General features: G+C 46.8%; 2 protein-coding genes, 1 long non-coding RNA gene and 1 pseudogene across 11 annotated transcripts in view; 3 read left to right on the top strand and 1 right to left on the bottom strand.

Annotated features, from left to right (window-relative positions):
* Positions 1-6004: 6004 nt before the first annotated feature.
* Endou (endonuclease, poly(U)-specific) lies at positions 6005-27705 on the top strand. Its single transcript, NM_001191069.2, has 10 exons — positions 6005-6089; positions 10848-10970; positions 17726-17788; positions 18287-18424; positions 18795-18966; positions 19499-19698; positions 24189-24302; positions 24899-25005; positions 25689-25831; positions 26595-27705. The coding sequence occupies exons 1-10, from the start codon at positions 6035-6037 to the stop codon at positions 26713-26715; spliced, it is 1236 nt and encodes a 411-aa protein (NP_001177998.1). The 5' UTR covers positions 6005-6034; the 3' UTR covers positions 26716-27705.
* A 4560-nt stretch (positions 27706-32265) lies between these two features.
* Rpap3 (RNA polymerase II associated protein 3) lies at positions 32266-61754 on the top strand. Of its 8 annotated transcripts, none has more exons than XM_063263372.1 (17): positions 32266-32694; positions 34040-34198; positions 35877-36017; positions 38299-38421; positions 40660-40787; positions 42934-43055; positions 43869-43939; positions 45878-46003; positions 48426-48553; positions 50609-50730; positions 53066-53136; positions 53246-53308; positions 55407-55627; positions 57084-57270; positions 58149-58246; positions 58616-58716; positions 61470-61753. In XM_063263372.1, the coding sequence occupies exons 2-17, from the start codon at positions 34046-34048 to the stop codon at positions 61556-61558; spliced, it is 1944 nt and encodes a 647-aa protein (XP_063119442.1). In that variant the 5' UTR covers positions 32266-32694; positions 34040-34045; the 3' UTR covers positions 61559-61753. The 8 variants fall into 8 exon arrangements, with proteins under 8 accessions (XP_063119442.1, XP_017450273.1, XP_063119441.1 ...); XM_017594784.3 differs by having other exon boundaries at positions 53246-53344; XM_063263371.1 differs by having other exon boundaries at positions 32671-33102.
* A 14551-nt stretch (positions 61755-76305) lies between these two features.
* LOC134479783 (DNA methyltransferase 1-associated protein 1-like) lies at positions 76306-92564 on the top strand (annotated as a pseudogene).
* A 30523-nt stretch (positions 92565-123087) lies between these two features.
* The window catches only part of LOC120093894 (uncharacterized), an 8914-nt gene continuing 8768 nt past the window's right edge, over positions 123088-123233 (bottom strand). For both annotated transcript variants that reach the window (XR_005487615.2, XR_010053527.1), the window contains one exon: positions 123088-123233. This exon is cut by the window's right edge and continues 162 nt beyond it. This is a non-coding gene — a long non-coding RNA (uncharacterized LOC120093894).

Below are 123233 nucleotides of genomic sequence, written 5' to 3'. Positions count from 1 at the left end.
TTACAGCCCAGGCAGGTAGCCGTGTCCCTTGTACTGGGAATGAACTGGGCTATGCTGGGAAGCCACACTGACTTAGCTACTCAGAGCATTTTCTCTCCCAGGCCAGAGGGGAACATCCCAGAACATCAATAGGGTAGAGGGGTAGATGGAACACGGGGAGGCACTTTGGACCCCACACCCCACCTTTGGAAGGAGGAAGAAAGCTTGGGCTCCATGTGCTGGGAGCTGTGGATTCTGGTGGCTGTGCAGATGGGGACTGGCCAGTGTGGCTCTCAGATTGGATGCTAGAAATGTGCTCAGGGCAGTGACCACACAATTAACACTCCAGCAAAGCAGAAGACAGTATACTTGTACAAAAGGGAGCACGGTCCCTGATGCACGCAAGCGAAACTGGCGGGAGTTTTTATCCCCACGTGGGGTCCTGTACCTTACTCTAAGAGGCCAGAGCTCTTACATCTGATCTGCTAACTTAAAAGTGACACAGTTGATAAAGTGTCATTGTCCCCTGCAAGGTAAGTTTTGAAAGAGCTTGAAACCTTCGTTACTCCTTAGGTAATGTCTGCCCTTATGGGTGCATGGTGGGTGACTGGGTTTTCAAGAGAAAGCCTTATGACCTAGTAACACTCGAATGGACATTTCTAGTGTTCACTTAAAGGGGACAAACAATTGGCCCTAGGCAATAGTTGTAGAAGGGTGCTTGAGGCAAGGCCAAGGGTGTTGACTGGGGAGACAGAGCGTTTCGGCAGCTCTGGGGAATCCCAGAATTGGGCATCAGAGGGCAAAGCAGAGCCAGGTCTCACTCAGTTCTGCCCGGAAGTCCTGAAATGTGCCCGTCCGGTATCCAGCAAGGAGAGCCCCTGGGTGGGAAGGCTCCCTGAGTGCCTCTTTTCTCTGGTCTTCACACCAAGCAGCTGCACGTGGGTGACCGCAGCCGATGGTGTGCCACAGCAGTGTGAGGAACATTGGCCTCCCGGGGAGCAAGCGAAGGCTGCAGGCTGCACCTCAGGAGTCAGGCTCTAGCCAGTGAGTTAGGCAGTGTGACTCATTGGAGGACCTTTGGACCAAAACCAAAATTTTACATTTAAATTTACATTTATTTTTAAGACGAGACTATTTATTTTAAGACATGTCTATTTTAAATCAATCTCTCTCTCTCTCTCTCTCTCTCTCTCTCTCTCTCTCTCTCTCACACACACACACACACACACACACACTTATTCTATTTAATTTGGGCCTCTTCCCCCTTGAGAGTAGGTCTCATATATTCTAGGCTGGCCTTGAACTCGATATGTAGCTAAGGATCACTTCAACCTTGCCTTTAAAGACTGATTCACTTGTGCATCAGTGTGCTTACCATTTGTATGTATGCACACTTGTGTGAGTTCCTGTGTGCAGAGGAGCTCATGGAGGTCAGAAGAGAGCATCCGATGCCCTGGAATTGGAGTGAGCAGTTGTGAATTGCCGCTATGTGCCAGGAGCTGAGTCTTTGCAAGGGCAGTGAGCACGCTTTCTTTTTTTAAAATTTTCCTTAGTGTACATTAGCTATACATAACAGTTGGATTCATGGGGCTGGGGATTTAGCTCAGTGGTAGCACAAGGCCCTTGGTCCTCAGCTCCGAAAAAAAACAAACAAACAAACAAACAAAACCAGTTGGATTCATAGTGGCCTTCCACTCATGTGTGCCACCTCTCGGATTCTGGCTAACTCACCTTGTATCTGCTGTGCCACCATGTGTGGTGGCACAGGACATTCCATTCTTACCAATCTGCAGGTCCATGGGTAAATGAAGGAATGTTTGAGAAAGGGAGAAACTCTTCATAACCTGACTCCCTAGCATAAAAATCAAGGTAATTTTGACAGAGTAGGCTTGCGTACGTAGAACGGGAAGTGCTCCCGGCAGTCCTGTGTCTCGTCACTGTCCTTACGAAGCTAGAACAGTTGGACTGTGCCAACACACCCAGGGCAGGAAGCTGGTAAGGTGCCTCCTGCCAGCACCTGGCTCCTGCCCTGCCTAGGGCTGGTCTCCCTCTCTTTGCCTCACCTTTGCTCACAGCCGTGCTGTCTCCTTGAGGCTCCTTATCTCTGTCTGCCAGTCCCATCCCCGTCTTTGTGTGCGTGCTGAGCCTAGACTCTTTCCAAAGTGGGTGGGGGACCTGTGACAGTAATTTTACTTCATCAGCACTGTTGAGGTGTATAAAACAAACATTGGCAAGGTTGCCTGCCATTCCGCAAGTGTTTCAAGTATGCATGTCATTACTCTAGGATCCACAAAAATAGCAGGAAACTATGTGACCAATTCAGAAGATGCTAGAATCCTGGGTTCTGTCTATCTCTGCCCTCACCCCACCGTGCTGACTGCCCCTTGAATTTGTAGCACCAAAACTAATTATACCAGGGGTGGGTTAGTTTGACGTTGCTGTAGTAAAGCACCAGACACTGGTTACATTTATAAAGGAAAGAAGGTTACTTTTTGTTGTTGTTTTGAGACCAGGTTTCACTATGAAGTGTTTCACAAATATTTATCTTGATACTTATATCTTCTTGCCTCAACCTCCAGAGAGTTGGGATTTTAAGCATATGACATCTGGCTTGGAAAGAGGTTGGAAGCTAGAAGTCTGAGATGATGTGGACTTCCATTGTTCCAACCCAGTGGCATATGGCGTCATAAGGAAGTGTTTGTAGGAAGTAGGCATCTGAGCTCTAGATAAGGTGGAGGGTCCAGGCTTGCCTGTGTCACAGCCCCTCCTCCCAGGGAGAATAACTTTGGGGATCCTCCCTTAGTCCTTTCTGCAGATAGTGCCCCAGCAGCTTCCCATTGGGAGCTTTTTAACAAAAGAATTATTTATTTTATGTATATGAGTACACTGTCACTGTCTTCAGACACACCAGAAGGCTGCATCGGATCCCATTACAGATGGTTGTGAGCCACTGTGGTTTTGATGGTTTGTGATGGTTGTGAGATGGTTGCTGGGAATTGATCTCAGGACATCTTGGGATGGCTGTACCAAGCAGCTGAGGGGACTTGGGACCCCCGTCTGAAGGAATTTCAGAGATGAGCCACAGAAATGTCCGGATGGGTACAAGGTTAAGTGGCAGTGCAGGGGTTAACTGGTACCTGACCTGGTGACTGAGGTGTTGGGATATTCGCAGTAGAGTCTACGTCAGGAGGGTTGTTGGAGGCTGGAGGATGAGTGATAGACAGACGTGAGCAGGAGGGTGTTCTACTCAGAGGTCACTGTGAGTGTGGCTGCCTGAACCACATACACAGCCGGGGACTCTGAGAGTGGCCCAGGCAGTAACTAATTGTGATACTGAAAGTCCGGCTGCCTGCAAACTTCAAAGGGAAAAGCAAGGGAAGCCCACTGTGCTGTGTTAACGTTCAAACTGCTGTAAGAAAGGAACCCACATGTGGCCAGCTGCAAGCCTTAGTGAGAGCAGATGAGGATGGTTGTGCTAGGCCTTCTTCCTAGGGCTAGGCCACAGCCTGGAGAGCCAGCATCCTTGTGTACTGGGGTCCCTCTGGAAGCTCAATCTGCCCTCCTACCCTTGAAATGTAATCCAGACCTCCCAGAGCTGGGACAGTTGGAAGTTCTTCCAGACTCTGCTGTGTTGGCATTATTTGGTCTTGGTTTCACAGGACCAGCACAGTAGAACAGGCTGGTCTGGGGGTGGCGGGGCACTCTCTGATCCTGCAAGGTTCCGGCTCCCAGTGAGCCCAGTGAGCAGAGGACTATTGTGGGTTCATGTGTACTTTTTTTTTAAAGGTTTATTTATTTTATGTATGTGACTACACCATCACTCTCTTCAGACACCAGACGAGAGAGTCAGATCCCATTACAGATGGTTGTGAGCCACCATGTGAACTCAGGACCTCTGGAAGAGCAGTCAATGCTCTTAACCGCTGAGCCATCTCTCCAGCCCCTCATGTGTACTTTTTAACCAGTGGAAGGGGCAATAGTTTCAGGAAGACCAGAGCCCAGCAACTGGGGAGCCAGCTTGCTGTGAAAACACAAGGACCTGAATTATGATCCCGAAATAAATATACAGGCCAGACACAGTAGTGCCTGAATTTGCGGATCCCAGAACTCCTTAGGGAATATGGGAGGTGGTGCGGACAGGAAAATGCCTGGAAACTCACAGGCCAGTGAGCCTGGCAAACACAATCAGAGTCTATAGAGATCTTGTCTTAAACAAGAACCAACGCCCGAGGTTGTCCTCTGACCTCCACACGTGTACTGTCGCATGCATGTGCCTGCACTCATACATGAAAACATAGGCCCACAAATACACAGAGAGACAGAGAGACAGAGGAGAGACAAAGACAGGCAGAGACAGAGAGACAGAGAAACAGAGTCAGAGACAGAGAGACAGAGAAAGGCAGAGACAGAGAGACAGAGAGAGACAGAAACAGAGTCAGAGACAGAGAGAGAGACAGAGAGAGGCAGAGAGAGACAGAGATTATATATATATATATATATATATATATGTAGGTTATAGGTAGGCAACTAGATCAATAGAATAGATAACTCACAGAGAGAATTGTTAAGGCCTTAGTGTAAAATGGTGGCTTGATAGCTATCACCAGACAGGATACCCACTCCGCACACCTCTGATGGCTGCTTGACCCCGGCCCTAGCAGCCTTGGCCTCTTCCCCTTAGCATTCTTACCCCTCACCCTCCACCGTGCCCCTTCCTGGATCCTTTCCTACGCTGTCCTAGTCTTCTGGAGTTTCCAATGATGGCTCCCTGGAAAAACTTGTCAAGATAGAAGCCTATGTGAGCATCTAACTGCAGGAGAAGCGAGGATGAGGAGCAGTGGGGTTCCTAGATGGCCAGCAGTTAGAGAAACCTGTTGGGGTGCGTTCCACCTTTTCTGGGTGCTTGTACACAATTATGTGAACATCCCTCTTAAGGTTTCTATTGCTGTGGTAAAACAACCCAAAACAACTTGAGGAGGAAAACGTTTAATTAGTCTTACAATCCTCAGGTCAAGGTTCATCACTGAGGGGAGGAACCTAGGGTAGGAACCTAAAGGCAGGAGCTGATGCAGAGACCACGGAGGGATGCTGCTTACTGCCTTGCTCACCCTGGCTTGTTCAACCTGCTTTCTTATACAAAGCAGGACCACATGCAAGGGTGGCACCGCCCACAGTGGGCTGGACCTCCCACATCAATCATCCACCACAGAAGTGCCTCACAGATTTGCCGATGGGGGCATTTTCCTAGATAAGATTCCTTCTTCCCAGATGACCCTAGCTTGTGTTGAGTTGCTGAAAAAATTAGCCAGAAGAGAATCCAAGTTCCTCCACAAGCCATCTCTGCACGAGGGAGCTGATGAATATCTGCTTAGTGTCCTGATGTCTTTTCCCCCCAGATTCCTTTCTATTTCTCTCTATACCAATACATCATAGGTGTAAAGTCCTAGGGGTTGGGAGTGAGATCTTTGAGGGGAGACAAGCAGACCAGAGAGGATGTACCCCAGCCTCCTCAGGAATGATGGCGTTCGAGGGAAAGTCCCACAGGCACTTGGGATCACGGAAGGGATTTCTACACTGAGCGAGAAATGCAGCAGCTTTATGACCACAGCAGTTCGAATGTGAATCTAGAATTACAGTCTCCAGCAGGCCTGGTCTGTGACTGGAGGTAGGTAGGTGGGTATTTAGAGTAGATCACCCAGAGATGAACACATCGGTGTCTCTAACTTGAATAAAGAACCTGCCTAACTAGGTCCAACTTGCTTCGTCTGCTAGTGTGGCCTATTTTCTAGCTACAGTACCTGTTTTAAACATCTGGCATCACCTGCCTGCTTAGTCACCTTCTCTCTGGCTTCAAACAGCTGTGGGGCTCCACCTCCTATCCACCTGCCATCCATCCCTCCCCTTTTCCTTCCTGGAAGGATCTAGCCACACCAGATCCACAGGTCCTGGTGTCTTTAAAAGGATCTGCCTGGGGGAAATCGGCTCATCTAGGCACTGCAACGTTCACTCTGACGGTAGTGGCAAGCCCAACGGCCGTTCTGCTGCCGCTGCCATCATGAAAGCCTGTGTCCCTTTAATAGTGGCTATGCTCTGTGGCCTAACCTGGGCTGGTAAGTCGTTCTCTGGGAGTGGGCATGGGAGTAGGCTGGGTTGCCTAAAGAGTGGAGAGTTGGAGCTAACAGACGATAATTGCCGTCCTAACCCTGTGCACCATTTTGACCTGTCCTTGCTCGAGGTCACGGGATCAGCCTCTGAATTTGGCTAGTGATGTAGAGGGATGGCAGGGCTGAAGTCTTGGAGGATCAACTCCAACACCACTAAAAAAAACCAGACTCCATACTTGGCCGAGCTTTTGATCTCTTGGGGCCACTACATGGTTTAAAAGGGGAGGAGGTTGCTGAGTTGGGGTTACCTGGTTGCCTTGGTCACTCCCTCCTCAGCTGCCTGGTGATAGGTGGATGTTAGGGGATGGGTGGGCTCATGAGGAAGCCAAAGCCCTTGACTCAGAGGCGAGCCCTGTCCTATTTGAGACGAACAACAGTTAGAGTGACGGGGGTTCGCCCCAAGTTAAGGGGGCTGAATGGTAGAGGAGGGATGTGCCTTGCCTTAGCAGGTAGTGCTGGAAGGAGGTGGGAACTAGAAAAGGAAAGGGACACTTTCCTGTTCAGTAACTGAGCAAAAAGCTGCTGCCACTGCAGTGTTAATGAGTGGGTGGCAGGGAGGAGAGCCAAGGGAGGGGGCTGAGCTGAGGGGTGTGGGCAGAACCCTCCTCTGAGGAGTCAGAGTTCCTGCAGTTCCAGACTTCCAGGGTGTTCCTGCCTTGGACTGTTGAAAGGATCTGATAAAGCAGGAGGACCAGTCGAGGGCTCAGCCCGCTGGTACATGTCGGGGTTGTAGCATAAATACTTCTAGGAGGAGCTGACTTTTGCTCTCTTCCCCATCAGGGGATGCACCGAGAAACCCCAGTGGGATTCCTAAATAGGAAAGGCGTGGAGGAGAAAAGCCATTCCCACGGCTCTCAACACTACATGCCCTCTTTGAGGACTCAGCTCTCTGCCTGGGCCCTAGAGACGGAATGGAAGAGGAGGAAGGGGGAAGGGAAGGCCTGGGACCTTCCTTACCTCAGGTCTGCCCACCGTGGGGATAAGGAAGAGCGTGTCGGAGGATGGTGGGGGCTTGGGATAATACTGCACAGGAGACCTCTGGTCCTCGGAGGAGGTCCCTGAGGGAATGGCCGTAGTGGTTTCAGAGGTGCAGGCAGCCCTGGGCTACTAGGGCTGAAAGTGGTAGTTAAGCCTCTGTTGTTAATGGATGGGAAGTGAAGGCAGAGCGGATGGGGAGATACCAGCAGGCAGGAGTGAGCATCCATCCACACCGGGGGTCACGACCAGGCACCGGCCACGGTCTGGAAAACAGGTCCCTTCCAAGGCCTTGGCTGGTTCAAGCGAGCAGAGGTAGGAAGCTGGTCTTGGAGGTGAAGGTTTTTGGTTCACTGGGTTTCCATGGTAATAACATCTGTGTTTCCCTGAGAGACGAACATGTGGGGACGCCTCGGTTGTCGAAGGGCCTGAGGGCTGGCGTACAGGGATCTTCTGTCTATACAGGCTTGGTGCCCACCTTTATTGACGGCCAGTGGGGAAAGGGTGTGAAGGGGGCGGCGTGCTATGGCCAGAGATGATGCAGAGAACTGTAGCTCCTCACAGGGGAGGGAATCGGGGTTCTGAATGGGGAGTGGAAGGAGGACCCGGGGCTGGGAGGACAGACAAAATGAAGGACGGCCTAGGAGAGGTAGAGATGAGGCAGAGGGGTGAGGGACACAGGCTGCTGGAATAGTGATGTCAGCCCTAGCTCGGTGAGTGAGGCTTCGTGACAAAGGGAGGCACTGGGTAGGAACCGGAGTCACAAGGAGGAGTCATCTAATGTCCCCAGTGCAGCACACACTGCCACCCCCATGACACAGGGTTACCTCGAAGCAAAACAAATTCACAGAGGAATGTGAGACCGGCTGGCATCGGGCTCTCACTGGGGACAAAGCTCTGAGGAGGCAGAGATGACAAACCCACACAGCATGGGCCACTGGGAGAGCTCTCCTGGACTCTGCAGCCAGCCATTCAGTTGTCCTCAACTCCTGCCAGCCCTAAAACGCACTCGGTGAATTCCATCCTGGGACTCTGCCTCGGTGGCCCACTAAGAGCAGGGCCCTCACTCGCTTGCATTCTCTTCCTCGGGACTCTGGGTGTTCTGCCAGGATGGTAGGGCAAGCAGCTGACCCAGCCTTCCTGCACCGAGCGCTTTTTTCTTAAGACCTTGGCATTTAGGTGCCAAGCAGGATGACTTAAGATTCATGAAGGGTTCCCTGTGTGCTTGGATGCAAAAGTGGCCTTGGGCTTGGCCTCCTTTAGGGACAATCCTCTGGATCAGTGCCCTGTCTTCTTGGGTGTGTTGGAGGCCCTGCGCTCAATATGCAATGGCCTCAGGACCTGGTTTAACCTGGACCTGACACCTCTCTCAGATGTGAAGAATAGACCCATAATGACGATGATGTCAGCTGCTAAAACATCCCATTGCACACGTGCTAACAACCAGCTCATAGCATGGCCCAGCTGAACCGGGGGAGGGAGTCAGGGGAAGTAGTTTGTGTGCAGGTTCCCTGACCAGGGCCGATTGCCGATTGCCACAGCCAGTCTGGACATCTGCCACCTCCGATATGGACGTGGAATGTTGCTGCTGTTTATTTACATAACAAATACCGAAACGGTTCTGTCCTGTGTCGCACACCACAGAGCGCCTTGCCAATGCTAACTCTAAATTCTTGAACATAGTCTACGAGATAGAATCTGATTTTTTCCCCCATTTTTACAGATTAATAAAAACAGAGACACAGAAAGTTAAATCCGGCTCAGGGTCACACAGCCGGAAGGCATGATAACCAGGATTCCAACCCAGAGTCCAGCCTCGCCCCGCTGTGCACCCCTCCTCAGGCGTGCTGTGATTCCAACTCACCCGAGTCTCACCCAAGGCAAAACCTATTCTTTCTCCCTTCCTGGTCTGGGTACATGCTCAGCGGGAAATGTCATCTTAGTCTAGTGCTTGCCCAAATATCAATACAAAAGTGATACTTTATCAATCAGTTTAGTGCAAGCTCCTTCTTGCTGTGACTCTAAGTTCAAGGGCAACTCCAGCACTAGTCTAAGTTGGGTTTGTATTTCCTGATTGGCCCAATCCAGGCGTTCATGGTGGTTCTCCTCTCCTCTCCTCTCCTCTCCTCTCCTCTCCTCTCCTCTCCTCTCCTCTCCTCTCCTCTCTTCTCCTCTCCCCTCCCCTTCTCCCTCCTTCCTTCCTTCCTTCCTTCCTTCCTTCCTTCCTTCCTTCCTTCCTTCCTTTTTCTTTCTTTTTCTTCTGAGACAGAATCTGATGCCACCCAGGCTGACTTTGACCTTGTGTTAGTTACCAAGGCTGGCCTTGAACACTTGATCCTCCTGCTTCTCTCTCACAAGCCCTGGCATTATAAACATGCCCCTGGCTTCTGATTCTGATCCTGTCATTCTGCATGGTCCTCAGCCTAATCCCTAAGCCCAGTGTTCTTGACTCGGAGACCCCAGGAGCCACCACAAAAACACCCTAAGAGTGGAGAGACCCCTCCTCTACCTCCTGCCCCCCATTTGCTGTAGTAGTGGGCATAGTGGGGGATGATTTCTCTTTTACGGTGGTAGAGCTTGTATTGTTCTTTGAAAAAGTTCTGGTCGTTGCCAGGTGTAGTGGTGCACACCTTTAATCCTAGTGCTGGGGGCAGGTGTGTGTGTGTGTGTGTGTGTGTGTGTGTGTGTGTGTAGCAGAGGCAAGTGGATAGCTGAGTTCAAGGCCAGCCTGGTCTACGGAGCGAGTTCCAGGACAGCCTGGGCTATGCAGAGAAACCCTGTCTTGAAAATCAAAACAAGGGGCTGGGGATTTAGCTCAGTGGTAGAGCGCTTACCTAGGAAGCGCAAGGCCCTGGGTTCGGTCCCCAGCTCCGGGAAAAAAAAAAAAAAAAAAGAAAATCAAAACAAAACAGAGAAAACAAAACAAAAAAAACAAAACAGAGAAAACAAAACAAAAGTTCTGGACATGAGCCTCTTGTGACCAAAAGCTTGCCTCTGTAAGCGGTTTGTCTGGAGCAAGGGATGTGGTCCGCGGTTGCATAACAGAATCCTGTCCCAAAGCCCAGTTCTCACCCACATCGGCCTCATTCCCCACCCAAGCACAGAATGCATTTCAGAGGCTGGAAAGAGCAGAGATGGGACAGGGGAGTAGAGTGGAAGGAAGGGTGAAAAGGGAGAAGACCAGAGGACCAGAGAGTGGGGAGGGATGGCCTGAAGGGTGGCCTAGGGGAGTGGCAGGAGGCTCAGAGACAGCAGTAGTGGCACTCCTTCATCTACAGGTCAGGCCAAAGGACCTTGTCCAGGCCGCTGACTTTCTCTTCAGCCTGGTGGGAGTTGAAAATCTGAGAAGTTTTCACCCCCAAATGAAGGTTTCTTTTGGCAATCTGGAGGCCCTGGCTACATCCGCTGTGTCTGGGAAGTGGCCGTAGACTCTGGTCAGGTCCCGGCTGTGGATCCTCTTACTGCTCACACACTGCCTCTTTGCTAGTTTCTGTCATGAGTCCGTCAACAGGCACCTGAGTCAGAGCCTTGGCTTGGTGCTCTGAGCCTGAGAACATGTGGGGCCGGCCAAGAGTGGGGAAGGCCTATGCTGAGTTGACAGGTTGTAAGCATACTTGTCCTGCAGGCAGCAATGACCTCCTCTATCTGTCCGTGAGCAATCCTGAAGGGGCAATTTAGGGAAAACATCGGATTCCTGAAGCGCTGAACTGGTGGTCTTGACTGTCATAGGAAACCTGGAGTCGTGCGCATCTCGCTGTAATGAGAGATTTAACCGGGATGCTGTCTGCCAGTGTGATCGCCGGTGCCCCCAGCATGATGACTGCTGTGACGACTATGAACATCTGTGCACTGGTGAGACATCTGTGGGATGAATGGTCAGAGACAAAGCAGGCCAGACTGTGTGCATGTCTGGACTGGTGTTTGTAAGTCCAGAGCAAGGCTGGGAACCGAGGAGAGGGTTTCAGGACACAGGAGGAGAGCACGGAGAGCAGAGATTACAAGATTACACGGGTCAGGGATTTGGTGACCGCTCATCTCAGGCTTTCTAGGAGTTTCCTAACGTAAAGTAGGGCAGATGCTATGACTTGGACAATCTGTGGGAACCGTCAGGATTAACAATCTCTTGAAAGCTTAAGTTCTACCCCCCTCCCCAATCAGAGAACAAAATGACGATTTGGTAGATATGAGATTGTTCACTATTGGTCACACAGGTAAGTGTGTGGAAAGCACACACATAAGTGGAAGTCAACACTCACGATCTTTGTGAACTGGGGAAAATGGCATGGCCTCTGTGACATCATATCATAGACCGTCGCTTCTCCAGAGAACCCACTGAACAGCTTTAAACTTCCTTTCCAATGCTGGGTGTAATAGCACACCACTTAAAATCCCTGCACTCTGGGAGGCAGAGGCAGGTGGATCTCCATGAGTTGGAAGCCAACATGGTAGACACAGTCAGATCCAGGGCAGCCAGGGGCTACATAGTGAGAATCTGTCTCAAAATAACAACAACAACAATAACAACAAACAAACAAAAGCAAGGCATGCCCTTCCCTAAAGAGCCATTTATTTCTCTATCAGCACAAACTCGAATGTACTTCCCCCTCCTCTGTACTGGAGATTGAACCACGGGGGGCGGGGGTGTGTGTGTGTCTCAGATCTATGAGATAGGTACTCGTCTGAGATAGATCTATGAGATAGGTACTCATCTACTGAACTGTACTCTCAGCTCATTTTCTACTTTTTATTTTGAGACAGGATATGAGTAAGTTTCCAAGGTCAGCCTTGAACTCATTATGTAGCACAGGCTGGCCTTGAATTGTGACCTTCCTGCTGCAGCCTGCCAAGATGCTAGGATTACAGGCTCTTAACACCCAGGCCCAGTGAGTGAGTACTGGTTGACAAGTCATTTTTTAAATACTTTTCATTTCTGTGAGTGTGTGAGTGTGAGTGTGTGAGTAAGTGTGAGTGTGAGTGTGTAAGTGTGAGTGTGAATGTGTGAGTAAGTGTGAGTGTGTGAGTGTGAGTGTGAGTGTGTGAGTGTGAATGTGTGAGTGTGTGAGAGTGTGAGTGTGTGAGAGTGTGAGTGTGTGAGAGTGTGAGTGTGTGAGTGTGAGTGTGAGTGTGAGTGTGTAAGTGTGAGTGTGAGTGTGTGAGCGTGTGAGTGTGTAAGTGCGAGTGTGAGTGTGTGAGTGTGTGTGAGTGTGAGAGTGTGAGTGTGAATGTGTGAGTGTGAGTGTGAATGTGTGAGTGTGAGTAAGTGTGAGTGTGTGAGTGTGAGTGTGAATGTGTGAGTGTGAGTAAGTGTGAGTGTGTGAGTGTGAGTGTGAGTGTGTGAGTGTGAGTGTGTGAGAGCGTGAGTATGTGAGTGTGCGAGTGTGTGAATGTGTGTGTGAGTGTGAGTTTGAATGTGTGAGTGTGAATGTGAGTGTGTGTGAGTGTGTGAGTGTGTAAGTGTGAGTGTGTGAGTGTGAGTGTGTGAGTGTGAGTGTGAGTGTGTGTAGGTGTAGCTAAGAAGGCCACAAGGTGATGGCTCTCTGGAACTGGAGTTACAGGCAGTTGGAAGCTACCTGACATGTGTGCTAGCATCTAACTTCCTCCGGATATGCAACTGCTCTTTTTTTTTTTTAATTTTTTATTACGTATTTCTTTACTTACATTTCAAAGGGACTTCCCGGTTTTCTGTCCATAAGCCCCCATTCCCTCCCCACCCCCTCCCCCATACGGGTATTGCCCCTATACATCCCCCTTATTGCCCTCCCCCATATTCCCCTTCACTGGGGGTCCAACCCTGGCAGGACCAAGGGCTTCCCCTTCCCCTGGTGCCCCAACAAGGCTATTCTCTGCTACATATGCAGCTGGAGCCCTGGGTCAGTCCATGTCTTTCGGTAGTGGTTTAGTCCCTGGAAGCTCTGGTTAGTTGGCGTTGTTGTTTTTATGGGGTTGCAAGCTCCTTCAACTCTTTCAATTCTTCCTCTAATTCCTCAGTTCAGTGGTTTGCTGCTAGCATTGACCTCTGTATTGGACATGCTCTGGATGTGTCTCTCAGGAGAGATCTATATCCAATCCCTTTCAGCATGCACTTTTTAACTTCATCAATCTTATCTAGTTTTGGTGGCTGTATATATATGGGCCACATGTGTGTCAGGCTCTGAATGGCCATTCCTTGAGACACTGCTCTAAACTTTGCTTCCATATCCCCTCCTATGGATATTTTTCCCCCTTTTAAGAAGGAGTGGGAGCATCTGCATTTGGGTCATCCTTCTTCTTGAGCTTCCTGTGGTCTGTAGATTGCATCTTGGGTAATTTGAGCTTTTTGGCTAATATCCACTTATCAATGAGTGCATACCAAGTGTGTTTTCCTGTGATTGGGTAACCTCACTCAGGATGATATTTTCTAGTTCATTCCATTTGCCTATGAATTTCATGAAGCCATTGTTGTTGATAGCTGAGTAGTACTCCATTGTGTAGATGTACCACATTTTTTAAATCTATTCCTTTGTTGAATGCAACTGCTCTTAACTGTTAAGCCATCTCTCCAGACCTTGAAAAAAAATCATTGGAATAGACTCCTTGTTTGGATGCTTCCAGGGTTGCAGACTCCCTCCGGGTAGAAGGATCATCTGCTGTTGTAACATGAAGTTCTTCTGGGTTTGTTGTCAAACCGTGCACACAGGACTCTAGTTAGGAAAGCACAGTCATGGGTGATTGGCCTGTGTGGTTATACAGGTTGTACGAGGTCACCTGACCTGGCTGAGCTGGCAAGCTAGAGGAAGATGCGGCTTGCATCCTTCTCACAGGATGTGAGCTCTGGAGGAGACCCATGTTTGCTAAGAAGGGATGCCCTGCCCCCCCTTACTCCCAGCCCCAAGGGTTCTCTGTGTATCTGTCTGTCTTAGAACTCACTCTGTAGAACAGGCTGGCCTCATACTTGGTTTGCTTCTATCCCCCGAGTGCTAGGTCTCAAGGCGAGCATCGCCACTGCCTGACGGAATGCCTTTTTTAAATTTGCTCAAAGGTGTCTTCCATTGACCCAGCCATGGGTTCCCAATTTTGCTTCCACTCACGTGAAACACTCTTCGGTTTACACAAAACGCACCTACATATCTACTAGCAGAGGTCCTAACGATCAGGCAGAGTCAGAGCCCAGCTTTTTCCGCGGTGCCCGGGCTCTGGCTCACTGGGCTAATAATCACTCAGTAGGTGGGGGAAGGGCTGTTTACCCTAGCTTTTTAAGAAAGAGGCAAAGCCAACCTGAGGGCCATTTCAGTCCCCAGTTTCTGATTTGCAGCTCTGAGCTTTTTTCTTTCTTTCTTTTTTTTTCCATAGAAAGTATCTTGTGCTGGTTGAAAGTCTAGCTCAGCTCACAAAAGCCTATTCAGCACAGAATGTAGCTTAGATGCTTGTAGATTTCCAACACTCACTACACAGCCTGGCACTCACTAAGCAGTGGGTTGAGCCTCATCTGACTAAATAAGCTGACTTGTGGTCCTGGCGGTGGTGGTGTGGTGTTAGTGAGAAATCTCACCAACAGACTAGGAGTTCCCAGAATGCTGCCCTTTCTTGGTGGGTCTGGCCAGCTGTGCTCCGCCATGTGATGAGAGGGGAGTTCAGACCCTTGGAAATAGTCTTTCCTCTTCTCCATTCTTACGCGATCCGCCCCCTCTACCGGAGCCAAGGCTTCAGTCGCTCAGCCTTTCTGGTAAGGGAATGGGCAGCGAGACGAAGATGCTGTTCAGTCACGTGAAGCCAGGAACAGGAAGATGGCATCTCGTGTCCCTTAAGGCCTGAGAACTTTCTCCTGAGTCTGGCGGGCAGTTAGGGGAGTGTTGCCCATCGGCTGGCTGGGCTCCTTTTCTTCTACCTGGGTAGAAATCATGGGTATGCAAGGAACTGTTCTTGGCAGCTTCTGCGTGCCTCAGTATGTGACAGCAGGGAGTGAGGCAGCAGATGGAAGGGACAGCAGGAGACACTTTCTGGGACTCAGCTCTTGGGCAGGCCTCTGCTACTTTTATTCTAGGAGTGTTACAGCTCTTGTGTGGGTCTAGGGGCTCTGTAATGTTACAGCTTTCATGGGGGCCTGGAACCCCAGGATCCCATAGCTCCTGAATGGCTGTTAACTGAAGCTGGCACTGCAGTTTGCTCTGGCCTCTATCAAGGAGTCTATCCCTGAAGAAGCAACTCCTGTCTCTCCTTTCGTTTGACCACCACTTGCAATGGTGGAAGGAATCCCTTGAGTATGACAGAACTTAACTAGGAGAGCCGGGATAGCAAATCTGGCTCCCATATGGTTAGGAGGAGGGTCTCATTCCTCACCTCCACAATGACACACTTCCTCCAACAAGCCCACACCTACTCCAGCAAGGCCACACCTCCTAATAGTCCCGCTCCTTGGGCCAAGCATATCCAAACCACCACAGAGGGGTTCCAAGGGTCAAGCTTACCACCCTGTTGCCTTACTGGTGACCTTTGATGAAACTTAGGGCGAGAACTAGATTGGAACTGAGGTCATTTTTTTATTGAGACTGGAAATTCTGAGCACGCGACGGGCCTAACCAGTAAGAAAAGTTCACTTACCCAACGTGTGGCTCTTTGGCTAAATGGGGGCAGTAATCACATGTTAATGGTCCAATGAATGGAGTGGCCACATGTCTTGTAATCCACAATGGGCCTTGACCTTACTTTCTTCCAGGAGCTAATGCCTGCCTTAAAAGAAGCACACATTTCCCATGGTTCCCTTCTGCACACATCCCCTTCCCCTCTCCAGACTGCCTGACCTCTGTCCTCTTGCTACCATGACGGCTGCCTTTAATCCTTCTGGCCCAGTTGCTGCCTTTTAATTTGGGTTCAGGTCAGCCCACTCTCGGGGTGGGGGGTGGAGAGAATGCTCATGAGAGGCATTTTGCTGGGTTTCATGTCAGCACCGGATGGGTAGCATAGCTGGGTGTCCCCTGCCCAGCTCATGAAGCCTGATGTTGTAGTCGGAGGAGAAGGGGTGTTGGCACCAGTCACGGCATGCAGGTAAAGCTTGGCGCTTACCCTGGAGATGGTTGCAGTCATTCCTCCTCCGTCAGACCAAGCCTCTTAAACTGTTTCTGCCTGAGAGACTTTTACGTGACTCTGGGCACATAGCTATATAAAACAGGTATACATATCAAACTTTACTGCAGTAGCCAAGTATGGTGGTACACGCCTGTAACCCCTAGCATTCGGAAAATGGAAGCAGTAGGCCTAGGGGTTCAAAGCTATCTTTAGCTACATAGTTTAAAGTCAGCCTGGTCTACCTGAGGGCCTGTCTCACGAAACATATTGCAGACCCAGGCCTAAGCCAGAAGAATGAGTCTGGATCTGTCCAGGGGAGACACTGGTCTAATCCAAGCAGTCACAGAGAGGGGAGGGGTGACCAGGAAAGCAAAAGGGACCGTGTCATTTACGATGCACTATGATCCTGAACTAGAACAGACTCGTTGGGCTTGCGTGCTGTGACGCATACAACAGTGCATGCTGTACGTTTAGAACCAAACATGCAGCGAGGTCACGTGACACGTGATTGAATCCTGTCAGTAACACCTCAGATTCATGTTTTATTTGGGGTTTAATTTTTTCCCACCATTGCCTGTCCAGAAACATTTTACTGATGGCAAGTTCTTCATGACTCCGTATCCAGTTATGTGACCCTATGTGTGGCTGTGTGTGACCCACAGTTAAGCCGGGTCAGGCCAGCACGGGAAGTGCTCTACCTCTGGTAGGCTTTGGGTGTAAACAGTTATACAGTCAGTCCTCAGAAGCTTGTGGATTGCACGGCATGGTGCAAGCTGTTTGAAATGGTTGTGCCATGGGACTGTGGCGTCAGGGCCCGGAGTAAGCAGAGGACATTATCTGGTAGTTTTCCTCCGTGCACTGAAGCTGGCACACGGCTGGTACAGCTAGCTGTCTGGAGAACAGTCCTTTAACCCGAGGCATCTAAGGCAGCCAGAAAGTCCAGTAGCTTCCAGTTAGGGAGTCAAACTGCCCCATCCCACGCTGATTTACGGGCAAACAATGTCATAAGGAGTGCGTACAGTAAGAACTAGAAGAACGTATCCCTACTATTAGCAGTGATTTTGAACAGATTTTAACAGCGCTTCAACAATACTTAGCACCTGCCCAGCCCCCCAGGGAGAGGTGGGTCCCCACTCACCCTCTTAATAGAAACAGGATGTTCTCAACTGAGAGTCTCGTCATTTGGAGAATGCTGAACTGCTCTAGTCATATGGGGCAACTCAAATTGGTTTTCAGTCCAGAAGGGGCTCCCCTGTCTCTCCTTTTTTTCTCACATACTTTTCTTTTTATATCTTTTGAGCGAAGTGGGTACCAAATGCCAGAATGGTGGGGAGTTTGTCACCTGGGGAAATTATTATTTTTTTATTTTTTATTCTGAGTTTCTAATCTGACCTTGAAAAGCCCTTCCATCTTTAGTCCTCAGCCTTCAGTGTCAGGGTGGGGGTGGGGTAGGGTGTCCAGATAACCTTTCAACACACAAGCTTGCCTAGAGGGTGGGAAGCCCAGAACCGGGGAGAAAGCTGGAGGGAAACAGCATGGTTGGTGACTTTATTTCCCTGCCATAGATGAAGAAGGCCCCCCAGAGCCAAAGGCACTCCTGGATCCGGAGGATGAGATCCCAGCCAGCTGTAAGCCTAAAGCCCGGATGGAGACGGGGTGGTGGTGGGGTGGGGTGGTGGTGGGAGGTGAGGGGGCAGGGGGGGCGGGAGAGGGGGTGACAAGGGGAAAGGGTGCCACACCAGGGGCAAGGACCCAGGTCTAAGCCTGAAGAATGAGTCTGGATCTGTCCAGGGGAGACACTGGTGGGATCCAAGCAGCCAAGGGGAGGGGTGGCCAGGAAAACATCCAAGGCCTGGGGAGGGAAATGAGAGAGATTTTATTTTTAGAGCGGGAAGATTATAAAAACAACAGGCCAGAGTAGAGTCCAGCATCAGAAAGCGAAGGATTTCCTGACGGCAGAGTGTGCAAGAAGTCAAGCTTGTTTGGTGGTGGTGGTGGTGGTTTTTTCCAGGAGGACCTTTAGCCAGAAGCATAGCTAGGGGTGTTGGTAGAAGGGCTGGTCTTTAGGCTCCTAGATGCCCTCTACAGGTTGCCAGGGACACAGCCCCCCCCCTCTGTCCTCTTAGACCTGTACTCCTCACCAAGCTCCTGCCAGGGCCGCTGCCGGGAAACCTACGACAAACACCATCCTTGCCACTGCAATGACCGCTGCCTAGAGTTTGGGAACTGCTGTGAGGATTTTGGCAACCTGTGTGGTGACCATGGTCAGTCTGCTCGTCTGAGAACCCTTAGGAAGGGATTCTCCTAAGGTCTGTGGCCCAGACCTGCTGCTTGGGACCTCTGGACTGGGCTGGCCATTCTGATAAGTCCTCCAGGAGGTTCTGATGGCTGCCTCGGTGTGGGAACCTGGGTGCAGAAGGGCGATATGGACGTTCTGTGCCCACCGTGGCCGTGGCATGTGCTGTTCTTAGGAATCTTGTACTGCCCTGCCCTCTAACTGCCAGAGTACTGGGCAGTGTTCCCCGTCACTAGAGCAAGCTTCCAGAAGGAGGCAAGAGGGGGGCACTGTTGATCTTCAGACAGTTGATGTTCTGCCTCCCTCTACCTCTCATGCCATCTCCCCATTCCCCTCAGAGGGTTTCTCCCACAGCAGCGATGCCATCACCAAGGAGGAGCTTAAGAGTATCTCCGAGACCATCTACAGGGTAGACATCAATAAAGCCCAGAAGAAAGACATTGTCCTCAATAGTCAAAACCAGATCTCCCCGGCAGAGACAGGAAACCAAGTGGATCGATGCCCAGAGCCGTGAGTGCCCCTCACTCCTTCCAACCCCTCATCCCGTTTCTCCCCTGCCCTCGCTTCCCTTGATGCCGCAGATCTTTGCTCCTCAAGTCAGGCAAACTCGGAGGGAGAAGACGTCCCTCTGACACACGGATAACTAGTGTCTAGAAACAGAGAAGTCACCTGAGCTTTGGGGGTGTGTAGCCAGGTTTCTGTGGTAAGATGGGAGAAAACAGACCTCAGAGTCGGCCATCAAAAGTAACTCAGGCAGGCGCTGGCACTGCACTCCTTTAATCCCAGCACTTGGGAAACCGAGGCAAGTGATGAGTTCCAGGCCAGCCTGGTCTACGGAGCAAATTCCAGGACAACCAGGGCTACACAGAGAAACCCTCATTCAAAACCGAACTAAACCAAAATACACAGCACCCACCCCTCAAAGCACCTCCGGCTGCCCCCAGCTCCTAAAGCCATTTCTGTGTCCCCCCTGTCTGGAAGATTTGGGGGAGAGTTTCAAGGGCGTATTCAGGTCTCTTAATGGCGCTATTCACCTGCCCAGGCTCTTCAAGTATGTCAACGAGAAGCTCTTCTCCAAGCCTACCTATGCGGCCTTTATCAACCTACTCAACAATTACCAGCGGGCCACAGGCCACGGGGAGCACTTCAGTGCCCAACAGCTAGAAGAGCAGGTTGTTTTCCTCAGGGAGGTCATGAAGACAGCTGTCATGAAAGAGCTTTACAGCTTTCTCCGTCACCAAAGTGAGTGGACCTCCTCTTCTGCTGACCTCTCCTCTGCTGAGGTCTCGGCAGGAGTGGGGTGTGGTGGGACAGGGTGTGAGAGCGAAGCAATAGGGTAGGAGGTACTGCATGGAGGATAGTGACATCCGGAAGGGGCCACAGACAAGGCTAGAAGGAAAGCCACCGAGGTCAGGGCCCTGGCAGGAGCAGAATGACCTCCTGGCCTGCTTATATCGTCCCATCTTTTGACTGGATGTCAGTAATCTTGTGAGTTCTCTACCTTCTGAAGGGACTGAAGGTGCCCCATCCCCATCTCTACTTCCACTCGGGCACTTTTCAGTCACATCACAGATCCCAGAGTCTCGTTAGAAGCCTTGATTTTGGGTTCCCGCTGCCTCCTTCTGGACAGCAACAGCAGCAACAGGGAACCAGCCAAGGCTCAGAGAGCCTTTCTCTTAGGAAGTGGTCTGGCTGGACCACCTCCGATGCAGATTCATGCAAATCAGACCAAAAATGGTTTTGGCTTTGGAACTTCTTGGCTCTGGGTTCTGTTTGTTAGTGTGCTCCAGATTCCTTTCCTGAACTCTGGCAAGCAGGATCAGTCTGGGTCTCCGCTGCTGGCCCCTGGGGACTTGCAAACCTGTCGGGCAAACCTGTCTGCAACCTGAGACTACAATAGTTACCAACTGTTGTTAGAGGGTTCTCTAAGATGCACGCAATCCTGGGCTGCCCCCTGGTGTCTGCTCTTGGTAAATACATGAGAGACCGGCATGCTGGTGTTTACGGTGCTACCCCAAAATACAGTTCCTTGTGTTGTGCTGACCCCCAACCATAAAATTATTTTCGTTGCTACTTCATAACAGTAATTTTCTACTGTTATGAATCATAATGTAAACATTTTGGGGAAGGGAGAAGATGATGGTTTGCCAAAGAGGTCGGGTTGAGAACCGCTGGGCTAAGCCCGCGTTATTTAGTAAGAGAACCGGAAGTCTAGCCAGGCTGGGAGAGCTAAGCCAGTGCAAGCCATCTTCCAATCCCTAGATCACGCTTCCTAGCTCTCGTCCCCTCTCCCTCACCCTGGTTCCCACTGTCCTGCTATGTTTACAAAGGCTCTGATGGCTCAAGCCAGCATCTCTTCAGAGTTTGAGAGATTAAATTATGGCTGAAACTAACTCAGGACAGACAGACTCTTGGTTCTGTTACCACCAGTGCGATTCTGGTGTTATAGTTTAAAGGAGCCTCCCAAATTTCACATATTAGAAGCATAATCTCAGCCAGGTGGTGGTGGTGGTGGTGGTGGTGGTGGTGGTGGTGGTGGTGGTGTGGTGGTGGTGGTGGTGGTGGTGGTGGTGGTGGTGGTGGTGGTGCACGCCTTTAATTCCAGCACTCGGGAGGCAGAGGCAGGAGGGCCACTGTGAGTTCTGGGCCAGCCTGGTGTACTGTGTGAGTTCCAGGACAGCCAGGGCTCCACAGAGAAACCTGTCTTAGACCCCCACCAAGCAAACAAACCAACCTCATAATCTCTAGTGTGTTAATGGTATCTAGAGGTGAGAACTTTGGCAGCCGACTCAATATCGGATTCACAGATTATCATTTATTACAAACTCCGCCTCTCCTTAGTATGCCTGCTTTGCCTGGCCCTCCACAGATATCAGCACTTGATATTTGGTTTCCTAGACTCCAGAATGGGAGTGAACCAAACTGCTCTTCAGTATAAATTATGTGGTGGCAGGGATGTGGTTTTAGCAGCCCCTGGCAGACCTGTGCAGTTTGGGTGTCACCTCTCCCTGTCTCATCTGTGACACAAGGTCTTTGGGGACTGACGCTTGCAGAGGACCAGAGTGGAAGGCCAGCAAGTACTAATAAGGGTAGCTATTTGGTATGTGGAGCCGGTCTGTTATCATGTCTACTCAGCTTGTTTTCCCTCAGCGTTCTAAGTCCTTGAAAGGAGAGAATATTCCTGGTATCTGTTTTGGATCCTCCACACAATTCTGGAAGTCCCTGATTTAAAACTTGAGCTCTGACCTTCTTCCCCTTGGGGCCCTGTGGCCCTCTCCACAACTCCATTAGGCTGTTATTTACATAACACAGCGTGGAGAGAACTCACTGTTCCCACCTCTTCCCCGGACCTGCTCCTCCCTTGGGCAGCTCCTCTCGTAAACATCACCACAGTCCATCAGCTCTCATGCCCAAAACCTAGAAGTTAGGATGTGTGTGTGTGTGTGTGTGTGTGTACATTTTGTGTATATATGTGAATATGTGCATATATATGTGTATGTCTGTGTATATATATGCATGGATGTGTATGTATGTATGTATGTATATGTGTATGTATGTGTGTATGTATATGTGTGTATATCTATGTATATATCTATGTGTGTGCATGTCTGTGTGTGTATGCATGTGTGTATGTATGTCTATGTGTATATGTGTGTATATGTATGTGTATCTATGAATGTGTGTGTCTATAAGTGTGTGTATGTCTATGTATGTATATGTGTATATGTATGTGTATGTCTGTGAGTGTGTGTATGGGTATGCATGTCTATGTGTATATGTATGTGAGTATGTATATGTGTATATGTATGTATGTGAATGTGTATATATGTGTATGTCTCTGTGTATATGTATGTGTGTATGTTTGTATGTGTAGGTATGTGTGTATGTATGTATGTATGTATGTATGTGTGTGTATGTCTATGTGTGTGTATGCCTCTGTGTATGTATGTGTGTGTGTGTGTGTGTGTGTGCACATGTGTGGCTGGAGATTATTCCTAATTAGCTTGCACATGCTAGGCAATCAGTTTGCCCCTGAGCTTGTTGCCCCAGCACAGTAGATACGTTTGACTTTTCTCTTTACCCCACTGCTCTCCACCCCCACTTCCCCATCAGTAATCTTCATTGCTCCCACTTCCAAAACACATTCCAGACCTGCTTGCTTCTTCTTACCCCTTCTCTCTGCTGCCACCAGCTAAAGCTACCACCAACTTATGGAGAAAGCATTAGCTTCTGAACTGGTCTCTCTGCTTTTACCTATAGGAACATATTAACCGCTTTACATACACAGCCAGAGTGGCCCTTTAAATGCAGCACATGTCACACAATTGCATTCACCCTGGAAAAAAAAACCCTTCCTGTCCACTGTCTTGTCCATTCATGTCATGTCCACTGGCTTAGTTAGGTTTCTGTTGCTGTGATAAACACCATAGCCAGAACAACTTGGGAAGAGAAGGGTTTATTTCATCCTATGCTTCCAGCCCATCACTGAGCAAAGTCAAGGCAGGAACCTGGAGAGAGGATTTTGCTTAAAAACAAAACAAAACGAAAACCATGAAGGACCACTGTTTCCTGGCTTGCTCCGCATGCTTTTTTATATACGCCAGACCCACCTGCCCAGGGCTAGCACTGTCCACAGTGGGCCGAGCCCTTCCATGTCAATCATCAATTAAGAAAATGCCGGCAGGCCTGCCTACATGCCAATCTGATAGGTATTTCCTAGGTCGAGGTTCTCTCTTCTCAGACGACTCTAGCTTGTGTCGAGTTGACCAAAAAAACCAACCTGGCCACTGTCTACCACAAAGAACCTGACAGGGTGTAAGAGAGCCATCCCTGGAGCCATACTGTGTGGAGTCAAGTGCAGTGGCAAGAAGTGTGTGTGTCCTCCTGTGTGGGTTCTGTAACTACCTCAGTTTCTGCATCTCCAAGTTCAGGCTGACGAGTATCATTAGTTATGGGAAGATTCAGTGTTGCTACAGATTCTCTTGGAGCACTAGTGTGAATGACTGCAGCTGGTGTGAACACGGCTAGTGTGAACGCGGCTAGTGTGAACACGGCTAGTGTGAACGCGGCTAGTGCTCCGTAGAGCTGCACTGTTGGCGTGTTAACTAGGGTGTTATCTCTGGAGAAGATCTGGCTTTACTGCTATGGCTTGAAGGATCTGGGTGTTGCATCCTTCTCCGACTTGACTTTCTCCCTTTCTGCTCACTGTTTCCTGGAAATGTCTCTTCAGATCTCTGGGTAGAAAAGTCCTTATTCTCCAGGTATCTTGGTCACTGACAGCCCCCCTTCCTGGCCCCAGCCTTGACTCCTTTGCCTTGGGAGGTAGAGATAGGCAGAGCTCTGTGAGTTCGAGGCTGGTGTGTTTTACGTGTCGGACTCTGGAACAGCTAATGAGACCCCATCTAAAACTACAAAGACCCAAACCTTAGAACACAGGTCTGACTCCTATCTCCTGCTCTAGTTTGTATGGTGTAGACGTCCTACTAATCTGAGATGTTAGTTATTATTTATCAGTCATGTCTTCCCATGGAAAGCAAGGTGTAGAAAGAGACCCTGTCTGCGTGCGTGCGTGTGTGTGTGTGTGTGTGTGTGTGCGTGCGTGCGTGTGTGTGTGTGCGCGTGTGTGCGTGTGCGTGTGTGCATGTTTGGTATGTTGGAATAGGTACCCTTCCTTGCTTCCCAGGATCTGACCCACTTCCTCCCCGAATAGTTCTTTGTTTTTCTTTCCACAGACCGTTACGGCTCCCAACAGGAGTTCGTGGAAGATTTGAAGAACATGTGGTTTGGGCTCTACTCAAGAGGCAATGAAGAAGGGGATTCGAGTGGCTTTGAACATGTCTTCTCTGGTAGGCTCACTGTCCTTGGCTCAGCTGAATGGGAGGGACAGAGATGATGGAGAGAGGTTCTGCTTAGGGTCTGGACAACCCTGAGCATCGGTTAATGGGCCACCAAGCTGCCTACCAGGGAGGGGCTCCCAGGCCAACTCTGAAGGCATCTGAGAAATCATGCTTTAGAATAGCTAGGAGGGAGAGAGTTTCAGTCCTTGGGTTCCCAGGGTTCTGTCTAGGACGAGCAAGTGTTTACTGACTTATCTGCTTCTGAGCAGTTCTCTGTTCCATCGCTTGGATGGGGACTTCTACAGAGGCAATTGTGTCCCTTCATACCTTAAGTTCCCACAGAGCCTGGCTCGATCCTTGGGAAACAGTCAGAGGAGTATGCCAGGGCAGTGGGTGGTCAAGGAGGAAGGAGTCTCCTGAGGTCTTGAGCCAAAGAAGAGATTGACAAACATATGAGGAGGTCAGGCAAGGGGCTAAGTAAGCAGCTGAATGGTCTAGAAGCTGGGACCTGGACCTTGGAGACAGGTTCGGCCTGGAGTGGTAGAATGGGAGTGTGGGAGAGGGGATGGAAAGGGAGACCAACCACCTTGGACTCTTCATTACAGGCGAGGTGAAGAAGGGCAAGGTCACTGGCTTCCATAACTGGATCCGCTTCTACCTGCAAGAGAAGGAGGGTTTGCTTGACTATTACAGTCACAACTACGACGGGCCTGTGAGTGCCTGGGCTGCAGGAGCCTGGCTGGTGCCCAGACTTCCCGCTTCTCCTCTACCTTCCAAACAGTCAGACTTGCTTCTCTCTCTGGCCCTCACAACCACCCAACAGGGAATATAGATGTCTCGCCCTCCTCTGTTAGAGAGCAATTTCTACCCCAAGTCCCAACAGGAAGCCTCCAAACCTGCAGGCGGGGGGGGGGAGGGGGGAGCAGGAGACAGAGGGCACCACCTCCCAGGGGAAGGTCAAAGTCAAGGGCCAAGGCTTAGAGGAGGAAGGCATGCATCTATCCCCGGTCTGAACAGCCTTGAAGGGTGGCTGGAGAGTTCAGCCTAGCTAACTGAGCTAACCTGCATGTTTCATTGGAAACTTTGGCCGTCCCACACCAGAACACCATCTAGGGGCAATGAACTGGCCTCCCACATGTGGAGGGCTGTAGGGAACAGCTGTGTCCCTGTACTATGGCTTGAACCTGTGGAAGTTACAGCGAGTGACCTGGCTACTGGTAGCTTCAGATAGTGGGTCTGAGTGGGACCCAGATACTCTGTCTGCACAGTAGACTGTCCCTTCTGTCTCTTTTTTAAAGAAGCCAGTGTCTCCAGAAGGCTCCTCATGGACCCCCCCATACATACTAGCTGACTGTTGGTTCTGTCACATAACCTTTGCTGTGCTCTCCTCTGCAGTGGGATTCCTACCCAGATGTCCTGGCCATGCAGTTCAACTGGGATGGCTATTACAAGGAAGTGGGCTCAGTCTTCATTGGCAGCAGCCCTGAGTTCGAGTTTGCCCTTTACTCTCTGTGCTTCATCACCAGGCCAGGCAAAAAGTGAGCATTGGGTGACCAAGGGACTATGACAGTGGGGGCGTCTTCGACTGTTGCCATCCAGGATAGCGTCAGGAGAATTTGAGTCTTCTGGTCAGTGGCCGGGCAGTTGGAGAAACCACTGTCTTCCCTTCAATGGTGAAGTGGTTAGATTAACTTGGTGGCTGCCAGTCTTGGTGGAACAGTGGAACCATGTCCTTCTCAAGTGGAGAAGCCAGCAGCGCAATTGTCCTGCATCCCTGAGCCTCACTGTTTGGCACACGAGGCCGTTTGGGAGAACCAGAGAAAGTCCCAAAGAGAACAGTTGATGATAACTGGTCTCTGTCACTTGAGAACTCGTTTGGGTCCTAATACTTTTTGTTTTTATTTTTTTTGGGGGGAGGGCTTTGTCTCACAGTGTACCTGGGGTGACAGATTCTCTTGCCTCACAGCCTCTTGAGTGCTGGGTTTATGGACTTGTGCCACAGTACCTTGCTCTGGTCCTTTTACTTTCGAAGCAGAAAGCAAACACCTGGTTTCTGAAGCATTCAGCTGGAGGCGTTCAGGGTATTGTTCTGGGAGGGATGAGAACATTGTCCCATGGGCATAGGGACACCGAGGTCTGGGTTTGGAAAGCTTGCTGAACACAGGGAGTTGGAGTAGGGACTTTTGAGTGCAGGTCACTCTGTCTGGGAGGTTGGGGCCCTTCTGCTGGGGTGACCTTTCCTGTCTGGAACAGAGGTAGGCAAAGTCGTGGGCTCCGCTAATTCATGATCTTTCCCTACAGGTGCCATTTGAGCCTGGGGGGCTATCCTTTGGCTATCCAGACCTACACCTGGGACAAGACCACCTACGGGAATGGCAAGAAGTACATTGCCACAGCCTATGTGGTGTCTTCTACCCAATAGAACTAGCAGCCAGCTGGGGAATGAGAGTAGAGGGCCAAGCAGGATCTGGGTGCTCTTTGCTCTTTACTGGGGAGGGGAGGGAGGAGCCTCGGAGGAATCCCAGAGCCCAGTTTTATAAAAGGAATCTCAAATCTAGAAATGCCCACTTGGGAGAGGAAAAAAAAGATATGATTAGAAAAATGCAGGGAACCAGCCTGTGTTTTGGCAACATGAACTAGGAAATAGAGCTCTCTCTGCCTAGAGAAAGGAGCAGCCTTCGAGAGCTCTTTAACATGTCGTGGGGCCATGAGCAAAGTCCTGGGCCTCACACTTCCCTCTAATGTGAAGGGGAGGGGTCTTCCCCTCTTCCTCCTTGGGGCTTGGGGAGGGAGTGAGGCTGATGGTATTATGACTGTGAATCATCTTTGGTTGTTCGTAGGGAGAACAGGTAGTAGAAATTCAGGGTTACAAAATGGCCGTTAGTGCACACTCTCTGCAGCTGTGACTCAGCCTGTGTTGGGTCCGAAAGAAGCGGGTGAATCTTAGAGAATCACTCAGCACTGCAGAGTCATGGGTTGGGTGGTTAAGTGGGCTAGGGCAGGTGGTTTTCTCAATCCTAAATGTCTGTGTGGCCAACTTAGCAGCTGCTTCTAGAAGTTTCCCCCGCTTGCAGATGTTCGGTGAAGTTACAGACATGTGTTTGATCCCACAGTGTTTTGTTTCGTTTCAAAAGAATTCCCCTCATAGGACGGAGGATGGGTGAACATCAAAGGGAGAAAAGAATCTGTAACTTGGTGTCATTGACAATTATACTAATGTTTATCCAGCTGCCACAATTTGAAACATTCTGGGCTGGAAGAAGAGGGACCCTGGGGTTTCTATTTCAACCCGGAATGACATATTTATTCCCCCCTGATGTTCAGCAGTCAGATGTGGCCCCATAGAGCCAGGCTTGTACCACAGCTCAGAGGCGTCAAGTTTCCGATTAAAGCCACTGGAGAAAACCTGAAATGTGTTTCATCCTTGTATAAGTTGACCTTGACCGTCAGTCTCCCGGCTCTCCCCAGAACAGCACTGGGGTGTTTTGCAGCCTAGCTCATGAGTGTGCTATCTGGATGACATGCTTGAGGCTCAGCAGGTCTCTATCCTGGGGGGGAAGAATGAATTCTTCCAGGTACACCTGTCACAAGAGTAAAGAGCATCCCACACAGCTTGTGAGGGAGGGATGGAGACTAGTGGCTTTAACCCCAGCAACCAGTCCCTTGACCACATACACGTGAGGAGCAGAAGGACACTCAGAAACGGCTTCTGTGGCTGCAGGGGCTGACCAAGTGGAAGGAAGACAGGATGCCGGGGAGACTGATTAGATTGTGTAGGCCACAGTTTGAGGAAGATGTCAGTCAGGACTAACTCCTGTGAGGCACAGCACTTGATTGATGAAGCAGGACCTTGTCCTGCCCTCCCTAAGAATATCTCTGGTCCAGTGCGCAAGAGAAAGGTTAGGAGGATTTGATAGTCATGGTATAGATACTGACGTTAGATTGCCACGTGTCTAACCAGGGTCTGACCACATGGACAGATTTCTTATCTGGATCAGTGCCTTTAACAGGAAAACAAGGAAGCTACTGATTACCAGTCTGAAATTAGCAATGTAAAACCACATTGTAACCCTGGCTATCCTGGAACTGACTATGTAGACCAGGCTGGCTTCAAACTCACAGATATCTGCTTGCCTTTGTTTTCCCAGTGCTGGGATTAAAGGTGTCTGATATCACACTTTTGAAAAGTTTATTTTACATGTAAATTTGTTTTTCTGTGTATATGCCTGTTCGGTGCCTGTGGAGGTCAGAGGAGGGTGTTTGATCCCTTGGAACAAGAGGTGGTTGTGGATCCCACCCCCATGTGGGTCATCTGCAAAAGCGGCAAGTCCTCCTAACTGCTGAGCCATCTCTCCAGCCTATGGCGGTATTCCTACTCATCTGACTTAAGCAGATTTTACTTTGCTCTAGGAGAAGCGTTTTACCTTTGCCGGATTAACTTTAACCTCTGCCTGCTGGTCCCTCATAACTGGGAGACAGAGACACAGTATCCCAGGTGTCTAGACCTAAGCTTTGCAGGAGTCGGGGGTGAAGTAACCTTTGTAGCGACCTTAGCCTGTCTTAGGCCATGCTAAATAGCCTTTTATATACAATGTCTCACTGGGAAGGGATTTTAAAAACAGATGGGTCTTATTTTTACTTATGTGTATGTGTTTGTATCTGTGGGAGTGAAGGCCACTTGGGTGCAAGTGAGTTGCAATTACAGGTGGTTGTGAGTTCCTTAGCTCGGCTGTGGGTGCTGGGAACAGAGCTCTGGTTCTCTCAAAGAGCAGCAAGCACTCTTAACTGTCAACCTACCTCTCCATCCCCTAGGGAAGAAGCCTTAACAAGCAGAGGGTTGTACTGTTCAGGTTTTTGTCCCTCCGTGCTGGTTGGATACTAAACAAGATTGCTGGAGCTTGAGGTTGTACTGTGAGTAAAAACTATGAGAGGGAGAGAGAGAGAGAGAGAGAGAGAGAGAGAGAGAGACAGAGAGAAAGAGACAGAGAGAGACAGAGAGACAGAGACAGAGACAGACAGACAAATAGACACACAGAAACAGAAACAGAGAGATAGAGACAGAAACAGAGAGATAGAGACACACACACAGAGACAGAGAGAGAGAGAGAGAGAGAGAGAGAGAGAGAGAGAGAGAGAGAGAGGAGTTAGTAGGACCCTATATCTGATACTGGCTATCATACCAGTCCTGGATTGTTTATATCTGGTCTTATGTAAGAGAGAAATAGTAGGGCTAGAGAGCTGGTTCAGCAGTTAAGAACTTTTGATACTCTTGCAGAGGACATGAGTTCAGTTCCCAGCACCCACACCAGGGAACTCACAACCGCTTGAAACTCCAGTTCCAATTGGATACCCTCTTCTGGTCTCCACAGACACCAGATCCTCATATGGTAGACATTTGTACATGCAAGCACTCACACGGACACTCTGAAAAATAAGTCTTTTTCTTTTTCTTTTTTTTAAAGAGAAACATCTCTTGTCATGTTTAAATTATTTTGATTTCAGGCTTTCTTTCACATACAGCCAAAGGGTGCAGAGTTCCAAGACTCACACGTTGTCTTTGTAAGGGCACTTAGGAGCTGGTCATGGAGGATGATCTCTCTAACCCTAGTTCTCTGCAGGACTGAGTTTGTGTGAGTGAATGCCGTGTGTGTGCATCACTGAGGCAGGAAAATTACAAGTTTAAGACGAGCAAGCCTGGGTTAAGATAAGCAAGCCTGGGGTACACAGTAAGAGTCTTTCTGAGGAACAACAAAATCCAAAAGACAAAAAACACCAAACCCAACCAGTAAACAAAGAAGTTAATTAATACATCCTTTCTTAAGACTCAAAAGACTTGTCCGAATCCTTCCACATTTAACTGTTTGAAAGAACTCACAAGTCCAGACATGAAATCAACAGCATTCACAGTAGTCACTGCAGCATTTCACTTTCACAGTGATAAGTAAATACGATGCTGGAGAGGTGGCTTAGCGGTTAAGAGCACTGACTGCTCTTCTAGAGGTCCTGAGTTCAAATCCCAGCCACCACATAGTGGCTCACAACCATCTGTAATGAGATCTGATGCCCTCTTCTGGTGTGTCTGAAGAGAACCTCAGTGTACTTATATAATAAATACAACAAATAGATCTTTAAAAATTTGTTTAAAAAATAAACATTTATATTTATTTCCACTGACCATTATAATTTCAACATGTACATCACATAAAGAGATTAACGATAAATTCAGTCGAGCTGACTACAGTTTATTTATGGGGGTGGAGAGATGATTGTCTGTTTTACAGGAGCCTATTCAAATAGAAGGGGAGAGGTGTACCGTCTAAAGAGAAGATGGTCTTGTCTGAGCTCACGGGGGTGGGGGATGGGAGTGTGGGGCTGGGGCGCGACTGTCACAAGTGGGAAGAATAGTATCTCAAAGTTGGGAAGCAATGACAGAGCAGAGATCATCTAGTTACAATGTTTCTCCCTTTGATTGTATTCAGTACACACATTGGGGAAGGGGAAGGATTCACCACCCAAGGGTGCTCTGGGATTTTAATAGAGCAGCTGGTTAGGCCCCTGTGTATACCTTCCCAATCAACCCTGCCCAAAAGTAAGACAGCAAATGTAGTTGCTTTCCTGTGAATGTCAATATCTATTTTAAATAGAATTTTACTTAATTTAGACACACCAAGACTCTTTTAAATTTTTATTTATTTTTTTAAATAAAACATATTTTAAACTTTATCTTATGTGTACGAGTGTTTTGCCTTCACGTAGTCTGTGCTCCACAGGTGTGCCTGGTGCCCCAGGATGTCAGTCCTCTGGGAACCAGAGTTACACTCAGCTATGATCCACCTCTGGGAATCAAATCCAGGTTCTTTGGAAGAGCAGTGCTCTTACCTGGTGAGCCATCTCTCCAGCCCGATTTTTATTTATTTTAGACTGGGTATCATCACATGACTCTGGTTCACAAGGAACTTGGTATGTAGACCCTGAACTTACAGCGATCTACCTGCTTCTGCTTCCTCAGTGCTAAGATTAAAGGTGTACCCTATCGTCAAGCCACATTAAAACAAGTTTTTAAACCTAGTTTTCTCTGTAATGGCTCCTGCTGTGTGTAGTGGTTTACACATGGAAGGATTTGCTACTGAGGCAGAGGCAGGAGAATTATGAATCTAACACCAGCCTTGGTTACACTTTGCTACAAGCTGGTTTATCTACAACACAATACAATCAGAAAATATTTAATGCTCTTTATTTTAATAAATACTTGTTTTTATGTATAAGTGCTTGCTTGCATGTATGTATGCACACCTCACGCATGCCTGGTGCTAACAGAGGCCAGGAGAGGGCATCAGATCCTCCGGAATTGCAGTTACTGAGTTGTGGGTTGCCATGTGGGCGCTGGGGACCCAAGTTTTTTTTGCAAGGGGAAACAGTATTCTTAACCATAGAGACTTCTCTCCAGCTTCTGATCTTTACTTTTAAATGAACTTAAAAAGACAGCCTGTCACTCAGTGAGATCCTGATGACGTTGTAAGGAAAGACCCCAGAGCGGCTTTTCATCGACTGGAAGGTAGATTAGGGGTTCTCAGCTTGAACTGCACAGCTGTACCCCGAGCTTTGAAAACGACTGATGCTGAAGTTGGATCGCAGATTAATTATCTCAAACCTCTAGGTTAAGATTCATAGATCAGCATGTGTGGGACACGCGCATGCACTCCTGTCTCGTGTGATTCGAAAGTTGTCAAACTTGTGAATTAATAACTCATCTTACTTTGAGACGATATGTTTTCCATTCAATTTGAAAAGATTGGTTCGTGCACTTTAAAAATTATACTTGTTGCATTGTACAATAAAGTTGTTACAGCAGGAAAAGTTCACTCGGAAAGGAAGTAGAAGCAAGTGTTACAAATTTCAAAGTCTTTCTTTTAGATAAGCCAGGGTCTATCTAAAGACCGAAACAAACCTGAGATCCACAGATACTCTTAGAAAAGGAAAAAGGTTAGTAGCAAAAAAAGCACAGGAAGACCAACAGCTACATACAAGACTTAGAGGGAAAACAGCAGAGTTACCAGCGTAGACATTTCTTAGAAGTTACAGTAACTTCCTCCTAGGATCCTCAGAGGCTACAGACATCTCGTTAGTGAAAAGTAGGGCAGTTATCAGAGACACAATCGAGGGGAGTCAAGGACTTTATGCTTTGGAGGTCAGAATACGTCAGGATAGGCGCACTTTTGGGAACCCTCAGGGGTAGTTTAGAAGAGGTTAAAGCATCAGTCTACAACCGCCGCAAGCTGTGCCAGAGCACCGGGGCGCGGGAGCCGAACCTTCTGCGCACGCTCGAGCGGAGCGCGGGGCCTTGTGGGAAGGCGCAGACCTCCGGCGGTGGTGTAGGACGCCGTGCGTCTCCCTGGAGCCGGTAAGGGTGGTGGCGGCTGTGGCGGGTGAGCAGGTTTTGCCGTTACTGCCAGCTGCAGGGGCGCTTGGGGTGCGGGGCCGGGCCGGGAACAGCGGTGGGCCCGTTCCCGAGTGCGATCTCCGCGCGCCGCCCAGGGTTCGGCCTGAGCTGGCTCTGCATCCGGACTCGGGCCATCTGCGGTAGCCGGACCTCCAGAGCCACAGTCCCGAGAGGGCCGAGGACCAGCCGCCTCCTTCAGGCCAGGGTGTGCAGGCTTGCCTTGGATACGGGCCGTGAAAGTGTTTCCCCAGGCTCTGGAAGTACCTGGTTGCCTGCGGAACGAACCCCGTCCTGTCAGCTTGGGCTGCCTAAAGACCCAGGGGTGGTAGGTGAATGGAAGGAGAGCTGTCGCCCCTACAGCATCTCACGGTCTGTTTGTGTTTGTTTCTTTGGTTAGAGACAGGGTTTCTCTGTAGCCCAGGCTGCCCTGCAATTCGCTGTGTAGTAGAGCAGGCTGGCTTCGAACCCATGCCTCTGCCTCCCTCCGGAGTGCTGGGTTTGAAGGCGTGCAGCGTTTAAAGGGTTTCGTTTTGCGTGTGTACGAGTTTGTGTGGAGCAAAGCATTATGCTAGATTTGTTTATGAATGAAATGCATGCGTATAACCAAATATTGACACTGCCTGACACTACTTTTTTTTCAAAATTTTATTTTTACTGTATGTGTATGTGATGTGTGATGGTGCATGCAGGTGTCACACATATCCGAGGACAACTTTGTGGAGTCAGTTTTCCCTTTGCACCATTGTGAGTTTACCAGGGATTGTGTGGGTACCACCAAGCCTTACATTGTCAGGCTCAAGCGGGGAGCACTTTAGTCAGGAGTCACCTTTCCAGCCCCTCAGAATTGGAATTCTTGACTTAATATCATATTACCAATTTCTACCAAGCAGAGATCTAGAACACTGTTCTAGATCTTTCTCTCCTTCCCAGTGTCTCAACCTAATCAGTCATCAGGTTATTTTTATATCAGCCAATACCTTTACGTGGCTTTTAGAATGTCGGCTAATACTCCCTGGCCTGGTGTGTTACGGGCTGTCCCATGTCTACTTCTGACTTCTCCTTGTCCCTCGGAGTTCTCTCTGCTCCCTTTTCCTCCCCACTCCTCACTTGATTGGCCTGCTCTGACCTTGAACCTTTTTGATACTATTGGGCTTACAGACGTGTACTGTCACACCAGGTTTAAATGCAGTTTTTCCACTTAACAGTGCGTTTAAGTGGCGATGGTTTTATAGGGATGCACCCCCGTCTTAAATAGAAGCACCTGCCGCCCTGATTCTCGAAACCTTGTGTGCTCCCGAGTTTGCAGGGCGCGATGACCTCGACAAGTAAGGCGGTTGAACTGCAGCTCCAGGTGAAGCACAATGCGGAGGAACTGCAGGATTTCATGAGGGACTTGGAGCACTGGGAAAAGACTATGAGGCAGAAGGATCTGGAGCTCAGAAGGCAGAGTGGCGTTCCCGAGGAGGTAAGCGGAGGGTCCCTGCTCGTGTGCAGCAGAACCTGCCTGCCATTGGGGTGTGCACGTACAAGGTGTGTGCACACGAACCAGCAGGCCACAGTGTGTGAGTGCAAGTCAAAGGCCGACTCCCTGGGGTTGACTCTCTCTTGTGGGCTCCAGGACTCGAACTTGAGTCAACAGGCTTTGCAGCAAGCAGGTTGGCCTGCCGAGCCATGTTATCGTTAAATTTAAACTCTAGAAACATATTTTAAAGTAAAGCATGGCCCTGTAAAATGTTGTGAAGTCCTGAAGCTGCCTGCCGTCCTAGTAGTCGGGGGAGGGGGGATGAGTGGCGGTGGAGGCAGAAGGATCTAGAGTTTAAGTTAGGTGGTAATGGCTCACGCCTTTTATCCCAGCGCTTGGGAGGCAGAAGCAGGCGGGTCTCTTAAGTTTGAGGCCAGCCTGGTCAATAGAGCAAGTTCCTGGACAGCCAGAGCTACAAGGAGGAACCAGTTTGAGTCTAGCCTGGGCTATATAAGATCTTGTTAACAAAGACATAAAAAATGCTGAGATTAGAGTGGTTTGCATAATTGTAAACATTTTTCAGAGATCTTGCTTCTCACTAAGCTTTGAATAATTGTGTGTTAGCCTATCGTAAGATCCTCTAAGTCTGGTGGGTATTTACCGAAAGGATGGTAAAGTAAATAAATAACCTTAAAACATGTAGGCTTATCATATCTGAAAATAATGTAATCACGTATTTCATAATTTATAAGCAGTATTGGCCTTAAAATGCAGGTCAGACTCAGGTTGCACTATTCTTACTAAGCCAGGGCGTTGAAACCTGGCTAGGTTTTTATGTCATATTTAGCCCCTGGAGGCATGCCAGGTTGCCTTTGAACTTGTCCGCTCATTCATTCACCATACTAACTGAAAATCAGGTAGTTTTTTAATTTATAGTTGTAAATTTAAAAGCAAAATTCAGATCTCAAGTCAATACTTTTCTTGTGACTGAACAACTTGCAGTGTTCATCAGATAATGAACTGAACTTAAAGACTTAATTACTGCTTTTTTGGGGGGGTCTGTGGAGAGGGTATATGCCCACACGTGTGCACTTATGCATGTGTGCACTTGTGCCATGTGCCCGATAGAGGTGTCTTCCTCTGGTGCTCAGCACCTCATGTTTGGAGACAAGGTCTTTCAGTGAACTGACACACTGTAGGCTGACTGGCTCGGGAGCTCCTGCGATCTGCTTGTTTCTGTCTCCCACTGGGATTACAGGGTGTGTGGCCATGCCTGGCTTTCACCTGGGTGTTGGGGAGTCAAACTCAGGACCTTTCGCTTGCGTGGCAAGTGCTCTTATTCATCGAGCTGTGTCTCTAGTCCCCATAATCAATATTATAAAATGAATCGCTTGAAAATTAAATTGAAAAAAGAATTTCTTATTTGAAAAATTATTTAGTGCCAGGTGGTGGTGGTGCACACCTTTAACCCCAGCTCAGGAGGCAGAGGCAGGCTCTGAGTTTGGAAGCCAGCCTGGTCTACAGAGTGAGTTCCAGGACAGCCAGAGAGAAACCCTGTCTCAGAAAAACCAAAAGGAAAAAAGAAAATATTTCAAACATTGTGTTATACAGAAGTAACAGAGCAAAATGCCAAAGCTTTTTTAAATTTTTTGCCTTTCCCTACCCCTGTTCTCCTGTCTAGAATTTACCTCCTATTCGAAATGGGAGTTTTAGGAAAAAGAAGAAACGTAAAACTAAAGATTCTTCCAAAAAAACCAAAGAAGAAAACACAAAAAACAGAATAAAATCTTTCGATTATGATGCCTGGGCAAAACTTGATGTGGTAAGTTTATCTAGTTATGTAACTAGATATAGTTACATAAATATCTAGATATTTAACTAGTTTATCTAACTTTTAAGTAGTTAGATAAAAATTTCTTGGAGTTAGCTACTAGTCACAGGTGACATGAAAAACAACAGTGTCCTTAGGACCTACGTTTTCTTTCCCCCTTTTTGTCATGGTGGGAAAGGGGTTCCTATTTAGTCCAGGCTAGCTTTGAGCTAGCTTACTTCTCCCTCAGGAGCGCTGCATTACAGACAGGTGTGCACTGCCATGTCAGCTGAAAGTAGCTGTCCTAACGTGTTTCTCCATCACTGTAATAAACACCAAAAGCTGTTCGAGCAGGAAAAGGCTTATCATGTCGTACAGGTTAGAGACTCCATCATCAGAGGAAGCAGAACAGGAGCGCAACCAGACCCTGGAGAGGAAACTGAAGCAGAGAGGAACACAGCCTACTGACTTGCTTCTGCACGCTTGCTCAGCCTGCTTTCTTATACAGCCCTGGAGCACGTGCCCAGGAGTGGTGCTACATAGAGGGTCCTACCCTGTGTGGTTAACGAGAACAATCGCACCTAACCAGCACAAGTAGGCCAGTAGAAGGCTCCACTTTCCTGGATCTGAGATAGACTCTGTACTTCGCAAGTTCTATCTCCCATAGACACATGCGGTGATTGGACAGCCTCTGCCTCAGAACTTTTCCCAAAGCTCCTAAAAAAGCCACTGGCACATTAGCCTGTGAAGGGAACCTACTGGCCAATCGCCCTACCTTATTCTGGACTCATACTTCTTAAAGTGGTGTGGTTAGAGGTGTGCATGCTGTGTGGTAGAGGTGTGTATGTTGAGGGAGAGAAGGGACAACCCCATTTAGAGCATACATGTCTTTTTGGTGTTTTGTTTTAAGAAGACTTACTTAGTTTTAAGTGTGTGAGTGAGTGTTCTCTGTGCTTGTATGTAAGTATACCCACCCTTGTGTGGAGGCCAGCAGAGGGCTCAGATCTGGGACTGGAGTTACAGGTAGTTGTGAGCTTTGGTGCTGGGTTAAACCTGGGTCAGTCCTCTGCAGGAGCAGGAAACACTCTTAATGGCTGAACCACCTCTCCAGTCACATTTATTTACCTTCTTGCTTCCCTTTTCTTTTTCTCTCTTCTTCTCTTTTCTTTTCCTCTCATTTCTTTTAGACCAGGCTGGCCTGTAACTCACAGAAGTCTGCCTGCTGCTTCCTGCCGGGTGTTGGGTTTGAAAGCATACACTACCATGCCTGGTCTTTTGTCTGTGTTTTAAAACGATTTATTTACTGTGCTGTTAAAATTCTTCCTTTGGTGGAAGATGTAAAACAAGGACCAGATGACAACCAAGGCACAATTCTGCCAGAGTTTGCTCTGGGCATTCAGGAATGTTGTGGCTTCCTTTAGAGAAGAGTTCCTTACAGGGCTGTACAATATTTCTCTCCAAGCCAGCTGTATCTGGAAAGCCTTATCCAGCAATGACGAGGATGTCCCCATAGTCACATAGATGGAGCCCCCCTCTAGTCTCTTACCTCTGAACACTCTTGTCCCTTCCCCATGTGCAGACTAGCCTGGTGGGAGGGAGCAGGACACTCAGGTAAAAGTCTTCTGTCCTACTCCATAGGGTTCATGGGGTGCACGCCATCAGCTAACGCAGCTGGCTCGATCTGTGTGCGGAGTGGAATGCAGCTGAGTGCCCAAAGTGTCAGCTGCTTGATATGGAGGATGTCACTCACAGTGTAACCTTTTAAACAGTGGTGGGTAGGGCTAGAGAGATGGCCTGGCCGTTAAGGGCACTGGCTGCTCATGCAGAGGGCATGGGCACCTACCCGGCTCCTACCCGGCACCTACCCCACACCTACCCTGCACCTACCCGGCTCCTACCCGGCGCCTACTGGAAGCTCACAACTGTAATTCCAGTTCCAGGGGATCTGACTCCCCCTTCTCACTTCCACAGACATCTGTATATGTGTGCACATGCCTGTGCCCAGACATGTGTATGTGTGCTCCCTCCCTCCCTCCCTCCCTTCCACCCTCCTTCCCTCCCTGCCTCTCTCCCTCCCTGTCACCCTCTCCCTCTCTCTCTGTCTCACTGTCTCAGCCTCTCTCTCACACATACCACTAAAATACTTTTTTAAGGTATCGTGTCAGAGCTGGATGTGGTGGTGCACACCCGACTCTGGCACCTAACTGTAGCAGGTGATTTGGCTTCCATCCATGTCCTAATAGTTCAAGCCCCATCGAGGGTGATTGTGGACACTGCTCTGCTCATCTTGCAGGACAGTATTCTTGATGAGCTTGATAAAGAAGACAGCACCCACGATTCTGTGTCCCAGGAGTCAGAGTCGGACGAAGACGGTGTTCGTGTGGATTCCCAGAAGGCTCTTGTTCTAAAAGAAAAGGTACTTTAGGTTAGTTTTGGGTTCCTTCAGGGAGGAAGGCTGTGCATCAAATCAAGTGGATTTTAAAACTCTTAGCTTTGTTCTGGAGATCTTCACACTAAAGTTGTTAGTGGCTGGCTGTCTCCTCACTGAGAGGCAGTGCAGCCTGGAGCCTACTCTTTAGAGCCAGATTAACTACCTGGTTCTAATCTGGGACCAGTTCTTTAAGCTTTTTGTAACTCACTTTGTTAGCTGTTCAGAGGGGACAGAGTGTGGCTGACCCTCAGCGGTTGGTGTTTAGTGACTTGATTCCAAGTGCTTGGACAGCACCTGGGATCATGTGGCAGAGGAAGAAACGAAATGAGTGGGTGATAGTTGGAGGAAAGACACAGTCCAGAACCTGGTTATGCTTAACAGATGTGGGGTTCGGTGCATTGGAAGGTATGGAAAGGTGTCTTTGAAGGATTCCTAAGAACCTTGAATGAATGGCAAGGTGGTTCCAGAGGGGCCCCTGATGAGGTGCTGTTGAGGAGAGAGAGTGGACCACGCAGGGATGCAGGTAGGCATCCCCACTGTAAGCAGAGTAGTGGTCGGTAACACTGTAGTAGTTAACTACTAGTGATGCTCAGGGAATCTACGAGGCAGCCCCTGTATTGAATCCCGTCTAGGGAAGGGATCAGACCCCATCCAAGGTCATATACACTCAGACTTAAAGTGTAGGCCTTCGCCATTTTAACAGAGGAGATACTATTTTTATGTTAGCAACCTTCACAGCAAATGTTAATTATCCTAGAATTTTTGCCTCTCAGCCAGCAAAAATATCTCTCTCTTTTTTTTTTTCCTTCAGAGCTGGGGACCGAACCCAGGGCCTTGTGCTTGCTAGGCAAGCGCTCTACCACTGAGCTAAATCCCCAACCCCCAAAAATATCTCTTAATCAGAGACTCTGGGGTAAAAGGTTCTGTATCCTCATGTATCAATAATTTCCTGTCTTTCTGTCCTGCCTTAGTTTGACCCTGTGAGACTTTAATTCCCTAATCCTCAGGGTTTCTGGTGCTGAGCAGGGCATGGGGATTTCTTTCTGCAGGGACCAGAAGTGTAGCTTGTGTTTCTTAAGTGGGACCTAGAGGACCTGAGCTTGTAGCCTGGTGGGTTGTCATTTGAAGGCAGACTAGAGGAGGGATGTCATTACTTGAGACATCAAACTGTATGAAACTAAAGAAGCACGTGGAGAGTTGCTGTTCCTGAGATCAGGACTCAGAGGAGCAGGGCCCGTGGTCCTGAGAACTGTGATGTTGGTGAATCACTAAAGTGACAGGAGCATCTGGCAGTGGCAGAGGACTAGGACACACTGGCTGGCTCTCAGCAGAGCAGCGAGAGCCACAGGTTTCTGGTCCCCGTGTTTTATCATCTTTAACCGAGAGCCTGTGGACTAAACGGAACATAGTGATGGTTACGTATCAAACGGAACACCGGCAAACCTAAGAACTGCCTGAGAAGTGGGATAAACTAGAGAACGGCTTCAACTCACACTCCCTGACACATCCGACAGCGCCTTGAAGGGAGCCGGTGGGGCACGCCCAGATGTGAGGGAAGGCAGTGAGCACTGAGAGGCAGAGATGGAGAGGACCGCTCCAGTGCTGGAGTGTTGCTCTGGGTGCTACTGACGTTAGCATCCCACACTTAGGGCTAATGGGGACGGCTGTAAGGGCCCAGATGGCAGTCTATCACGTTGGCTCCTACTATTACCAATCATTGCTTTTTAGCTGTACTTCCTCCTGGGTGTTTGGCCACCCAAACAGGTGGACAAAAAAAGAAAATTGTTTTTTTCTTTAAGTTATGGTCTCTTGACTCTCTTAGTGTTTCATCACTGGGGCATCTTTCGGCATACATCAAGGTTTGTTGATGACATGGCTTCCTGTAGACGCTTGAGGGCATGGTTCTTGGTGCTGACTCCTCATTGTAGAGTGCACGGTTACAGTCCGGCCCTGAAAGCTCTGTGACCTCTCTCTGAAGTCAGGTGACTTGATGGAGCTTTAGGACACTCAGCAGGTGTCCTGTTGTCCCCTGGAACTGAGCCAGCCTGGGAGCAGAATCTAAAATACTGGACATTTAGCCCTGTGTGCTCAGTGGCTCTTCAAGGCTCCGCTTCCCTTTCAGGTTAGACTGTAGTGCCACCCTGTCAGGGGAAGCCGCCCTGACGCCTCAGTCTTCTGACAGAGCGCTTGCATTGTTCCCGTGTTGATTCTCTTTTCTTTCAGGGCAACAAGTACTTCAAGCAAGGGAAATATGACGAAGCCATTGAATGCTACACGAAAGGCATGGATGCCGATCCCTACAACCCTGTGTTGCCAACAAACAGAGCATCTGCCTACTTTAGACTGAAAAAGTGAGGGCCGTGCGTGTGCGAGTGGTCCTGTGCGTCTGCACTTGGGCTTCTTCCTGCTTGCTTTGCTTTTTGTTTTGTTTGTTTGCTTCGTTTGAGATAAGCTTCACTCATTCTGTAGCCCATGCTGTGGGGACTCTGTAGAGCCGAGGTCCACCTGCCTCCGCCTCCCCACTGTGGTCACAGGCAGCACCGGCCTGCCTGCCTGGAGGTCAGTTTTCAAACGGCTGTGGGAAACTGCAAAGGAGATGGAAAGCACACCTCACTTCATTTACTCTGCAAATTCTTGTAGGCTATTCCTTACGGAGTAGTTTATTTATTTCAGTGTAAGCATTTGGGGCTCAGACCTAGTGCTCAGAGTTCTCCCACGAAAGTCAGGAAGTGATGGTCTTTACCTGATTCATTAAACAGAGAGAAAAAAGCTGTTGTGGCTGAAGGCTGAGGATTACTGACGAGCAAGCGTGTTTGTAGCAAGCGTGTTTGTAGCCTGTGTTCACTCCCGGCACTAGGGAGAGCCAGAGAGAGGGAAGGAGGGAGGGAAAAAGAGAAGAGAAAACTAATTTGTTACGTTTTTAGCTGTTAATTTCTTCGTATTGTTCAGAAAACTGCATTTGCTATTTACTCTGCAGACCTTTCTATGATAAACTTGATTATATTCCAGTATTTCCTTATCTTTACATTCTGCCAGCTCTTATGTGCACATTTAATAATGGGGACATTACATGCACGTGAGCTGACCTAGTGTGGGAATTTCTAAAAGACAGACATTGAGAAGGAAGACATTCTTGCTGGTTTAGTTATTTAGAAATAGAAGTGGTATTGCTTTTTGAGTTTTCTCTTTTCTTTCTTTTTCTTTCATTTTTTTTTTTGAGACAAGTTTTTATTCTGTGCTCCTAACTGTGTAGACCTGGCTGGCCTCACAGAGATCTTCCTGCCTCTGTCTCCTGCTTGCCGGATTAAAGGTGTTCATGTACCATCATGCCTGGCTTAGCCTATGTACTCTTTAAGCTATTAGTGAAGTTGGACATCTCTTTATATATGCAGTCATGTTTTAAATTTTTTCCCTGTAAAATGCTGTTTTATAATCCCCATTTCCTATTAACTGTATATTGATTTTTAAAAGTTCATTATTCTAGAAACGTAACTCTTTGACATTTGTTTATTTATGTGTTTTGGTTTTTTGAGACAGAGTTTCTCTGTGAAGTTCTGGTTTTCCTAGAACTAGCTCTTTAGACCAGGCTGGCCTCGAACTTAGAGATCTATCTGCATCTGCTTCCCAAGTGCTGCGCCATGAGCAGCTAAACATTTGCTTATAACAACTGTCTTCTGACAGTTTTGTAGCTTGTCTCTTCTTTTCTTATAGACTCTTGAAATCCCACAAAACAGAAATTGCCTGACGTGGTGGCACACACCTTTAATCCCAGCACTCAGGAGGCAGAGGTAGGCAGATCTCTGTGAGTTTGGGGATTCAAGGAAGCCTGGTTTACATGTTGAATTCCAGGTTAGGCCACCTAGGGTTATATAATGAGACCCTGTCTCGAAAGAAAGAAAGAAAGAAAGAAAGAAAGAAAGAAAGAAAGAAAGAAAGAAAGAAAGGAAGGAAGGAAGGAAGGAAGGAAGGAAGGAAGGAAAAAAGAAAGAAAGAAAGAAAGAAAGAAAGGAAGGAAAGGAAGAAAGAAAGGAAGAATCACTGTTTCTATAGACTGAGTGTGCTGAGAAGTAGCATATTATAGTGAATATATATATAGTATCCTGTACAGTAGTGAATATGCATAGTATCCTGTACAGTTGTGAATACACAGAGTATCCTGTACAGTTGTGAATACATAGAGTATCCTATACGGTAGTGAGTATACATAGTATCCTCTACGGTAGTGAATATATAGAGTATCCTCTATGGTAGTGAATATACAGAGTATCCTACACAGTAGTGAATATGCAAAGTATCCTATACAGTAGTGAATATAGTAATTAGTAGCATAGTATATAGTAGCATGTACAGTAGTGAATATGCAAAGTCCTGGATTTTGTTTCCTGCACTGGGATAGGGTGAAGGAAGAGATTATTTTTAAGTTTAATTAAATAAAAGAAGATGAAAATTTTGTATAATTGGGAAGTAAATCGCCCCTTTAATTTTTTTGAATTGCAGATTTGCTGTTGCTGAGTCTGACTGTAATTTGGCAATTGCCTTAAGCAGGAGTTATACCAAGGCTTATGCCAGACGAGGTGCTGCTCGATTTGCTCTGCAGAAGTTAGAGGACGCTAGAAAAGGTATTGCTCTTCTCAGGCCACCCTGAGGTATCTCTTCAGTGACCTAGCTCACAGTACACAGAGAGTTCTGTCGGTGTAGTGCTCCTTTTAGTTTTGGGCAATTTTAATTTTTTTGTTGTACAATTTAGAAAAATACAGGTATGTGTGGAAGCGTGCATATGACAGTGAACACCTTGAGGGAGTCAGTTCTCTCCTTCTTCGGGGTAGAAGAGGCCCAGGGATCAAACTCAAGTTGTGAGGCTTGGCAGTCGGTACCTGGACCTGCTACACCCACCAGCCCTTTTTTTTTTGGAAATGTAAAAGAGACCTTATTTTGGGAAAGAATGTATTGTTTGCCACTGGTCAGACTTTATTTCAGAGTTTTACTTCATTGAACATTGCCACAGCAGGTGACTCGTGTCTTCTGACCTCTCAGTTCTCAGCTGCAAATAAAGGTGAAGTCATCTTGGTGGCTGTTTGAGTCAGGAGACAAGCACAGCATGTTTATTTATAAGTAAATTCCGCCTTGTTATCCCATAACAAGACTTGTGTAATAATTACAAAATATGACTAACACTTACGTTGAGTGGATGTCGCTCTGTGCTTCATGGTGGCATAACCACCCGGAGCTGGTGGAGCATGGTTTGTGAAAGGACCTCCTTAGTTAGGGTTTTATCTGCCCTGGGAGCATAGAAAGTGTTTAGGAGCTCAGTAGCGGACATTAGTTCACTTTACCGTGGAATAGTTGGTATCACAGGTAGCTACTGACTGGTTTTGTACAGGCTGTAAAACTATCCTCCTTTTCAAAAACACTCTCTCTTCTGTTTCACTTAGATTATGTAAAAGTGTTAGAACTGGAACCAGATAACTTCGAAGCAACGAATGAACTCAGGAAAATTGATCAGGTAAATTATAACCACTTAAGTACATTAGGTTTGACTTTTATATCACGAAGGTGAAAGTTGTTGCTTAGATTTTGTACACACGTTAGATTTTTAAAAGAGATTTATTTATTTATTTATTTATTTATTTATTTATTTAAGATTTATGTATATTAGTGCACTGTAGCTGTCTTCAGACACCAGATGAAGGCATCAGATCCCATTACAGATGGTTGTGAGCCACCATGTGGTTGCTGGGAATTGAACTCAGGACCTCTGGAAGAGCAGTCAGTGCTCTTAACCACTGAGCCATCTCTCCAGCCCCCAAAAGAGTTTATTTTTAAGTGTATGAGTATTTTGCCTGTGTGAACCTGGTGCTTGTGGTAGTCAAAATCATTGGATTTTCTGAGACCAGAGCTACAGACATCGAGGGCTGCCGTGTAAGTGCTGGGAAGTGAACTTGGGTCCTGGAAGAACAGCCAGTGCTCTAAACCACTGTGCTCCCTGCCTCCAAATAGACTTCTTTTTTAGGATTTCACCATTCATAGCCCAGGCTAGCTTCAAACTTGAAGCAGTCATCCTGCCTCAGTCACCCAGGTATTGGAATTAGACAGAAGTGTTATGGTTTTACCTCATGGACGGTAAGGCAGAGGGGATGCAGCGATACTGACCCTGATGGGACGCGTGTTTGCACATCGGCTGACTGACCCACTTAGGAAAAGTGGTGCTTTAAATTTTTATTTTCTTTGAATTCTATTTACAGCTCCATCAAGACATTTTATTATACGTAAATTTTATTGCTATATAAAATAAAAATAAAACAGTGGTTTTAAGAAAAAAGTTGGCCGAGATTTCCAAAACTATTGCTTGTTTTTCCTCCAAGGACTGTTTTTAAATTTTTTCCCTTCTTTTAAAAATATTTTTTTAGTTGGAGATAATTTTAAGATTTATTTTATTTTCTATTATGTGCGTGTGTGTTCATTAAAGTGCACTAGATCCTTTGGAACTGGAGTTACACATAGGTGGTTGTGGACCACTGATGTGGGTACTGAGAACTGAATCTGGGTCTTCTGTAAGCAGAGTGACTCTAACCACTGAACGCCTCCAGCCCAGCTTTGGGTTACTCCCCTGACTCTGTGCTCCTTATCTCTGTGATCAGTGCCTACATATTATGTCACTCTGTGCTGTGTCAGCTGCCGTTAGTAAAAGTACTAATCTCCCAACAGTAGGAGAACAGCTCACACAGTGGTTTCCAGATCACCCCAGTAACCCCAGCACTTGGGAGGGGGCAGCAGAGCCCGAGTTTGAGGCCAGCCCGAGAGCAGTGTCAAAAGGAAAACAGTAGTCGTCATCAACTGAGACTCAAGTTGATGGGGACCTCGAAGTCTCCTGTCCCTCCGCCTTTGCTTAACGCTGTAGCTGTAGTCATCTTGTGAAAGAATGTCCTTGCGAAGATGTCCTGCCATCTTGGCACGTGAAAGAAGTGCCCGTGATTGGGGATCTCTGATTTACAATATCATTTACTGCACACGAGTTGTATTAAAATCTCATCTTCCTAACAGTTTCCCAGTGTGCGCTGATGGTTTAGGTCCTGTAATAACGGAACAGTAAATCTGGGAAATTGAGTGATGTGATCTCCGTTATTTTATGTTTGAAAACCACCTAGGACAGTGACTGGACTATGTAGACATTTGGCACATATTTGTAGATTCAGTAAATACAACTATATTTGCTGGATACTGCTTGTTTTAACTGAAACGGAGAGCATTACATTTGTCTTAGGTATAGACATATGCATTGTTTTTACTTTAGCAAGTAGAAAGAATGAGTTAGAATACAAAGTATTCCAATTATTTGAGTGTAGCAAACATTTTAGTGTATTTAAGTAGTTTGCATTTCCAGTCTAATGTAGATGCATCTTGCATTACTTGTTTTATTTTAGCTGAGTGCTGTGTCTCCTAGGCTTTAACATCGAAGGAAAATTCACATCCCAAAGACATTGCTGCCGTGATTAAACCAGCTGAAGGAGAGAGAAAAGCAAATGAAGATCAGCGGGGCAGGCAGAAGGCCATTGCAGAGAAAGACCTGGTAATCCATCCATCCGATCCGAAGGGGTCCAATCCGAAGGGGTCTGATCTGAAGGGGTTCTGATCTGAAGGGGTCTGATCTGAAGGGGTTCTGATCCAATGGGGTTCTGATCTGCGCATCTGTCCAGCTGATGCTGACTCCTGCTTTCTTGTATTTTGGTTAAATTTCTATCTCTAACTTCAAAAACATTATTTTAGTAGGAAGTGGAAATGAAGTATACTAAAACCTCTGGTGGCTACTTATTCAATGTTTGAGTTACTGTTGCCTTAATATATGAGAGTAGTCACATGTAAAGTAATTGTGAGAGTGGTTAGGTTTGGGGGATAAACTATATGTAGGTAATCACACATCTAATGTAGGACACATTACAGTTCATCTGTATTTTCAATTGAGAAGATTTAACGAATGTTTTTGGAAGGAAGTGATCTAATTATACTTTATAGTCAGGCATGGCGGCACATGCATTTAATCTTATCACTGGAGGCAGAAGCAGGTCGGATCTCTGAGACTGGATCTGAAACAGGTCTACAGAGTGAGTTCCAGGCCAGCCAGGGCTACACAAAGAAACCCTGTCTCAAAAAAATAAATAAATAAATAAAATAAAAAATAAAGTTCAAGGATACACATTTACTTTGTATTTCATAAAGTGCACATTTGTTTGCATGTGTGCATATGTACCGCATACGTGCCTGATGCCCTCAGAAGACAGAAAGGACTATAGCTCCTATAACTGGAGGTATAGGGGGTCGTGAGCCGTGCAGCCAAACCAGGGCCTCTGCAAAGCACCAAGTGTTAGTAACTGCTGAGCCGTCTCGCTAGTCCCTAATTTAATGAACTTACAGACTTCTGTGGGTCCACAGAGGATTCCTAAGGTGTACTTAGGAAATCATTGGTTGTGATTTATTTGATTGATTATAAACAGAAGCCCTCTTTCAATATAGTTTAACTTATATTGGAGCTGGGAGATGGCACACCAGCTAAGAGCACAGGACCTGGGTTCGATTCCCAGTACCCACAATGAAATGACTCACAACCATCCGTAATTCCAGTTCCAGGGGATCTGACACCTTTTTCTGGCCTCCTTGGGTATCAGGCACACACATGATACGTAGACAAGCATGCAGCAAAACACCCGTACACATAAAATAAAGGTAAATCTCAACATTTAAAATACCCCATGTTGATTCAGGTATACTCTTGTCATTCAGTGGTGGGCTGTGTAATCTAGTACTGTTCTACACAAACTGACCTTGGAGCTGGGTAAGTTAGTGCACGTCTGCAATTGCAGCTCTTGGGAGGTAGGGGGTGGAGAACCAAAATGCAGGGCCATCTTCAGCCACCTGGTGAGTTTGAGGTGCTCTAGTTAATGAGACTTGTCTCAGATGGAGATGGCCTAGTTAATGAGAAACCACCCAGGGTGGGGGGATGGGAGGGTGGGGAATCGCATTTGTAATTCTGTTTGTACAGCTTCCCCCTCTCTCCTCTATTTCCTGCTTCTTCCTTACTCTGTCTTCTTCCCCTCCTCTTATCTCCCTCCTCTCCCCTCCCCCCTCTCCCCTCCTTTCCCCTCCTCTTATCTCCCTCCTCTCCCCTCCTCTCCCCTCCTCTGCTCTTCTCTCCTCTCCCCCCCTTCTCTCCCTTCTCTCCCCTCTTCTTGCTTCTGAGTGCTAGACTCAAAGCCAGGGCCTTGCATGTGATAGCAAGCTCTCTGTCTTTAAGCCAGCCACACCCCAGCAAGATCTCCAAGTATTTTTGATTAGTTTCTAATGTAAGTGAAGATTTAGTGTAATGTTTGGGCCTTCACTGTTTAATTAGTAGGTTACTGATGAAGTTTAGAGTAATAGTAGTGTTTTTGTGCTGAAAAGAGAATACTGTCATTTAAGAAAATCCATGGGGTTGGGGATTTAGCTCAGTGGTAGAGCGCTTGCCTAGCAAGCGGAAGGCCCTGGGTTCGGTCCCCAGCTCCGAAAAAAAGAAAAAAAAATCCATGCTAATATATTTGAGAAGTCTCATAAACTAGATATTATCTTTGTATTTCTAAGTGTGTGTGTGTGTGTGTGTGTGTGTGTGTGTGTGTGTGTGTGTGTGTGTACATGTATGTGAAGCTGGATAGAATTGTGTGAGGGCAGAGATCATTGTTCTGTTACTCTGTGTCGTGTTATTGCTTCTGAGCCATGATCTCTTCTGAACTTGGAGGTTAATGGGCTAGACCTGCTGGGTAGGCAGGCGTGAGCCCCCCTGGGTCGGTCACCAGAATCCAGGTCCTCGTGATTGCTCAGGAGCATGCCCTGCACTGGGCTGTCCCTGTCTCGCTCCTTAGCAGTGAGAATGTGTAGAACTTAATATCAGAGTTTTCTCTTGGGTCTGAAGTGGGGTAGCGTTCAGCATGTTTTGATATTCACACTTCTCTCCAAAATCACAGGGCAATGGATTTTTCAAAGAGGGGAAGTACGAGCAAGCAATCGAATGCTACACCCGTGGGATAGCAGCGGACAGCACCAATGCCCTGCTCCCCGCTAACAGAGCCATGGCCTACCTCAAGGTTCAGAAGTAAGTTCTGCCTGTATTTCACTTTCAGGATGAAATTCACTTAGCTTGCAACTTTAAATAATTAATTAACAAAGTTAACTTTAGTTGATTTGGTATTTTGTCATCTGTCTTCTTTGTTCGGATCTTCCCCCTCCTTCTAGTCTCCTCTGTTTTGTAGCGATGCTAGGTTAGAATTCAGGACCTCTCATGTGCTAGAGAAGTGCTTCAGCGCTCAGTGCTGAGCCAAGCCGGCAGGGGGTTTATTCCCAAGCAAACCGTAATGTAATTTCATTACAGTTAATGAGAGTGAAACGCAGAGAGAAGGAGTGTGTGTGTGTGTGTGTGTGTGTGTGTGTGTGTGTGTGTGTTTGTGTGTGTGTGTGTGTGTGTGTACGTGTGTACATGTGATACCGTGTGTTTATCATGTGAGTGTTATCTTTACATTTTTAACAGAATTGTACAGTGTAAGTATATTGTATGTTATTTTAAATTTTTTGTATTACATTTATGTGTGTGGGTGGTATGTGTGGAAGTCAGGACAGGTTGCAGAAATTGGTTCTCTCTTCCTCCCACATTGGTTTGGGGGTCAAACCTACGTCATCATGTTTGTGGGCAAGGACCTTTACTTACTGAGCTACCTTACTCTTGAAGTAAGATCACGTGTAGACAAGCAGTAGGTGGAATACTGCCATGATACTGACATAATAATGAGTGTTACGGAGGTGTGCGTGATAAAATGAATAATGATATGTGTGTTTTATTGGTGACAGAGTTATAGGTTCCGCTATAATTGACAGAAAGCCAAATTTCACTTATTGAAACTAAGGACGCAATCTATTTCAAGTTTCGCACTCCTCAGAAGACTTCATGTCAGGAAGGTGACTAAGGAGGAAAATGTTGGTTGCATATTTAACCTTATTTAAGGGATAGACACAGCTTAAGCATTGTCTTTTATTGATTAGCCAAGAATGGTTTCTCATCTTTTGAGAGCTTAAGAAAACCTGGATCTTGCTGTTAAACAGTCCTGTGTTAGTTCAGTCATTTTAACACCCCAAATGGTTTGACTAAATATAAGAATAATGCTTTGTGGGGGTGAGGCTGCCTCTGAGTACGTCGTGTTAGTTTTGTTGTCTGTGTTCATAAGAACCTGGTAACGTGTGTCGAGTCAGCAGAGCTTAAGTTAAAGGATAGACTGATGTTATTTGTACTCTGTGTTCATTTCTCTGGTATGTGCTCTGGGGACTCACAGAACGACACTTAGGAAGTAGCAGTGAAATAATTTTATGTTCGGAAGTCACCACAACAAGAGGAACTGTGTTAAAGTTGCAGGGGCCACTGAGTTAGAGGCTCATGTCCTGACATGGGTGTTCAGAATTAAAGACAAGGATGGGAGTAAAAAAGTCTGCAGTTTATGTGACAAGGCGACAGAGAAGACCAAAGCCCCTCTGTGTGGGGCTTCGTGATCCTCAAAAGTGCAGGGTCTGTGCAAGCATCTTAAAACGAGAGGTCGGAGCAGTGATGCACAGAATCATAGCGCAGAGCTTGGACAAGGACATTTTCAGTGTGCTGCAAAGCAAAGTAAGAAATCAGAGTTGTGTGTAGTGGTTCCAAGCTTGGCAGGAGGATCAGAAGTTCAAGGTCATTCTAAGGTCACCCTAGGTCGTCTGATCTGAGGCTGTGAGCCACCTCTCCTCACTCCCTAGTCTGGTTCTCTTTCCTTCCTTTCCAGATGGTCTGAAGATCTGGTGGGAATGAGAAAATTGGAATGATCTTTCTCCTTAAAGACAGAGTTTTGGGAATTGTTAATTGAAGTCATATGTTGCTGGGCAGAGGAGGGAGGGTAGCAAGTTCTAAGCCAGCCTGGCCCACATAGTAAGACTGTAGTCTCAAACAAAACAACAGAGGACAAGTTGTGACAACTTGGTTCTTTCCTTCTACCTTGTGGGTCCCAGCAATGGATTCAGGTTGTTAGGCTTGGCAACAAGCACTTTTATCCACTGGACCATCTCTCCAGCCCTCATTCTATTTTCTATGAGCTACATGTTGTCCAGTTGGTAATTTTATTGTGTTCAATAGATATGAAGAAGCTGAAAGAGACTGCACACAGGCTATCTTACTAGATGGTTCATATTCAAAAGCTTTTGCCAGAAGAGGAACTGCAAGGACATTTTTGGGAAAGATCAATGAGGCCAAGCAAGGTAAGACTAGAAAATCTGACACATTCACCTGATGACCCCACAGAATAGCTGACATGCTCACCCTATCAGACTCCTGAGGTGTAGAAGCAAAGAGTTTTGTAGTTTTCCACAGTGATTTTTGCAAAGCACTTTGGGGATGAAGGTGAGTCTGAAAACTGAACCTCGAATAGTGTGCAAGATTATTTATAACATACTGTGGTTAATCACCAAGTGAAAGGAAGGAAAGTTTGAAGAGGGGAAACAAGAACTAGTCAAGAAGAGAGGGTATCAGCAGCTGGGCATCGAGGTTAACGTGAGGGCTACATTGATTCCTTTCTTACTCTTTTGTTTTGGTTTGGTTTTTGGAACAGAGTTTCTTATATAGCCCTGGAATTTAATGTGTGGACCAGGCTGACCTTGAGCCTTCCTGAGTGCTGGGATTAAAGGCAGCTCCAACACACACGCCTGGCCTTTCTCATTCCCGATGTGTGCGTTTGTTTGTTTTCCCTCCTGTCCTGTGCCCTGTGCCCTGTGCCCTGTGCTGCAGGTCCCTGTGCTGCAGTCTTCGTCAGTCTTCAGAGAACTGACCTGGTCTTACCCATGTTTCCCTCATTGCGTTTGTTCCCTGTTCCTTCGGTTTCACTTGCTGTTCTCTCTCTCTCTCTCTGTTTCCTTTGAAATCTATGCTGGGAAGAAAAAGATGAGAGCCTATTCTAGCTAGTTTTATCTGATTGGCATAAGCCAGTCATCTGGAGGAGGAAGCTCCAACTGAGAAACGCCCCTAACCACTTGTTCTGTAGGCAAGCCTGTGGGACATTTTCCTGATGGCTAATTGCTAGGTGAGAAACTGGCCACTGTGAGCAGTGCCACCCCTGCTGGCCTGGAGGTCCTGGGTGCTCTGTGCAAGCCAAATGCTGTGGGGAGCAAACCACTAAGCAGCACCCTGTGGCCCCTGCACCACTGCCTGCCTCCAGGCTCTGCCCTGATTTCCTCAGTGATGGGTTATGGCCTGAGGGCTGTGAGCTCAAATGAGCCCCGTCTTCCCTAAGCTGCATCTGGTCATGGGATTTAGCACAGCAGTAGAGACTTGAAGACAGAGTCCTGGGATTAAACCCAGGCCCTGTGCCATTTTTCTTCCAACTTCCTGTGTTGGTAGTCACAGAGTAGAGGTCAGGCTTTTCCTTTCCTGATAATTACATTTAAATCGGGCAGTTAATCCAGCCAGGCATAGTGGCAGCCCATTGTTTTTTGTTTTATCAAGTTATGGTAAGATTGCACAGCACTAATTTGATATTTTTACCATTTGATGTGTATATTTTCAGTGTTGTGCAACCGTTTGTCCTTATTCTAAACGGTGTATCAGGTGCTAACTGTCCGTTCCTCTTCCTCCTCCCTTATAGCCCCTGGCAGCCGCTGTTTTCTGTTAACCTGATTACTGTCCTACTGGTTAGCCAGGGGATGTGAACTCCTCAGCCCCCGAGTGCTGGGGTTTTAGGCGTGTGCTACCGCATTGGGCTAAACTTGGTCCTGTCAGACCTGCCGATTGGTAGGCTCATGGCGGTATTGCTGCTCTGCTCCATTTACCTTAGAATGTTATCAAGCTTTCTGTGTGCTGAGACGTCATCACAGCTTCTTCTTAAAGTTTTTTTAAATTTTCTTTTTTACATTTTATTTTATTGAACATGTGCATTTACATGCATGGATGTCATAGGCACACACGTGTAAGTCAGGCCAACTTGCAGAGAGCTCATTCCTTCCTTCACCAGCTTCAGTGTGGGGGCAGGGGATGCTGGTTAGCCCTGGCTGGCCTAGCATTTGCTATGTAGACCAGGCTAGGTTTCAGCTCACACGAGTCCTGCCAGTGCCTCCCAAGTCCTAGGACCACAGGCGTGCGTGCATGTGACCACACCTGGTTTCATCACCTTAAACACTGAGTAACATTCCGGGGTGTGGCGTTCTCTGAGGGGAGTTATTCCCTCATTCATTAAGTGTGAGTGTGGTTATGTGCAGTGCTCCTTCGGTCTCTCTGTGTCATCTGCAAATCCAGGGTGGAGCATGAGGTCTGAGAAAGTCCATGGGAACAGCTTGACAAACCCTGTCCTTACCGCCACTCCCCTCAGGGTCCCGAGTAAAGCTCACTGAGAAAGGAGATGTCTGAGCCCCAGCATTGGGCGGCAGAGACAGGATGGTTAGGGTCTGCGCTGTCTTTGCACAGCTGGTGCAGGGACATCTGGGCTGCACCAGCACCTGTTGCAAAAGCCAAAATAAGTAAACAAAATAAAAGGATTGTTAACTAAAGATGTCATGTTTTGAATGCCATAAAAGTAATTTTGCTATTTTTTAAAATTCTCGTTAGATTTCGAAACTGTTTTACTTCTGGAACCTGGAAATAAACAGGCAGTGACCGAGCTTTCCAGAATTAAAAAGGTAGGGTTTTCTTGAACAAAACACCATCGCATTACCTGACACATGAATTTCTGGGTTAATATAACTAACTCAAGTATTTTGATAATTTTTTTTCAATTTTGTTTTCAAGGAATTAATTGAGAAAGGACGCTGGGATGATGTCTTTCTTGACTCCACACAGAGGCACAATGTGGTAAAGCCTGTAGACAGTCCTCATCGGGGGTCACCTGTGAGTAAAGCGCTTCCACTTCCTCACCGCTTAGTGTCACTGTCGTGTTAATAGAATTGGAAGCAAACTTTTCATGAGAAAGCTTAAAACTCCTGATGTACCTATTTAATGTTCTTTAATAAGTCCCTCATAGGATTTATTGACAATATTAGAGAGAATTATTTCTAGAGTAACGTATGTTTCACTTACACAGTTTAGCAGATCGATCTCACGTAATGGAATTTGAGTCAGTTAGACATTTTGTTATCGGCTCAACGTTGTCCTCAGTCTCTGTTTGATATTGGACATTGGTGATGCTTTCTGACAGGTTTTATTCTATTGATCTTCCATTTCTGCTTTCTCGTTGGTTCCTTTTTGGTCAGTTTCCTGGGCAATCTTTGCTTAAGTGACTGATGACTTCATCTACTTTGGTCTGTGCCTGAGCTTACAGCCTTGTTTATTTGGGTTCCCTTTATGGTCCTTGATCCTTTTAGGGTGGAGCTAAGGATTTTTCTGGCATTTCAGGCATCTCATCATCTTCGTTCTCCTTATGGAGAGGGCGTGGGCCTGCTGGGTACAGGGCATAGTGGCACGCTCCCGTGTGTCTGTGTGACATTGGGATTTTAGTTTTCTCCAGCTGCTGGCAGCAGGAGAAGATGCGTGGCATTATGTGTCGGGTTAGGAAGGCCACTAGGGCATTGGTTGGGGGAAATGTACTTTATAGCATTTTTGTTTGAAAGTTAAGAGTGTCAGCATTTAAATAGTGAATGGGGGAGATGAGAAAGCAGAAAGGAAGGGTAAAGGATGAGAAGGGAGTGTTGGGGGTATGGAAACAAAATCAGTTAAAGATTAGAGTAGAGCCTGTTAGATGGCCTACTGGGTAAAGGTGCCTGTCACCAAGCTGACACCCTGAGTTCAGTCTCTGGGGTCTATGCAGTGGGAGGTGAGAACCAACTTGTAAGTTGTCTTCTGACCTCCACATGATCCCTCCCAAAAATATATAATAAGAGATTAAAGTAATACACACAGAAATGGACAGTTGGCCAGGGAGAGGGCTCGGCAGCAAAAGCAGCAGCCGTGCAGGCTTGTGAGTTCAATCCCTGGAGCCCACACAGAGCAGGATTCGGTGATGCATGTGTGTGCCCCCAGCGCTCTGACAGAACACGTGTGGAGAACACGGCATAGCCGGTGTGGAGAACATGGCATAGCAGCAGCAGGACAGACTGCCTGTTTGGAGCTTACCTATTAAGAACTGTGATGGTTCGTGTGTGCTCAGGCAGGGAGTGGCACTATTAGGTGTGGCCTTGCTGGAGTAGGTGTGTCACTGTGGGCGTGGGCTTTAAGACCCCCATCCTAGCTGCCTGGAAGTCAGTCTTCCACTAGCAGCCTTCAGATGACGATGTACACCTCTCAGCTCCTCCTGCACCATGCCTGCCTGGATGCTGCCCTGCTCCCATGTTGATGACAATGGACTGAACCTCTGAACCTGTAAGCCAACCACGGTGAAATGTTGTCCTTATAAGAGTTGCCTTGGCCGTGGTGTCTGTTCACAGCAGTGAACCCTAACTAAGACAATAGGGAATATTATTTATTAAACTGGAGAACCTACCAACTTTATGAATGTGATTTGGCAAGTCTGCGGTCTGGACTGGATTTACCCAGCTGCTGTGCTCCTGGAGAGTGTGCTGAGTTTCAGTCGGACTTGGGCAGTGCCTCCCCCTCCCCCTTCCCTTGCTGTGCTTCCCTCAGCCCACAGAGCGCCTGCTGTCGGGAGGGCCTGTCTGTCTGTCAGCAGGGTCCTGTCTGTCCTTGCTCCCCCCAGCCTGTGGACTGCCTGGCAGCCTGTTTGTATGTCCTTCCTGTAACGTACTGTGCACTTGATTCCCACTTTTAGGTGCCGGATAGGCAGAGAGCTTTTCTTTGTTTGTGTTCTCAGACATGGTATATTCCTAAGTCTGTCTGGCTGACAACTTGCATTTACTTTCAGCTGGAGTATCAGCCGTGAGCAGTCTGTACATTTGTGACCTTACCATGGGAAAACTTTTCATATGTTCATTTAAAGAATCAATTTTAATTGTTTTAGAAAGCACTCAAGAAGGTTTTTATTGAAGAAACTGGCAATTTGATAGAGTCTGTCGATGCACCAGAGAGCTCTGCCACCGTCCCCGAGAGTGACCGAGCAGCAGTGGCTGTGGACACTGGACGCAAGAAGGATTTCAGCCAGGGCGACTCTGTGTCCTCAGGGGAGACACCAAGAGCTAAAGTGTTGAAAATAGAAGCAGTCGGCGACTCGTCAGCCCCACAGTGAGTAGTTCCTGCCCTGCCCTGTCCTGTCTCTGTGATGGAGGCAACTTCACAGGCAGTTGTATGACTCCTGAGCTGCATGTTTGAGCAGCTCACTAACTGCACGGTGCGGTGACCGTCCCCATCTGCACTGAGACTACGCCTGAGGAACAGCCTTCTTCCTTCACCAAGGGGACTTCACAGGCGGTGTAGAGATGGGCAGTGCTTTCGTTCCTGGTCAGGATGACTTTCTCACTTTCTTTTCTAGAACTGTAGTGTAATCTGTTTCACTGTTGAGAGAGAGAGAGAGAGAGAGAGAGAGAGAGAGAGAGAGAGAGAAAACATATTTGATAGAAGGAAGCACCATAAGAAATGAAGAATTTGAGTGTTACCATTAGTATATCCATCAATACTGAAGACTGTTGAACACTCTTTAAATATAGTTTAGAACTGAGAGCCAAGAACAAAGAAGAAAGGAGGGAGGAGGGGCCTTAGCCAGGGATGCGGGGACAGGGCTGGGACAGGGCTGTGGTGGAGCAGGTGTAATGAGTGTCTATGGAAAGCCTTCAGTGAAACATTCCCAGTTGTAGTCTAACTCAGAGTTATTATCAGTTATTATTAACAACAACAATAGTAATAATAACATACAGTCCACACGACTTCCTTACTGATGACTGTGGAGAAGGTGCAGACCTACCGGGTGTGTTTGGGCCTCTGGTTAGTCTTTTATTGCCACTCAATAAATACACAAAGTGTGTGTTTTAAACATTGGACTATAGTAGAGGTTTATTTAAGGCATTGTATGAATTATTCAGAAATGCCAAATAAAATGAAGTATTTATTTCTTCTTGAAATATCTTGAAGCTGTGATAACTCAGATTTCTGAAAGGCTGAGTTATATAGAGATGATCTTCTCAAAGAGTGGGCCAGCTCACCACCCAGCAGTCAACTGCGGCCAGTGCATAGCCAGACACACACACACACACCTCACACGCATATACCACACGCAAACACACACCACACACACACAACATACCACACATACATACACCACACCACACACACACACACACACCATACCATACATATACACACACATACACCACACCATACACACATACACACACACACCACACATACACACACATACACCATACCCCCCCACACACATACACACCACACCACACATATACACACACACCATACCACACATACACACACCACACCATACCACACACATGCACACATGTACACATACATATGCACACACATACATACACACATGTTGAAAGAATTGAAAGGGCATACACACATTCTTGTCACAAACGCGTGCTGTGCACACACACATGTGGAAAGAACTAGAACTGTTGGCATGCAGACAGCAAACAGTGCTGAAGTCTGATGTTAGAGCTCCCATTGCTCTTGGTTTTGGCTGCTCATTCTGTTGCTGCTTGGCTAATGCTCTGAAATACTGCAGGGCGCAGGTGGACGTGAAGCAGGGCGTGCGTCAGTCAGTGAGTGAGAAAACCTCTGTGAGGGTAGCGCAGACGCCGGGTCAGTTGGCCGCTGTAGTTCTGCCTCCAGTTCCTGCCAACTCCTTCCAGCTGGAGTCTGATTTCAGACAGTTGAGAAGTTCCCCCGAGATGCTGTATCAGTATGTGAAGGTGAGCTGGGGGGCGGGAGGGACCCCACAGTGCTCCGGACGTAGGTCAGAGAGCAGCCTCGGTGGTTTCAGCAGTGCCACGCCTCCCTTTTGTGTAGCACAAGTCAGAAAATGCCTTCCCTGCTGGGTGTGCATTGTCCTGGACAGTGAGCTGTGTGTGAAATTCAGGGCCTAAAATGACTTAGTCTAATTTCATATTCCATAGCTTTAGCTTTAATATTTAATCTTCCACCGGGGGCAGGGAACGGGAGTCCTTGGGTCGTCTGTGAGCCAGGCAGTGCGAGCAGTGCGTGGGCATTTGCTTCCTGCAAGTGACCTTTTGTAGCCAGGTCGTTGCGTGGAGCAGTGATAGAGCAGCTTAGTCTCTTCAAGTGCAGTGGCATCACCTTCACCTCTGTTGCTGAGTCACGTCAAGTGGCCCCCAAGCTGCTTTTCTCTATTCCTAGTTGAGTTTGGGAGCTCCCTCACGAGGGTCCATCTCTTCTGGTCGTGGGATTTTCTATTATAATTACCTGTTATTTTAATTGTATGTGTTTGTATGTGTGAGTGTTTGCATGTTTACGTATGTGTGTATGCATGAATGTGTTGGACCCCCTGGAGCTGGAGACATAGGGTTGCTGTTAAGGGGGTGCTGGGAATTGAACCCGGATCCTTTGCATAAGCCAGAAGCGCTCCAGCTGTAGGCACCGACTGCTCCAGGGGAGAGCCATGACTATCTTAGGTCCCTATGGGTTCCCTCCTTTCAGAGTTGTGTCTAAGGAAACCTCACTATCTCATTAAATATTAGTGTTCATTAGTTAGTCATGTTTTTACTTGAGCAATTATTATATAACGTGTAATGTGAATGTTGTCAAATTCAACTTTCTCCTTTTACCCCAGAAAATTGAACCATCTTTGTATCCGAAGTTGTTTCAGAAAAACCTAGATCCAGATGTATTCAATCAAATCATTAAAATTTTACACGACTTTTACGTTGAGTAAGTTGAATTTTTAGTTGTATTCTCACATTGTAATGTTTTGTCCAACATCTTTAATCTTAATATTTTGTGCGTGGCAACGTGAACTTCCTAGTAAGGTTCGCTGTTATAGAAACACTGATGTGGAGGAAGTCTAACGGGGAAAGACTTCTTAGAGGAAGTGTATGGCGGCCTCTGCGGGAGAGCAGCGGGATTGGGCGCCTGGCTCCTGTGGAAGACACTGTGATGTCATCTGCAGACTGGGCTGGGCTGGGCTCGTCCCTTTATGCTATTATAACAGTGCTACCTTGGGGAAATGAAGACTTTGTGGTTACTACAGAAAGCCGCTGCCTGTACCTGATCACTTGGTTTATATTTGGACTGTTTCAGGAGGGAAAAGCCAGCTCTCATCTTTGAAGTCTTAGAAAGGCTTTCTCAGCTAAGAAGGTTCGACATGGCGGTGATGTTTATGTCAGGAACTGAGAGAGAGCGTAAGTTCTGAGAGAGCAGGCTTTCCTAGCTCCTCATCCTCCTGTGCTGATCTGTTTTACCACGCACAAGATACAGAGTCAAACACAAATCATGTACAACTCAGTTAAACAGTCTGTGCAGTTGGAGTCCATGCAGTTAGAATGTGTTGTAGTTCTCGGCAGTGTTTCACGTGTAGGCACCATCTCCATCCTCCAACCCAGGAGGCAGCCAAGGCCTGGGGGTGAAGGTGAGGCCACACGCGTGCAGTGGGGTGTAGTCAGTGGCACAAAGGTTTGATTTTTCCACTGTGGAGTAAGCAAAGGGTCCTGCCGCAGAGCAGCATGTATGTGAGCCTCTGAGAGGCTGTCCTTGAGTCTCTTAGCAGAATTCTAAAGTGCAGAAGTCAGTTAGACAGGGGGTGGGTGGGGCACAGAAGCTCCCAGGGGTCAGCACGAGCTGCAGGCGCTGCATGGCCGCAGCAGCAGTGCTGAGAGCGTTACCAGTGCAGTGTACCCAGGTTTTTGGTCTGGGGTCAGAAGTGCAGATGATGGCCCTGAGATCTTCCCTTCCTTATGCTACAGTCTGGCATAAAAATCACACTCTGCAAAAAATGCAGTTACTCAGAGTTGTCTTAGTTAGGGTCTTACTGCTGTGAAGAGACACCATGACCAAGGCAAGTCTTATAAAGGACAGCATTTAATTGGGGCTGGCTTACAGGTTTAGAGGGTCAGTCCATTATCATCAAGGTGGGAACATGGCAGCATCCAGGCAGGCATGGTGCAGGAGGAGCTGAGGGTCTACATCTTGATCCAAAGGCACTCAGGAGAAGACTGGCTCCATGTGGTTAGGATGAGGGTCTCATTGCCCACCCCGCAGTGACACACTTCGTCCAGCAAGGCCACATCTCCTGATAGTACCACTTCCTGGGCCAAGCACATGCAAACCACTCCAGAGGTCTAATTCTGTTTTAGGTAAAAGATAAGTCATTTAGTTATAACTATGCCAATTATTATTTTACAAGATTTCTTTAGTTTTTTAAAGTATTTTAAATATGTGTGTGCATCGTGGTGTGCTGTGAGCCACCTTTTAGGCATTGGGAACCAAGTCCGTCCTTTGCAAGAGCGGCAAGCACTTTAACCTGTGAGCATCTCTCCAGGCCTTGTCTTTGTTTTTTGAGACATGGTCTTACTGTGTAGCTGGCCTAGAACTTACTAACTCACAGGAGTCCTTCTGAGTGCCAAGTGCTAAGATGCCAGGCATGTGCCAACATGAGTGGCTAAAAAAATGCCAATTTCTTTACTTTTAAAAATTAGCAAAAGCTGGGCTTGGTAACTCAGGCTAGGCATGGTAGCACAGGCTTTTAATCCCAGCACTCAGGAGGCCAAGGCAGATCTCTCTGAATTCAAGAGCAGCCTGGTCTACAGAGCAAGTTCCAGAACAGCCAGGGCCACACAGACAAAGCCTATCTTGAAAAAATTAGCAAAAACTTAAGTATGACTTTCTAAAGCTGCTCCTACACCAGGCACCCTGAGCTCCTCTTGTCCTCGTTGTAGCCGTGACACAGAAGGCTCAGTCAGTCCCCTTGTTGGATGCTCTCAGCTGGATGTGGTGGTACGTGCGTGCACTGTGGTCTTGGCCCTCGAGCCTGAGCAGCATTTTGAGTTCGAGGCCAGCCTAGACTATAACAGGCAAGCCCCTTAAAAAACAAAACAAAACAGAATAAAAGCAGCAAGAGAAGCATCCTTACATCAGGAAGAAATCGAGGGTTAGGGATTAAAATGTGGTCAGAGCTGGAGACATGGCTTAGTATACACACACACACACACACACACACACACACACACTTGCATCAGGCTGCTGAGCCATCTTGCAAACTCCACCCCCTGAGGCCCTTACTTCTTCCCTCTTGAATACCTGCTCCCGGGTCTTCACTCCTTCAGCTGCCGCTCATGGCCAACAACTCTCTTGGAGTGCCTGCCTGCCTCCCATGGCCCCTCTGTCTCTCACCCTGCTTCGGTTTTCTTTCTAAAAAATAGCTGTGGCACTTTTGTGAGTATATATTTCTTCCTTTTTCTTAGAAGGAATGAAAGCTCTTGGGAGCAGGAAGCCTGCTTCTGCACTGGGTGCACGGCGAGTGTCCTTTCTCTCTGGATGTGCTTGGAGGACATGAGCTAGTTCTTCACGTCACCCTGGAGCAGGAGCATGGCTGGTCTCTCCTGTCTGCCGAGCGGACATGGGGAGCATGCGGATCATTGTGATGACCTGTCACAGGTCATTGTGGTGACCTGTCATATTGCCACTGATTTCGACGGCTCATTCCAGTTCGGGGTTGACAATCAGAGCCGTGACAGATCCCCAAGTGTTACTGAGATGTTAGAGTGTCACTGAGGATGAGGAGAAAGTCACACTGGAAGCAAGATGGTCTGGACCGCATTACTTCTCAGATTACTCTTTAAATATACAGACCAGCTGGACATGGTGGCACAGCCTTTAATCCCAGCACTCCAGAGGCAGAAACAGGCAGGCAGATCTGGGTTTGAGGCCAGCCTGGTCTACAGAGCAAGTTCCAGGCCAGCCAGGGCTACACAGAGAAGCCCTGTCTCAACAAACAAGCAAACATCCGTAGGTACACAAACAAGAATTCATGAGAAATGTGGTTTCTGGTAAAAGATGGTAAAAAGTTTATCTGACTGGTCAGGTTAGTGTCTTAAATTTCTGTTTTGCACAGTGTTGTAAAATGAGAGTGACATTCAGTCTTTTTTTCCCTTTTTAGTCACAAAAGTATTATTCAATCACTTAGAAAAATCAGAATTGAAGGAGGATTCTGTTGAAGAACTCAAGAAAAGATACGGCGGTGGCTGACCTCCATGATTGGACATTGTTACCTCTTCTGTGTATGTTACTTTTCTTACTGAAATCAAGTGTTTGGCCCTTTAGACAGTGAAACCTTACCTGAGAGGACTTTCCTCTCTGGACGGCAGTTGACTCACTGTAAATGTTCTGTGGCCTAACTCGTGAGAAATGCTTCAAAAATAAACTAAGTTTCCATGAGATAAATTCATAAGGGTCAGTATTTCATTTTATAAATAATTTTAAATGTTACAGTCGTATGTTCCTGTCTCATAACTTTTATATTTTCATGAATTTTTATAATCACAACACACAGCTACTTCATTTCCACATTAATAAAGTGAGAGAGGGTATTGGTGAGACAACAGAGCTGTCTCTCTCCCTTCCTATGCATCTAAACTAAACCATTTTCATCAACAATGGGGCTACGACAGGGTCCTCAGCTCCTGCTGGGACTGTCTTGTGATGCTCCAGCTGTCTAGACTTGGCAGTTATAGTCCAATGTCACCATGGAGTCAGACCTGGTGCAGCTTCGATGAGTGTTGGTGGTGAGTCCTGTAGCAAGCGTGTTATAGGTTACATGCTATAACCCTTGGCTATTTGCCAAGCCCTTTCTCTGTGTGAGGTTTTGGGTCATTGCTGATTCTGCAATAACCCAAGTTTAAAGATTCTGGGGGAGCGACTTGGTCCTAAACCTCTGCCTACCGTAAGCATCCTGTGGGTGCTGCAGTAGGGGTCCATGGAAAATGCCTAGGACAGTCCCCAGAGGCGGAAGTAGTGAGTGCCAAGCATTAGGACTTTGGGTGCCTACGTGTCTTAGTTAGGGTTTTACCACTGTGAACAGACACCATGACCAAAGCAACTCTTATAAGGACAACATTTAACTGGGGCGGGCTCACAGGTTCAGAGGTTCAGTCCAGTATCCTCTAGGATGACAGCATCCAGGCAGGCATGGTGCAGGAGGAGCTGAGAGTTCTACATCTTCATCTGAAGGCTGCTAGGAGACTGGCTCCCACGTGGTTAGGAGTAGGGTCTCATTGCCCACACCCTCAGTGACACACTTCCTCCAACAAGGCCACACCCACTGCAGCCAGGCCACACCTCCTAATAGTGCCACTCCCCGGGCCAAGCATATTCAAACCACCAGGTCCAAGGGAGATCCCCACCTGTACTGGAGGGAAGCCAGGAGAAGCTATTCTCTGAGAACTGTCTGCTTATGGTGTAGATTTAAACTGAGCCCTTGGCCACCAGAGATCATTGTTATAAGCACCAACATGGAGGAGACATTAGGCTCAGACTGAAAAGATTACAAAGAATCATCAAGGCTAAGGAGGAAGCACAATGTAGCCGGATCAGCACCAGGCATGGAGGAGTGTGGGCCCAGGACCCACCGGGAGACTTGTTGGCAGTAGGAGTGTAAGGTGGTCTTGTGGGAAGGTGGGTGGGGGTCAGATCCAGACCATGACGATTTTCTGTACAGTGACAAAAAGGCCACAGACTGTTTTTCCAAGTAAGAGAATGGAGACATACTCGGGTTATTCAGCCTGTCACCTGTCACCAGATAAATGAGTGGCGATGAGTGACAGAGCAGAGGCACTGTACGAGGTTGTCTGATACTCCACATGCCTGGTGGCCTTCATGTACTGTGTTCTTGCGGTGAAGAAGAAAGGGTAGATCAAGGTACTGCTAAGGAGGCAGACTTCTATAGGTGGATGACGTTCACATGTAGATCCGATCAGTGAGAGGAGTAGGACTAACAGCACATAAGTCAGCTGGCCTTGAACTCCTGACCTTCCTGCCCCTGCCTCCTGATGGCAGGGTTGTGGGTCTACACCACTGTGCCCACTTGATTTGCTTCCCATTTGTTACTGTGTGCCTGTAACGTGGTGGCTACATGCTAGACTTCAAGCTGCTTGTGTATCATGTGAAAGCTTTTGTTTTAAACATGTCATTAGTGCTAATATTGACCTTGTCCATGACAAAGTCCAGTTAATGTTGATAAACTGATCTGTCTAGAGTATCACCACTTGTGTGAGAGCTAGAATCAGTGGGCTCCTTTTCTCACTCTGGGGATTTATTGTAGGGTCTTCAAGTCAATTCACTTTAGAATTATACCCACGGCTTTAAAGGGAAATCACTTAGAAAAGTGAAGCCTACATAGTGTAGTTCACCTCACTTCCTTATACTGATTGTTGAATCATTTGGGGCAATAAAGAGACAGGTATGAGTTCTTTTCCACATGACTGTTTTGTTTTGTTGAGCTTTTATAAAGTTTAAACACACACACACACACACACACACACACACACACACACACACACACACACATGCACAAAGCCTTTGCACAGGTACCTTATGTGCTTGCCCGAGGTTGGGCTGAGACAGCAGAGACCCACCTGTCCCTGGGCACTCAGTGGGGCTGTTAGTACTAAGCCCTTCCAATCTGTGTTTGTAAGCACTCCTTCCTGTGTTTGCTTCCCCATATATAAGCACCAGCATTGGGAATGGGCTCATTTGAGTGTCTGATGAGCAGTTAGGGGACTCTTGTGCAGGCTGAATGGCCTTGAGCGAGAGGACCATAAGTCCGCCCACCAGCCTGACTCCCCCATGCCAGCACGAGCCATCTGGAATACTTCATGGATCCCTTGACACAAGTCAACAAAAGATGGCAGTGGATGGCACTGATTGCCCTGGCTCCTGAAGACACAGCCTCTGCCAAGGCTGCTAGGAACAGTGTTTGGACCATCGGGCTGGACGAGCCACTTCCCCGGGGGAGGGACTCTGATGACAGGCATCAAGCTGTGACTAGTCTAAGCACCCCTTCTGGGACTGCCTGAGTAGGCTGTGAGGCTTGCTCAGAGTTGCCTAGGGGCTTCCCTGTGCGGTCCCCCTCGGTGTTGCCACTTCAGGTCTAGTAGACTTCTCTTCATGGCCTTTCTTCCTTGCTTATGGGAGTGCAGACTGAGCCAGTGACAGAGGAGAGGCAGGGAGGAATGGTTACCATGGAGACCGTGGCAGTAGGCAGGGCTTGACAGGAGGATGAGCAGGCAGCCTCTTCTCTAGTTAGCAGCTTGATGGTTGGAAAAGCTCAGGCCTTGACCTGACGGCCGAGGGTCCTGCCGGTGCCACTGTGAACCTAACAGCGTAGATGTCACACACAGCTGAAAACCGCAGATGCCCATAGCCACCCCACACTAGGACTCGAAGCTGCCAGGCTCATGAGCCTCATACACCTGGCCCTCCAGAACAGAGTACTGACAACCATTGTTTGAGTGCTGGAGGTGTGATGGGACAGAAGCCCTGGAGGCCTGTGGTCATGTGGCCTCTGCCAAAGCATCTGCCCCCAGAGGACTTGGTACTAGCAGTATCCCCTGGGCTCAAGTCCATCTGTGGGCTCCAGTGTGGTGCCTCATATTGTACTGATTCTGCCCAGAAATCCCATCTGTCCACTGGGTTCCTCCCCGCTATGGCAGAAGATGCCCAACTCATCCCAACCTCATCCAGCATCCAGTTCCCAAATGGCCCTCTAAGGCCTCGGATCTTGAGTGGAGGCAGGGTGCCTCAGCCGTATACCCTAGCTCTCCTATGCTGTGTCCAAGAAGCAAGCACCAGTTGAGTCTTCACTGCGGCCATTAACAACCACATAGCATTTGAGGAGTGTAAGAGAGGCCAGGGAGGAAGAAGAGAGGAAACAAAAGATGGACGATGGGAGAGTAGACTGGGAGAAGCCAGAGAAAACAGTCTGCATTGCTTCTTGCTAAGAGTTCCAAAGGACTGCACATCCTTGGGGCTGAGAGCTGTGCCACGGCTACTGGTAGCCAAGAGTCCCTGTACCCGACCGATGGGCAAGGGTTCTGGTACCGGAGGCTTCCACTGGGCTGCCATGTTAGAGGCCTCTGCTTGTTCCTACATCACTTGCCTACTCTAGTCCCTTGCAGCTGTTAAATATCAAGGGGTGAGAAAATTCTAGAAGTTCGTATTTGAAGGGTGTCTGGTCTACCTACAGTTTCTCTCCAAGCAGAGCAAAAAACCTTTCTGTGTTCTGCATCCAGTGGGCTGTATGTCCGTTCAAGGTAATGCCTAGGATACAAGGGCTGGCGAGATGGCTCTGTGGGTGCTTGCTGCCAAGCCTGATGACCTGAGTTCGATACCCAGAACCCATGTGGTGGAAGGGGAGAACTGACTCCCATAGGAGTGCCTCTGAACTTCCACATATGCACACACACACACACACACACACACACACACACACACACACACACACACACACACAAATAAATAAAAAAACAGGAATAGACCTTGGTTTTCCTGGGCAGGTCGTCCTCATAGTGTATCATCAGATACTATGGTCTTTGAAGGTCTGACGACATTCTTTACTCCCTGTTGAGGAGTATACAAAACGCTGCCATTAATAAACTTGCTGGCCTGGGTTATCAGCCCTTCATTCCTCCTGACCCCAACTTTTGACTCTCTCCTTTCGTTATCTCTTCAACTTCATCCCTGAGGTCCCTCCCCCTCAGGACTTGTTCAGAGTCACGATATGGCTTGTCCAGGCTCATGGACATGGAGAAGATCTCACACGTTTTGGTGAGCTAGGTAACACTCAGGTCGTGGGGTGTGCAAACTTGACACTGCCTAGAGCCATCTGAGATGACGGAGCCTCAATTGAGAAAACGGCTCCATGAGATCCTGCCCTAGACCAGGCCTTTTCCTCAATTGGGAGAGGGCTTAGCCCATTGTAGGTGTGGGAACCCCTGGGCTGTTGGTCCTGGGTTCTATGAGGAAGCAGGCTGAGCAAGCCATGAGGAGCAAGCCAGTAAGCAGCCCCCCTCCATGGCCTCTGCATGAGCTCCTGCCTCCAGGTTCCTGCACTGTTTGAGTTCGTGTCCTGGCTTCCCTCAATGTTGGGCGCCAATGTGGAACTGTGAGCTAAATAAACTCTTCCCCTGCTTGCTTTAGGAGCCCTAACTAAGACAAGCTATCACCGGCATAGTGGGCTGTCGCTTTTGGGAGGATTGTAGAAGGCTCTTTTGGGCGGAAGTTTTATGATCTTTTTCTGGATTTTGTGGTCTGTCCCTGGAGCTGTTGTCTTACAGCCTTTTTTTTTTTTTTTTTTCCAAAATCAGGCCTGGTCCTTAAGCAGAAAGGCTCTGAGCACGTGGATCAAATGCTTATATCCACCTCAGATCTATACATTAAAACTCCAAAGCCCCAGTCTGTGGCATTTGGAGATGGAGCCCTTGGGAGGTAATCTGTCACAAGGTCGGGCTGATGAAACTGGTGCTCTTGTGAGGGGAGAGAAGACAGCTTTCTCTTCCTTTCTTGTGCTCACCCTCTCCTCTACACTGCGGGAATACAGTGAAAGGGATGGTGACCTGCAACCAGAGGGACCCTCCCCAGGTACAGGGTCACAGCATCTGGGACCAGAGGAGAGGGACTCTCACCAGGTACAGGGTCACAGCATCTGGGACCAGAGGAGAGAGACCCTCACCAGGTACAGGGTCACAGCATCTGGGACCAGAGGAGAGGGACCCTCACCAGGTACAGAGTCACAGCATCTGGGACCAGAGGAGAGGGACCCTCACCAGGTACAGGGTCACAGCATCTGGGACCAGAGGAGAGGGACCCTCACCAGGTACAGGGTCACAGCATCTGGGACCAGAGGAGAGGGACCCTCACCAGGTACAGGGTCACAGCATCTGGGACCAGAGGAGAGGGACCCTCACCAGGTACAGGGTCACAGCATCTGGGACCAGAGGAGAGGGACCCTCACCAGGTACAGGGTCACAGCATCTGGGACCAGAGGAGAGGGACCCTCACCAGGTACAGGGTCACAGCATCTGGGACCAGAGGAGAGGGACCTTCACCAGGTACAGGGTCACAGCATCTGGGACCAGAGGAGAGGGACCCTCACCAGGTACAGGGTCACAGCATCTGGGACCAGAGGAGAGGGACCCTCACCAGGTACAGGGTCACAGCATCTGGGACCAGAGGAGAGGGACCCTCACCAGGTACAGGGTCACAGCATCTGGGACCAGAGGAGAGGGACCTTCACCAGGTACAGGGTCACAGCATCTGGGACCAGAGGAGAGGGACCTTCACCAGGTACAGGGTCACAGCATCTGGGACCAGAGGAGAGGGACCTTCACCAGGTACAGGGTCACAGCATCTGGGACCAGAGGAGAGGGACCCTCACCAGGTACAGGGTCACAGCATCTGGGACCAGAGGAGAGGGACCTTCACCAGGTACAGGGTCACAGCATCTGGGACCAGAGGAGAGGGACCTTCACCAGGTACAGGGTCACAGCATCTGGGACCAGAGGAGAGGGACTCTCACCAGGTACAGGATCACAGCATCTGGGACCAGAGGAGAGGGACCTTCACCAGGTATGGGGTCACAGTATCTGGGATTAGAGGGACTTTCACCAGGCACGGGGTTCACGGCATCAGTGAATAGAAAGACCTTCATTAAGCACGGGGTTCACAATATCAGTGACCAGAAGGATCTTTACCAGGTGTGGTCACAACCTCTATGACCAGAGAGACCTTCATCACGATCTTTTCTTTTCAGCCCTCAGAACAGAATGTTTGCTTCTTAAGCTGGTCACTTGCTGATTATTTTAAAGCAAACCCAAGCTGAGGTGAGTGGGAAGCAGGAAGAATCTGCTCTCTGTGTGGTTATGAGGTCACATAGAAGAAGGTGGCTTCCTCGGGGCAGTGCTTAGTTAGATATTCGTGAAGTAAGCCAACAAGGAAGGAATCCAATTGCTGCAGAATGGGGTCTCCAGACAGAGAGCCTTTGAACTTACTCAAAGCCCCGGTCTGAACATTAAAGACCTTTTTCTCATCGTTAATGAGTATTAGTTCAGTTCTCTTTTACAAGGGCATGTCTTCAGAGAGCTGCTCCTCTCAAACGTGTTTTGAACGCCGAGTGAGTAAGAAGGAACGCAATTTGCATTTCTGTTTCTCGGTAGAACTCTCTTTTGTGGGTCACACCACTTCAAATGGACTTAATGATAACACTATCCTGCGCCAACTGTGTGTGAGTCACTGTGCCCAGAGCTTTGCATACAATATTTAAACTCAGAAGGAGGAGCAGGTTGTCCTGGGGGTCATGCAGGGGCTACTATGATTTAGCTATCTCTGTTCTTTCTTCTGTTTCACAAAATGACCTTGAGAACACAAAGACATCCAGAGTCCCCTGGCTGGCTGTTGGCATTCTGTTGGCATTACTGCCACCTGCTGGCCGTTCATAAAATAGCAGCACATTATGTCCTCATTTGTTAGCAACAGTGAAAGTGAATTTATTTTCTTAGTAAGATGGGCTGCTGGATTTGTAAGTCTTTAGTGTGTTGCATTAGTCAGAATGTGTGTACACACACACACACACATGTTTATATATCTATGTGTGTATGTGTGTGTATGTGTATTCATATATAGATGGGATTTACTAGACTTACACAGACTTACAGCCTGTGGTCCTGGCGCTCCAATCATGGCTGTCTCTTTATGGAATGTCCCTTGAGAGTCTGATAATCATTCAGTCCAAGAGACTGGATGTCTCTGCCATTATGACTGGTCCTAGAGTCCTGGAGGGTCTGGAGAGCTGGTTTTGAAAACTAAAGAAGCTGGATTTAATACAGCATCGACAAGGTAGATGAGCTTGCCCGGGAGAGTGAGGGCAAGCAGGCAAAGAGCAAAGTTTCCTTCTCCCGTGTCCTTTATGTGCGCTGCCACCAGAAATGTGGCCCAGATTCAGGGTGGGCCTTCCTGCTTCAAAATAATCTGACTGAGAACATCCCTCACAGGAATGCCCAATAGCCTGGTTCTAGATGCAGTCCTTAACAAGATTAGCATCACATGTATACAGCAAAAAAAAAAAAAAAAAAAAAAAAAATTAGGACGGAGTCTTTGAATGTGTTGTTCAGAAATAAGACAGAGTCTGGGAGGGAAGGACATTGAGGGCCGTGATGAAAGCACCTTGTACTCTCATTTACACAAGAGGCATCTCATGGAGTCTGCATCCGTGCCAGCCATCCTGGTGGAACAGTCAGCACACGGAGAGGGCTGCAGGACTCACCCAGTCCATGGGCCATAGACAGGGCAGACCAGGCAGGCACACAGCTCACAGCTCACAACCGGTGTCCAGCCATGGCTAGGTCAGCACGTCATCTGCCCAGCCCAAAGCAGATGCATATCAGGTCTTTCCAGACACTTGGAGGGTGTTTTGAAGAAGCAACCCCCAGTGTATTTCAGTACAAACCCCTCCACCTCCTGGATTTAAAATAAGCATCGTATTGAACTTTGAAAAGGAAGAGCTGGGGTTGGGGATTTAGCTCAGCGGTAGAGCACTTGCCTACCAAGCGCAAGGCCCTGGGTTCGGTCCCCAGCTCCGAAAAAAAGAAAAAAAAAAAAGAAAAAGAAAAAAAAAACTGAAAAGGAAGAGCTATCCTAAAAATACAGGCGGGGAGGAGCAGGTGGAAAGGCTGTTTTCTTATAGGGGTGGGGGTGGTGGGTTGGACAGGGGCTAAAGGTCTCTCGTGGCTGTCAAGGCTCCTAGCTGGTCGCCTAGAAGGACCTGCTTGCTCTTTCTTTCCTTCACCTCAACTTGCAGCAGCAGCAGCAGCAGCAGCAGCAAGTCGCTGTGATGAGTACATTTTATCCCCATTTATTTCCAGAGGTGACTGAACGTGCTTTTCATCAGACCCGGATTGTAAGCAGGCAGGTTGTGAATTACGGTGAAATAGTCATTTGCAATGACACATGGCCAAGAGAGAGACCAAAAAGATGGCAAAGTTTTGTGGTCATTGCTCTCATTTTTTTTTCTGATTATAGCGTGGTCATCGCTCTTTTAAAAGTTATTATCATGCTGGAGGGCAGCGCTGGTGCACAACTTTAATCCCAGCGCTTGGGAGGCAGAGGCCGAGGAAATCACACGCCCAGGACCATGGGAGAATCTTGAAAAGACAAAGCTGTGAAGGAAGTGCAGGGAGTGGGTCTGATGTGCACACAGGAAGTGAACGTGCATGCAGGAAGTGGATCTGGCTTGTGCTAACCGCCTTTCGGGTTTTGGTTTTTGTTGTTTTTTTGTTCTTTGAGACATGGTTTCTTTGTGTAGCTTTGGCTGACCTGGAACTCACTCTGTAAACCAGGCTACCCCAGTGCTGGGATAAAAGGCCTGTGCCACCACTGCCCATTGCCCACTTGCCCGTCTCTCCCTTCCTCCCTCCCTCTCTCTGCATCTCGCACGTGCCTGCTTCAGCGTGTACAGGAGGTTTCATTTTGCCCTTACATACACACCCTGTCCATTTCCACCTCAAAACCCCGGCTTGAATAATGCTAACACCTCAGTCCCAAGGCTCAAACCAGACATGCAGTCCGCCACGTCAATTCCTCCTGTACATCGAGGTGGAACCCATGCATCCCACACGGTTTCTCACGGCATGATTTCTCACTGCATGAGATCTCACTGCATAGATCGAGGCTCCAGAAGAAAGCTATCGTGAACTAACTGTATGTTAACCAGAGAACTTGTTTCAAGTCTGAAGATCCCATATCAGGTCAATGTCACTAGCTAAGGACGACCGGAACTCAGGACTAAGGTTTTCATACTATAGTGATAGAACTGGTTTTAATTATGGTCCTTTACCTGTGCTATTATGAAACCAGAGTCTTATTTTCATTAATTAAACTACTTTTCAGGGCTGGAGAGATGACTCGGTGGTTAAGAGCACCGACTGCTCTTCCAGAGGTCCTGAGTTCAATTCCCAGCAACCACATGGTGACTCACAACCATCTGTAATGAGATCTGGTGCCCTCTTCTGGTGTGTCTGAAGACAGCTACAGTGTACTCATGTAAATAAAAAATTAATTAAAGAGTTAAAAAATTTTTTCTCTTCATATATCTGGTACTGATTTGCATAAATCCTGAATTGCACCCTTTAAACAACTGCACTGTTAGCTTCTGGGCCAGGAGATGGCGCTGTGCTTTTCATTTAAGCCTAAACTCTGGAGTATATAAGGTGTTGCATTGTGAACTTCATCACATGACTGTCCATCGACATTACCGGATGTTAAAACATTGGAAAAATTGAGTCGTAGTAATGGGGTCTGTACTGGCTGGTTTTGTGTGTCAAATTGACACAAGCTGAAGTTATCGCAGAGAAAGGAGCCTCAGTTGAGGAAATGCCACCATGAGACCCAGCTATAAGGCATTTTCTCAACTACTGATCAAGGGGGGAGGGCCCAGCGCATTGTGGGTGGGGTCATCCCTGGGCTGGTCTTGGGTTCTATAATAGAGCAGGCTGAGCAAGCCAGGGGAAGCAAGCCAGTAAGTAACATCCCTCCATGGCTTCTGCATCAGCTCCTGCTTCCTGACCTGCTTGAGTTCCAGTCCTGACTTCCTTTGGTGATGAACAGAAGTCCTTTGGACTTCCTTCCTCTATGTGGAAGTGTAAGCTGAATAAACCCTTTCCTCCCCAACTTTCTTCTTGGTCATGGTGTTTGTGCAGAAGTAGGAACCCTGACTAAGACAGGGTCATATACATTCGTAAAAAGGATCTAATTATTTTTATCAAAGAATGAACACAATACAGTACTGGGTGGTTGGCACCAAAATAGAAACTAAAGAAGACACCACTGCTTAAAACTTACACGTGGACTCACAAGGCTCACGAAATCCAAACCGTGCGAGTGAATTATATTTTGATTTGATACAGAGTACTTGACTGACAGCCTTCCTTTTCGACACTGAAAAAATGTCAGTGCTTACCCTTCGAGCTGTGGTGGCTTATGAGAGAGCTCTCCCTTCTCCCTAATGGGTTATCTGCAATCTTGCTTTCAAAGAGATTTTTGTTTGTTTTCGTAAGTGTGATTGATTCAATCAGTCATGACGTGTGTGGGCATGGACTTTGTATGTCTTATCAGGTTTGAGGACGGATCATGTTTTTGCATTTGAAAGTGTCTCTTGTAGAATTTGGAACGGAGTCAATCATTATTTCTCTGAGGGCCTTTTCCGCCTTGCTATTTTTTTCCTCTCCTTCTGAAACCTCCCAAAAATCACTTTTGGCTTTTTCTTGTAGTCCTACAGGTCCAGTTCATGTTCTCACCAGTGGTCCTCCAGTCCGCCTCTCCAGTGCTTGGGTTATTATGGTCACGGACTGCCATGAAGGAACGGCTTTTAGCTGGGTGCCAGCCACCTGAACACAGCGCTTATACGGTGAGCGCTTTACTGACTAAGCTGTCTCCCCAGCCCATCTCTCTGGTTTTTAAAAATTAGTTGATTAATTTGTTGTCTGTGTATGGGTATTTCGTCTGCACGCATGTCTGTGGATCATGTGTATGCTCGGTGTCCACAGAGACCAGAAAAGGGATGGATCCCCTGGAACTGGAAACACAGATAGTCGTGAGCAGCCAGTGCTCCCAACCACTGAGCCATCTTCCCAGTCCCTTTACTATAGTCATTTTATTTTCAATTTTACATTTGCATAAATGTAGCTTCTATTATAGCTTCTATTTTCTATTTTAAAAAAAAGATTTATTTTTATTTATACGAGTATGCTGTAGCTGTCTTCAGACTCACCAGAAGAGGGCATCGGATCCCCTTACAGATGGTTGTGAGCCACCATGTGGTTGCTGGGATTTGAACTCAGGACCTCTGAAAGAGCAGTCAGTGCCCCTAACCACTGAGCCACCTCTGCAGCCCCTATTTTCTATTTTTAATTTGCTTCTTTCTTTGGTTTTTGCTTTTGTTTTTCAAGACCAGGGTAACCTTAAACTCAGAGATCGCCTGCCTCTGCTCACCGAGGGCGGGGATTAAAGGCTCATGCACCTTGCCCAACCTATTTTGTACTTGTTTCAAGCAGTTTGGCCCTTGCCTGTTGAAGCAATTTTTATCTCAGCTGACTTAAAACCTTTGTCATTTCAGTATCTCCATCCTCTCAAGGTGAGCATTTGTTAGTTGTCCTTTTATTGTCCTACGGTTTGAAACATTTCTTGGCTGATTTTTTTCCCCCATACTATAATAGGATTTTGAATCTTTAAACTTTATTTAAAAACCTGTTTTAGGGCTGGCAAGGTGGCTCAACAAGTAGATGCCCCTGAGTTTGAACCCACACGGCAAAAGAAGATAACCAACTTCTGCACACTGTCTGTTGACTTCCCCACACTCGCTGTGGTATATGCAAGCATGCTCACATGTGAGGATGTGTGTGTGGGTGGGGCAAGCATGCATGTGTACATGGGCTCACACTTCTTTGTCAAGGGAGGAGGCGACACTCCGTGCAGTTCCCCGATTTCAGTAGAAGTTCCTGTTCCCACTCAGCTTAGGGTGGAGTGGGTAGAGGCGGTAGGTTCCTCACCACTGATTGGTGGAACCAGGTGTCTGCTTCTCCACACGGTCTCGGTGATGCAGTGGCATGGAATTATCTCATTATTTATTTTAAACAGGTTTTTATGAAAACTTCATACAAACATTTCCTCCTCAACAGCTGCCCCCAGATCTCTCCCCTTATTTTACTTTTCAGGGGAGGCCAAAGTCCAACTCTTGGTTCTCTGGCGCTGCCCCATTTGGGGATGAGAAGGCACTTCACTACTCATGGGAAAAGGGCACAGCTCCTGGTGCACTGTGAGGTCTCCAGGGACGCAGTGGGGCTGAGGCGCCTCTTGGTGACCCGCAGGGACACTGCTTGCTCCTTGATTCACTTGTCCCAGTCCAGCGGGTGTTGGAGTTCCTCTTTAGAGTCTCACAAACACAGGAGTCTACGCTGCCTACCCCACCTTTGCTAGTGTGGTGACATTGTTTTCTGGCTTTCTGGCTTGCTTGAATGCTTGTTTCCCAGGTCTCTGGCAGAGACAGAAAGTTGGGTCCTAGGGGCTTATTTTACGACACACAGCACTGCTGTTTCCAGTTTGCTGGCAGCCTCTGTAGCTCTGTTTGGAATGTGGGGCAAGCACTAAGCTCAGGAAGTTCACACTGTGTTCCTCATATCCCAGGGTCCCTAGTCAGTCTGCCTTCTTTACTTGGTTGGCAGCTTCTTTCTCTTCCAATTCATTTTTGTCTTCATCCTCATCTTCGTCATCTTCCTCCTCCCCCTTCTTTAGAGACAGGGTCTCATTATGCAGCCGAGGCTATTCTGGAACTCACTCTGTAGACCAGGCTGGCCTCCAACTCAGAGATCTGTCTGCCTCTGCCTCCCGAGTGCTGGGATTGGAGGCGGGAGCCACTGCAGCAGGCTTTTAGAGTTCCTTTATACTGATCTATAAACAGCGTCCTTTCAGTTGTAATTAGCGGTGAAAATACACAAGTGTGAACTTACTTTTAGTTATTTAAAAATATCTTCTGTACTTAATCTCACCCACAAGAGATTAAGACCTCCTCTCCCAACATCCCTGCCTCCACAAGGGGGCAGTAAATAGGCAGCAAGGGGCAGAAGCTTCTGGGCGAGATTCAGTATAGAATAATCTCTCTTTAAGAGATTAGTTTGTGTCCCCTCTACGCGAATCTGTGGAGTCTCCAAGGTGACAGGCTGGCTCTGGGAAACCTTACAGTTCGAATGTGATGTTCTGGAACCTTTAGTCGCCATCTGGTGGCGCTGTTCTGGGAGGTTGTGTAATCTTCCGGACCGCACCTAGCTGACAGGCGAAGGTGTAACAGGGGTTGGTCTCGAGGGCTATCAGCCAGCTGTTTCCTGATTGATGGCATGCCTCTGCCTGGGGCTCCGGATGCCAAGCTGTGAACGCTGCCACAGCGGAGGCGTCCTCTCAAGAGAAATCCTTCCTTCCCCAAGCTTCATCACAGCAAGTAAGAAGGCAGAACATATAGATTAGAAGACAGAGCCCTAGCGAGCTGCCTTGCTCCTTTCTCACCACAAGGGGACAGTAAGAAGGCACCATGTGAGAAAACCGACTCTGAACAGACACTGAATCTTCCAGACTTCCCAACCTGTGGCATTCAGCCTTAATGGTTAGAAATCTAGAGATAATTCTCATTGTTCTTGGTACCATAACTCCCCACCCCCACCCAGCCCCTCTCCTAAGTCCTCTTGGTTTTCACTCTGAAGCTCACTGGACGAGCTCCCAGCCCTTCACTGTATCAATGAGGTAAAGTCTCCAAGTCAACGTCTCCCTAGTCTGCTGTAGGATGTTATTTGTTCTCGCTGCTAGCCCAGATAATCCGTTCTCTATAGCAAAAGTGAACTCAAAAATATTTATTATTAATGTATACGCGTGTCTCTCTCTGTGTGTGTGTGTGTGTGTGTGTGTGTGTGTGTGTGTGTGTGTGTGTGTGAGAGAGAGAGAGAGAGAGAGAGAGAGAGAGAGAGAGAGCGCAAGCATGACATGTGTGGTCATAGGATAACATAGATGTGGTGTTCCACATCTGGGGACAGAAAGAACTCAGTTCCCTTCAGGCTTTCTTGGCCTACTTCAACCATCAAAGTTCTAAAAGCACAAATCGGGTCTTGCCACTGCTGGATTAAGAATCGGAAAGTTAGCTGGCACAAGGCCTTCATTTAATCCCAGCGCTCAGGAGGCAGAGGCAGGCAGATCTCTGAGTTCGAGGCCAGCCTGGTCTAGAGTGAGCTCCAGGACAGCCAGGGCTACACAGGGATACCCTGTCTCAAAAGACAAAGCAAAACAAAACAAAAATCTGAAAGTGGTCATTGAACTTTTAATAAAATAGAGCATATTTAAAATTTTTTTTTAAATACTAATTAAAACTTTTGTATATGAGAGTTTTGCTTCTATGTATGTATGTATGTATGTATGTATGTATGTGCACCATGTGTGTTTCTTGTGCCCATGAAGGCCAGAAGAGGGCATGTGCTCCTCTAGAACTGGAATTATGGGTAATCAGGAGCCATTCAGTGGGTGCTGGAAACCCAACTTGGGGTTCTCTGTAAGAGTAGTGAGTATTCTTAACCGTGCCAGCCCCCAAATATGGCTTCCTACTTATAATCTACTAAGTTCCCACTTGATCTACCTACTGTCTATTTCTGCCACTAATGCTTGTCTATACTGTCACTGTGTCCCCAACACCCTTGCTCCTTTTCTCCTCTGTTAGCGCTGCCTTACGCTGTCTCAGGGCCTTTGTACCCACCTACACGGTCTCACCTCCCCTAGGAGAGCCGATAACTACTTCTCTTACTCACCAGACTTTTCAAAGACACTCTTTAATTTTATTCAAGCTCTCTGATATCTTCTGGCATCTTACTTCTTTGCTAGCATGTGCCTCTCTCTACCCCCCACCCCACTTGAGTATAAACCTCACGATATCAGGATCGTTGTCTCTCGTTCGTTAGGATGCTGGGAGGTGGAAAGATGAGTGGGCTCAACTCCTGGTGAGGTCATCTGTGGAGGGCACTGCAGGATTTCACATTGACATATTCCTACAGAGGAAAAACTGAGGCCTGGAAGTCATTGGGTAACTGAGGGTACATAAATGCCAGGCACAGTGCACAGCACCAGGGCTGCAAGCATGAACGAAGCAGGACTCTCGCCTTCACGTCAGCAACAGGGAGCACAAGGTCTTGTAGTCTGGCTGAATAAACGGTGGGGAGCTGTCAGGGGAAGAACAAAGCACCATGAGAAGGAATAGGCGCTTCCTGATGGGTGGTAGGGGGACATTTTGAAAAGCTTCGCACAGAGGATGCTATGTGAACGAGGCCTTCCAAGACGAATAGGACTTTTCCAGGTGTGGAAAGGGAGATAAGAGCTCGCCAAGGAGGAGAAAGCGGAGACCGAGAGACACGTTTGAAGTTGTCAGGTACTCGAGAGCGGGCTGGACTGGCACAGCATATATTAATGCTAGTATAAAAGTGAATTTGGCTAACGAGCTGGATGAATGGACTTAATTTTCTCAGTGAATGAATTTCCGATCTATCTCCAAGAGTCAGTGGAAGTTTTCTCTGGCTCAGATAGGCTCTTTCGGGCTTTGTGTGCTTTTCTTTAATTAGCCTCTCGATTGGAAAGAACCGTGACTGATGGCAGCTTGTGGAAGGGGAGACAAGGCAGGGTGAACTCACACACCTGCCTGTGTGCTTGCTTGCTGTGCTGAATGTGTGGTTGATGGCTGGTCAGAAAAGCCTTTCACCCAACGGCATGGGTCGGGCAAACTATGTTGAGTCCAAACTGACTTAAACCTGTTGTCCTTGTCCTTGGAAGCTGGTCGTCTTCTTCACTGGGTTCCCAACCTGCTCAGACCTGGGTCCCTTCACAGCACCAAGCATGCATGACCCCCGAGACTTTGTTACCTGAAAGTGAGGCCTACAGCCCATAGGTGTAAGGGGTCTTTTGAGGCTCATATAGGTTCTGTCCTCATATAGTCAGTCAAGAGATTGGTACTTTCAGTCAACTGAGGAAGATGTTGGTGGTTAGGGCACCCATCCCGAACCATGTACACACGACACCCCTCACAGAGAGATAGACTCCAGTGAGGGATCTCGAACTGAACCAGGCAAGATGCTCTTTGTGGGTTGGTTTGTTTTAAGTGACAGCAGGGACCTGACTGGATGAGGCAAGAGTCAGGCTCTCTGAAATTCCCATAGAAGGAAACAACCCACTCTTGAGAACAAACCTTAGAAAGGTGGGCTTCTTTTGAGCGAGAACTGGGGAGTAGGCCATCTTGGATGAGGAAGCAATTGGATGTCGGCCTGCTCTAATCCAGGATCCTAGCTCTGTAGGATTAAAGAATGAACTCTCTCCTGTCTTCCCTCATTCAGAGCATCCCGGATTCGGTTTATCTTTTTCATGTATGTACCAGGGCATTCATTTCTTAGTTTTCCCCCCATGTATGAAATATTAGCTCCTTTCAAATAGCAATCCTGTTTGCTTACTGTGTTCACCCACTGTCTTAGTTAGGGTTTTACTGCTGTGAACAGACACCATCACCAAGGCAACTCTTATAAAGGACAATATTTAATTGTGGCTGCCTTACAGGTTCAGAGGTTCAGTCCATTATCACCAAGGCAGGAGCATGACAGCATCCAGGCAGGCATGGTGCAGGGGGATGCTGAGAGTTCTACATCTTTACTGAAAGGAAATCAGGAACAGACTCAGCACCCTCAGGCAGCTAGAAGGAGGGTCTCCAGGACCACCCCCACAGTGACACACTTCCTTCAACAAGGCCACACCTTCTAATAGTGCCACTCCCTGGCCAAGCATATGCAAACCCTCACTCCAGGGAAAGACTGTTTCTCCCACTCTTAGCATTCCTCAGTTATCTGTAGTCTCTGTGTAGGGTTGAGACCTTGGGGGCTTTCCCCCCCATCCGTTTTGGTGTTTGGCGTTTTAGCAATAGAAAGCAAACTCAAACAGCCCGTGGGAGAAGTTGTAGTTTATCACTGGGTGCGAACACACCCTGTACTACAGGATGGGGAGGAACTCCATGAAATGGTGAGAGGGGTGTAGGGGGGCTGGGCCATCCAACTCACAAAGCGAGACGCACCTCGGCAGACTAACTAGAACCATCTAGTTCTGCTCATGACCCAAATCAACAAGGTGACTGAAGGAGGGACCCTGGTGATGACGTCCGCATTGACCTGGCACCGGAAGGATGTCCCCAGAGTCTCTTGCCTCCAGCAGCCCTTGTTCATTTGTCTACGGCTCAGAGCAGGGCTTTTCATCCGAGTGGGGCTACAGCCCTGCAGCAGTAGGCACACTGGTTGGGGATGCTGGCGAATGTGACGATCTGTCCTGGTGGAGAACCACTTTTTCTCGTTTAGAGTCTGGGTCACGTCCTGGAGGAAGAACCCCAGCCCTTTGCCTGCTGTCCGTTCCGATTTCACGCTTCTTCCCGCCGTGCTATCTAAATTAAATCTCTACTTCACTTGGGAGCCCTCTGGCTTTTAGGTCCTATTTTTGGAATAGTATTCAAGGCGAGAATTTACTGAAAAGGGGGCTCCAGGGCTCATGCCACTGTCTGGGCTTCTGAGGCTCGCTCTCCTCTGCACGCTCAGCCAGATATGTGTGGCTTTGAGGATCCTTCCTCTCTCCTGCTGTGGGGAAATTGTTCAGTCACAGACACTAGTTGGTGTCTTTAAGGTGGCACCCAGTAGCAGACTGGTGCCTCTCCCACCACAGGCTCTGAAGCCACAACCTCGGTAACAACCTTGTCAAGTCTTTCTGGCTTCCTTTTGGATGAGTAGATTGAATCACGACAAAGGAAGGTCGGCTAGGAGGAGGAGTGAATGGGGAGGTCAGGTTTGTATGTGATATTGAGCAAGCTGGGAAAGGCTAGCCGCTACCAGCCTGACCCTGGGCTCTTGGGCTCTGACACTATGCGCAGTAATATTTGTTGAAAGAGCTGTGGGGAGGAACTGCCGATACTCCCACAGGCAGTGAGGGCAGAGACCTCCCTATGGTGCCGATTAGACCTGACGGACGGAGAGTATAGCGGGACTCAGCACGCCTGACTTGATTTCCCCTTGGAGAACTCATGCCCAGATGCCTCTGATGGGATGAGCGTGGCTCCCATGGGGTTAGGGCGGGATTAAGCACTGAAACTCAGGTAGGTACATGGGGAAACACTTTCTTTGGCTACCTTATGCCGACTTAGACCGTTTGCTATGAGTCCATGTCTTGGTGCTACTGTGATTCCCTCTTGGGATTCCCAAACTGGGGCCATCTGCTGTGTCTCTGACTCCCTGTCTTAGTCTATTTCCTGCTACAGTAGCAGAGACTAAGTGATTTATTACCAGAAGATTATTTGGTTCACTCTTACGGAGGCTATGAGTCCATAGTGATGATGTCACGTGGCCGGAGCGCATTAAACAGTGACAGAGCATGCGCTCAGCCTCATAGTTGGGCAGAGCCCGTTAGACAGTGATAGAGCATGCGCTCAGCCTCATAGTCGATCAGAGCGCCTTAGATGGTGACAGAGCATGTGCTCAGCCTCAAAGTAGGCCAGAGCGCATTAGATGGTGATAAAGCATGTGCTTAGCCTCACGGTTGGCATCGGTCCTTGGGCTCATGTAAATTATCATTGTGTCTGTTCCTTGTTTGGACTTGCATTGCCCTGGTGGCTAGTGAGCTTGAAGTCTTCATGTTTATTAGACATTTTTGTTTCGTCTCTTGAGAATTCTCTGTATCGTTAGCTCATTCATTGTGTTTATTTAATGTTGTCTTGTTTAGTTTTTTTGTTTTTGTTTTTGAGTTCCTTGTATATTCTAGATATAATACTCTGCCACATATATAGCTAGCGAAGATTGTCTCCCATTCCGTAGGCTGCCTCTCTGCTCAGTTGATTGCTTCCTTCGCGGTGCAACAGCTTTTTAATTTCATACACGCTCACCTGTCAGTTGCTGGCATTATTTCCTGAGGGAAGTGAGCCCTAGTCAGACAGTTCTTGTCTCTACTTATAACCCGGAAGTGTTTCTCCTACTTCTTCCTCTAACAGTTTCAGAGTTTCAAGCCTTAGATTCAGGTCTTTGATCCATCTGGAGATGAGATTTTTGTACAGGGCGAGACAGAGGAAATTAGTCTTCTTCTCTAATGTGGGTGTCCAGTTTTCGGCACCATTTGTGGAAGATTTGTCTTTTATTTACTCTGTGTGTGTGTGTGTGTGTGTGTGTGTGTGTGTGTGTGTGTGTGTGTTACAAAAATCAGGCAGCTGCCGGTGTGTTCTAATCTGGGTCTTCTCTTGTATCCCACTGACCTGTGTATCTGTTTTGTGCCAGCGTCATGCTGTTTTTGGTAGTATGACTCGGCAGTATGATTTAAAATCAGGCATGCCGATACCTCCAGTGTTTTTCTTTTTGCTCCAAAATACTTTGGCTATCCAGGGTCTTTTGTGTTTCCATATATGAATGCTAATTTTTTGTATCCATGAAGAATGGCATTAGAATTTTTATGGGATTGTATTACATTTGTAAGAAGCCTTTATCAAAACATTAGTTCTTATAATCTGTAAGTATGGGAGGTCTTTTCATCTTCTAGTGTCTTTAAATTGTGTGTGTGTGTGTGTGTGTGTGTGTTTAAAGTTTTCATTGTAGAGGTCTTTTACTACCTTGACTAAGTTTATCAGGTATATTTCTTATTTAAAATTTTTATACAATATATTTTGATCGAATTCTTTCCCCTCCTTTAGTTCCTCTCGGCTCCTCTCCAGTTCCTTCTCTACCCACCCACCTTCATATTCATATTCTCTCTCTCTCTCTCTCTCTCTCTCTCTCTCTCTCTTTCTCTCTCTCTCTTTCATACACACACACACACACACACACACACACACACACACCAAAAACTAAAACCAAAATACCCAACAAATAAACCCAAACATGAAAAACAAAAAGAAAACTAAAATTTAAAATCAAAGCAAAGTGAAATCAAAACAAAAAGCAAACACAAATACACTAATATGGAGTTCGCTTAATGTTGGCCAACTACTCCTAGGTATGGCACCTCCCCTGGAGTGTGGTCCGTATACACAGCAACACTCCATTGGGGAAAACTGATTTTTCCTTCACAGTAAGCATCCTTACTAAGAGCTTCTTGGTTCTGGGTGGGGCTCTGTGCCCACTTCCTCTTGTTGGTGTTAGATTTTGACTGATTTGAACCTCTGCAGGTTTTGTGTGCTGTCACAGTCTCTATGAGTTCATATCCTCTTGTGTCAGGAGGATGCTCTTCCCTTGGATCATCCGTCTCCTCTGGCTTGTACGATCTTCCAGCCTTCTCTTCTGCCTACTTCCCTGAACCCTGAGGGGAGGAAGTCAATGGAGGTATTTCATTAAGCACTGAGTGTTCAAGGACTCTGACTCTCCCAGAGTGTCCAGTAGCAAGTCTCTGTGTTGATTACCATTGAGTACAAGAAGAAGCTCCTCTGAGGGTTGATGGAGGTTCTGATCTATGTGTCTAGCAATATGTCCCAGGAGTCATTTTATTGCTATGTTCCTTTAACAGAATAACAGTAGTAGGTTTTCCCTAGGCTTAGATACTTGGCCAATGCTGTGTATAGATTCCATATCATGGAGTGGGCCCTAAATCCAATTTAAAAAAAAAAAAGGTTGGTTACTCTGGTAACATTGTTGCCACTATTTCTTGCCGGCAGGTCTCTGTGGTGGGCTCAGGGCTTTTGTTTTTAGGTGAATTGTTGCAGTGAGTTTTTGCTTCACTGCTTTAACTCCTGGGGATTACACATGTGCACTCTCCCAGGAGCTATCTTTTGAGCTGGATGAAAGATGTTTACATTAACTTACTTTTAAAATCTCTTTGCTACCTCAAAGGCTGAGCACTCCTAAACCTTCCTCTGTTACCCCAGGCCCAATCAGGGAAGTGACCAGTGGCCACTTATCCAAAATCTCACATGGCTAGTTGGCTTTATCTCCTGTCACTACAGTGTCCCATTCTTCTTCCCCGAGTTATGGCAATACTGTTCCATTCCTTTGTCCTCATCCACACAATTCTATGTGTCCCCATCCCGTGCCCAGCTATTGGCCGTTGCATCTTTATTGATTGATCAAAAACCAATTGAGGACAAGGACCTTCAGCATCTGGACACGTAGACTCCCAATTGAATCAAAGCCTTAGAACCAATCTCCAACAAAATTGATTACCTTTCTCCTCTGGTAGTGTGAAAAATACCTTCCAGCACCACGAATACTACCCAGTAGTGGTGAAGCTTCTAGATGGGCACCAGCTTGGTTTCTCCATGTTCAATGACAAAGGTAAATGGTGTCTTCAGCCTTAGGGCTTACCATCAGTGAAGACAGTAACCTGGGCAGTAGTCTATCATGCTGGGTGGTCATGGGGTCTGTGGGATTCCTTTGGCCAACAGCTCAACAAGATATGGCCTGGCATTGGAGGCTTAACTTGGTAGTATCAGATGTCTAGTTGGGGCATCATCTCCCCCATTATATGATGAGGTGGAAACTTTTTTTTAAAAGTCAGTTATGTCAAATGATATTTTGTTGAGACACACAGGTAAAGACATTGGGTTATAACAGATGCCTAAAAATATTTTTTCTGAAGTTGGCACAGGTGAAAGGATGTTTTGATAAAGCAGATACATAAAAAATATTTTGTTAAAACAGGTACAGATAAAAGATGTTTTGCTGAAGTAAAAACACAAAGGGACACATGATGCTAAGGAAAAAATATAAATATAACCCAACAGACAATAGACGATCTTGGTACGACTTTCTATTCCTTACTGGTCACTGTTTGTCACTTCATTAAAAACAAACACTAAAAACCCAGAAAACTTCTAATGGTGTTCTGATGGGTTCCTGCCACTTCTGTTTACTCTGGCTGATTGACAAAATGAAGCAAAAGTTTCTAGATATGTTGGCTGGTACAGACTCACACAGAGTTTTACGAAGACAGAATCATGGGTGTTTTGCTAAGACTCATAAGAGGACACGTAATGTTTAGAGGAATTATAAATAGGACTCAGTGGACAATGACAACTGGCTTTGCAACACTTCGTTGGTCTCATGTCTTCACTGATCCTTGAGAGAGGCACTACAGAAAGCTCCTCCTGACATCCCTGATGGTCCTGCTCACTCCCGCTGATCCCTGCTGGTTCGGTGGAGGCCTGGTGGTTTCAACCAGGTTGCGCCACCACAGCTGATTCGTGTTTTCTATCCTGACACTACTAAACTCGACTACTGATATCCTGACAGTTGGAGATTGAAAGAGCCCCAAGAAACTACTTCTAAACAACATACAACAGAGAGCCTTGCACTCCTTCTAGATGCCATTACTAATTTGTAATTAAATTTGTAATCAGAACTAAACCGCTGATATCCTGACAGCCCAGATTGGATTTGTTCCCCCCAAAAAACTATTTCTAAACAAGTTTATTTCTCCTACATCCTAATAATCTTTCTTTTCTACTACCTTTGGTGGACAGTGGGCTAAAAGAGTGGTTAAAACATTTAAGAGCCCTTATTAAAAGCAGGTTTTAAAGAATCTAAACCTACCACATGTCAACTCCATTTAAAGTGCTTTCACGAGTTTTCTTTTCGCCGGTCTTCAGAGAGATAATCTGAGGAGTGGGCTACAGCCGGAGTACTCAGGTAGTGACCCTTGACCTCGGGGTGCTACGTCATCCCTCAGCTGTGATGGCTACCGGCACAGATGTAAGAGACGTTCTAGAATTCGGGGGTCCAGAGGGAGATGCCGCTTCTGGGACCATCAGCAAAAAGGATATTATCAACCCGGACAAGAAAAAGTCCAAAAAGTCCTCAGAGACGCTGACCTTCAAAAGGTCTGAGGGAACACATCGGGAGGTCTGTGCTTTGCTTTACTCTGACAAAAAGGTGACGCTGGTCAGGGGTATTGAACAGTGAAGGCCAAATTGGTATCCAAGAAGGTTCGACCTTGGAAGTAAATGCCATTTACCAACCCAGCTCGAAAGGATGGTGCTCTGTTTTTCCACTGACGCCAGAGGAGGGCAAGGACTACCCTTTCGCCAGGCTCACTAAGACAGTGCAGGCGCCAGTTTACTCAGAGCAGGAGGACCAACTCTACCTTCATGATGATGCCCGGACTAAGGCAGAGACTGACCATCTCTTTGACCCCAGCCGCCGATTGACCTGCACTTTGTAGTTATTCACGATCGGTATGACCACCAGCAGCTCAAGAAGCGTCCTGCGGAGGACCTGAAAGAGAGGTACTACCACGTTTGTGCCAAGCTTGCCAACGTGAGGGCTGTGCCAGGTACAGATCTCAAGATACCAGGATTTGATGCTGGGCATGAGAGACGGCGGAAGGAACAACCGAAGCCACTTTACAACCGAACCCCAGAGCAGGCGGCAGAGGAGGAGTGCCTGCTACAGGAGCTTCTTAAGATCGAGGCCCGGAAAAAGAGCGGGAGAAGCGCAGCCAAGACCTGCAGGAGACACCACTACAGAGCAGTGGCGCACAGAACGCAAGGCTTCCAAGAAGCTACCCCAGAAGAAGGAGGCTAAGAATTGGGCTGTTCCTGAGATGCAGGCATCAAGTTTCCAGATTTTAAGTCAGCAGAGGTGACCTTCTGGAGCCAGAGGATGAAGCGGCCCAGCCCTGTGGGTCAGAAGATCAAGGCTCTGGAACGGACGCTGCTGGAACTTGGTGTGGAGCTGAGCCCTACCTCCATAGAGGAGCTGGTGCTCATGTTCAATGAGCTGCGGAGCGACCTGCTGTTACTCTACGAGTTCGAGCAGGCCTGTGCCAACTGTGAATATGAGCTGCAGATGCGATGGCACCGGCACGAGGCCCCGACTCCGGCAGGAGTGCTGGGGGAGGGGGCCCTGCCACACCAGCAGTGGGACCAACCCCAGCTTTTACTGAGCCAACAGTGTCTGAATCTAGACTTAGTCTTGACCCTAGCAAGGACACCATCATTGATGTCGTGGGTGCACCGCTCACACCCAATTTGCGGAAACGATGGGAATCGGCCTCCGGCTCATCTGTGAAGAAAGCCAAGAAACCATAAAGGGCCGTCAGAGTTGGTGGTACGGTGTAAACAGAGCTGTTAAGTTGTACTGAATAAACAGTGCTTTCATATATGTATAGTTTAGGATGTTTCTGCAAGGGTAGGTTCTCCTGTGATTTCTCACCGTCCCTCTCCGTGTTCCCTCCTTCGCTCCGCCCTCCCGAATCTGTCTCCCTATATAATTCTATTATTTTTTCTCAAAAAGCTAGATCCGTGTATTATAATACAAAACATACAATATTTGTCTTTTGGGGTCTGGTTACCTCACTCAGGATATTGTTACTGGCTCCATCCATTTACCTATACACATTATTTTCTTAAAAGATTTATTTATTTTATGTATATGGGTACACTGTTGCTGTCTTCAGACATCAGAAGAGGGCATTGGATCCCATTACAGACGGTCCTGAGCCACCATGTGGTTTCTGGGACCTCTGGAGGAGCAGTCAATGCTCTTAACCGCTGAGCCATCTCTCCAGCCCTACATTTCATTTTCTTAACAGCTGAATCGTATCCTACTGTCTAAGTGTATCACATTCCGATTGCCTGATCATCAGTTGATGGACATCCAGGTCGTTCCCAGTTTCGGGCGATTACAATATAGAGCAGCGATGAACCCAGCTGAGCAAGTGTCTCTCCAGTAGGGTGAAACATCCTTGGTAGATGCCCAAGAGCAAAAGAGCGGGATCTTGAGGTAGATCTATTCTCATCTTTCTGATTTCCATGGCGGGCTTGTTGTAAACTACCTTTTTGTAAGTTAAGGTATGTGTCTTTTTTTTTTGGTTCTTTTTTTCGGAGCTGGGGACTGAACCCAGGGCCTTGCGCTTCCTAGGTAAGCGCTCTACCACTGAGCTAAATCCCCAGCCCCAAGGTATGTGTCTTATACCCTTGATTTCCCCAGGACTTTTATCACGAAGGGGTGTTGGATTTTTGTTAAAGGCCTTTTCTGCAACTAATGAGACGACCATGTGGTTTTTATCTTTCAGTCTGTCTCTGTGGTGGGTTAAATTTGTACTCGTTGAACTATCCCTGAATCTCTGAGATGAAACCAACTCGACCATGTTGGATGATCTTTTTGATGTGTTCTTGGATCCAGTTTGCAAGTTCTTTATTGGGAACTTTTGTATCTATGTTCATGAGGAAATTGATGCAATTTTTCTTTTTTTTGTCAGGTCTGTGTGTGGTTTTAGTTTCAGGGAGGTAGTGGCTTTGTGAAAAGAATTAGGGAATGTGGAGTTTTTTGAAAAGTGTTGATTCTAGTTCTTCTTTGAAAGTCTGGTAGAATTCTGTACTGAATCCATTTGGCCCTGAGATTTTATTTTATTTTTTTTCCAGTTGGGAGAGTTTTAGTTCCCCTTTCTATTTCACAGGAAGTTATGAATCTGTTTAAATTATTTACTTCATCTTGATTTAACTTTGACAGGTTGTGTATATCAAGAAATTTACTCATTTCTTTTAGGTTTTCCAGTTTGGTGGAGTGCAGATTTTTATATTTTTGGTTGTGAGCCTAGCCTTTAACGGCTGAGCCATCTCTCCAGCCCGAGTGCAGATTTTTAAAGTATGTTCTTGTCACTCTCTGAACGTTCTCGGTGTCTGTCTGTTGTAATGTCTCCCCTTTCATACCTAATTTTATTAACTTGGATCATCTTTCTCCGTCTTTTGGTTAATTTGGCTAAAGGTTTGTCAATCTTGTTGATCTTTTCAAAGAACCAAGTCTTTATTTAATTGATACATTGCATTGTTTCTATGTTTCTATTTCATTGACTTTAGCACCAAGTTTGATTATTTCTTTCCCACTATTCTTTTTGGATTTTAATCCTTCCTGTTTCTCTAGAGTGTGTTATTAATGTGAAATTATCCAGGTTTAAAATTTTAATTGTGTGGGGTTTTGTTTGATTTTGTTTGTTTGTTTGTTTTGTTGTTTTTTGTTTTGTTTTGTTTTGTTAGACCCGTGGTGCTGTGAACTGCCTTCATTATGTCCCATAGGTTAGGTATGTCCTACGTTTTCACTTTCACTTCATTCAAAAAAGTTTTACATTCCCTTCTTGGTTTTTGTCTCGACACAATTTGTTTCCAGTAGTGGGTTGTTCATTTTCCATGAGTTTGTATACTTTCCGCCATTTCTAGTGGTGATGTTCAGCGTCTTTAGTGGATGGCGGTCCACGTTAGTGGATGGGCTGCCATGGGTTATTTCGCTGTTTTTTTTTTTTTTTTAACTTGCTTTGTGTTAATGTGTGATCAGTTTTGGAGACAGTTCCATGGGCTGCTGAGGAAGAGTAGTGTTTGGGCGAAGTGCTCTGCAGATGTCTACTAGGACCCTTTGATTTATGACACTATTTAACACGGGCATTTCTCTGTCTAGTTTTTGTCTGGATGATCTGTCTGTTAACAAGAGTGAGGTATTGAAATCTTCCACTATCACTGTGTAAGGCTCAGTGTGTGATTTTCGTTGTAGCAATGTGTCTTTTATGAATCTGATACACTTTCCTTTGATGCATAAAATTTAGAATTGTGATATCATCTTGGTGGATTTTTCCTTTGATGAGTGTCCTCCCTTATCTCTTCTGACTGGTGTTGGTTTGAAGTCTGTTGTTTCAGATATTTTAAAGGCTATACTTGCCAACTTCTAGGGTCTGTTGGCTGAGAATACATTTTTCCATTCTTTTACCCAAAGATGAAAAAATGTTCCCAAAGAATTCCTCTCTCAAGACACTTGGTATCAACTAAGACCCAGAGTTGAAGCTCAGCCTAGGGACAAGGTCTGTTGCCTTTCCCACCTGAGTGTCTCTCCCTTCGCTGGACTAAGCAGTAAACAGGAGCAACTAATTGAAGGAAGGAGCGAGAAGTTCCCCTTGAATTTGGAGACAAACAAAATCCACCCGCTTGTTAAACTAACCTTCTGCCACATTGTAACACCAGTCCTGCTTTGGAGAATAAGATGTTTAAAGGCTACAGTTTCTCCTTGGAACTTTCTGCAGGCTACAATCCCACAATTACAACACGTAAGATGGCTCTACATGCTAGGGGTTACTTTCCCCACTGGCCGGTTACTTTCCAAAGACTAGGTTCTTCAGATTTCCCCTCACTCACAGAACTTCCATCAGCTCGGCAGGAGGAGGCCTGAAAACAGAACGCTGTCGAGATGGAGAAAAAACACTTCCAATTTTGACACCAGCAAGTATGGACAAGATTCATGCCTGCTCTAAGGTCAATTTACCTGTAGTGAAAAGTATTTAATTGACCTGAATGCTTGAATAATGGGTCTGAGGCTGTTTCCTTGGGGGTGGGAACTGCTGAATGAGATGAAGACCCGGATCTGGGGAGAAAACTCCACCTTACAGTCATAACATTGCCTCACACTAGTGACGTCACTTTAGAATAAAGTTGATACACGGACACACAGCACTCCGTTAGAGTGAGATTTTGGATAAGAATTGGGATGTATTTATTAGGATATATTCATGCTACAGGGTTATTTGCTACTCACCATTAGATCCATACACATTCAACTTCAGACAAATAATACTTGTTTCTGGAATAAATATAATTCAAGTATTACTCATTACCTGAAATTCTAATTTAGCCAGACGTTCTGTGTCCATCACTCACTCCCCATATTGGACTGTAACGTCCCCATCCCCACCCCGAGAGAGACCTTAGCACAACTGACTCCATGATGGACGTATCATTCAGGCTAAAACTCACCATGTAGACAAGCACCAGGAGCCAAAACTAAACAAAGGCCTAATCTACCAGAACTAGGTCCACAGTTCTGGGAATCTCTCAAAACGTACTAACCTTGCCTTTATTACTTCTGTAGTTCTGCTTTGCCTAAATGTTCTTGATAGTGTAAGTATGTTACCCCAGAACATGGTTTTTGTGCTTAAAAACATGTTTACGTGCACAAAAACATGTTTTGTGTTTAAAAGCTCACCTTGAGAAAGGCTTGGCACTACACTGGCATACTGAACACCCAAGGTGGTTTCTAGTAAATACTTTCTATTGGCTTAAATCCAAATCCCGGCAGTCTTCTCTGATGACCGCCCCACAATAGGACAGTTCTACTTTGGGTAAGACATCCAAACTCTCAAAGTTTCAAATTCTTCATTTGAGGCATTGGGCATAATCACAATTGCCTTACAGAGCTGAGAAATAGATCATGCAAGAATGAGAGCCAAGAAACAGATCAGGGAAGATAGCCAGGAAACAGATCAGGCAAGGTTAAAATAGTTACAATGATCCAGGTCCCGTGGCCCTGTGCATTCCAGATCATGATTTAACCATGTCTACATAGAATGAAACAAACCCTGTTTGTACTGGCTGGTTTTATGTGTCAATTTGACACAAGCTGGAGTTGTCACAGAGAAAGGAGCCTCCCTTGAGGAAATGCCTCCATGAGATCCATATAAGACATTTTCTCAATTAGTGATCAAGGGTGGTAGGGCTGAGCCTATTGTGAATTGTGCCATCCCTGGGCTGGTTGTCCTGGGTTCTATAAGAAAGCAAGCTGAGCAAACAAGGGGAAGCAAGCCAGTAAGCAGCACCCCTTCATGGCCCCTGCATCAGCTCCTGCCTCCAAGTTCCTGCCCTGTGTGAGTTCCTGTCCTGACTTCCTTTGGTGATGAGCAGCAATGTGGAAGTGTAAGCTGAATAAACCCTTTCCTCCTCAACTTGCTTCTTGGTCATGATTCTTTGTACAGGAATAGAAACCTCAACTAAGACAAATTGGTACCACAAGTGAGGATTTCTGTGACAACCTGACCATGTTTTGGGGAAGACTGTGGAAGGACTTTGGAACTTTGAGCTAGAAGAGCCATTGGGAGGTTAAGAGCTCTGTGGGGTGTTCCACAGAAACTTGGAAGATAATGTTGAGAACAATGCAGAAGATGGAGGCCTGACTTGTGAAATTTCAGAGGGAAGATTAAAGACTTTTATCAAGGCTGATGCTGTCTTGATTGTGAACATTTTGTGGTTTTGGTTAGCTGGGGCTGAAGAATCAGCTGTGATTAACAAGATACCAGAACTACTGAAGCAGAATCTTTGCACTGCTGGGACTATTGATGCTGGTCAGCTGGAGCTAAGAAATTAGTGAGACCAGCATCATTGAGGTGAAATCTTCTGGGAAGTGTTTTCTGAGAACACAGAGGTTGTGATCCAGAGAAAGCTAAGGTGGTATACCTCATGCTGCAGCTGTCCTTGGTAATGTGTAAGAGTCACCCAGGTGGCACTGGTTTTGAAGGCATGAAGGGGTCATGAGGAGCAGCTGAGGCTGGGCACTGCGAGAGGCCATGGAAGGCCATTGGTGAAGGTGCAGCCTCAGTTGTAGTTGATGGCCCAGGACTGAAGGGTTCACGTAAAGGAGTTGAGACTTGGCACCATGAAGAGAGCCTGTGAGAGGCTATTGGTGAAGCCTAGTTGCAGTGGAAGGCCCCAGTGTATTGGAGATGCCAGGACCATGGGATGATCACCAAGAACAGCAGCAGCAGTGGAGAACAGGCAGCTGAGGTCTAGAAGACAAGGTGTATGCTACAAAGGGCAGAGCCACAGAAGTGACATAAGCCGTTGGAGGAGCCCACAAGACCTTGAGTGAATCCTAGACGTTGGACAATTAGGGTTTGATTTTGCCTTTGATTGTGACTGTGCCTTGATATTTTTCCCTTTTGAAGTAAGAAAGTATTTGAGTAGAGCCCACAGTTAAAAGACTTTGAATTTCAAAAGAAATTGGATATTTTAAAGGGATTGGAAAGTTTTTTTTAAAAAGATGTATTTATTTATTACATATGAGTACACTGTAGCTGTCTTCAGACACACCAGAAGAGGACATTGGATCCCATTACAGATGGTTGTGAGCCACCATGTGGTTGCTGGGAATTGAACTCAGGACCTGTGGAAGAGCAGTCAGTGCCCTTAATCACTGAGCCATCTCTCCAGCTCGATTGAAATTTTAATATGTAAGAATTTGTAAAGACTGGCACTTTTAAAGTTATTAGATCTTGGGGAAGAATAAGAAAGTAAGGGTTGAGGCTTAATAGTGTTGTGTTTATGTCAAACTGACAAGGGGTCAGTTGTACTGGCTGGTTTTGTGTGTCAACTTGACACAACCTGGAGTTATCACAAAGAAAGAAGCCCCCTTTGAAGAATACCTCCATGAGATCCAACTATAAGGCATTTTCTCAATTAGTGATCAAGGTGGAAGGGCCCATTGCAGGTGGTGCCATTCCTGGGCTGGTTCTATAAGAAAGCAAGCTGAGGGCTGGAGAGACGGCCCAGTGGTTAAGAGCACTGACTGCTCTTCCAGAGGTCCTGAGTTCAGTACCCAGTAACCACACATGGTGGTTCACAACCATCTGTAATGGGATCCGATGCCCTCTTCTGGTGTGTCGGAAGACAGCTAAAGTGTACCTATATTTAATAAATAAATAAATCTTAAGAAAGAAAGAAAGAAGAGAGAGAGAGAGAGAGAGAGAGAGAGAGAGAGAGAGAGAGAGAGAGAGAGAAAGCAAGCAAGCAGGCTGAGGAAGCCAGGGGAAGCAAGCCAGTAAACATCACCCTTCTATGGCCTCTGCATCAGCTCCTGCCTCCAAGTTCCTGCCCTGTGTGAGTTCTTTTCCTGACTTCCTTTGGTGATGAACAGCAATGTGGAAGTGTAAGCTGGATTAAACCCTTTCCTCCCCAACTTGCTTCTTGGTCATGATGTTTTGTGCAGGAATAGAAACCCTGACTAAGACGCTGCTTTTAATGGTTTTACTGAGATATGTGCTCTTGAATACACATCAAGTGGGATGGTGACATCTGTCACATAGTGTTCTGTGGTTTACATGAGTTAACAAATGCAAAGAGCTTAGCCCTGAACCTGGTATGCTAAAAACACCCAGACAGTGCTAGTCAGTCAAATACCCAGACAGTGTTAGTCAGTCAAATACCCAGACAGTGCTAGTCAGTCAAATACCCAGTCAGTGCTAGTCAGTCAAATACCTAGCCAGTGCTAGAATTACTACCGCAGCTGTGCATTTATGGTGTGATAGTATCAGAACGAATCCAGGAGATTTAGAAATGGATCTGAACCAAGGTTGATTTATTGAGGGCTGGGTGCTGTTGGCAATGTGTTTTGCCTCTACTTGGTTATCAGAAGGGGACAAGGGCTGTCAAAGTGTATCTGGGGAGGACATGTACAGGGCTTTCCCCGCCGAGGATGTTAAGAGACAAAAATAACACCTTCATAAGCATGTTTGAGGAGCCTAGAATCTTCTTGCAGATTTCAGTCTATTTCTATAAACTCAGAAGAAACCAACAGCTGATGCCTGATTTACTGCAGGCGAAAACATCCTTCGTAAACAAACCACGGCCTGAAGCTGCCTCAGATGAATTGACAGCCCGAGGCTACAACGCTCCCTGTTTATTAAACGAAATAGGCCCAATCTAGGTCATAGCATTAGCGACTGGGGAGCGGCCTCGCCAGATTTCTCTAGATCCCTGAGCTCAGAGGCAGATAAAAGAATTAGTCAAGCAAAGCCTGGAAGAGGGCTTCCTGGGGGTGGGGTAGGGGTTGGGGAGTGGGAGTGGGAGGAGGTGGGGGAGCTCTGATTTAAAAATAGAAAAACATTAAAAAAGTAGCCACACAGACTTGCAGAGAGAGAGGAGACGGATATTAGACACGTTAGCAGTAATTTTAAGTGGGTTTTTAGTTTTAAAATGCAAGTATCTATTCAGTGGTTTCCCATGGACCAGTATCATAAATAGTGAGATTTCATGGAACGTGAACCGCTAACCAGAAGGGAGCTGGTCCCAGGACTGCACCAGCTGACAGATGGGAAGCCCAGCCCCCTCCCCCCCTTGTCTCTCTTTAGAGCTCAAGTCCACCTTCCACTCCTGTTGCTGGGTCTTACTTTTCTGTTGGCCTCCCGATTTCTTGTCTCTCAATCTTTGTCTCAGCTGTTTTTCCTCATCAAGTATTTATCTTCTACACCCTTCAGAATCCCATTTCCATGTGGCTGCTTTCTAAGTCACTCTCAGTACCCGCCAGGTTTAATTGCTGAAATAATTAAGCACTTCCCAAACTGTTCCTGCGGAGCTTGGAGGCTGAGGTAAGTATATGGCACTCGATGGGAGACAAACAGCTTCGCATCAATCAAGACGCACAGTCTGAACTGGCGTGAAGAGGCCCCTTGGGAAAGGCTGAGTTTTATTTTAAGTATTTTTTTTCCCTACTTGAGCCCGTCACTTCTTTCTCTTTCCTATTTCTTCAGATGTGACCAAGGCATCGGTGACTTTAAAATGCGTAAATCAGACGCGTCTTTGAAGAGCAGCTGCTTTGAAGTGTTGTGTATCCGCAGAAAGCAGACCATGTATTTTCTTAACTAATGATAGATATTTTTGGGTGCGGAAAGTTTAGCATCTAAAAACCTTTTGGAAACACTCAACAGTGTTGTGGGCTGAAATGATCCCATCCTGACAATCCTATCTGGAAACCCTGGTTTGAGTGTGTGGGGTTAGGATGTGGGTCTCGGGGAGCTCATTAGGTCATGAGGGTGCAGCCCCCATGAATGCCATGAATATTTAAAGACAGGTCAAATAAAAAACAAAGAGCTCTTGCTCTCCTAAGTAAAGCAGTGGTCATCTCTGGCCCAGAAAATGCACTCTACTGGACATTGTATCGTCAACCATGAATCCTGAGCCTGCAGTATGCAGAACTTTAAGAGACAAATTTCCTTTTCTTTTTTTAAAGTTGCCCCGTGGGGTGGGTTGAATTGTTATCGTTCAGGTGAGGTAGTTGTAGACTACCACATAGATAAAGCCAAATTAGAGTCCTTCATTAGCCATCCACCAAAAACAAGCTCTCACCCTCAACAAACTCCCAACAGCAAAGCGCACAGGTGCAGTAGTTGTAAAGGTGAGACCCGCAATGACATCATTGACAGATGTAGGTTAGGTGAACCTGGTAACCTCTGTTTTATATTTGGAGGAAATGTTGGTTATGCCATGATCAGGTAAATGGAAAATCCTGAATGTGTTAACAGGACAGACATGACCATTTGGGATGTTAGGGGCTGAAAAGCATGAGCAGACAAAATGGAGTCAGTGTGAGATCAGGGCAGGATAGGGTGTTTCCTTAGTCCCCTCGGAATGAGAATGACCTACCTCCATGGGCTCATATGTTTTAATCTTGGTCCCCAGTTCCTGGAACTGTTTGGGAAGGATTAAGAGGTGTGGTCTTTTCGGAGGAAGTGTTTCGTTGGGGATGGGCTTTGAATTTCAAAAACTCTTGCCATTCTCAATGTATCTTTCTCTGCCTCCTACTTGTGGAAGAAGATGTGAGCTCTCTGTTGCTCCTGCCGCCTTGCCTTTGCTCCACCATCATAGATTCTAACCCTCTGAAACTGTAAGCCCAATTCAATGTTCTTTTATAGATTGACTTGGTCATACCACAGCAACAGGAAAAAAATAACTAGGATACCTAATTGCTCATAATTTTTTTAAAAATAAGCTGAGATAGAATATTGGTACCAGGAGTGGAAAGCCACTCAGACAAATACTTAAAATTATTGAATGGCCTCAGAATTGGTTAACAGAGAGAGACTAGAGGCATTTTGATTGTTGTGTAGCAGTTTCTTCTGGGATTGATCATTCTGTCTCCCAGGCAAGCTCCTTTAGATAGAAGATAAACAACTCAAAATACCTTTAGGAAGTCCCTGAAACTGACAAGATTCATTAGGTCTTGCCCTCCCAGAGTAAGCAATAGAGACTTCTCAGAGTTATTCTCAGACAAGCAGAGCTTCAAAGAAGACTGAACCCAGTGGAGCTGCCTGAAAGAAATTTAGACAACCCAAGTCACTCGGAAAGGACACTCTCTAAACTGTTGAGCTGCCTGCAGGCTGCCTAGCATGCTCCAGGTTCCTGCTTTTGTGAGCTGTCACCCGTGTTGGGGTGGGCTTTGGTGATGTAGCCATTTTTGAATCTTTTTTCCTTAACCCCTCATGCATATTCCTGTAAATAAAACTCTTTGGTTCACCAAGTTGGACTTTGGTGGTACTCATACTTTGATCTGTCATGGGCTCTCTGTTTAGGGTGTGTAGACAGACATGTATGTGTTGTCCCCAGGAAGTCTTTTTGAAGGTGATTTTGGTGAGGGCCAGAGAGAAAAGAAAAGCAGGAAAGTTTCCATCTTCCAAAGAATGTGTGTGTGTGTGTGTGTGTGTGTGTGTGTGTGTGTGTGTGTGTGTGTAATGTGTGTCTACATGGGGATGGTAATGGCATCTTTCATGACATCTCAGAAAGAAATAAAGACATGCTACCATCTGGATAGATCCCCCTGTGCTGGAAACTTAGACCTCCATGCAACAGTGTTGGCAGCAGTGGCTTGTGGGAGCATGTGGGTTAATATTCCTGTAAGTAGGGCCAACAGGCTGGGGAAGCCTGTCCAGCTTGTTGGCCATGTGAGGACATGGTGGTCATTCTTTTTTTTTTTTTTAAAGATTTGTTTATTTTATGCAAGTACACGGTAGCTGTCTTCAGACACTCCAGAAGAGGGCATCGGATCCCATCACAGATGGTTGTGAGCCACCATGTGGTTGCTGGGAATTGAACTCAGGACCTCTGGAAGAACAGTCAGTGCTCTTAACCACTGAGCCATCATTTTTCCAGCCCGGTCTTCCCTTTCAAAGGACACAGTTGGATTCATAAAGTATAGGAGTAAGGAAAAGGGCCCGAGAAGCCTCAGCAGGGAAAGGAGTGTGTTGCTAGGCCTAATGGCCTGAGTTCAGTCCCTGGAACCTTAGATGATGGAAGCAGAAACTGACTCCCACAAGTATTTCTCTGAGCTCCAAACATGTGTCATTGTGTGCAAACACACATATGTACACACAGACACACACCCATACACACAAACATATGCACATTCACACACATGCACACACACACATTCACACACACACAAACATACACACACATGCACACACACACATTCACACACACACACAAACATACACACACATGCTCACACACACACATGCTCACACACACACATGCTCACACACACACATGCACACACACACACATTCACACACACACAAACATACACATGCACACACACGCATGCTCACACACACACACACACACACACACACACACACACATGCTCACACATGCACAAAGAGACAGAGACAGAGACAGAGAATCAAAGTTGGGATGATAGAAGAGTAAATACAGAAGTCTGCCCTGGCCTCTTGAGTCAAATGTGCCAATATTTGTGTCAAGTTCCCAGGGAGAAATCAACAGATTTCGGCACCATACACAGCAGGCTGCAGGGCAGTCTTTGGGCATGACACGGGCCAAGTTGTACAAGGTAGGCTTTCTGACACCATCAAGGATCGAGAAGTGCTCAGAGGTCTGTGGTAACAGTAGTATCTAGGCATGAGGAGGCCGGATGGCTCCTGGAGACCGTCTATTCGTTATGGAAAGCTAAATAGTATAGTGTGCCCAACTGTGCTTCTGTTCACAAGATCGCTCCTCCGATGGGTGATGAGTGGAAGTGATGAGCTGTCTTTGTACTGTACTCACTGGTGCCGATGCCTCTTTTTCAGGGTACCCTTAGCTACCCAAGAGCGGTTGATGCTTACTTGGGTGAGGCATCCTGTCCACCTTCTGTAAAAACGTTTCCTCAGATGGCGTTAATGCTATGTGATCGCCCTTACAGTTCCCAGGCTTTAGAACTATGGGGAGTCAGTTTCTGCTCCACCTAGACTACCCAGGTGGCTTGGCCAGACACCACAAAATGGACCGAGACATTGCTCGTCGGTCTGGACGTGAGCTTGGGATGGAAATGTCTGCTTCTATTGGGCATCCCAGAATCCACTTAGGTTTTATTGTTTGTTTCGGAAATGTGATTAACTTCCACCTACGCTTTTCAGACTCTCCCTGAAATGTAGCTCTCACTAGGGTAAATTCACCTAATTCAGAATCAGTAATGATTAGTTTAGGCTGGACAGGAGGAAGGAATTAGGCAGCATTTATTTCATTAACAGGAAGAGGCACCGTTTGAAACCAGAGGAAACAAATCAAACATACGGGGGGAAGGTACGATCAGCCTCGGGTGGAGACCGCTCTTTCAGTGAGGTCCTAGGATAGAGACTGAGAGCTGAGCCACCAGGTAAGGAAGTCCACGGGGCAGAGATTTTGGGGAGGATGTTAAGGTCTCTTACTAGGGAGCAGTGAGATCAAATGATCTTCCAGGGTAAAACACATGTGAGGAATTCGAGATAGGACATGGGGTAGGCGTCTATGTGAGAAAGTATGTTAGGGAGGTGGCTTTGCGTTTGTTTTCTGGAGCCATGCTCCAGTTGCCAGGCACGGAAGCTGTTGGCTACCGGCGACTACGCGGATCCGTCTGAGAGTCCTGGGATCCGAGGACCTGAAAGAACTCGGCAGACACTACAGTCGAATGCTGTTGACAACTTCGCTCGAGCTTCAGTGTACTTTTATATTCACCGCGACAAAGAAAGCCAGTGGTTTAAGGGAGCCTCCCTGAGTTCTGAAAAAAAAAAACATGATCGGAAAAACATGCAGGTAAACTCCGGTAACCACATACCAAGTGTGAACAGAGCGGCCCTTTCCGGAAACTCTCTCAGAACAGACCAGTCTGAACACAACTGCTAGGCATGTATTACAGATTACATCCGGGAAAGCACGAAGGCAAGGCAGAAGGCCACATCTGGATTCAGGAAACACTGACCAGATTGGCTTCTGATCTGACATCCAATCAGAGCAAACAAGTCTTATAAATGGAATAGAAATGTTGTAGGGGGCATAAAATTATATCCAAGAGCAATCCAGGAAACAAAATGCCCCTGAGGTAAAAGGCCTTCTACCTTTTCTCCTGGAGCCCCTCTCAGAGTTCCCCAAGGTGTTGTTAGCATGTGTCATTGTTTTGACCATGTTCCAACAGTGGCCTCATAGAGATATTCTCCAGGCCTTGGAAATGCAGATCAGTGACCTCCAGTACCTGCTCGAGAAACAAGGACCATTTGGAGAAAGAGGTAGGGATAAGGATGCCCTCTGCCCTGCGGTCAGTGTGTGTGACAGTGAGATAAATGCTGGGCTCCCCAAAACCCATGGTTCCTCATTCTGCCATATATTTCTTACTTATGGCTCAGAGCATCGTGGGAGAGTTCGGCAGGCAGCCTGCAAACATTCCACCAGTTCCCACAGCCTCAGAGCTCCTTCCTGGCTCTTCGGAGGTCAGTGAGCAGGCGTAAGTGAGAGGAAGCCAGACTGTGACACAGAACAGGTTGGCAGGGCAGGTTAGGAAGTGATGTCTACAAGTAATTTGTCAGGGTTCTGTCATCCTGGTCCCAGGAAGATCACGGTCTGACAGCCACTTTCTGTCAACAGCTCTGAACCATGAAAGGCAAATGTTTTCTGGATGGCCACTTGCCTCTGTCACTTAGGTGTGAGGGACGGTCTCGATGAGAGTTCAGAAGACAGAGAAACCCAATTGCATGGCATGCACTTTTGTGTGCATTCGAGTGTGTGTGTGTGTTTGTGTGTGTGTGTTTGTGTGTTTGTGTGTGTGCATATGTACACATGTGGGTAAGTAGTGGGTGGTGGGAGAGGGAAAGGAAATTACAGTAAGATTTTTCAGGAGACTTTATGTTTAAACTGAGCATTAGAAGGGAAATGTGATTTAAGCAGTGGGGGCCAATGGAAAGAATGTCTTATATAGACACAGACAGCACAGGCAAAGGCATCGGGCCATTCATTAATTTATGTCGTCAACAGATCATTACAGGGATGCTGAGGGTCATTCCCCAATCTGACAGTGCAACTCTGTAAGGCAGATGCATCCCTGCTCTCGCTACCTCGCTGACTAACGAGGGGAGACAGACTATAAAGAACTCGAGAGCAAAGACACAACACATAATAAACATCACAAAAACACATTAAGTGGGTTGCTGGGGAACTGCGTATTTTTAACTAGGCTGAGGGGGAGAATGTGTGTCAGAGGTGTGGATGGGAAAGGTAAGAAGTAATGAGACTTGAAAGAGAGGAAAGACCAGCCAGGAAACGATCCTTCATACAAAAAGGGACATTGAGGGAGGAGATGGGGGAGACACAAAGTCCAAGGAGAAGACTGGTCCTTTTAAAGTGACTTTGCAGCCTGCTTACCCAAGTCTACAATCTCTACACTTGGAAAACATTGGAAGGAAGATCTTGAATTTTTAAAATAATTAAATTAATTAATTAATTATCATCCTGACTGCTGTCCTTCATTTCTCTTCAGAAAAGGGCACACCTCCCATGAATATCAACATGGCATGGCAAATCAAGCTGCAGTAAGACTAGGTACCCCCTCCTCTCCTTTTAAGGCTAGATGAGGCAACCCAGTAGGAGGGAAGGGCCCCAAAGGCATACAACAGTCAGAGACAGCCCTTGCTCCCATTGACAGGAGTCCCACAGGAAGGCCAGGCTACACGACTGTAACCTATGTGCGGAGGGCCTGGGTCAAGTGAATTTGTGAGTTCATAGCCAGCCTGAAATATATATGTAGATCGTATCTCAATAACAACAACAGTAACAACAACAACAGTAACAACAACAACAGTAACAACAACAACAGTAACAACAACAACAGTAACAACAACAACAGTAACAACAACAACAGTAACAACAACAACAACAGTAACAACAACAACAGTAACAACAACAACAGTAACAACAACAACAGTAACAACAACAACAGTAACAACAACAACAACAGTAACAACAACAACAGTAACAACAACAGTAACAACAACAACAGTAACAACAACAACAGTAACAACAACAACAGTAACAACAACAGTAACAACAACAACAACAGTAACAACAACAACAACAGTAACAACAACAACAGTAACAACAACAGTAACAACAACAACAGTAACAACAACAGTAACAATAACAACAACCACAGTAACAACAACAACAACAGTAACAACAACAACAACAGTAACAACAACAACAGTAACAACAACAACAGTAACAACAACAACAGTAACAACAACAACAACAGTAACAACAACAGTAACAACAACAACAGTAACAACAACAACAACAGTAACAACAACAACAGTAACAACAACAGTAACAATAACAACAACAGTAACAACAACAACAGTAACAACAACAACAGTAACAACAACAGTAACAATAACAACAACAACAGTAACAACAACAACAACAACAGTAACAACAACAACAGCAGTAACAACACACTCAAGCAAACGAACCAAACAAACTTTCCATGCAAGCCAAAGACAAGAAAAGAGAAGCTAACAGCTCTACTTCATGATTCTCTGGCCATCGTACCAGTCCATCTCAGGCAGTCTGGGGGCAAGAAGAGGTCAGCCATTTTGTGTACTAGGAAAAAAGCAATTATCCTTTACACCCCCAGTTTTCTTCAAGGAGTTAAAATCCCATAAACATCACTGCTTAAATAGTTTTTCCACCCTTGGGGCCTCTTCCAGAAGCAGGACTTTCTCTTTCTGTGCTCTAGAGCAGTGGCCTCAAGCTGCCGGCCACTCCCTCTTTGCTGGTTGTCTTAGTTCAGGTTTCTATTGCGGTGAGGAGACACCATGACCACGGCAACTCTTATAAAGGAAAACATTTAACTGGGGCTGACTTACAGTTTCAGAGGTTTAGTCCATTATCATTGTGGTGGGAAGCCTGGTGGGGCAGCACTCAGGCAGACATGGTGCTGGGGAAGGAGCTGGGAGTTTTACATTTGGATCCACAGGCAGCACAAGGAGACTGTGTACCACACTGGATGTAGCTTGAGCATATGAAACTCAAAGCCTATCCCCATAGTGACTCACTTCTTCCAACAAGGCCGTACCTAGTAGTAGTTCCACTCCCTATGGGTCAAGCATTCAAACATGTGAGTCTATAGGGGGTGAGGAGCGTTGAACGACCCTTTCACAGGGGATGCAGGCTAGATATCTTGCATATCAGATATTTACAATTCATAGCAGTAGCAAAATTACAATTATGAAGTAGCAATGAGATAACTTCACCGTAGAGGGTCAGCACAACATGTGGAACTATACTATAGGGTCACAGCGTCAGGAAGGCTGAGAATCACTGCTCAAGAGTAAATTTCTCATCGGATGTTTTCTCAAATCTGTGAGATTTATTCTTCGTAGCTTGTGAGACACATTTCCAGGTCCAAGAAATGTCACAAGATCTCGGGGGCCTTGTCTGGGGTTTCATAGACCATACCTCAGACTATGAGCTCCAGTGAGTCTCTTTCTCATCCTGCCCGTTAGGTTACTATAGCACTTCTCTCATGTTCTATGAGACTCTTCTGCTATTTAAAAGCATGTAGTGTGGTAGCCAATCCGAAGCTCAGGGGTAAGGCTCTCTACGGATGGTTCTGACCAGTCTTCAGACCTCCTCTTCAGGGGGAGCCCCCGGAACATTGACCAGCTGCCAACGTTCTGACCAGTCTCTGGATGTAAAAGCCTGAGGAGAGCTTCAAGGCAGTGGATAGAGTCTGGCTGAGGCTACTTGAAGCTGGACACCTGAAAGTCTTTTGGAGGAACTCAGACTCCAAGCGTCTGAAGAGGTGTCTGGAGGAAAGGTCTACCGACTCTTGAGGACTCTCCTCTAGGATAGAGAATGTCACAGCGAGACTCTTTCAGGAGTGTGTGGCTCCACTTCGAAGTGCTGTTCTAGCTCCAAGCACTGCCCCCAGCTGTAATCCTGGTCATGGGGCCCAAAGCAAGGAAGCCCAGGTGCCTCCACCTTGACTGAGCTCAGCCCAGGAGTTCCTGGTCAGACTGTATCATGGTACTTACCTGTATGTTTTCTGGACAGATCATTTGGTATTGGATAACCAGTCGCTGTGCTCTTCTCTGGGAAAAACTATTTATCCTGCTCTCATCATTCCTAGCTGCCTGTACATCTTTATATAGCGTTGGGCTCCCATGGTCTTCCTCCTCATCCACTTTTGCAAATCGATTGCTGTCCTTGCTCAGCTCCTGTTTACGTAATCACACCGGTGAGACTTTGTTGGTGTGGCTTCTGACATTTCTAGGAGGCACAGTCTTGCAGCAAACTGACCTTGAGGGTTGAAAGTGTGAGGTCCAAACTGAACCCTGTCTAGGACCCCTTGAGTGAAACTCCCGGAGGCAATAATCGATGCAAAAGCAAGAGGAACTTTATTCCAATGCGTTATGGTCGACTCCCTTTCAGAGAGAGGCGACCCTAAGCAGACGCTAACGGAGAGTTATATACGTTGCAAACGATTGGGGCAGAATGCAAACATTTGGTAACTAGGCAGGGTACTATCAATGGGGCAAAGAGACCTTCAAACTGATTTGTGGTCAGTGGACCATTCTGGACTTTCTCTGGGGAACTGTTGGGAGTCACAGGTGGCTTTGTTTGATAATTGGGCTTGCAGTTGCTCCAGGAACTAAACTATCCCTACCCTCCCTGGAAGGGAGGGGTCTTCGTGCTTGGAGGTTTGTGGTGGAACTTTCCCACTGGTCTTAGATTGATCCCAACTCTGGCCTTTTCAAAAGCTCCTGGCTACCAGGTTCAATCTAAGGGGGAGAAAGTTGAGACTTCCTTTATCCAGAGCTCCTTGGAAGAGAGAGCCCCTGTGCCCACCTGCACCACTTGGACTGGCCCAACAATGTTTCCTATGTGTACCCCAAGGCTCTCTGCTGCCACTCACAAAGCTGGCAGTCCAGGCTCATTCTAATTGATCCTTTGGAGCCCTTGACCAGTTGTTCGCACAGCTGCTGATTCCGCCACCCAGAGGTTGGTGCCCCGTGGAGCTACTCAAACCTGTGGTTTGATCTCCTTGCCCTCTCTTGGCTGCACAGAACTCCTGAAAATTCTGGACACCTTCGGGAGACTCCTGGGTCTCTGCTTGTACACCTTAGCACCAAGACAGATGTCACTAGATGGAAATGGCGTGATAGACAACAAATCAGGCTCCTAGAGTTTCTCAATCTACAGCTGGGGCCTTCTATAGATCCAGCAGGGCCAAGCCCACAGGGACCAGGCTCAGTGGTTTCTGCATTGTCTGAACTGCAGGTGGTGGTTCTAATTCTTTTATTTTTTTGACCCCTGGGAAGTCATTCTTACCTCAGACTCATCATCAACTCAGTATATAGCAGAGGATGACCCTGATCTGCCTGCCACCACTTCCCCAGGGCTCTCTTCTTTCCTATGCCCTCTACACTATTAACAGTGGAGAAGGGAAAGGGCAACTTCCTGCCAACACATGCTAGCAATGAGCAGAAGCCTCCGTGTGACTAGGATGCATCACCATCCTATGCCTTTTTAAAACACTCCTCCAATGCTTCCGCTTTCCTTTTAGCGTCTGCACTGTTGTGGACGTTAAAGCTTCCTGATCAGAGACCAACACACGGTTGTCCCAGGAGGCCACTTCAGAGCCCTCTGTTGGCTCACTTTTTTCTCAACCGGGCTGGAGCTACAACCTTGCTGCGCCTTGACTTATTTTCCTCCTCATCGCATTTCATTGCAAATCTAGCTAATGACTTGTATTTTGAGCTAAAATTGTGTATGTATGTAGAAACACCAGTGGGTAGCTTAGAAATGATTCACAGATATACTTAGAAGATGCAGTGGTTTGAATGAAAATAGCCCCCATAGGCTCATGGGGAGTGGCACTATAAGGGGGTGTGGCTTTTTTGGAGTAGGTGTGGCCTTGTCAGAAGAAGTGCGTCATCTGGGATGGGCTTTGAGGTCTCAGATGCTCAAGCCAGGCTCAGCGTGTCACTCTCTCTTCTGGCTGGCTGCCTATTCAGATGTAGAACTCTCGGCAACCTCTCCAGCACTTAGGTCTGCCTGTGTGCCACCATTGCTTCCCCCCATGATGACAGGAGACTAAACCTCTGAGGTGCAAGCCAGCCTCAGCTAAACGTTTTTCTTTATGAGTTGCCATGGTCATGGTGTCTCTTCACAGCAGTGGTAACCCTAACTAAGACAGAAGAGTACAGGATGGTAATGGAGCAGGTACAGTTGTTGATGCACAGAACAGCTCTCCTCAAGAGCAGGGCTACGACCTCCTGCATTTATAACAAGCCCCAAAGTGATGTAGCCAAGCTTACCCAACTGTGACCACAGCTTCATCCTCAGCTGTGCCCCCTGGCATTTTAAGCCTACCGTCTTATGGTGAAGAACCACCACTCTCTTCCAAGAGGGATTCAAACTATTCTTTTTTTTTTTTTTTTCTTTTTTTCGGAGCTGGGGACCGAACCCAGGGCCTTGCGGTTGCTAGGCAAGCGCTCTACCACTGAACCAAATCCCCAACCCCACTGAACCAAATCCCCAACCCCCAAACTATTCTTAAGAATAAATAAGACCCTGACTAAGGAGACTGTTACAGAGTTTGGATTCCTAAGGTAGATTGTAGGTAGATGCTTTGTGTTTAAGATCTTCCCTCTCTGGGGCTGGAGAGATGATGGCTCAGGGGTTAAGAGCACTGACTGTTCTTCCAGAGATCCTGAGTTCAATTCCCAGCAACCACATGGTGGCTCACAACTATCTGTAATGGGCATCCAATGCCCTCTTCTGGTGTACATGAAGACAGCAACAGTGTACCCACATACATGAAATAAATAAATAAAATCTTAAAAAAGAAAAAGATCTTTCCTTTCTGGGGGAGAAAAGGCAGTCATAGTAGTCTAGACATGTTACACTGACAGCCCTCTGGATCCAAGTGTCTGGGCTCTGACATGACATTGCAAAAATTTCAAAGATGAAGTAAGTTATCAGAAGTATATATCCTAGATGGGAGAGAAGAAGAGAAGCTTTAGAGAGATGTCCTGCCTGTGATCATTGTTCTGGAAGAGTGGTTCAGTATGTAGCACCAGAGAATGTCTGTGAAGGGATCCAGGTTTCATCCATCACTGATTTAGAAAAAGTGTCAGGAACTCGCCCCAATACCAGAGGCCCTTACAGAGTTCTAGAAGTCCAGGAAAGGAAAAGTATGTCCTTTTGGTTGTGTTTGTTTTAAAGAGCAAGGACATGTTTGCTTTGCATATGGGTTTAACACTGGCTTTAGCTGTCATTCACTTCTTCATTAATTTGAGGGATTACCTTAACACACTTAAGGAATACCTTTATGTACTAGTCATGGGGCTTGAATGGAACACTTGACTGAGTGTTTATTTCCCAAAGGTCAAAAACTAAATGGGAAATGTCATTCAAACAGATAAGTCTTATATTGTAGGATCAATTGTATACACTTTGCTATTGGGTAATTGCCCTAAGGCCAGCTTGAGGATGCTGGAGAGTGTTTCATTGGAAAAGGATACATTAATCAGTTAGAGTCTTGTACTAAATGTCAATAAAAAGCAATAAACACAAACGATATTTATCCTCCCCCCCATTGCTGTGATATCATGCTCTGACAAAAATCAATTCAAGACAGAAAGGATACAATGTATCATGGAGCGGAAGTCAGGCAGAGGGAGCTTAAAGCATCTGGCCAGATCATATGCCCACGTAGGATGCAGAGAGCTGTGAATGCTTGCTTGTGCTCCGCTCAGCTCAGTTTCTCCTTTTCATTCTGTCTGAGCCTAGGGAATGGTGCTACCCAAAGAAGATCTTCAAACTTCAATTAATCTAATAGAGATGATTCTCCAAAGGCACGCTCAGATATCACTCCTCCCCCCAGCTGTTTCTAGATATGCTAACAATTGGGATTAAGCATCACAACGAGCAAGGAACTCCTAAATTTTGAACCCCTCAGATTCATAACATTTCAGGAGCTTAATATGTTTTTACCTTCATAGTAAAATATGTAAACTACTTGTCAGGTTGGCAAAAAAAAACCCAAACAACAACAACAACAACAAAACAAAAACAAAAGACTAAGACCTTGTAGTGGCTATTCTTGGTTGTCAACTTGACTATATCTGGAATGAACTACAGAATTGGAAGGCTCACCTGTGAGCCTGATCTTGAAGCTGGGAGATACAAGTTTCTGACCTGGATCTTGGCATGGAGATCTTGAGGCAAAGTGGCTATGAATCCCAGGAGACTAAAGCAAGGAGCTCTCTGAGTTCAAGGTCACCTGGGACAAAGCAAGTACCAGATCCAGGCTCGGGGGGTATACACTTTTAATCTGGGACACACCTTCTGCTGGAGATTTACCTAAGGAGCTTGGAAAAAGGAAGAGTCTCTCTTTTTCACCTGCCTGCCTTGTGGGACTGAGCCACCGCTAGATCCTTGGACTTCCATTCACAGCTACTGCCGAGTTGGACTACAGACTGTAAGTCATCAACAAATTCTCTTCCTATATAGAGACTGTGACTTCCATAAGTTCTGTGACTCTAGAGAACCTGGACTAAGACAGATCCGTTCTATTTGTGAAGCTGGGAAAATTTTCATTGGGAAAAATGAGACTGGCAGTAGAAATGCAGAGCAGTATGGGAAGGCTGTAAATGTAAGAAACGTTTGACTTTGGTTGCAGAATCCCACTTGTGGAAATGCATTCCAATCGCACAGTGTGTAAGCCTGACATGGTAACTACTTGAATGTTATTCATTGTGGCTTGGAGGTCAGGAGGTCAGGAGGTCAGGAGGACACTTAAGTGAGTGGAGGGAACCCTCTGCAGACCCGAGAAACAGATCAAAAGCTGCTCCTGTGTGCCCGTGTGGAGTGTTCTCTAGAACATACTGTTGAGAAAGAGAAAGACAGAGCACTGTGTACCATACTTTTGCACTTGGAAGGCATAAGTAGGAATTTATTTATTTCTTAAGATGGCTCCCTTCAAACCACAGGAACTAATAAATCAGAAATGGATGAAAGTGGCAGCCCATCTAAAATTCCAAGAACTATACCATTGTTTTAAAATTATCTCCAAGTGAAAGAAAAGTTGCAAAATTTGGTACAAATAGCACCCATTATCACTGATGCTCTCTCCACTCCCCAGAACCTATTGTAATGCCTTGGCAACATAATACACCCAGCAGATCAGTGGACACATGACTACGATCCGTCCCTTGACCCCTTCCGAATGTCACCGCCCCTTCCGTACTGACCCATGGGGCAATGACCTGAGTTGCGTGCATCCTCTACGACCTGCCTCAGCTCCTCCGTCCTGCCTTCCCTTTCTTGACCTTTTAAGAGTTTGAAGATTTCAAGTCAGTTCTATAGAGAATATCTCTCAGTTTGTCAACTATCCCATCACAACTAAATTCAAGTTTTGCATTTTTATGGGAGAATCACAGGATTTGTGTTCCTGATGACCTTAGCAGACAGAACATCACCTTGAATTGTGTGACGATGTTGACTTTGGTCCCCTGATTAAGGCGATGCCTGCAGGCTTCTTTGCTGTAGTTACTTATACTTAGTGTGTAAGTGTGGGAAGGCCTTTTGGGGTTATGTAATACCCCTGCTGCTGAACATACTTTCGATTGATATTTGTTTTCCTATTTTCTCCAATCTGACTTCCCACCACCTCCTCCAAGGGGTAGCCTCACATCCCCACCTATGCCTTCTCCAACCAGTGAGATCTAGCCTGGGTTCTACATACAGTTCCCTGACCTCATCTGGTCTCTAGTGCTTGCATTGAAAATGACCTCTAGGCCTTGGCCAGGACCTTCCCTATCTATGCTTCAACCCACAGGCCCTTGCTACACCATATTTAACCTTTTCCCCCAGCCATATCTACCAACTCTCTGGGCTTGGACCAGGAAGCACGTCTTTTTTTTTTTTTTTTTTTTTTTCTTTTTTTTCAGAGCTGGGGACCGAACCCAGGGCCTTGCCCTTGCTAGGCAAGCGCTCTACCACTGAGCTAAATCCCCAACCCCAGGAAGCACGTCTTATAATCACTCTAGTCCTCTCTTCCCACATGATTTCATTCCACCCACGCCATTTTCAACCTCTTGGTCCAGTCCCACACGCATCTTCACTTCTGCTCTGACCTTCTCTGTCTATATCAGACTTAGGACTAACAAAAATCTCTACATGTCCAGATCTCATCTCAAGAAAAGAAATACCAACAACAGAAATGATCGAGCCAGTGTCTTCTCTCCAAAACCCACCAGTCCTGTAGAGATATTTGCTAATGAGAATCACCTAGAAGAAGCCCAGCATACAGAATTTGAAAGAATGGTCATACATTTCACAGAGGAATCCAAGGAATTTAGAGAGGACATAAAGAAGCATCCCAGTGACATTAAGGAGGAAGAATAAATGCCTGAGTGACGCCCGTGGAAACACAAACATAAGGCTGAGGAAGTAACGAAGGATCTAGGATCTGAGGATGGAATTCAGTCAGGAGATAGGAACATTGAGGAGGACTCAAGCCGAAGTGAAGATGGGATGATAAAACCCAGTAACTCTGCTAGAAAATCAAGACAAATGGGGTGAATCTAACACAAGATAGGATATCGAGACTTGAAGGTAAAATAGAGGATCAAACATGTAGGACACGTGAGGCACCATGAAGAATATTCAACCCTTCCATAGATAGGCATAGGTGAGGGAGAAGAAGTCAACGGCATAGACCAGATCTTCAACAAGATCATAGAAAAACACCTTCCCCGAATTAAGAAAACACACACACACACACACACACACACACACACACACACACACACAAAGAGCCACACAGAACATCAGTTGATAAGACCAGAGAAGAAAATCCCCATGGCACCTCAAAGTTAAAACACTAAGTACACATAATAAAGTGCATTAACCACAGAAAGAGAAAAGAATTCAAGTCACATATAAAGAAAAAACCCCATCAAATAATAGCTCATTTTTCAGCAGAGACTTTCAAAAGCTACAATAGCCTGGAGCGATATATTCTAAGCCCTGAAAGACTGTGACAGCCTCCTCAACTAATGTTTCCATCAAACCTATCTGCTATAATTAAGGAGAAAGAAAGACTTTATACAACACAAGCAGCCTAAAAGTAAGCCATTTCCAACAAACCAAACCTAAGGAAAATATAGGAAATGTTACTTCAGGTTGAAAAGAAAAATTAGCTGAGGCGGAGAGGTGGCTCAGCCATTAGGAGCAGAGATTGCTCTTCCAGAGGTTCTGAGTTCAAATCCCAGGAACTACATGATGGTTCACAAACATCTATAAGGGGATCCAATGCTCAATTCTGGTGTGTCTGGAGAGAGACAGTATACTCACATACGTGAAATAAGTAAATCTTGTAAAAACACCACAAAATATCTCCGAGAACAGCCCCCCAAATCAACAATATAATGACCACAATTAACACACACATTTCAACAATAATATAAATATCAATGATCTCAATTCTTCAATCAAAAGACACACTAGATGGGTCAACAAGCAAAATCTATCTATATATTGTCTATAAAAACACATCTTAGCTTTAAAGATGAGCACGGGCTTAGAGTAAACAGAGGGGCAAAAGTACTCCAGTCAAAGGACCAGAAAGCACGCAGATGTTGCTATCCTAATTTTCAACATTCAAATTAAAACTAATAAGAAGAGACAAAGAGGGACCCTTCATTCTAATCAAGAGAAGTAACTCAAGAAGACATTACTGTCTTGAACATCTGTGCACCAAACTCTGGGGTGCCCAGTTTTTTTTTTTTAAATCTACTTGATTTAAAGACACAGATCAACATCATTCTGCTAATAGTAGGTGATTTTGATACTCCATTTTCTCCAATGGTTAGGTTACCTGACTGTTCTGAGAAACAACAGGCTTAATTGACACTATATTTCAAACAAACACAACAGATATCTACAGAATTTCCCAATCAAAACAACAAAGAATACACATTTTACTCAGCAGCACATGAAAGCTTTTCCAAAATAGATCACACCCTGGGAATTCAACCCAAACCTTCCCAAACTCAAAAATATTGAAATCCCTCCTTGTGTCCTGTAGGATCACATTGCAATACAACGTAGAATGGATAACAATCAACTCTGCAGTAAATAACCAAAAATTGTGGAGATGAAACAACCCATTACTAAACAATGAATGGGTCAAGGAAGAAATAAAAATTTCCTGTAGCTAAATAAAAGTGAAAATATACCAACCCCCTGGGGGCACAGTCAAAGCAGCCCTGCAAGGGGAAATTATAACTCTGAGTGCCTACATTAAAAAATCAGAAGGCACACAAATGATTTAAAGATGCAACTAAAAAAAGAAATTGGAAAAACAAGAGCAAACTAGATTCAAATCCAGTCAACAGAAAAAAAAAAGTCAGAGCCAAAACTCAGTGAACCAGAAACAAAGAAACAATATAGTCAATATAATCAACCAATCAATCCATCCATCAATGGAGCTAAGAACTTGTTCCTCGAGAAGATAAGATCCTGGGCCCAGCTAACCAAAAGACAGAAGTCGAGGAGCCAATCAGAATCAGAAATGAAGAAGGAAACATTACAACAGACACCAAAGAAATTTAGATTACTATGAAGGAGAATTTTAAAAACTCTACTCTGTGGAGCCGGAAAAATGAAAAGAAATGAATGGATTTCTAGATTTGGTCAAACCAACCAAATCAAACCAAGGGAAGGTCTACAGCCTAAACACATCCATAACAAACGAGGAGACTGAAACGGGAATAAGAACAGTGGATGTGGTGTGGTCGTGCACACTTTTAACCCCAGCACTTGGGAGGCAGGGGCACGTGATCTGTGAGTTCAAGGCCAGCCTGGTCTATGTAGTGAGTTCCAGGATAGCCAGGGCTACACTGTAAGAACCCGATTGAGGGGGAGGGGGAGGGATAAAAATTCTTCTAGGAAAAGTCCAGGGCCAGAGGGATTCACAGCAGAACTATACCAGACCTACGGGCCAATATCCTTGATGAACAGACTCAAAAATAAACACTAAAATACTTGCAAACAGAGTACCTATATACATCAAAAAGATTATACAACACGTGTAAGCAGAGTGCAGTAAAACCACCGAACTGGTAAGACGAAAAGCCATTAACTGGGGGGCAAACGGCTCGGCTGTCTCCTGAGAGTAGAGAAGAACAAATGTGTGGGAAAGCAATTGACTTTCACACAGCAGCAGGTGGAGGTCTCAGAGCTGATTCAGGCTGCTCGATTAATTGGGAACTAGATGTAGTTTCCCTGCTTGGTTGACTGTCAGGGACCAAGAAGGGAAGTATTGGTTTCCCTGACAAACAGAAACCGGCATGAGGAGGTTCCTGAGGAATGCTGAGTTTGCATTTCTGTTTACCTGGTAAGAATATGGTATAGACTTAGGACACTGTCAGCGGCACTGCCGTCTTGGCATCCGCTTTGAGACCTAACACCGTGACTAAGCGGGCATCATCCCTGAAATTCTGCTGGTTTAGTGGTGGCTGTAGGTTCCCTTCCAAGAATCATGGTTTCACCTGGGTAACCCTGAGTAACTGGAATGTTTCCAGCATCAAACATGGCTTCCCTCTTGTTGATGTAGTCCAATTAGAGTACTGTTGGTTACAGCCGAGGTGTATGCAACACTACTACACTCTTGAGTGTTCTGCTAGAGCTGATCGATGATGTGGTTCTTAGGTACCTGGCTGGCTAGGACTGTTCGATTGCTTCCCTCCTTTGGAAGCTTGTATGGTGCCTTCTGGTACCATGAGGAAGTCTTCAGGGGGGAAACTTTTAAATAGGTTGCAGCTCAGGGTTCTCTGAAACCCTTGTGTGAAGTGCACGGTTCTTCAGCAAAAGGGACTTACCCCATCTCTTGGGTCGGGTAGGGGGGCAACCCACAGCAATAGCAGAAAATGGTATTTTTGGGGAGCCTCTTGGACAACTCTGACTAAGGCTCAAAGGAGGGCTTCTCAGGCCTCGTGTTGGAGATTTTGCTAGATGGGCTTTGGCTGTTAGGTGGACCATTGTCATTTCAGATGAGAAAATTTCGTTTAAACTATATACGTATATTTGTACACAGGGTTATTTGAATTATAGGGTCTTTTTTAAAAAGGTAAATAGTCAATACTATGGTTCCTTGTAACTTTTTCAAACACCCTTAGCGGTATTCTGTTCTCCCCACTCCTATATTTATTTCCTCCCCAAAGAGCCCTCCTCTTTCTGATTCCCCAAACAGATCACTTGTTTTGAGGGAGGGATGCGCTTAAAACCCTCCATTATTGATGTTAATATTACAGTTAGAGTTAAGTATAACTGGGTTCATGGAAAATCCCCAGCCAGCTGCAGACGACTAATACAAATCTGGTGGTCAGGATGACTAGTGATATGACAAACTTGTGACCTTTCTGACATCCTATTGACGTCAGCCGATTGCCTGACCACAGGAGCAGTGTCCTTGGTCTGTGTAAATGTTTCCCACGTCTCCCCTCCCTCTGTTCCTCCTGTTATGGTATAAATTCAGCCTTGGGAAAAAATAAATCTGTCACCTTGATCAGACTCTTGTCTTGGCGTCCTTCTTCGTGTCTCTTGTCCCCCCATTCTCTTCCAGACACCCTCTGCACCCTCGTTGACTGTCTTGCAGGACGGAACACCCTTGCACCCTGCTCAGTGGCCTGCCTTTCCTTATGGTGTTCTGAAAAACTGGTGACGCCTCCAAGTACTTGTCCAAAGCATAACCATAGGAGCTGATCAGACAAGGAGACAACTTAATGAGGTGTCTGAAAGAATTCTGCTCCTGGAGGAGTCCTAGAACCTTGGGAGCCAGCCAGGATCTTCCGCTCAGCACCCCGCCGCACCTCCCCCTGAAGCACTTGCAGTGGAGTGCCATTATACCATCAAACATAAACTCAGGACCTTCTCTCAAATCCTTCTGTCTAGTCTGCTCCCCAACAGTGAGATTTTATATTTGTTCTTCGGTTCAAAAGGTTTTTAGCCTCAAACTTCAGCTAGACGGAACGTAATGGACGGCATGCTTAATAAACAAGTGGCCATCACTTTATAATGTGGGGCAAGTGGATCAGCTGGAGGGCATTGTCACCTGGCTCCCAGCTTGTCCCGAGATCACAGTGTCACATTGAATGCTCAGACGACTAACTCCATCATGGTGGATAAAGGACCGAAAATATTCTGGAAGACAGCCTCGGTGCTCATGTTCCGTGTTGAAAGTCCTGGTCCCCAGGGGCTGAGTACAGGCCCCATTACACCACGGTGAGGGAAGCCGCGCCAGGCCTAGGAACTACCTGTGCTGTGTGAGGCAGAGGAGAAATGTGATTTCTCTGCTTTAAAATTTAAACAGCCAGACAGCTCCAATTTTCTACTCATTTTGTATGATTTTTCTGCCTCTCATTCTAACTGAAGTCTTTCCACACCCAGAACTGAAATTTTGTAAGGACGAACATAATGTTCTCTGCTGTACTCCGGGTGCCCAGATCCCGATAACCACACAGAAGTACAATGGATGTGTGCTGCGTTTGGAAGTCTTACAGCTCGAGTGCCAGGAAGTCTTTAATGCACACTCACATAATTCCGATTTCAGTGGGCTGTGTGTGTGTGTATAACATGATAAGCTCAGGGTATCTTATGGGACATGTGGCAGTGCGGGAAGAATCTAGGTGACTGGAGTGGATAGGACGGGTCTGAGCTGAGCAGGAAATGGCTGGTTCACAGCATCTCACTTCCTGGCCTCATGGCCTGGGGTCTCTTAGCTGGGTGACATATCAAACTCTGCCCTGGTGAACGAGACTATGGTAGTGTTCAGAGCAGCAGCCCCAACCTTCCTAATGCTGTGACCCTTTAATACACTTCCTCGTGCTGCACTGGCCCCCAACCATAAAGTTATTTTCATTGCTACTTCCTAACTATAATTTTGCTACCATCATGAATCCTAATGTAAGTGTCTGGTCTTAGGCGACCCCTGTGATGAAAGGGTCATTTGAACCCCAAAGGAGTCACGACTCACAGGTTGAGAACCACCGGTCTACAGGAATGCTGTGTGACTTCAAGGGCCTTACTCGCCTCCTTCCAATGTCTTGGGTACCCAAGAGGAAGTAGGAATTGCAGAGAACACATGCTCTTTTCGAAAAAGAAGACATAAACCTTCTGTTTGAAAGCTAGCAGTTTCGTCATTTCTGTTGTTCCCATCAAGACAGGAGGCACCTCAGCGGCATCCTGTATGCACCCATATAAATAAATATTACCGCATGTGTGCGTGATGTGTGTGGGAGCACATTTGCCACGATACACGTGTGGCCAGAGAATGTCGTAGAGGTGGTCATCTCCTTCCACCTTTACCTGGGGTTCAGGCATCCAACTCAGGTCACCAGGCTTTTTATCTTGCCATCCCATTATTTAATATTTAATTTCCCTTTTTATTACTTAATCTCCCTAAAACTGAATTGCTTACATATACAATCGTGATTAAAATAGTATATTGCTTCAACTGTCATGATTTCTTTTGTTCTCTCTCCCTCCTCCTCTCCTCTCTCCCTCCCTTTCCCCTCCCCTTCCCCCCTCTTCCTCCCCTTCCTGCCTCCCCCTCCCCCTTTCTGTAGTTGATAATCAAATGTAAAGCCCTAAGAGAGTTTTCAGTGCTTCAGAACGGACACTCTAACTATATTGAAGTCCACTGAGATGTATAGAGTTTGGGGTTGGGCCAGTGTCTGCATAGCTCCTGTATTAGGTACTTTTCTATCGCTCTGGTAAGATACCATGATCAGGAAGGGCAACTTATAGAAGAGGTAGAGCGTTAGAGACCACAGTGACGGAGTGAGGGCTTCATAGCTGAACCAGAAGGCTGAGGGTCATATCTTGGTGGCAAGCAAAACCGGTACTCTCCATACTTCCTCCAACAAGGCTGAACCTCCTAAACCTCTCCACACTAAACCTCTCCACACGGCACCACCACCAGGGGACCCGCTGTTTAAAGGGTTGAGACTGTGAAGGACATCTACTTCAAGGCAACACACTTTCTTAAACAAGCTTTGGGTTACTTTTACTTGTGGCTTAATTAGAATAATGTATTTCATTTTAAAAATAGTCGCGTGCCCTAGGCTTTCAATGGAGATTAAATGAAGTGGTGAGACTTTTTTTTTTTTTTTTGTGGAGCTGAGACCACAGGGCACCTCTGTGGGTGGTGCCACTAGCAGCCTGTGGGAGATGCTCTCCCAATCCCAAACTACACATTTCAGTGTCCCCAGCAGGTTCCCCCAGCAGGACAGGAAAACAGCACCACTGTGACATTGTCCCTTTCTACCATCCCTCTGTTTCCTGTCCATAAGCATCTCAGCTGTTGCCTCTCAGAGCTGCCCAGAGGCTTGGGGTCTGACAGGAAAGATTTAATCGTCACGCTAGCTTTTCTTCCTCTTGTGCAAAGCTTGCAACTGTTTGCTTTGGGGAAGAGAATAAAAGTCTGGTGGATAAGTGAATACTAATGTAATGAGAAGTCAGAGAGTAAAACCTCCCCTGAAGCTTTATTGTTTATCTTCTGTCTTCTCCTGGGCACGACAGAAGAGTCAAATCGAAATGGAAGGTTGGTGGTAGGGTTCGGTTTTGGCTCTGGGATTCGGAGCTCCCCTTCGTGGTCCTGGTAGCACTGGGAATAGCTTCTCGCAGAAGGAACGAACTAACAAGAATCGGCTAGTCTGTTCTAGAGGTTTCTCCGGGGACCTTGTTCTACCTTTATCCTGCTGCTGTGGTAAAGTAGCCTATACGCAGCTTACGGAGGAAAGGGTTTATTTTGGCTTGCACTTCCGGGTCACAGTCCATGACCACCGGAAGTCAGGACAGGAACGTAGGCTGGATCCTGAAGAAGAAACCCTGGGGAAATGCTGCCTGGTATCGCTCGCAGGCTCACAGTTAGCTTTCTTACAAAGCCCAGAACTTCTCAGGAAATGGTGCCACACAGAGTGAGCCAGGCCTTCCTACATTAAATAACAATCAAGATAGTTCCCCCACAGACACACCCACAGGCCTCTCTCCTGTGTCTCCTCTGTGTAGGTAACATCTCTGCGGTACAGGCTTCACTCAGACAGACACACTCCATCACCACCACCACCACCAACAACAACAATAATTAAGGAAAAAGACCAAAAGAGGAAAATCAGCATAATTGAAATTTCAAAATCTCATTGAATTATTTTCTTTAGACTTTTGAACTGTATGATCATCAAAGAAACAGAGTTAAGTAGCTGAATCCCAGGTTGGCTCTACACTCTCTATGCAATACAGACTGGCTTTCAACTTGCAACAATCCCCCTGCCTCTGCTTCCTAAGTGCTTGGGTTACGTGCTGGGTCACCACACCTGGCCCTTTTCTCTTTAAGTAGGAATTTCACGGATAATAGAAATTTCTTTAGAGATATTTCTAAAAATCATAATCGGAGACTGAAGACTGTCATGTGTCAGTGGGTTGTGATGGTAACTAATTTGTATCCTCTCTTGTCCCACGCGCGGCCTCGCCAGCAAGAAAACACGCGGGGACATATGAATCCTTGCGGCAGCCAAAACTTTTATTAAATCTTAAGGAGAGCCCCCGCACGCCCGCATGGCGCAGCTTATATACACCCTAGCGCGGCGCATCCACACCTGATTGGTCACTTACCCATGATCTCATTAGGCACGCCCCGGAGTGGGCAAAGACCTGGCACGAAGGCACTCTTGCACATGCGCACACAGTTAACTTCCTGAAAGGAAGTTGACTGGCGCGGCGGAGGCCAGCACCATCTTGTAATGGCGGGAGCTATCCTGGCCTTCCACGTGGGGCGCAGTGGAAGCCAGCGCCATCTTGTGGTGGCGAATGTTAAAGCGGCCCCCTACACTCTCTCACCCTGTCCTCTGCTGGCCTCTCAAACGTCCAGTCATGGGTCTGCCATGTCAAGCACAAAGCCACTGTCAGATCTGAAATCCCACGGAACGCAATTTGGGTTCTTGCAGTGACTCAGAGTTCCGCCGAGCTGCGGGCTCATTACTGGGCGTGTGAGTGATGATTGTTCTGTAGCACTCAGGCAGGACGCGCTGCTAGAAGCCTGGCAGAGAGGATGCCAGAGTCAGTCAGCAGGAACCGCACAGCGGAAAAGCATTGCTGTTGCATTTAAAGGATTTTAATGTCTGAAATTAATAAGTTTTAAAACTTCTTTTATTCTTTGTATCAGTCATAATTCAACAGCCCCCTCCCTTTCTCTCTCTGTCCTTCCTCTCTCTCTCTCTCTCTCTCTCTCTCTCTCTCTCTCTCTCTCTCTCTCTCTTTCCTTCTTTCATTTTCCTTCTGGAGAGTAGAATTACAAGTCTGCTCCACCAGTCTGACTTGACAGTCATTATTGAGTGTTTGTTGCCTGCCAGGGGTGGGGGTGGGTGGGTGGGGGTGTTAGTCCTGAGGCTTCCCCAGCACCACCCCTGTTGCCCAGCAGAGGACAAACTCTGAAGCTGGAGTTGTTATCACGACGTGGGTGGCAGAGGTTAGGATGGCTGCAGGTCCAGGGTTCTGCTAGTGGCGGACATTCAAGAACGGCTCTCATCAAGTCTGCCGCTCTACCCTGGGGGCCGCAGAAGGGTAGAGATAGGGAAGAGCGTCAACCTGGCTGTATACGGTAGATGTGAAGTCTGGGCAGGATGGTAGCTGAGCCAGAAGATGGCGGGAATGGATGGAAGTCATAGGAGCTCACAGTCAATGCCAGCGCGAGACCAGAGAGCAGCGAGGGAAGCAGGGAAGCGGGAGAGGTGATGGTCCTCTGCAGGTTTCCTATGGTGGGGGAGAAGGGGACCGTGACCCGGCATGGCAAGCACCTCGCTAGGTTCCTGAGAGGACCGGAAGTCTGCAGGTAGCAGGTGCTTTGCCAGGGCATCTGCATTATGGTGAGAAGCCTCCCTAAAAGATGTCAGATGCACGGAGCGAAGCGGGAGCTGGCTCAGTTTTATGGAGAAAAGATTTTTTACATTTATTTGTTATGAGTGGAAAGTTTTTTTTTTCTCTTGAAAAAACTTCATGTTCCTGCACATTTTGCTAACAAATATGGGTAGAAGTGGAGGAAGAAGAGAATCACTCCTTTTCTTCTGACACTCCTGTGTCCAGAGCAATGGGTTAACACTTTAGAGAGAAAAGGCTATGATACTTGTAGTCAAGCCCTACGTTTGATTTTAGCCAGAAAGCTGAGAAGTGACCACCAGGAACACACACACACACACACACACACACACACACACACACACATATACACACACACAAACATATACTCATATATACACATACATACACATATACACATATGTACATATACACACATACATACATACACATGCACATAAACATACAGATACACACAAACATACACACATATACATATACACAAACATATACACATATACACCTACATAAACATATACACATACACACATACACACATAGACTTACACACACAAACATACATCACATACATACATATATACAGACATACATACACACATATACATATACACAAAGTCAATACATACACATACACACATACACATTCATACACATAAAAACATACACACACACACACACACACACAGACACACACACACACATACACACACACGGGCATATGCCTGAAATTCTAGAACTTAAGAGGCTTAAATAAGAAATAGCCCTAAATTCAGAGCCAGCCTGAACTACATCGGAAGCACTAGGTCTCAAAATAACCATTAAAAAAAAGTGTTGCACTGCATAGTGTAACACTCCTTTTACTTTTCCCAGCTCCTCCACTCTTAGCTGCCCCTTTCCTCTCCCTTCAGCTCTACTGTTTCCCCAAAGCTTTACAACTGGACCCTGAGAGCCATGCTGCTTTGAGGTGACCACTTACTTCTATAGGAGTTTAGTCTGCAATGGCTGCTTTTTGACTTATTGGATCTCCCAGGTTCATTAGTCAAGTGTGACATTGGTAAAATACCAGAAAGAAAGCCCAGGAACCCATGGCCTGGTGGTCATTCCCAGTGCTTGTCTGGCATAGAAGATGCCCAGTATGGTCTAGCCTGTTCTAAAACTTGCCTCCTGCCAACCTACATTGCTGTCTTCTTCTCTTTGGACCATCACTGGGGTTTCATATGGAATACGTATCTCATCCATTTCCTTCCTTTCTTCTGTCAAGCCCACCTAGTGCCTGACTCTTGAGCTCAGGTCCCATCCTGACTCTGCTCCAACCACACTGAGGTGTGAAGGAACTTCCCTTACAGTTGGGGTGTGACAGTTATTTCCCTGTGGTTGTGATAGAAACAACCATGACCAAAAACAACTTATGGCAGAAAGAGTTTATTTTGGATTATGGTTCAGGGAGATACGTATCCATCATGGCCTGGAGGTATGACGGCAAGTGGTGGCCATGGTGGCAGGGGCAGAAAGGTGAGAGCTCACATCTTCAATCACAAACATTGTGCAGAGAGAGAAAACTGGAGGTGGGGGTGGGGCTGTGGACACTCGTTCAGTGGTATGCTTTCTCCACACAGGCAAAGCTCCTGAGCCTCTCCCATCAGCTATGGGAAGCAAAGGTTGAAATACCCAAGCCTGTGGGAGACATTTTCATTCAAACCACACAAGAGTGTTATGGTAATGCTTATGCAAGGTGGGCTCACCTCAGTTCTGAGGCCTTGTGTCCTTCCTCACAGTATATGACCTGGAGCAGGCTCTTAAGCCTTTTTACCCCAAACTGGAGAAGATAATTACTCTGACTGATGACAAGAAGAGCTAGAAATGGGTTGGGAGGTTCAGGAAAAGGGGCCTTGAATTGTGTCCTTGGCCGGAAGATGAAAACATTATTGGTCTTGTCCTTGCTGCAGGCCAGACAGGACAGAAGTTCTTGGAGGTACTGGTCTCGGATCTGGGTCCTGAATGATTTTAGGGTCTTAATCTTGAAAGGGGAATGTTACAGTAGCATTAGAAGTCGTTGAGGGTGAACTGTTCCTTCATGGTCAGCTTTATGCCCCACTTCCTATTTTTCTAGTATCACTAGCAAAGTAAACGTCAATCTGGTCACTGCTTGGGCCTTCTGGTCAACCTCTGGCTGGGGGAGGGGGGAGTTGGGGATGGGGAGGTAGAATCATGACTTCTGCTCTGTTCCAATGGTGAGACTACTACATACTACTACTATCTGCTTGCTTGACAGTTGATCCTGCTGGGTCTGTGAGTCACCTGGCCAGGAGATCTCTTTTCAGGAAGGCTGATTCACCCAAGACCATAATGAGGAAATAGGAGGAATAATTACCCCCTTAGAGAGAAAATACATTCCTCCTTTTGGGAAATTCTCCTTCTATGCAGTTGTGTTTACAGAGCTTCTGTCACGTGGCACGGTGGTTTGCCTACAACTTTTCCTTTTTTGTCTCTCATCTCTGAAGTGCCCTTGCCCTCTCTTGCCCTGTGGCTTGTTGAGCCTGTCTTCTTTCTTTGATACTAACTCAGAAGGCATGGCTTTCTTTCTCGTTATCTTCCAGGCATCTGAGGCCGTTTACAGCTTGTCTACCCCAGTGACACTATGTTGTAGGGTTACCGTTAAAATCACGTGAACTGATGCTGGGAATGTGTTTAGAACGGAGTCGGGCCATAGTAAACACGCGATAGTAGTTAGGATTATTTTATTGTTAACACTGTTAGGATCCCGTTTTTTCCTGTTTCTTGGGAAATGAGTTCCACTGCTGTCGTTCTAAATCACTGGGGAAACTGGAGATCCTTCAATGTCGTGCTGAACCACGGGGAAATTGGGTTCCTTCTTCTGGATTCTTAGTCTCCTTAATCAATAGGGAGCTCTCTGAGACAATTTTATTAGAGTTTGAGAGGAAAAAATATCAGAGCACACAAGCTGTCAATCTCCACAACTGCTCGGAGGAAGGAGATGGGAAAGAGAAGGGGGGGAAACCAGGTCGATTGCAAAGGAGGTTGGGAAGCGGCCTCATACTAGAAGGGGGAGAGGCACTTTAGAGAGGGATGGAGGAAGCCACGCCCAGAGCTTCCGGGAAAGCGTTCCCAGGTTTGTGCCAGTAGCCAAAAGGGCGAAAGGGTGAGAAAAGAAAAGAAGTTAAAAAGTGAGCGGCTCTGCTGTGCTGCACCTTTGTGGAGGGCGGAGCTCTGGCCAAGATGGGTACATTATCTTGTTGAAGGGACAGTTCCCCCCTTTCCTAGCACTACTTTAGGAAGACCAGCTTTCTAGGGAGAGGTGGTCTCCTAGGGAGGTAATTGACCGGCTCAGCTGGATTTAACTCTTAAAAGGAAGAGATTACAGTACGTAGCTTTTAGGTAGTTTAGAATGTCCGGTCCCCAACTGGCTTCAAAGGAAGCCAGATGACTCCATTTTTTCATATGGTAATTTAAATCCTAAAGAAGGGCTTCCCTTCCTAGTGTTGCCAGGGAAACCGGAAGGAGGGGTGCATTCTCAACGGCCTCCAAGCCTGATTAATGCGTACCTTCCTAGCTAGCTAGCTACCTGGCATTTTCATCAGTTTTTGGAGACAGGTTCTGTGTATCTCAGACTGGCCTCAAGCTTCGGGTGTAGCTAAGGACGAGCTTCTATCACGTGGCACCTCCTGCTTCCACCTCTGAAGTGCTGGGATTTGTCTGATTTATTTGGTGCTGGGGAAATCCAACCCAGGGCTTGCTGCCTGAAGCCTGTTGTTTCTTTTTAACTGACTTGCCTGTACTTGCCCAGTTCTTAGGCCTAGTCTCGGTAAACTGCCAATTTGAAACCTGTCATGGAGTCAGCCTAGCCTTCTCAGTCAGTAATGCAGAAGGAGCAAGAACCTGCCTAGATCAAGCTCAGGAGGAACAGGGATTAACCTGAGGTGAGGTTACAGTCACCCTCACTACAGAGCTTGCTGCTAAGGGAGAAGACAGTAGGGAAGAGGGTCGGGAGAGGACAGCTGGTTGGTCATTTGATTGTACTGGTCTCACTTTACGAGACAGGGAAACAGCAGACGGTCCTGGTAGAAGCAATGACCCAGTGGAATTGTAGCACAGGATGCAGGGCGTGAACAACAGTTCCTAAAGAAATGAACGGGGCTGGAGAGATGGCTCAGTGGTTAAGAGCATCCGACTGCTCTTCCAGAGTCCTGAGTTCAATTCCCAGCAACCACATGGTGGCTCACAACCATCTGTAAAGAGATCCCATTCCCTCTTCCGGTGTATCTGAAGACAGCTACAGTGTACTTATATATAATAAATGAATAAATAAATCGTTAAAAAAAAAAAAGAGTGCTTTAAGAAATGAACGATGGGCCAGGAGGCAGCTCTGTCCTTTTTTGGGTCTGCCCTGGGGCGTTTGTTTATTTTATTCAGTACAGCTTGTAGTAAACGAGGAACTGGGAAAAGCGGGTGGGTTGTATACAAGTGATCTTCCAGTGTCCAGGACCTTAGCTGGCTGGTCCAGGGGTTCCATTGCGC

The sequence above is a fragment of the Rattus norvegicus genome, chromosome 7 (genome assembly GCF_036323735.1).
Source record: "Rattus norvegicus strain BN/NHsdMcwi chromosome 7, GRCr8, whole genome shotgun sequence".
NCBI classification, from domain to species: Eukaryota; Metazoa; Chordata; class Mammalia; order Rodentia; family Muridae; genus Rattus; species Rattus norvegicus.
This window is presented reverse-complemented; position numbering and strand designations above follow the sequence as displayed.

Coding starts and splice junctions, on each gene's coding strand:
- Endou (NM_001191069.2), top strand. CDS start 6,035: ATGAAAGCCTGTGTCCCTTTAATAGTGGCTATGCTCTGTGGCCTAACC. Junction 18,425..18,794: donor CAACCTGTGTGGTGACCATG/GTCAGTCTGCTC, acceptor CATTCCCCTCAG/AGGGTTTCTCCCACAGCAGC. Junction 25,832..26,594: donor ATCACCAGGCCAGGCAAAAA/GTGAGCATTGGG, acceptor CTTTCCCTACAG/GTGCCATTTGAGCCTGGGGG.
- Rpap3 (XM_017594782.3), top strand. CDS start 33,067: ATGGAAGGAGAGCTGTCGCCCCTACAGCATCTCACG. Junction 38,422..40,659: donor CTCTTGTTCTAAAAGAAAAG/GTACTTTAGGTT, acceptor CTTTTCTTTCAG/GGCAACAAGTACTTCAAGCA. Junction 58,247..58,615: donor TTACACGACTTTTACGTTGA/GTAAGTTGAATT, acceptor GGACTGTTTCAG/GAGGGAAAAGCCAGCTCTCA.